General features: G+C 42.0%; 7 protein-coding genes across 9 annotated transcripts; 6 read left to right on the top strand and 1 right to left on the bottom strand.

The window, feature by feature from the left end:
* The first annotated feature begins 27,753 nt into the window (after positions 1-27,753).
* Positions 27,754-34,282, top strand: LOC114082705 (C-C motif chemokine 15-like). Its single transcript, XM_027923808.2, has 4 exons — positions 27,754-27,916; positions 32,915-32,968; positions 33,437-33,551; positions 33,974-34,282. Exons 1-4 carry the CDS (start codon positions 27,841-27,843, stop codon positions 34,059-34,061), a joined length of 333 nt encoding a protein of 110 aa, XP_027779609.2. The 5' UTR covers positions 27,754-27,840; the 3' UTR covers positions 34,062-34,282.
* Positions 34,283-37,249: 2,967 nt separating this feature from the next.
* Positions 37,250-41,219, top strand: LOC114082709 (C-C motif chemokine 15-like). Its single transcript, XM_027923812.2, has 4 exons — positions 37,250-37,466; positions 39,861-39,923; positions 40,414-40,525; positions 40,946-41,219. Exons 1-4 carry the CDS (start codon positions 37,391-37,393, stop codon positions 41,040-41,042), a joined length of 348 nt encoding a protein of 115 aa, XP_027779613.1. The 5' UTR covers positions 37,250-37,390; the 3' UTR covers positions 41,043-41,219.
* Positions 41,220-46,240: 5,021 nt separating this feature from the next.
* Ccl14 (C-C motif chemokine ligand 14) lies at positions 46,241-49,107 on the top strand. Of its 2 annotated transcripts, none has more exons than XM_027923813.3 (3): positions 46,241-46,402; positions 48,332-48,446; positions 48,887-49,107. In XM_027923813.3, the coding sequence occupies exons 1-3, from the start codon at positions 46,330-46,332 to the stop codon at positions 48,972-48,974; spliced, it is 276 nt and encodes a 91-aa protein (XP_027779614.1). In that variant the 5' UTR covers positions 46,241-46,329; the 3' UTR covers positions 48,975-49,107. The 2 variants fall into 2 exon arrangements, with proteins under 2 accessions (XP_027779614.1, XP_027779615.1); XM_027923814.3 differs by having other exon boundaries at positions 46,313-46,402; positions 48,269-48,446.
* A 2,097-nt stretch (positions 49,108-51,204) lies between these two features.
* Positions 51,205-55,104, top strand: Ccl16 (C-C motif chemokine ligand 16). The gene is made up of 3 exons (XM_027923804.2): positions 51,205-51,358; positions 53,780-53,900; positions 54,300-55,104. The coding sequence occupies exons 1-3, from the start codon at positions 51,289-51,291 to the stop codon at positions 54,445-54,447; spliced, it is 339 nt and encodes a 112-aa protein (XP_027779605.2). The 5' UTR covers positions 51,205-51,288; the 3' UTR covers positions 54,448-55,104.
* Positions 55,105-80,885: 25,781 nt separating this feature from the next.
* Ccl5 (C-C motif chemokine ligand 5) lies at positions 80,886-87,845 on the top strand. Its single transcript, XM_027923821.2, has 3 exons — positions 80,886-81,047; positions 82,272-82,383; positions 87,100-87,845. Exons 1-3 carry the CDS (start codon positions 80,972-80,974, stop codon positions 87,185-87,187), a joined length of 276 nt encoding a protein of 91 aa, XP_027779622.1. The 5' UTR covers positions 80,886-80,971; the 3' UTR covers positions 87,188-87,845.
* Positions 87,846-91,531: 3,686 nt separating this feature from the next.
* Positions 91,532-103,539, top strand: Heatr9 (HEAT repeat containing 9). Of its 2 annotated transcripts, none has more exons than XM_027923823.2 (15): positions 91,532-91,619; positions 92,837-92,886; positions 94,229-94,410; positions 94,676-94,686; positions 95,008-95,066; positions 95,261-95,317; positions 95,959-96,016; positions 96,398-96,528; positions 99,663-99,845; positions 100,246-100,338; positions 100,443-100,562; positions 101,728-101,801; positions 102,380-102,431; positions 102,850-102,936; positions 103,125-103,539. In XM_027923823.2, exons 1-15 carry the CDS (start codon positions 91,532-91,534, stop codon positions 103,473-103,475), a joined length of 1,596 nt encoding a protein of 531 aa, XP_027779624.2. In that variant the 3' UTR covers positions 103,476-103,539. The 2 variants fall into 2 exon arrangements, with proteins under 2 accessions (XP_027779624.2, XP_027779623.2); XM_027923822.2 differs by having other exon boundaries at positions 94,676-94,802; positions 95,010-95,066.
* Positions 103,540-110,661: 7,122 nt separating this feature from the next.
* On the bottom strand, positions 110,662-143,122 carry Taf15 (TATA-box binding protein associated factor 15). The gene is made up of 16 exons (XM_027923807.2): positions 143,017-143,122; positions 135,129-135,168; positions 133,137-133,188; positions 132,965-133,049; positions 132,779-132,881; positions 130,708-130,901; positions 129,463-129,583; positions 122,715-122,749; positions 122,075-122,107; positions 120,772-120,881; positions 118,916-119,045; positions 113,842-113,934; positions 113,095-113,176; positions 112,887-112,975; positions 112,245-112,764; positions 110,662-110,991 (listed from the first exon to the last, which is right to left on the bottom strand). Exons 1-16 carry the CDS (start codon positions 143,021-143,023, stop codon positions 110,952-110,954), a joined length of 1,734 nt encoding a protein of 577 aa, XP_027779608.1. The 5' UTR covers positions 143,024-143,122; the 3' UTR covers positions 110,662-110,951.
* Between the last annotated feature and the right edge of the window lie 269 nt (positions 143,123-143,391).

Here is a 143,391-nt window from a genome sequence, read left to right as displayed (position 1 = left end):
ACACACAGCGAAACAGCACTGCAAATGCTAAGTAACATTTCACCCCCCAAAATGGGGTATCTTTAAGTCAAACTAGAATTCTATATCCAGTAAAAAAAAAAAAAAACTAACCTTCAGAAATGAAGACAGAATAAAGACATTTTCAGCTCACAAGCATTGCTGAAAGAAGTACTTAAGGCTTAAAATAAATACCATCAGACAGAATGCTAGATCTTCAGGAAGTAATGAAGAGAACAAGGAAGGACAAATATCCACGCAAACACAAAAGATTCTGTTTTAACATTTTTATATAACATATCATATGGCAATATCAACTGCTTAAACAAGAGTAACATTAAGCCTAGCAGGGTGGTACATGCACATAATCCCAGCTGCTTGAGAGACTGAGGCAGGAGGATCAAAAGTTCAATGCCAGGGCTGGGGTTGTGACTCAGTGGTAGAGTGCTTGCCTAGCCTGTGTGAGGTACTGGGTTTGATTCTCAGCACTGCATATAAATAAGTAAAGGTCCATTAACAATTTTAAAAATATGTTTTTTAAGAGTTCAAAGTCAGCCTAACAACTTAGCAAGTCCCTAAGAAACTCAGTAAGACTCTATCTAAATAAAATACAAAATAAAAGGACTGGGGATGTGCCTCAGTGGTTAAGTGTCCCTGAGTTCAATCCTCGGTACAAGAAGAAGGAGGAGGAGGAGGAGGAGATCATTAGTGTAAGATGTATGTATTTATAGAAGTTAAACATCAGACAACAGAAGTACAAACCTCTGGGAAAAATAGTTGCATGCATGGTACATATGTAGTCTTTCTTAAAAATATTTTCAATCTGTAGCTGGTTGAGTCCACAGATATGGAGTCCATGGCTATGGAAGGTTATTTATTGAACAGAGACTTCGAGTACTGGAGATTCACCCAGAGTTCATCCATAAACAAGATGCTAGAGAGTTTAAGCAAGCAAGAACTCAGCTGTGTATCCATCTGGTCCTGGGCTTTTTTTGGTTGGTAAGCTTCTGATGGCATCTTCTATTTCATCACTTGATATTGGTCTGTTTAAATTATGTATATCTTCCTGATTCAATCTGGGCAAATCAGGAGACTTAAGAAATTTGTTGATGCCTTCAATGTCTTCTGTTTTATTGGAGTATAAGTTTTCAAAATAATTTCTAATTATCCTCTGTATTTCTGTAGAGTCTGTTGTGATATTGCCTTTTTCATCATGTATGCTGGTAATTTGAGTTCTCTCCTTCTCTTCGTTAGCTCAGCTAAGGGTCTGTCCATTTTATTTATTTTTTCAAAGAACCAACTTTTTGCTTTTCGATTTTTTCCTTTGTTTCTTTTGTTTCAATTTCATTGATTTCAGCTCTAATTTTAATTATTTCTTGCATTCTACTGCTTTTGGTGTTGATTTGTTCTTCTTTTTCTAGGGCTTTAAGATGTAGTGTGAGGTCATTTATTTGTTGACTTTTTCTTCTTTTAAGGAATGAACTCCATGCAATGAACTTTCCTCTTAGAACTGCTTTCATAGTGTCCCAGAGATTTTGGATATGTTGTGTCTACGTTCTCATTTACCTCTAAGAATTTTTTAATCTCCTCCTTGATGTCCTCTGCAACCCATTGTTCATTCAGTAGCATATTGTTTGGTCTCCAAGTGTTGGAGAAATTCTTATTTTTTTATTTTGTCGTTGATTTCCAATTTCATTCCATTATGATCGGATAAAATACATGGTAGTATCTCTACTTTTTTGTATATACAACCAGAGATATGAAAAATTGTGCTGTATGTAGTAAGAATTGTAATGCATTCTGCTGCCACTGATTTTTTTAAAAAATCAATAAAAATAAGAGAGAGTTTAAGCAAGTAAGAGGCCTTTACCACTTTCTTCTTATAGCAAAATAAACACTCTCATTATTTTTTTTAAAAAAGTAACACTATGGAGAAATTTAGAAAATACTTAAGCAAAAAGAAGTCAGTCAGAAATCCCTGGGATCATCCAGTAACATTTTTTGATATGTCTTTGCCTTTCTTGGTATGCTTTCTCCTTGATGGAATTATACCAAAAAAAAATTCATAGCCTAAAGATGGGTGGCATTTCAGCCCCCCATCTTAGGGACTAGCTGCTGAGACAATGCCCAGCAGATACAGATGATCTTCGCAGGCTCTGGGGAGGCAGAGGGGCTGTGGAATATTGACAACAAGCAAAAAGCAGTCAGCTTTTGAAAAAAGCAGAGGGTGAGGAGAATATGGTATTCACAAACTTCAGAACCATCATCCACCTCTGTTCTAGGCAAGGCCCCAGAACAATCCAGGCAATTTTTGAGAATCCTTTGTTAGCACTTTAAAAAAGGAAGTGGTCCCTGCAAGTCAGCATGGGTGCAGTTAGGGTGTCCCAAGCTGCACTTCCCACTTCCTTTTCTGGCAACAAAGGACAACTGTGAAAGTGGAATGTAAGGCATTGTAGGTGAAGGATCAGATCTTCGGTGTTGAACAAACTCTGGGATCAGCTGGCCCGAAATAGTAAAATTCAATCTGTTGTGAGCCCGCACCATTGCTGTATATGCCCGTGTGCAAAAATAAGACAACTTTGCCACAAAAGAAACAGCCTTTGAGCCTTAGCCCATGTTCCCCTCTCCCATTCCAGCCCTTCTTTGAATAGAGGAAGTAGGATCAGTCATTGCAAGACCGAAGCTTTGGCAGGAGGGTATACCCATACACTGCTCAGCAAAGCATAAAAGGGGCTCCTCTCCTGGGCACTGCCTACCGTGCATCCAGGGATGCCTTGCCAGTAATAACTCTTCATGAGATTGGGTGAACTTGGAGACCACTATAAGTTCTTCCTCCATCCATCTAGCTTTGTGCATGCACAATGTGTGGCTCGCTGGGTGTATGTTTTCCCACCCTCTTGCTCCATAATGAATACTGGAGGAAATGAGCAAGTGGATGAATGACCTGTAGGTGGCTCTAGGACTTCACTAGGGAGTCATCTAATGAAGACATACTGGGATTTTATGGGGAGTTTTGAACTACTTTTTTGCTTTATGGAAGTTAATGAGTCTGTACTATTTGGGGAAAGCATGCAAACTGAACTTTATTATTTTCTTGTGCTATTATTTTATTTCATTACTTATAGGGGTAGGTAACTGTTCACTTGTCTGTTTGGGTAGGCTTACATCAGAATAAGTGCCCTTGGGGGAAAGAGAAAAATAATAAAAGTCAGTAGTGCCCAGAAATTAACAGATGATGGTGAGGGACCATGAACTGAGGGATAGGATTAACTTGAGATTAATTTCTAGGTACCTGATATTGAAGGAAGCCAGAAAGAAAGGGAGAAGGGAGGTAGAAGGTCAGTCTTCTGACTTGCACTGCTTTGACTTCTGTAAGAATACCAGTGGCCAAAGAGCACCTGCATCTCAGCATCGAATGCTTTCTAAGAACAAGCTCCTGGGGTCCAAATCTTCACACTCCTTGCAGCCAAAGGTGCACCTCTGCACCTTTACACGAAGCATCTTCAGGCTGGACATCACCATAGCAACAGAGCTGTGGAGCAAGCAGACTGAGGGCTTAAGAAGGGGGAGGCAACTTAGCCAGGAACATTTAGATGTGTCCATCGCCTGCAACTGGATGGTAAATAGGAAATGGGAAAGGGTGCCCTGCAGCTGGGTCAAAGAGAAAGAGAATGGGCAAGTGTGAGAAAGACAAGAAAAAGAGCAACTGGCACTGTTGACCCTTGGAAGCCAAGCAGAGGGGCCCTTAGGAGCAGGCACCAGGAAGTGATATCAAGAGGCCCATGGCCTCTAGCGTACAGCTGCTATATTCGTGTGCTGATCCTCTACAAATATTTTCTCTACTCATTGGAACAACTTGTAAGGCAAGGATTCTTTGGTTCATTTTACAGATGTGAAAAATGAGGCTAAGAAAGGCAAATATTTACCCAAATTTACGCCGTCAATAATTTTGGCAAGAGCATTTAAAGTGTGAGCCTGAAGGTGAACATTTTAGTTTCTAGTGTTCCCTTTGTCATGGACTCTGGGTGACCCAGAATAAGCAGTCGCTCCTCAATAACTTTGGATTCCATGTTAACAATAACATATCTAGGTTTGCTTTGTGGATTAAATGAGCACAAAAAATATTTTCTTCTTTTTTTTTTTCTTCTTGCAAGAGGTGTTTAGCTAAGCGAGGGAGAGGTTTTTATAGAAGATGCAGGTGGAGGGTCACAAGCCTGTGTGACTGTTGAACCGGTCCCCAGACATAGGCAGTGAGTTGGATTGGAAATAAAGAAATATAAGGGAAATAAAGACAAACAAGCAGGTAGAGATGAAGCAGGACTCGGTGGGGAAGCCAGCCCTGATGCTGCGTGACTAACCCAGGGCTAGCTCCACGCGTTTATTATATAGGTTTAAACATCAAAAGGATTTATTGTGAGAAAGTTTCTACAAGATAAACAAAAAGGAGGCTTGTGAGGGGAAGAGCCCAATTAAAGCTTATCAGCCTGTGCTTATATCTCTTTTCTGCCTCCAGTCAGCTGGCACCTCAAGGCTATTGAAAGTGCCCATATTTCATCTACCCCCATGGCAGCTGGTGCTTGAACTCATAGCTATAGAACTAATGAACAGATGACACCAATCAACCAGGCAGTTTTCAATCAACATCTTTCCACAGAGAAACTCCCAGAAGCGGAATCTCACTGTCCAGGGCTTTGCGGTTCAAAGAATTGATTCATTCACAGCTCCCGACCGTGGAGGGAAAATTTTTCTGTCATTCTTTAATATTAGGAAGAAGGAAAATGTCTGGATACCATGATGATGTTTTTCATAGCTCAGGTGCTATGAATATCTTAAATATTTCTGTCGAAGTCATCCTCAACCATCCTGACACTTGTAAAGGAACCTTCTCAGGTTCAACCCTTCATCCTCAGGATATCATCAGTCCCCTTGTTTTGCAAAACACCTTATATTCCAAATTCACCCATTTATTCTAGTCTCCGCTGTCCACGTCCACATCATCTCTCATCTGGCATCTGGCCAAAGCCTCCTGGCCTTGGGCTCCTTCTCCAGTTATTTCTCTGGAGCGTGATCCCTGGTTTAAAGTACTTCAGTTGCAAACTACTGCTTTTAGGATGGAAGTGAAAAGTACTGAGTCCACCGTCACCAGCACAGTGTGACCACAGCCTTTTCCTCCAGCCCTCTACACCCTTCTTCCCATTCTCCAACCAACCCATATTCAGTGCCCAAAATTCACCAGGATATTTCTTCAAGAGAACCTTCCAAGAAGCTGTGTCCTGTGAAAGGATAATGGTTTCTAATAGTTAAAATCATAACTCTCACATGAATGTCCTGAAAAGTGTCAAAGATTTTATTTAAATCATTAACGAGGTAAACAATAAGATGCTATCATTAGTTAAGAGGAGAATTCAGACATGACCTTATATAGAGAAAATCCAAAGAATTCCACTAAAAATTACTCTTGCTAATAAATGGATTCAATGAGATTGCAGGGTATAAGATCAATATGCAAAAACCAATTGTATTTTTATACACTAACAATGAACTACAAAAATGAAAGAAAGCATTTGTGTTTACAATTATTTCAAAAGGAATGAAATACTCATTAATAAATTTAACAAAATAAATGCAAGATTAATATGCTGAAAACTATAAAACCTCATTGAAAGAAATTAAAGAAGAACTAAATAAATGGAAAAGATATTCCATGTTCATGGATTAGAAGCCTTATCATTAAAATGATAGTACTCCTGCACTTGCTCTACAGATTCGATGCAATGTCTATCTAAATCCAAGATCAATTATTTACAGAAATGGATGAGGTGATCATAAAATCCGAATAGAAATGCAAGAAATCAAAAATAACATAAAAAAAACTTTAAAAAGTACAAAATTCCCAGACATGGTGTACAACTGTAATCCCAGCTACTCAGAAGGCTGAGGCAGAAGAATCACAAGTTCATTAAATGCACACAGAATTATTCTTCTCCTCCTGGTATTTACTTTCGAGATTAAAGTTCAGTGTACAAATCATTTACAATATAGTGAATAGCTTATTATCTTCCATTTCCCCCTTGTAGTTGATGTGAGAAGATGATGGTTTAAATATTGTTGAGGTTGTGGGTTTTCATATCTTCCTGTTCCGTGAATAGTTTGAGCAATCGCATTGTTTACGAATGGTTCGTGAGAAGTGGGGAGGCAAATTCCTCTGATGACCAGAGAAAAAGAAGGGAACTGCAGTGCATGTGCTAGCATTTTAGCTGAATGAAGGGAGGTGGTGTGGGGAATTTTTTTTTTTTTTTCATTCTTGGAAAAGCCCAGACTGAATACAATCAGAAGCTGTCAAATCCAGAGATTGGAACTGACTCCTATTGAATAAAAGTTTGAGCATCACTTATGGTTTAATAAATCCTTTAATCTGCCAAATTGTGAAGAATTATTTCATGAAACCTGAAAATTTTTTCATGAGCATAGACAGCATGATATATGGGAACAATACATAACAGTTTAATATCTATTTTTCTGCACCATAAGAATATTGGGAGATAAGCATTCTGCTTCAGCTACTATGTCATCTGTTATGGTTGCTGTGTATCTGAAGGGAAGACATTTGCTACCCTAGATCAAATTGCATTTATTTATCAATAAGTGCCATTAAATGGAAGTCATATTTCATTTTTCTCCTTTCCCAATAAAAGAACAAATTAGTCTATAGAACCTACCCACCCAACATACCTTGAACATATATGGATGTCCCTCATGGTATCTTTCCTTCCACCTGAAACCATTCATGCTCCCTGATTCATTTATTTGACATGAACCTTGGGTTTTCTGGATCTCTTTTCTCATTGATCATGCACAGCACAATGGTTTGTCCAGTCTTCCTTATAAACATCAGTACCTTGTAACTACATTGCCATTTCCTATTAAAAAACACATTTGTTCCAGAAAAACACTTGGTATTCCTAAATGATAATTTCCAAATGCTTTTAATCCAAAGAGAAAAATCTTAAAGCTTATTGCTCTTTCTGATACACACCTGAACAAAATTGATGTGTATGTTTTAGAGATCAGTAATTTAACTGTTTCTTGGTCTATTCATGCATAAGAATGCTTTTTGAATAGGTGTCTCATTATAGACGATGCAGAGACTGAAGACATTAATAAAATTTAGGAGTAATTTTTAAAAAATGATCTGGTCCTTGGTCTTGTCCTTCCCTGAAAACTCAAGGGGAGCACTCAGGAAAGGACAAAGAAGGGGCCTTGGAACACGGGAAATAATTATCTTAATAGCTATAATTCAGGGATGGGGATGTGGCTCAAGGGGTAGCGCGCTCGTCTGGCATGCGTTCGATCCTCAGCACCACATACAAATAAAGATGTTGTGTCTGCCGAAAACTAAAAAATAAATATTAAATTATCTCTCTCTCTCTCTCTCTCTAAAAAAAAAAATAGCTATAATTCATTCTCCTATGTGGCTTTGGCAGTTACTTAACCTCTCTATGGCTTGATCTACAACAGGGTAGCTGTTATCTCACAGGTTTACTGTGAAGATTGAATTAGTAAATACAATCAGGCTTAGAACACTCCCTAACACATAACAAATGCTTAATAAAAATGCTGGCCATGCCAGGTATTGTGTTGAATGCTTCACATTATTTCTGATCATGACAACTATTCTACCAGCAAGACATCACCATCTCCTGTGGACACTCGCTTGGAAAGGTTAAAAGACACTTGCAGCCACATGAGTTAGTGATGTCAAAGCAGTGGTTAAGTTTTGGGCTTTGGCATTAACATTCCTCTTTCAGATCTCAGTCAGTGAATAGGTAACTCTGACGTCAGTTCCATAACCTTCCCAAGCCTTGTCAAGGATATGTTCCTAATGAAACAATAACACCAACTTCTTAGAGTTTAGGGGGAGAATTAAATCATATCTAGAAAACATCACCAATTGTTGGGGAAGGCCAACCACCTTCTTCTGAAGATCCCAGATGGTCTAAGATTTAGATTGATATGAGATAGATTAATAGGAGAAAATTATGCAAATTAATCTAATACAAGTATCACCCAGTGCAGGCACCTTCTTGAGGAAATGAAGACCCAAAGCGGCAGTCAGTTACTTATGTGCTGAATTGAACACAGTTCAGGAAGTTGTGAAATGTGATGAGGTAACAGGGCTTGGGTTAAGGCAATTAACAGAGTAAAGAAATGTTGACGATGACAAAGCCAAAGGTGAGTTTACCAAGGTTGGTTTGTACAAATTTCCCTCAGTTTCAACTTCCTGTTCCTGCTAATAAGAATATTCCATCTGGTAAAAGGAGGTCATCCTTCACATAGGAATTTCACCTGTTTGAAGAACCAGCATGAAAGCCAGATTCAACTTCTTGCACCTGCTGTTTTTTTAAATGCCTTAATTCAAAATAGTCAACATGCCAGAGCAGCAAATTTGGGGTTGGCGTATTCTTTTTTGCAGGGGGGTGGGTACTAGGGGTTGAACTCAGGGACACTCGGCCACTGAGCCACATCCCTAGCTCTAATTTGTATTTTATTTAGTGACAGGGTCTCACTGAGTTGTTGAGGCTGGCTTTGAACTCACGATCCTCCTGTCTCAGCCTCCCAAGCCACTGGGATTACAGGTGTGGGCCACTGTGACTGGTGCATGGCATATTCTTAAAACCTTCACAACTGGAGACCCTTAGCACCTCCCCTACAAAAAAAAAAAAAAGATAATGGGTTTGATGTTTGATCAAACAAGAATGAGGTTCCTGATAGGAATGGAGGGCCAGTAATGAGTAAGTGCTTACAAAGAGAAAAGGCAGCTTCTAGTGGCTGTGGCTAGTCTTGTTTTTGTTGTTGTTTGGTTTTTTTTTTTGTTGTTGTTTTTTGTTTTTGTCTGTTTCTTATCTGAAAGAAAGGCATGTTCTCCCATTCTTTGGGGACAGGGTACCATGTCAAGTCTCCCAGAGAATGGCTTAGCCTTGCTCTGCCTACTTCCTTTCCAGATATAAAATGAGGACACCAATAAATATTGCTGTATCCTGAAGGAGTCCACGTAGGTGTGTGATCCATCATTTTCTATCTAACCCATAAAGTGTGCCCTATGCCCCCCCACCCTCTGAGCTGCCCTCCCCTAACTGGAATCAATGAGATGAAGACTCTTGAGGGAAAGGCCAGGACACAAGGTACCTGCCAGGGGCACAGACATGGGGAGGCACGGAGGGCCATTCTGGGACTTTCTGCCAGGGATGGAGCCTGCCGGATGGAAGCCGCCCCCTGTAAATGGAGTGGCAGTAGACAGAGGAAGGAAAAGGCTGACAGGAGATTGGGGAAGAGTGCGAGGTGGCCTTGGTGGTTCAGGTAAACGGAATCAGAGCTGGATTTCCCAACAGGCAACCAGCATGTACCTGGGGGACCAGCAAATAATGCTTTGGAAAGAATGTGATACTCGCAATTTCACACACACACACACACACACACACACACACGAAAGTAGCTGTCATTGGAAAACCAGAGCTTAATTTAGACATCCTTACCATGGAATTACATGCTGAAACATGTCATAACCTTCTCAGGGTCTGGGACTTTCAGCTCTTGCTCTGGCCCCTGTTGGGACTCATCGCCCAGGAAGGAGACAGAGACTTAGGGGATGGAGAGGATATTCTGACCCCTCCTCAGCATTTACATTCCTCACTGTTTAATCCTTCTGCCTCTTGTTTCACAGTTTAGAGACCAGTAAACATCTCACCACCACCTGCTTAGGTTTGAGTGCGTACAGTGCAGCATTAACTGGATGAGCCAAACTGCCCAGAACATGGGGGAGAAGAGGTCTGGGCAGGACCACACTGCAGGAATCCATCCTGCCCTGCGGTGTCCCCACTGAGGTTTCTTCCTGATGGTCACTGCTCTGACTTCTGTTCGATTTGAAGCCTTGTCTGACTATCTGCCCCCAAGTCTGTGAAGCCTCAGGCACCTGGTGAACTGTTGACAGCAGCAGTAAACATTGATCTGAGGACGGACTATTCGAATTTTGAAGAAAGCAGAGAGGTGTTGGAGGAAAGCCATGTTGAACCCAAACAGATCATTAGACTCTAGCAAGTTTGGTTCCCGTGGAGGAAGTTGGAGCCTGAAGCAAGAAGCAAAGAAAGACCTGTGAGGTGGAGTCAGGTGACCCACATTATGAATTTGGGTTGACCAAGAAATAATATGCAACATGTCAGATATTGATCGTTCTGTTCCTTTCAAGGTTCAGAGTGCACAGCCAAGCCCCAAACACCAGCCTCATTTTTATGCATTTTTCACTGTGGTTCCTTCATCTCTGCTATTTCCAGCTGCATGCCTTCTGACTGCTCTACGAGATCTCTTTCAAATGCTAATCTCTGAACCCCATCATCCTCCACCCCAAAAGGGTCCATCTCTGCCTCCTCCCATGCCCCACAGCCTACCATACCCTCATTCTACCTCTAGTGGGCACTGCTGCAGGTGCTGGAGTTGCTGGGTGACCTAGAAGGTGCAGCCCCTGCTTTCAAGGAACTTACATGCTGGATCCTCAAGTGATCAAGTAAAGGAGTAGTTGCAGATGGTATCCAGGACTTTGACAAACCTTAACCAAGCTGAGGTGCATGGCTTCTTAGGAAAGCTCAAGGGTGACCTCTCTAAGAAGGTCACAGTTTGAGACCTAAAAGATGAAGAAGATCTGGCCAAAAAGCAAGCCAGCGGAAGGAAAGCCTCCCAGGCAGAGAAACCAGTGAAGGCAGAGGCCTTGGGTTGGCAGGATCTCTGGATGTTCCTCAAGTGGAAGCAAGACCAGTGTGGCTAAAAGGTCAGAGCCTTGCTGGTAGAGGATTGTTGGCAGATTGGTGTGGCCCGATTTGGGTTTGGGAAGATCCTTCCGGCTTCAGGACAGAGAATAGATTTGGGGCAGCAAAAAAAAAAAAGAAAAAAACACGAAAGAAAAGAGAACAATGGGGAGACCATTGCAATAGTCCAAGTGAAAGACTGGAATAAAATGGTAACCGTGGGAATGAAGAGGAGGCACAGATGACAGAAATATTCTTTATAAAAACCAGTTTATTGATGGACACAGGAGTGCTGGTGAGAAACCAGCCTCTACCTCAGAGCAAAGCCTGTCCAAGGAAGAGGGTGTGACCCTTGTCCTTGGAAAGACCCACAGAGCACTCCTAGGCACATACCCACCCTGCTGAGTTGTTTATCTACAAATAACAGGAGAGATCTGTGGAGCCAGGTGTCCCTGACTCAGTCAGGCTAGGTGAGGACCCATAGCAAGCCCCTAGCAGCCACCAATCAGCATGAGACAGGGAAAATACCTGGGATGCCAGATGACCCTCCCAGTAGTTTATGGTAGTTGATAATCTGTTGGGAAACCATGTAGTTCAGCACGTACTCCCCTCGTGGCTTAAACCAATCAGTTCAAACAAATCCCCCTCGTGTACTAACCAATCACCCCTACCCAACATGTTCCCACCAGTGAATGTGCTAATCATGTTTTAGAGTTGTTTTATGATTTTCCTGCGGTGTGTGATGATTTGCTAAGAGATGCTATGATGTATGAGAAGTCCCTGCCTTCCCCAAAGATGTATAAAACTGCTGCAAACCCTGGGCTCGGGGCCTCTCAGTGTCACCAGTTGCTGTGTGCACGTGGAGGACCGAGCTAGCTTGCAATAAACACCTCTTTGCTGCTTTCATCGATCTTGGTCTCTGGTGGTCTTATGGGGGTCCCGAATTAGAGCATAACACTGGGAATGGAGGATGCTGTTCATTTCTCCCCAGTTGCTTATTGCCTGATGTGACAGAGCCTCAGGGACATTTTACAGAAGTGAAACCAGGGCCCCCCGCCAAAGTACATGGATGACATATGTGTGTCACTGACACCTCGAGCAGGAACAACCTTACTGTTGCTGTGCATTACTCCTCTCAGTGTACCCAGGAACTCTCTGTTCTTCCCAGTTCCCCAGAATGTGCCTGCTCTACCATAGGGTCCTCCACCCCTAGATCCTGCCCAGTTGCCAAGGGGAAAATACAGATCATAAAATTCAGCCTTGTCCCTCTCCTCCAGAACCTGGGGCTTGGCTTTTCCTCTGTGGCTTTGAGAAAAGCAGAAGCAATAATCCAGCCATGTGGCTTCTTAACAAGAGAAGTTTATTGCTTATAACTGAAAGGGTATTGTCATTGACGGATCAGAGAAGACACTGTTATCGACAGATCAGAGAAGACCAATTCCAGGGCAAGGATGGTTTGGGTGAGTCAGGGTCTCTGATCTGTTCCTCTTTGAACTTCCAGAGGCTCAAATACAGGAAGTATGTTGCAAACACTGGGGAAAGGAAGGGACAGGAAAGAAAAGTTGGTAGGAAGTTGGCAGGGCTGTTCTGTGGCTGCTGAGGCAGAAAGTTGACCTAACTGTGCCTCAAAGGAAAGGAGCCCCTCCAGCGCCTATCCAGGAGCAGCCCAAGAGGAGGCCACCTACAGACCACCCTTACACCATTATCATCAGTCTCGCTGCCAAGCAGAGGCACAGATGCCCCCGCCCCCCGCCAAAGCACATGGATGACATGTGTGTCACTGACACCTCGCGCAGGAACAACCTTACTGTTGCTGAAAGCTCTGTCCTTGTCCTCGATTGCTGGGAGCCATTAGCCAAGTAGGTATGACAATTTCCTTGCCAGCGTACCCCATGTTGCTGACATGTTGCAGCGACATTGAATGTAGGTGACCTTGCTCAAGGACCAAGGCAGATTAGGGTGTTCCCGGTTTTAAGATAATCCTGTTTAGGGCGTTCCCAGTTTAGGTTCCAGGTTTAAGGTTTAAGATTATTCCTGCTGGGAATAGGGCGTATCCTGCTGCCTGAGTTCCCCTTGAGTTCTCAGGGGATTCAGACAGTATATTTTGGAGATAGAAGCCCAGTGGAGGTGAATTTGGGCAGAGAACGGGGATTTGGGCAGAGAACGCGGATTTCCCCAGAACGTGATTGTAGACGGCTGGTGTGAGTTTGGGAATAAAGAGTTGCTGTTTGAATCTACAAGCTGTGTGGTGGCTCGTGATTGTGTGCCCAGCCAGACTGCAGCATTTGTGCCCAGCCAGACTGTGGCATTTGGCGGCCCGTGCGGGGAACTTCTGAAGCTTGGAGGTAAGTGAAATTGCTCGCCCCTGAGGAAGAGCGAAAGAATGGGTGACCAATTCAAAAAACAATGTGTTATTGTTTTGATTTGTCTTGTTTTTGTTTCAAGCTGCCTATCCCTAGAAATTTCTCAGGCAAACTGGAAAAAATGGTTGACTAAAGGTTTGAAGTTTGTCGGCCCTGAGGAAGAGAAAATTGATACAATGATTTTTTATTCCGTTTTTGTTTCATTCAGTTTCGGCTTTGTTTTGTGCTATCTTATTGGGTTGCGTTATCTTTATAGTAGATTAGAAATAAGTAAAAAACAAACCGAAAAGATGTTAAGTAAATTGTTAGAGGTTCAGACCATGGAGAAAGACATTTTAGATCAAGCAAAAGAGAAGGTCTCTCGAGCTAGTCAGACAGAGGAAGAAAATTTAAAGGAAAAGGGGTTGTTAGGAAAAAGGCCACAACAGGAGGCTGTTAGTAACTCCGTTTTATCACAAGAGGGTGTAATTCAACCAACAGCCCCACCGATGGAGACAGCTAAGTGGCCCTCAAACCCCGTAGTTGATAAATGGGATCCTGAGACAGGACCTCAAAGATTAGCATGCCCTGTACTTGAACAGGCAGGAGGGCAGCGAATTCACCGTGCATTAGATTTTAAAACAGTGAAGCAGTTAAAGGAGGCTGTAACAACCTATGGTCCCCAAGCTCCCTTCACGGTAAGCATGGTTGAGTCCATTACTAACTTGGACATGACGCCAGCAGATTGGGCTAGCATGTGTAAATCTGTACTAAATGGAGGACAATATTTGTTATGGAAGGTTGCCAATGAGGAATTTTGCACGGAGACAGCTAGGTGAAATGCAGCAGCCGGTTACCCTCAAAGAAATCTAGATATGTTGTTAGGAAAAGGACCTTATGAGGGTCAACGGCAACAAATTGAATATGGTCCTGCTATATATGCACAAATTGCTGCAGACGCAGTTAGGGCATGGAAGACTTTACAAGGACATGGAGATTTACAAGGTCAGCTATCTAAGGTAATACAGAGAGCTAATGAACCTTACGCTGACTTTGTAGATAGGCTAATTCAAACGGCTGCCAAAATTTTTGGGGATACAGAACAAGCAATGCCATTAATAAAACAACTGGCTTATGACCAAGCAAATCGTTGCTGCAGAGAGGTTATTAGACCATGGAGACATGAAGATTTAAACACATATATTAAATTATGTAGAGATATTAATGAACAAGGGCAAGTCTTGGCAGCTGCAGTACAACAGGCTTTAGATGCCAGGCCAAAACCATGCTATGATTGTGAACAAACAGGACATTTTAAAAGGAATTGCCCCATAGGAGGAGGGTTTAACAAAAGTAGGTATCAAAGGAATAGAATACCGGGTATTTGCCCACGATGCCGTAGAGGGAGACATTGGGCTAATGAATGCCGTTCTCAAACCACCATAGAAGGTACTCCCTTATCAAAAAACGGACAAAGACCAGGTATTTATCCAAGATATCGTGGAGAAAGGCATCAGGCTCCATTGCCAAAAAACGGACAGGGGGGCCCAATGCTCCGGGGCCCACAACCACAAATATACGGGGCAGTGGAGGATCCCAGCAACACCATCAGGGTAGTGCCCAGGACACATTGTCCATTAAATCCCTCATCAGACAAACCCAAGGGAGCGCAGGGTTGGACATCTGCGCCTCTGCCAGAGCAGTATTAACTCCAGAGATGGGAGTTCAAATCATTCCCACAGGAGTAAAAGGACCTCTTCCCCAAGGAACAGTAGGCTTATTATTGGGACGTAGTTCATCTACATTAAAAGGACTTATGATAAGTCCTGGGGTAATTGATCCCGATTATGTAGGTGAAATAAAAATTATAGCTAGTTCTCCAAGAGGTATATCAGTAATTTCACCTGGAGATAGAATAGCACAGTTGTTAATAATACCCAGCCTACATAATAAATTTCCTAGTCATAGTGTAGAAAGAGGTTCCAGGGGATTAGGCTCCACAGGTGTAGATTGGGCTATGTTGTCTTTAAATTTAGATTCTCGCCCAATGCTAAAACTAAATATTCAAGGTCATGAGTTTAATGGGCTACTGGACACAGGAGCTGACCTTAGCATCATATCTCATCAAGAATGGCCAAAACATTGGCCATTACAACAAGCCACTCAAACGCTTCGAGGCCTAGGAGTGGCGACTAATCCCCATAGAAGTTCTATGATATTAGATTGGAAGGATCCTGAAGGATGTGAAGGAACTATACAGCCATATGTATTGGATCATCTTCCTATAAATTTATGGGGACGAGATGTCCTAGATCAATTAGGTTTGACGTTAACAAATAACATCAATCCTAATGCGCCCACTACTAGGGCTAGACAAGGCTTTAGGAAAGAAAAAAGATTAGGAAAACAAGGGCAAGGTATAGCAGCACCAGTACAAATAGATCAAGGAACAGACAGACATGGGTTGGATTTTCAGAAAGGGCCACTGAGACAATCAAAATTACTTGGAAATCAGAAAGACCAGTGTGGGTTCCTCAGTGGCCCCTGACTAAAGAAAAGACACAAGTAGCCCATGATCTGGTCAAACAACAATTAGCGGAAGGACATATACAACCTTCCATATCTCCCCATAATACTCCCATTTTTGTCATCAAAAAGAAATCTGGTAAATGGAGATTATTGCAAGATTTAAGAGCCATTAATAATGAGATGGTTATTATGGGACCTGCTCAATCAGGGATTCCTCAATTGTCTGCTTTGCCAAAAACTTGGCATGTTTTAGCTATAGATATTAAAGATTGTTTTTTTTCAATTCCAATTCATCCCGAGGATAGTCCACGTTTTGCATTTACTATCCCTGCATTAAATCATGAAGGTCCTGATCAGAGATATGAATGGAAAGTACTCCCTCAAGGGATGGCTAACAGTCCAACTATGTGCCAAATATATGTTAACAAAGCAATCCAGCCACTTAGAAATCAAAATCCTGAACTACAAATATTTCACTATATGGATGATGTATTATTGGCACATAAAGATAAAAACATATTGCTGGAATGTTATGCCACACTTACAAACTTATTAAAAAATTATAATCTAGAGATAGCAATAGATAAAGTACAATTAAATTTTCCAATTAATTATTTAGGAGTTCTATTATCCTCAACCATGGTCCGTCCACCAAAAATTCAAATACGAGTAGATCAACTCAAATCACTTAACGACTTTCAAAAGTTATTGGGAGACATAAATTGGATAAGGCCTTATCTAGGTATACCAACAGGAGAGTTGGGACCTTTATTTGATATTCTAAAAGGTCCATCAGATCCAAATTCACCCCGCATGTTAACTCCTAAAGCAAGAAAGGCATTAAAAATTATTGAAACATATATGGAAAATATGCATTTGGATAGAATTGATATAAGTTTGCCTTTATTATTTATTGTACTACCAACAAAAAATATCCCTACAGGAGTATTTTGGCAAGAAGGTCCATTATTATGGATACATTTATCTTATTCTCCTAACACTATTCTTACTAGGTATCCTGAGGCTGTAGGACAATTAATATTCAAAGGAATAAAAGCAGCGAAGGGAGTGTTTGGAATTTCTCCCAATAAAATTATTACTCCATATACTATGGATCAAATTGATGAGTTAGCTAATGAGTTAAATACTTGGGCAATAATCATGTGTAAATCTAATGTTACATTTGATAATCATTTACCATCTAATCCTTTGTTGTCTTTTTGGTCTAAACATCCTGTAGTTTTTCCTAAAATGACAAGAAAAACACCTATCATGAATGCTCCAAATATTTTCACTGATGGGTCAAATAATGGTACAGCAGCAGTAGTTACCCCTGATCAAACTTTTACATTTTTAGTACCCAAACAATCAGCTCAAAAGGTAGAGCTTAATGCAGTTTTACAAGCTTTTTTGATGTTTAAAGATTCTGTATTTAATTTATTTTCTGATAGTCAGTATGTAGTTAATGCTATAGTATCTCTTGAAGATGCTGGTAGGATTTCCCCTTCTTCTACTGTTTTCTCTTTGTTTTCCACTATACAAAGTCTAATCTGGGACAGAAAAGATCCATTCTTCATAGGACATATTAGGGCACATACAGGATTGCCTGGAGCCCTTAGTTTAGGCAATGATTTAGCAGATAAAACTACACATGACATACATATTTTCTCTACATTTGAAGAAGCTACAAATTTTCATAAAAGGTTTCATGTTAATGCTAATACTTTACAAAAGCGTTTTAAAATAACTAAGGAACAAGCCAGACATATAATAAAACAATGTCAAAATTGTGTGACCTTTTTACCACAAGTTAATCTTGGAGTCAATCCTAGAGGACTGATACCTAACCATATTTGGCAGATGGACGTCACACACTTGCCAGAATTTGGAAAATTAAAATATTTACACGTTACAGTCGATACTTCTTCTGGATTTTTGATGGGCTCCCTTCATGCCGGAGAAAAAACTAAAGATGTTATAGCTCATTGCTTACAAAATTTTGCCACTGTGGGCGTTCCTAAACAGTTAAAAACTGATAACGGTCCTGGCTATACCTCTACCTCTTTTAAACAATTTTGCTCATCATTTGGTATTACTCATATAACAGGAATCCCATACAATCCACAGGGACAAGGCATAGTTGAAAGAGCTCATCAAACTATTAAAACATACTTATTAAAGCAAAAAGAGGGAATTGGAAAGGGGTATATATCCCCCAAAGATAAACTTAAAATAACGCTTTTTACTCTAAACTTTTTAAATTTGGATTCATCAGGACTTAGTGCTGCGGAAAGGCATATGTATCCAAAAAATGTACATAAGCCTAAAGTACTTTGGAAAGATATTCTAACAGGACAATGGAAAGGTCCTGACCCAGTGATTGTCTGGAGTCGGGGGTCTGTTTGTGTTTTTCCACAGGGAGAACAGCAGCCCATTTGGATTCCAGAGAGATTAACTAAAACAGTCTCTACAGATCGAAAAGAAGATGATTTGACTCAAATCCATAACAGCTGATATCCAGAACTCCAGCTTGGCCATTCTTACATCTGCGACAGTGATTAACCAGGATGCTTTTTTCAATAGCTATTTTATTATTGCATTTTTCCACATCATAAGGTTCTATTTTTATTTTTTGAGCTCATACAAACCTAGGTTAATGTTTTTCTGATCAGTTTTATTTTTTGACGGTGGAGTTTTTAAACATTGCAATGGAGATTTCACCTAGGTAAAGCTACAAGGCCTTTACTATTTTCTTATGTGTTGTACGTTTGTGTACACTCTTGTGTTTTGTGTTGTATGTCTGTATGTGCGTATGTCCATATTTCTTATATGAGGAGCGCTCATGAAAAAATGGATCCGAATTATTATTATTTTTATTCACGTGATTTAAATGGTTTAATTTAAATTAGGTAAACAGCTGTTAAGGATTGTTTTTAAAGTAGGTTAACAGATCTGTTTGTTTACTTTCACCTTTCCTTTTCATTATATTTAATAATTCTTTTCAGGATAATGTCTCTTTAGCATCATTGCCAGAATTCCTATCTCCATCCCAGTGCCAGTGAAGAACTCAACAAGTAATGCTCAATCAAAGAGTCAACTTACTTTGGGAGGAAACGGATTTTGGGAGGAAATGGACATATTGATAGATTCCTCTGCTTTGAACTGCTTGCAGAACTTGCCTGGACTATGTAACTATCGTTTGGTGCAGCGAATTGTGGTAATGCTGGCATATCTTTGCTGATGGTGTCACTAGTGATGCAATTTTTATTTCCTTGCCAGCACACCCCATGTTAATTGTGGTAGTGCTGACATATCTTTGCTGATGGTGTCACCAGTGATGCAATTTTTTCCCAAGGAGCCGTCAATTGGCTTGGTGTCGTGGCATTTCTGTATCCTCCTCCCTTCTGCTAGTGATGGTCTAAAATTTGGGGGCCAATGGCTTATGCTGGGCCGGTAGTCAGTGACGGGTATGATCCAATTGCAGTGGTATCAACCTAAGACAGGAGGCTGACGCCTAAAGGTCAGTTTTCCGATGACGGGTAAGAACCATATGTTGAATTGGACAACCTACCAGGCACGGTCCATAAGCCACATTAACCTCACTCCCCCACTGGCACCAAGGCCAAATTTGGGGGCCAACAGAGGTGAGGCAAAGAACCTCACCCCCCCACTGGTGCATAGACCTATCCACAAGTATGGCTGTATGCTGGACCGGTAGTCAGTGACGGGTATGATTCAATTGCAGTGGTATCAACCTAAGACAGGAGGCTGACGCCTAAAGGTCAGTTTTCCGATGACGGGTAAGAACCATATGTTGAATTGGACAACCTACCAGGCACGGTCCTTAAGCCACATTACTTGTTGTTTAATTAATCAGAAGGGGGGAGATGCTGGGAGCCATTAGCCAAGTAGGTATGACAATTTCCTTGCCAGCGTACCCCATGTTGCTTAGTGGAAGGACTCGTGGAAATAGGACATTTTGCTGTGACATTGCATGTAGGTGACCTTGCTCAAGGACCAGGGCGGATCTGGGTTTAGGGTGTTCCCAGTTTATAATCCGGGTTTAGGGCGTTCCCGGTTTAGGTTCCAGGTTTAAGGTTTAAGGTTATTCCTGCTGGGAATAGGGCGTATCCTGCTGCCTGAGTTCCCCTTGAGTTCTCACGGGATTCAGACAGTATTTTGGGGGAGACAGAAGCCCAGTGGATGTGGATTTTGGGCAGAGAATGTGGATTTCCCCAGAACGTGATTGTAGACGGCTGGTGTGAGTTCGGGAATAAAGAGTTGCTGTTTGAATCTACAAGCTGTGTGGTGGCTCATGATTTTGTGCCCAGACAGACTGCGGCACCTACCCAGGACTACTCCTCCTTTGACACAGCAGAGGACCCCTGCCATACCACAATTCTCTTTCTGATGAAGCTGCTGCAGCAACTATTCCCTCGGCCTCTCCACCCTTCTCTCTTCCTGCTACATGCCCACAGGCTGCCACTGCCCAACCCACATCTCTGTGTCCTCTATGCAAGGTGACTGGAGTAGATGGTGTATTCTGGGTTCATGAGCCTTTCTCTTTGTCAGATCTTTCACAGATAGAAAAGCAGCTTGGGTCCTAGACTTCAAGTCCCACCATACATAAAAGGGTTTTAATATCTGATGCAATTATATGATTTGACCTTCCATGATGTCCATATGATCTTGTCTAACACCCTCCTGCCCGAGGAGCACAGGCAAGTTTGGGAGCAAGCTAGAAATTATAATGATGAGGTACACCAGACCTCCCCTACCCATCCGATTGGCACTGAAGCAGTCCCTGACCAGAACCCCAAATGGGATTATAATTCCTCTGAAGGAGTAACTAGTAGAAACCAATTTGTTACTTGCCTCATGGCAGGACTTAGAAAGGCAGCCATAAGGTTATCAATTATGAAAAGCTCCAGGAAGTCAACCAAGATGAAAATAAAAACACTTCAGCATTTTCAGACCGCCTGACCAAGGCTTTATTACAATATGCTAATCTGGATCCTGAGACTCCAGATGGGAGACAACTACTAATGACCTACTTTTTCTCCCAGAGTTTCTCTGATATTAAGGCCAAACTAAGGTGCCTCAAGAGGGAGCCCCTAACTCCCCAAGCTGAGATTCTGGGAGTGGCCTGTAAGGTGTGTAATTGTAGAGACAAGAAGTCCCAGAAGCAGAAATATCAGATGCTCACTCAAGTCATCCATCCGGCCTCAACATCTGTCCCTGGTTCCACTGGCCTGTGGAAGAATCCCTCAGGTTCACTCAGATCCTGGGTCACTGGGTTCGTACATGTCCGTAGCCTCACAAGCCTCCAGGCCCCTGTCCTAAATGCCATCAGGAAGGACACTGGGCCCTTGACTATCCCTAAACCCATAGCATCCCCTGGCCATCTGGCCCTTCCAACTCTTAGAACTGGCTACAGAGGACTGATGAGGCCCAGGTCCTCATCACCCGACCACTACCATCACTCCACAGGAACCCAGGATAACTGCATATTTCAGGTAGGCCTGTCTCCTTCCTCCTGGACACCAGGGCTACATAGTCAGTCCTCAAGGATTTTGGGGGGGCCTACTACCTACCCCTACAGACACCTAGCCTTGTTCACACTTTTGGCTCTCTAATTTTTACCCACTCATTTTTTAGTCATTCCACAGAGCTCTGTTCTCCTTATGGGAAGGGACGTCCTCACAAAGTTGGGGGCTACACTTTCCTTCTCCCCTCATATATGCTTCCATCCAGACTCACCTGCCATTCCCCTGATCCTCACCTTTACCTTCGGACCATCCCCTATTCCTTCTGCCAGTGCCTTCACATTACCCTCTTCCGAGGTGGACCCTACTGGGATGTTTCAAGTCCTTCTATGGCCTCACACCACGAGCCCATTCACATCTGTCTCAAAAACCCCCTCCATTTTCTGCCAAATCGCAATACCCACTCTCCCCACTTGCTGCTGCTGTCCCTCTCTTTTTGCAGAGCAGCCTCGTCAGGCTCCTGACAATAAACTCGCTTCTTGTCCCAGGGGTGTGTGATCAGTCCTGTACCACGTTTCTTTCATTGATGCCAGTGACTCGGTCAAGTTCTCCCATCAGCTTTGTTCTCCCCTCTGGGGATTTGAGCTGCTCTGGGATCCTGGCCTGATCCTGGCCCAGGACAATGACCACATATGTTTTTCCATTCACCTAGTGCTCTCCTTCTTCATCCACACTCCGGCCTCATTTGGGTAGGTGACTTTGCCCTTCCCTCCCCTCCTCCTCACAAGTCTACTTCCTAGTGACAGCAGTGACAAGTCTCCTCTCTAGAACTTAGATCTTGGCCCAGCACCGAGATTCTCACTCATCCCTTCCCCTTGGCAAGTTCACTCCAACTCACCATAGGGAACTCCCAATCCCTGCCCCTCGGCAAGCTCACTCTTCAGGTCTTGGTTCTCAGCTCCTCAGCAGAGCTCACAAAAGCCCTGGTCACACAACCAAGACTCTCTCCAGGCAAAGCCCAGGACTAGAGAAGTAATGGGTGACTCCCTTCTCTCAGTTCCAGATTCAAACTAGCCATGGAGAACTCCCAAATCCCATCTGACTCACCTCTCAGCTGCTTCTTCGCCCACTTACCCCACTCCATTTGGCTCCTGATCTAAATTCAACCAATTCAACCTTCCAATCTTCATAACTTTGGAAAGCGCTCAGGAAAATGGAAGAAAATCCCTATGTGCAGGCTTTCTCCTTTCTCCACTCTAAGCCTTCCCTTTGCTCCTCTTGCTCCCCCACCCAGCTTCTACTTGACTAAAGCTCTGGATTCCTTCAGAGACCCTACTTCTAGACAAACAAGGGAACCAGAACTCTCCTGCATGGTAAAGCCCTAGGCAGCAAGCTCCCTGGCCGAGGCCACACTGAAGCTAACATTGAAATACAAAGGACAGACTCCGTAGGCTTAATAAGAAGCCTAAGGAAAACAAAGGAAAAAAGGAAAAAAAAGTGTACATTTAACTTCTCCCTTGGCTACAACACAGAAGAATGACTTCAAAACTTTCTTTTTATCTCTGTGATCTCATACACCCTGATCTCTCATTTACATGGCTGAAAAGCAGGGATTTGTTCTAGGAGTCCTCGGACACATTTTGGAGCCAACCTTTGCCCCTGTGGCTTATCTATTGAAGGGTCTTGGCCCTATTTTGGAGGGATGGGCCCCTTGCCTACCAATGTTGGCTGCAGCCTCTCATTAACAAGTCAAAGAAACTCACCTTTGGGGCCCCACTCACCATCCTAGCTCCCCATCACCTAAAAGTTCTCCTTACCTGCAAGGGCTTACATTCCTTACTGCCACCACCCATCACCTTTTATCTCTACAGGCTTCCCTGGTGGAAGATCCCAGTCTTACCTTCCACACATGTTCACCTTTAAACCCTGCTACTCTCCTCCCCCCTCCTCAGGACTCTTCCACCTCTTCTCCTCTTACCCATTCATGCATTGAAACTCTAGAGGAGTTTCTTCAACATCCCTCCCACATACAGGAAGGCCCCTTGCTCCATACACATGGTCCACAGATGGCTCCTCCTTCCTTCAGGAGGGAGTTCTTCAGGCGGGGTATGCTAGAGTCTCTCTAACCTCGGTTGTGGAAGTGGGTCCTCTCCTCAATAATACATCCAATTAGCAGGCTGAACTGGTTGCCCTCATCAGAGCCTTCTCTTTGGCAAAGGGAGCTTCCCTCAATGTCTACACTGACTCTAAATATGCTTTCCATATACTTCTCTCCCACTCTGCTATTTGGAAGGAGCACAGGTTCCTAACCACCAAGGGAACTTCAATTACGAATGCCCCCTTTATCACTGATCTCCTTCAGGCCTCCAAGTTTCCCACTGCCATTGGAACTGAAGGATGGCAGCTAAGTAACCCCCTTCTCCAGTGGGCACTTCCTTTCCTGACCTTCTCCTTGTCACAGGCCTTTTGCTGATGCTTGTCCCCTTTGTCATTAGATCTATTCAAGACCAGATTCAAAGGATCTCTAACCAAACCATGAACCAGCGTCTGTTAAAAAATTGGGCCATCTGGAGTCAGCATCACCCGGCACCTCCTGACCATCACCATTACCTCAGTGACACCCTGCACCCCTAACAAGGGTCCAGACACTGCCCCCCCCCCTCCCAGCAAGAAGACACTACAGAAGATTGATCTATGTCCATGTCCCTTAAGGGGCCCAATAACAAACAAAAAAGGAGGGAATGTGAGATCCTTGCTTAGCATCTAGACGGCCATCTTAAGTGACAGCCGCCATTTTAAGAATAATTTTACTTTCCCAACCAAGGGCCTCTCTGAGAAAGGCTCACCACTTTTTCATACCAACCCCCACCCTTAACCGCCTGGATTAGGACCCTCCTAGCTCTAATCCCTGAGCCTGCCCCATAAAAGTTCCAAACTCCAAGCCTGTTTTCCCTCTTTCCGTCTATGGAGAGTTGTGACTTTGTCAGCTCTGACAAATAAACTCTCATGTGGTCTCTGTCTTTCATTTCTCGCTCACCCATCTCGTGATTCCTCGCTTTCCTTTCAGTTAACCATATTTTATAGTTTGGGAAAAAACATGTCTCCAGGGGTCCACATGTCTTCAGAGCTGAGTAGAATCTAACCCAGAGGTTAAGGCAACAAAGAAGACAGATATAATATGAAGTCAGAGATATCAAGTGGTTTCATCCTGTTCCAGTCACCCATCACATGAAGAAACACCATTTTCAGCAAAAGTGGCCTTCAGATCCCTGAAGAGCAGCCTATGCAACCATTATCATCACAACCCACATGTCGAAGGAATTATCTACAGCAAAGCTAGTGGGAGACTAAAAATGTGTGGCCCAGCTCTGTGGCCTCCAAAAATAGTGATTTTAAGTCAACTAACAGCAAGTGAAGCTGGCTGACTTGTTATTCTCAGTAACAAGATCTTCATCTTGGGGCCATCAGGGGTGCGAAGGGCTTTCATAGGAAGGGAGAGGAGGTGCAGGGCAGGAAGGCCATGTGCTGAGTGGGGTCTTCATCATCCTGGGCTCGTGTCTTTTCTTCCTCTCAGAGGCATTGCAAAAGGGACTTCTACTTCCTGGGGCTGGTTCCTATGGTTTCTTAGATAAACATACACTTTCCTGCAAGTTAAACTTCACAGCAACTTACATGCTCTGTGTTAGTATCAGCTAACACAAGATTTAAAGATTTGGTAGGGTGTTCCACATTCTGATGTCATCTGAAGGTCACCAGATGTTTCTGAGTTCCGTAAATTCTAAGAAAGATTATTTAGCAGTTCACATCTTCACCCTTTAGGTGGGGCTTCTCTTTAGAATTTAGAAGGCTGGGCAAAAGACATGGGACTTTTCCTTGCAAAAGGATTTGGGAAGGGAAGCAAACTTGTGAAAGGGCAGAGAGGGGAAGTGAAAGTAACCCTGCCAAGGGTGGCTCTTCAAAGAGTGGTCGCTGTTACCTAAGACCCCCAAATAAGCACTTTTTAATGTTTGTTGTTTTTGAGTTTGGATTGATCAACAACACCTCTTCCTCCTGGAAGTTCTAGAGCTGTAATCTTTATAATAAAATGGTAATCTCATAAGTAAATTCTTTCCCTGAGCAGTTGGAGCAAAATATCAAACCTGAGGAGGGGGTCACGAGGTCTTTCTACAGTAGCCACGTCAGACAGAAGTGGTGGGCAGCCTGCCACTTGTGACCGACATCTGAAGCAGAGGCAGATCTGTGGGACCGAGCCCTTAGCCTGTGGGGTCTGTGGAAATAGTCACAAGAGAAGTATTGAAAGTGCTATTAGAAAAGAAACTGGGGATTTTCTTCCAAGGAGTAGTAAGGTTGTAGGGACAAACGAGGCCAGGCACCGAAGACACCAGGAAACAGTTTTATTTGGCTGCAGCCAGGTTCAGAGGGCACAGATTTTGCTGTAATCAATCAATCCCCTGAACCCCGAGTTCAGGTAGTTTCAGAGTTTTATACCCAGTATGTAAGGGGAGGGGCTCAGAAGTTCACAGTCTGCAGAAATTCACATAAAAGCAGCTTTTTCTTTCACAGTTTTGGGCAAGTTAACCCTTCAAGGACAACACCTGAGAAGGGGAGAGCTTCTTCTCCCCTCTTGTTCCTCCCCCCTGACAGCTGTTACCATGGAGCCCAGTTGGTAACTTCTCTTTAAAATGTAGACATCTCTGTGAAGCCCAGCTCAAGGCCAGAGGCCTTGTTTGCACATTTCCACAAACTACTATACTGGATACATGTTTGTGAAAAACTAGTAAGGGGGTGTCCAGCACCTGGAGAGCTGATTTCTTCCCAGCCTGTGGCCAAGTAAAATAGGGCAGCACGAAAATAGGAAGTTTATCTACACTGAACTCTTTTGCAGAGACTCTTTTGCTGACAGTCCTAAAATCAGCCATGGTGAAGATTTCTGGAGAAGCCCATTAAGACTTTTCTATGGAGAAAGGAAGTGCCACTACAGTAAAATTCTGGACATATTTTTGAAGGTACAGCTGTAACCGTGGTCCACGTTATGCTTTGAATGTAGCCCTTGCTGCTCTACCACTGCAATTAATTTTTAAAATGGACTTGTTTCTTTCTCTTTCTCTCTCTCTGCTCCTTCCTAATCTCTCCCCCTCCCCAATCTCCATCCTATGCAGAATGATCTGTCCCTGAGCACACACCTTGCATAGGAACCAAGTAATCCAGACTTTGGGAATGGCACCAGAAGTGCCGCAGTCTGGCTGGGCACAAATCACGAGCCACTGAAGCAGGAACAAATTTTATTTCCGAACTCCACCAGCTCACTCCACACATGCTCCCCGGGAACTCTCTCGAATACCATGCAGCTCCTCCAGGAGCCACCAACTGGAAATCCCTCCTCCAGCACTTCCCCAATCAATTGGAACTCTTCAGGAATCCCCGCAAGAGCTCAACTGGAACTCAACGGGAACTCTGCAAGAACTCAAAAGTCATCATCTTAATGGCTCACTGGCGTCACCTCTCAACCACTACTTCTGGCAAAAATGCCATGCATCATCCTGACTCAGCTGTGGCCCTCAACAAGAAGATCTCAGAAATGACTCTCTCTCAAATTAGCAAGTGAGTCACAACTCCAACAGAGAACATGTGGAATGCAGCCTTTAAGTCAACTCTTTAAAAGCCCCCTATTCCTGCTGATGGGCAGAATCACAGCCCTTGAGACAGGAGTCCCCTATGTTTCTCCTTTGCTAGCAAAACAATACACCTTCCTTTTCCTTTTTCTCAAAACCGTGTCCTCATTATTGGGTTGGCATCAGGGACAAGGACTGAGCTTTCAGCAACAAAAAATAACCAAAGGGCTTATTAATGAATTGGATGTGTAGTTTGAGACGAGGGGAGGCCTAAACATATCTCCAGACACTGTGAAAGGAATCATGTGACTGGGTTTACAAGTCAGTGCTCTTGCTGGTGAACCACTGTGCTTATAGGTATAAGTTCCTTGCTTAGCATCTAGACAGCCATCTTAAGTGACAGCTGCCATTTTAAGGAAAATTTTGCTTTCCTGCCTAAGGGTGTTTCTGAGAAAGGCTCACCACTCCCTCATACCAACCCAACCCAACCCCTAACCACCCAGCTCTGATTCCTGATCCTGCCTCATAAAAGTGCCAGAACCCAAGCCTGTTTTGCCTCTCTCCACTATAGAGAGGCGGCCTTTATTTGCCTGCTCTGATGAATACACTCTCTTATGTGTCTCTGCCTGGTCTCCGTCTTTCATTTCTCACTCACTGGTCTCTCGTTTCTCACTTTCCCTTCAATAGGATTCTGGATACCTGATGGTTAAGTCCTGCGGGGGAGGAGTTCTTATGATATAGAATATTAATGAATCTTCTAGAAGGAAGGATCCTACTTAAAATATTCTCTCTTTGCCTGTGCCCATTAGGACAGTTCAGGAACTCCACAGGGCTGTGAGTGTCACCTTGGTGGTGGTCTCACTTCTTGTTTCATCCTCAGCCCTGCCTTTCCTTTTGCATTGTCATCCCAGTTCCCTCTTTTAGAAACAGCTGTTAATTATGACGTAGCCAATGAACAGCACTCTGCCTCTGCTCAGGACTTCCTGATTCTCCTTTTATAAACACAGAGACAGGACAGGGAGTCAAAGAGTGGTGAGCTCAGGAGACCCCAGCCCAGCTCTTCCTGCCCACGGGGAAGATGAAGTTCTCCACAGCTGCCCTCTCCCTGCTCATTCTTGCTGCTGCTCTTGGATCCCAGGCCCGGGTCATACATGGTGAGTCCAGTGAGCTATCTCACTGGTGGCCACATCCTCGGTAACTCATGGTCTGGGGGGGAGATGCAGCAGGCACCATTTTCCTCTAGTGACTCCTGTCCATCCCAGACATAGTGATGGAATTTACTTAACAGAAGAGCAGGGTATAGACCTGGAAAAAGTCTGCAGCCTGGAAAAAAAAAACTGTCCACAAATGACTGGTCCTGTTTGGGGACAATTATTTCCTTTTTCATGGCCAGAGTTATTGGATACCTTTTCTTAGTGGACATGGGGACTATTCAATGCTAGATCAAAAAAATTATAGTACAACTGGAAATTTTTTGGAAAGAAGCATAGAATTCTATGACGTTTGAACCATTATATACCATCTAATATAAATCTATCACATTGGAGAGGAAGGGGTCCAACCCAGGCAAGTGTCTCATACAAAGTCACCTAACCATTCTATTCTTTAACAAATATGTGTCTAGTCATTCCTCTGTACAGGGCAGGCACTATTCCAAGTTTCTTATGGATGCTAACGAATTTATTCCTGATAACAATCCTGTAGGGTAGATAGTATATTAAATGATGTGAATTACTTATTTTTGTTGGGGAAAAACCTAGCATGATATCAGTCATTTATTTGCATATTGTTGCTGTTGCTGTTCTCATTTTGTAAAAGGGAAAACTGATTTATAAAAACTTTAAATAACTTGCATGAGATCACCCAGCTGGTAGGTGATGAAATTAGAATAGGAGCTAGTTTGGAAGTAGTTATGGGAAGCCAAGACTATTTAAGATATTTTGTACAGGCCACCTTGACCATATCAAGCATATTACATTGTATACAGGTGCCTCATTATATACAATTTATATGTAACTATTCAACCTTGCCTTGGTGTCCTTGAGGAATTGTTCCAGGATCTTACATGGATACCAAAATACCTGGATGCTAATGACCTTATATAACCCATGCACATCTTCCCCTGTGCTATAAATAATTTCTAGATTACTTATAGTACCTAAAACAATGTAAGTGCTAGTAAATAGTTGTTATACTATATTGTTCAGGAAATAATGACATGTTCAGTACTGATGCAACTTGTGTTTTTGCTTTGTTTCAGTTTTGAAGTGCTAGGTATTGAAACTAGGCTTCATACATGCTAAGCAAGGGCTGTTCCACTGAGCTACATTCCCAGCCCCTTGATGCAACTTTTTTCTTTCTTTCTTTCTTTTTAGAATATTTTCAACCACAGTTGGTTGACTCCATAGGTGTGGAACCCCCAGGTATAGAGGGTTGACTATTTATAAGAAATGAGCTAAGAGAGGGACATGGTGGCACACTCCAGTAATCCCAGTGACTTGGGAGGCTGAGACAGGAAGATCACAAATTCAAGGCAAACTTCAGTGTCTTAGTGAAGCCTTCAGCAACTTAATGAGACCCTGTCTCAAAATAAAAAAATATGGAAAGCAGTATGGAAATTCCTTAGAAAACTGGGCATGGAACTACCATTTGACCCAGCTATCCCACTCCTTGGTTTATACCCAAAATCAGCATACGACAATAATGCAGCCATGTCAATGTTTATAGCAGCTCAATTCACAACAGCTAAACTATGGAACCAACCTCAGTATCCCTCAATAGATGAATGGATAAAGAAAATGTGGTAAACATAGTCAATGAAATATTACTCAGCTTTAAAGAAGAGTGAAATTATGGCATTTGCCAGTAAATGTTGGAGTTGGAGAATATCATGCTAAGTGAAATAAGCCAATCCCACAAAACTAAGAGCTGACCGAATGTTTTCTCTAATATGCAGATGCTAAATCACAATAAGGCGGGGTTAGGGGAGCCACTAGGGAAGAATTGGGGGGGGGGATAGAAAAGATAGTAGAATGAGACAGACATAATTACTTTATGTATATATGTGACTGAAAAATGAGAAATTATATCCCATCTATGTATGATATAGCAAAGTACATAAATGCATTCTAGTGTCAAGTATAACTCATTAAAACAAATTAAAAATTTTTTAAAAAGAATCAATGAGAACCAAATTCAATTTTAAGTTTACATTTATATTTTCTTTCCTTAGGTGCAAAAAACAATCATATTTACTTTATGTGAAATACAGGTTAATGGAGATTGACATTAAAGTCTTTTCAATGCACTCCATTTTTTAAAAAAGTAAGTCTATGATAGTGTTTTTGAGTTTGTATTTTAAAATATCTATAATAAAACACTTCTTTTTAATTTTTTTCATTAAATAAATAAATAAATAAGAAGGACTGGGGATGTAGCTCAGTGATAAAGCACCCCTGCATTAAATTCCTGGTACCAAAAAAAAAGAAAGAAAATAAATGGGCTAAGAACAAGAAAGCAATTGTTGAACTAAGTTGATGACTGAATCCTTGTTGCCCAAATCATTAATTTATGTTTTGATATGAAAAATAAATATCAATTTTAGAGCTAGTTTTAGTCTGTGAAACAGGCAATTGTGGAAATGACTGACTTTGAGTTGAAAGGGAGGGACGGAGGAAAGAAGGAAGGGGGGCTAAAAGTTTAGCTGCATTTGCCTAATTAGCACAATATGGGTCTGTAATCCCCCAAACAGTTAGGGCTGTATGAATTTCAGAATATAGAATCTTGGGGGCTTTGAAAAGTTAAGATGATATCCAGTAATTTCACTTTTGGGTATACACCCCAAAAACTTGAAAGCATGTGCATGAAAAGATTTCAGTACCACCATGTTCTTAGCAGTGTTCTCCACAGTAGGCAAAAGGTAGAAACACAATGTGTCCATCAGTGGACACATAATGGATGGGTGAGTAAAATGTGGTAGACACATGCAATGAAATATTATCCAGCATTCTGACATGCTACTATATGGACAAAAGTCGGGTGACATAAGTGAAGTGAGTCAGTCACGAAAGACAGATGCTGCATGATTCTCCTTGTATAAGCTACACAGAGTGGTATTTGCAAGGTTTATGAATGGATGGTGGTGATACTTGCACGGTATTTGGAATATATTTAAGGCTACTAAACTGAACACTTTAAAATGTTTTAATAGCAAAATTTGAAGATATATATATTTACTACAATTTAAAAAAAATTTAAAGACAATAAACACCTGCATGTTGCTTAACTTTGTGGGATCTGGAAAGCACACTATTTCTGTGAAATGCAGCAATATTTCTATTACGGTTTAAATCTAGAAAGATTCTCCTAAAAGCTCATGTTTTGAAAGTGTGACCTCCAATGTAGCAAGGTTCAGAGGTGGGCTTTTAGGCAAGGGTGAGAGCTAATCAGGTAGATTAATCCATTTTATGAATTAAGAATTTGAGTGGACTGCTAGGTGATAACTATGGGCAAGGGGGGCATAGCTGGAGTAGGTCACTGGGACACGACTTTGGGGACATTGTATACCTTGTCCCCAGCTCCTCACTCTTTTTCTCTGCTTCCTGGTTGTCACGAGCTGAACAGATTTCTGCCATTGTCCCCTTGGTCAGCCTCACCTCAGGCCTACAGCAATGGAGTCAGCCAGGGGGAATAAAATCTCTGAAACCAAGAGCACCAAATAAACATTCCTTCCTCTAAATTGTTCTTGTCAGGTGTTTTGATCACAGCGATTAAAAATTGACTAATAGTCAGGAATCCACCCAGGCAACCCTGGTAGTAACAAACACCTGTCATCCCAGAGACTAGGGGCAGGGGAGGGGTGGGGGGCACTGAGACAGAAGGATCACAAGTTCAACACCAGCCTCACCAACTGAATGAGATCCTCAGCAACTGAGCGAGAACTGGTCTCAAAATTAAAAAGGTAAAAAGAACTAGGGATGTAACTCATTGAGAAAGAGTCCCTGGGTTCAGTCCCCAGTACAAAAAAAGAAAAGAAAAAAAAAAGCTGACTAACACAATTCTTCAGCAAACACATAAGTATTAGTACCAAATGGGATAAATAAAGATTGTAAATAGGTTCACATCATTTCAAGGGACATTGTGCCACCAAATGAGCTGATGAACAACTTGCTGTTTGCCAGTCTTTTAGAAGGCAAAAACATGAAGAAAGAGTGTGGATGCCCTTCAATAGATGAATGGATAAAAAAAATGTGGCATTTATATACCATGGAGTATTACGCAGCACTAAAAAATGACAAAATCATGGAATTTGCAGGGAAATGGATGGCACTAGAGCAGATTATGCTAAGTGAAGCTAGCCAATCCCTAAAAAACAAATGCCAAATGTCTTCTTTGATATAATGAGAGCAACTAAGAACAGAGCAGGGAGGAAGAGCAGGAGGATAAGATTAACATTAAACAGAGACATGAGGTGAGAGGGAAAGGGAGAGAAAAGGGAAATTGCATGGAAATGGAAGGAGACCCTAATTGTTATACAAAATCACATATAAGAGGTTGTGAGGGGAATGGGAAAATAAACAAGGAGAAAAATGAATTACAGTAGATGGGTAGAGAGAGAAGATGGGAGGGGAGGGGAGGGGGGATAGTAGAGGATAGGAAAGGTAGCAGAATACAACAGTCACTAATATGGCATTATGTAAAAATGTGGGTGTGTAATCGATGTGATTCTGCAATCTGTATATGGGGTAAAAATGGGAGTTCATAACCCACTTGAATCTAAAGTATGAAATATGATATGTCAAGAGCTTTGTAATGTTTTGAACAACCAATAAAAAAAAAGAAAAGAAAGAGTGTGGACTTCATCACATTTGGAATAGATCCCTTGAAGTCACTCATATTTGACTTTCACTGTGCTATTAGTATTCAAGAGACAGTAGAATGTCTCTGTGTCTCAAACATTTTCAAAAGGGCCCTGAAGAACCGCAGGGAAAAAGAAGACAGAAGGGCTAAGGCAGGCCTACACCCAGACAGGTGACTGTGTTCCAGGATCGGGGCCTCTCTGCCTTGGGATGGGGTGAGGAATGGGGTGGGTGGAGATGCTGAAATGGTGCTGTCTCCCAGTAAATTCCACCCCATCTGTCTGCTTCTTTCAGATCTAGAGAAAAGACAAGTTCTGAGGATTCCTATTGAGTCTCCAATTCAGCACGGTAAATGACCAAATAGGACATATTTCTAAGCAGCAGGGGGGCTCAGACTTATGCTAGAGATTCATCCACCCTGTTGACAGGACAGGCTGAGAATAGGAGGGCCTGAGGGTGGGGAAAGTCTCCAGGGAAGATCAGGATGGGCCATGGGTACCTCCTCCAAGGATGTCTTCTCTATTGTCACCTGGCTGTCCTGAGAGTCCGCCCAGCTGGGGCACAGGGTGCTCTGTGATGCCTGCAGCTGCCTTCCCCTTCCAGGGCTAATGCTTCTGCCCCTATCATGGTTCAGACACAGAGGTCAGCTCTGGGGTGGGGGGTTCTGAAGCAAGGAGATGACAGTGAGTGCTGCCCAAGGAGGAAGAAGCATCCCCTCTGAGCCCTGGTCCCCCGCCATGGAACCCTTCACAGCAACCTACATGGTACTCCTGATGCAAAAGACTTGGCCCTCAAATGGACTTTCTCTGCCTGCAGGTATTCTTCAGGAAGCTGCTGACTGCTGCTTCTCATATACTCGGCGAAGAATCCGGTGTACATTCATGAAAGATTATTTTGAAACGAGCAGTGGGTGCTCTCAGCCAGGTGTCATGTAAGTGTCAATCTCACCCACCATGTGTTGGGAACAGGGAGCCCACAGGGTCTTGGAGGGAGGGCATGAGGGATGGGTGTCTAAAATAGTCCCACCCTTGAATTTTGCCAGGTAAGGGACAACTTGTGTCCTCACCAGGGTCCTGCAGGGCACGAGGGATGAGACCTTCCTAGTGGAGAGGAGGAGAGGGGAGGAAGGAGAGAGCAGGCAGGAGGCTGCCCAAGGACACTCCCATGAATCCTCAGGGAGTCTCACAGGCAGAGGAGGGTCTCAGAGAGGATTCTGGGCCTGAGCTGCCTTCTGCAGAGAATGGAAAGAAGAGACTGTTGGGTGGGGATTCCCAGGGGTAAGGAGGATGGGGCTCCTTGCGTCCACTTGCTGAAGACGACTCATTTTGTAATCCTTTCCCCACTTTTCTCCAGTTTCTTCAGCAGGAAGGGACAACGAATCTGTGCCGACCCCAATGATGGGGGAGTCCAGGAGTGCATGGCAAACTTGAACTTAAAATAACTGTCCACGGATCTGGAGCTAAAAAAATCAACTGAGGAAAAGGAACACAAGTTGCCAGCCACCCCACCCCCAACTCCCTCAACCCACCTACCTCCTGGGAGATTCTTGGCCTGAATTACTGAAAACAAGTGAACAAACAAACAAAAAAGTCTGTATTCTGTTTGGTGTTAAAGCAACGCATCTGGTAAACAATAAACAGCATCTGTGTGGATTTAGCCTGATTTGATGGCAGAACCTGAGTTGTAACCACCATGATTGCCCCAGAACAACTCAAATTGGGTTTTCCTGCATAGTTTCCCAGAAAGGTATAAAAGGATAAAACCATTAGAGTGATATGTGGAGCTTTACAACCAGAGTCCGGCTCCAGGAGCATGCCTGACTCTTACGTCAGTGTAAGGTAAACCAGGTACATTCCAGTTACAATGAAGTCTCTTTTCTCCAAACCCAGTTCCCTGCCTCTCTTTCTGACTCAAATTGCATCTATCAGTGAGTCCCCAGTAAACTGCACTCTAATGCTCGATCTGTCTGTCTCTCAGGTCTCACGGCACCCAGTGCCAGTCCTCATACACCAGGACTGAGTTGTTCTAGAGCAAAATCCAATTACTTTACTCATTTATTTTGAAGTTTACGAGGAAGAGGAAACTGAGGGGATTACTCATCTTAGGATAAGTATTATCTTTGAAACAAGAGATATCATAGTATTATTTTTAAATAGCTAAAGTCATGACTCATTCAAATATAGATTGAATGTGTGTATTTAAACCATGTTATGGGTCCATGTGTGATGGAATCATAAAACTGATCCAAAAATCACTGGAGGAATAGAGTTTATAGAGTTAATTGCAGATGATATTCTAAAACATGTTTGCTAAGTTAGGGGATAGATTAGTACTTATGTATAGAGTGATCATAAACCTATCCCCTTTAGGGCTATCTTCTAGGGGACAGAAATCATTTGCATGTGTCCTGGTCAAAATTTTCAAGTTAATATGTTATCTCATAAACTTTGGGACCTGGTTAATAGTAAGTGGAACATCAACCCCCTTCCTACCATCCTCTACACTTACAGGAATCCAGGGGGGGGTGCGGCGGCTGTTAGCAACATTCCAGGATGACATAGGAAGGTATGCACTTATCCTTTGCCCTATTTCTAAGTTTTAATTGTTTTTATTAATATACATAAGTTCTGAAAAGACTTTTCCTCTAAAGTTAAAGGATATTTATAAACAATGTAAGCCAGTCACAGTGACATACACCTGTAAAACTGGCTCTTCAGGAGGCTGAGGCAGGAGGATCGAAAGTTCAAGGTCAGTCTGGAAAACATAGGAAGACCCTATCTCAAAATAAAATAAAAAGGGCTGGGGATGTAGTTCAGTAATAGAGGGCCTGGTTCAATCTCCAATGATGCAAAAAAAGAAAAACAAAACTTTTAAAGAGAGTAGCTATCAAATATATGTACACCTCTATTTAAGCATATAAGCTTATTTTTACAATTAGTACACCTTGGTTACTATCTCATAAAATTCAAAGGACAGCACTGAATTCTAAACTACAACAAAATGTTTTCTATTTGAAAAAGTTTTAGGGCTGGGGATGTGGCTCAAGCTGTAGTGTGCTCGCCTGGCACCCGTGGGGCATTGGGTTCAATCCTCAACACCACATAAAAATAAAATAAAGACATTGTGTCCACCGAAAACTAAAAAATAAATATTTAAAAAAAAGAAAAAGTTTTAAACTTATGTCTACTTTTAGTATGATTTGCCTAAGAAATCAATAGGAGGAAATAACTTTTAGAGCAGTGAGTCACAAATTGCAAAAAAAAAAAAAAAAAAATTCCTGAGATAACAACAAAAACTGGGGATTTTTATAACCCAAGGAAACTAGACACAAATTCACATTATGTCTCATCTTCTCCTCCCTACCAAAATAGCTAGTATTTTTAAGGTTTTGTGGTAGTTTGGAAAACAGCATCTTTCATCATACTATGGTCATGCTCAAATGACACAACTTACTTAATATCTGACCCATGAGAATCTCATGCAAGTCTTAGTTTCTAAGAATTTTCCATTAATTTTCAGTCTTATTAACCAAAAGAAAATGATTTGTCTTTATTTCATTATCACCATTCTGCATTTGCACATGGGAACTCACACCTCTGGTTTTACTTTATTCTCTGTTAACTACCTCATCCTTGCAGATATCCAAGGACCTTGAAACTGTGCACTGGGAATTTTGTTAAGAGAATGGATCACCTATGCTCTTTTAACCACACCCATGAGGAAGGAGAAGGCAGCTGTGGGGGTGGGAATTAGGTAAAAAAAAAGCCTTAGAAATAGAATATGACTGTAACTATGGGATTTGAATACCAGATGCTGTGGAACCACTTTGCAGGAACACCTGGCCCAACCTGGAGGGAGCAAGGGCCTAGAAACCTTCCTGAATAGAGTTGATGAGTTAGTAGGAATTAGTATTAGCATGGCACCAATTTATCCATTAAGCACAACTATTGGGGTCCTCAAGTATATAGGTCCTCTCCTAAAGAAGAAAATCTAAATTTAAAAATTCACTTTAAGCTGTTGAAGTTATTATGCATTAAAGTGTCATTGTATTGGAAAGTGGAGGGGCAGTGCGTGGGAAGAGAACCCAAGTCTTCAGGGCCTTCTGCACACAAAGACTTTGATGTTGGCCCCAAGTCCATGAGAAGCCCCTGGCAGATTCTGAATGATGAATCACAAGGCCAAGGCTGTATGCCAGAGCATGCCTCCTGGAGGGTACCCTGATTTCAGGCTTTAGGGCACTTGAGAGTCAGGGTGCAGTGGTTAGGCCTTGGGATCATCAGAGCTTAGGAATCTCCTGGCCCCTAATCTCCTGCTCTTCATTCCAGTGGCCAACTGGACTGGCTCCTAAGTTTCAATTCCCTTCTGGTTGGGCCAGAAGAGAACTGGAAATGGGCACAGTGTCGACCAAGTCCCAACCCTGAGTCAGGAAGTCTGACAGAGACACCCGCCCTCACCCTGTGGTCAGATTTATAGGAACCAATGAGTCTCCTAACAGAGGAATCCTTCTTGAAATAGTTCTTCTCTGTGCCTGTATACTGGGACAGCTGGAAAATCCCCATGTCACCTTTGCCCTCTACTTCCTGTTACGTTCTCAGCCTCTTTCTGTCTTATAGAAATAGCATGTTCGCTATTAATGAGCCAATGGAGAGCATTCTGACCTCTGTCCTGTGACTTCCTGATCCTCCTCCTTTGATACACATAAGGACAGGCCAGCAAATCAGGGAGATCAAAATTTATTTCTCAGAACAACTCTGCCTGCCCACAGGAAAGATGAAGGTCTCTGCAGCTGCCCTCTCCTTCCTCATTCTTGGTGCTTCCCTTGGATCCCAGGCCCAGGTCATACCCGGTGAGTCTGGAGAGCCCCTTCACCAGTGGCCAGGTCCTCGGTAACTCTTGGTCTGGGGAGAAGATGCAGAGGGCATCATTGCCCTCCCTGACTCTGTCTGCAGCTCTTGATCCCTGAGAGAAACTGCACAGAGATGATTGGTTCCATCTGGGGAAAGAGTTATCTCCTTTGCAAGGCCAGAATTATTGGATACCTTCTCTTAGCTGGCATTTTAGCTAGATAGAAAGAACCATCATTAAAATATAAATTTGTGGAAAGAAGTATAGAATCCCATGATGTTTGCACCATTATATAGCATCTACTGTAGAAATGTCATTTTCAGAGGAATTGGGACTAGCCAGGTAAGTGACTCACCTGAGATCACCTTCTCATTTGAATATGTGGAATTTTAATTTATGAAGGTGACTGAATCTCCAGAGAGACCAATGCCACTTAAAAAAAGAAAAAAAAAAGAATGCAGCTGAGTGTGGTGATGCACATCTATAATCCAGAGGCTCGGGAGACTGAGGTAGAAGGATCTCAAGCTCAAAGCCAGCCTCAGCAAAACCAGGCACTAAGGAACTCAGTGAGACCCTGTCTCTAAATAAAATACAAAATAGGGCTGGGGATGTGGCTCAGTGGTTGAGTGACCCTGAGTTCAATCCCTGGTACCAAGAAAAAAAAGAATGTATTATTTACATTTCCCAAGAGAGGGAGGTACACTGAGCAGCACAGGGCCGTGGTGTACCTCAGCTTTGGGCCAGGGGGCACAAGAAGGATAGAGGAGAAACCTATGCCAGAGCCTTTATGAGGTTTCTGAGAAGAACTCAGGACAAAGGAGGGGGTGCTGTTTAAGACTGGATAGGTTGAATACGTCCAGAAAGCTTTGGATATAGTGATGATGGTCTTTCATTGTCTGGTACTTGGCTGTAGAATGATTTAGGGCAGGGGACATGTTGGCATGGCATTTGAGAGTGAGACAAAGAAGTGGTTGGGCAGAAGCATTCAGCATTAGTCAGTTTGAAACACTTGCTGTCTCTAAAAATTGACCAGTCCTGGGAGAGGCTCTCTCTCCAGCTGTCAAGATTCTTAAGAAGTTAAAATGTCACAGGATGCAAGGAGAAAAAATTAAAAAATAAAAAGCATGATTAGCAGTCACCTAACAATTCTAATTTTTATTTAACAAACATATTATCTAGTATTTTCTATGTGCCATGCCGTCACTGTTCTTTAAACATTGAGTCTTCCAAACAACTTTGTGGGTTAGGTATTAGTTGGAACAAGTTGTAAATTTGCCATTCATGTAGGGAACGAAAGAGTAAGACTTAAGCAATTGTATATAGTTTGTATATTATTATTGTTGTTGTTGTTGTTGTAATCATTATTATATTCTCTCACTTTCCAAATGAGAAAACTGTGGTATAGAAACCTTAAATAACTTGCTTAATATCACATAGATAATAACTGTTGAAATCAGGATATGAGCTAGTTCAGAAGTAGTTATGGAAAGATAAGGCTATTTCAGATTTCTTTTTTTCTTTTTTTCACTTTGGATTGAAGTCAACAATCTACCACTGAGCCATATCCCCAGTCCTTTTTGTTTTTTAATTTTGAGAATATGTCTTGCTAAGTTGCTAAGAGATTCACTAAGTTGCTGAGGCTGGCCTCAAACTTTCGATCTTCCTCCTCTGCTTTCCAAGTCTCTGGAACTATAGGCATGATAGTGAGTCACCATTCCCAGCTCAGATCTTATTTATTTATTTTCATTGCAGTTCTACCCACATCATATCAAACATGTAGAGAAGTGCCCAAATGCCTTATTAAATGTAATTTAATTGTAACTATTTAAGAAACCAGCTAGAAGTTAAGTTGCACTTGCCTAATTAGAATGATGCAGGTTCACAATTTCTTACCAACAATCTTTAGAGTTAGATGTTTTCTGAAATGCAAAATTTTTCTGGTTTTGAAAAAGTCATCGATACCTGGACATTACCTAACCTCTCTGGTGGTCTCTGGGGAGCATATTTTAATCAAACACTTAGGGAATATTTATACTAAGTTAGATAAATAAAGACTGGAAGTAGCTTCACATCACTTCAAGGGACATTGCCACCAAATGAGTAGATGAAAAACTTGCTGTTTCCAGAGTCCTGAGATTCCAGAAGCATGTTCAACTTGCAGTTTGCTTTTAGCATTTCAGAGTCAGTACAAAGTCTTCATGTCTCCAACATTTTCAAAAGGGCCCAGAGCACTCATGATACAAAAGGGCTGAGACAGGCCTAAACCCAGACAGGTGACGGTGGTCCAGGATCAGAACCTCTCTACCTTGGGATGGGGCAAGGAATAGAGGAGCAGAGATGCTGAGAGGGTGCTGCCTCCCAGCTATTTCTCTCCCCATCTTTCTATTTCTTTCAGATCCAGAAACAAGAGAACTCTTGGAGAGAGAGCATCCGTTTCAACCTCCACTAGTTAATAAAGGTAAATATTCCATTGTGTTATATATTTAAAAGCAGGAGATGAGCAAGACCCGTGCTATGGTTTCATCCACCATATTTACAGAGCAGAGAGAGATCTGGAGGACCCTGGGGTATGTAGAAATCTCCAGGGAAGATCAGGATGGGCCATGGGTACCTCCTGCAAAGATGCCTTTTCTATTCCCACCTGGCAGTCCTGAGAGCCCGCCCAGCTGGGGCACAGGGTGCTCTCTGGTGCCTGCAGCTGCCTTCCCCTTCTGAGAAAATGCTATTGCCCCTGTCGTGGCCATAAGTCCACCTGGGTACCTTCAGACACACAATTCAACTTTGAGGTGGGGGTTCTGAAGCAAGGAGATGACAGTGAGTGCTGCCCAAGAAGGAAGAAGCATCCCTTCTGAATGCTGGTCCCTCTTCTTGGTACTCTTCACTGCACCCTCCATGGTACTCTTGAGAGAAAAGACCTGTCCCTTAAATAGCCCTTTCTCCACTTATAGTCTTTAACTCTCCTGCTGACTGCTGCTTCTCATATATTACACGAAGTATCCGGTGTACATTCATGAAAGATTATTTTGAAACGAGCAGTGGGTGCTCACAGCCAGGTGTCATGTAAGTGTCAATCTCACCCATCATGTGTCAGGAGCCAGGGAGCCTGCAGGGTCTTGGAGGGAGGGCATGAGGGATGGGTGTCTAAAATAGTCCCACCCTTGGATCTTGCCAGGTAAGGGACAACTTGTGTCCTCACCAGGGTCCTGCAGGGCATGAGGGATGAGACCTTCCTAGTGGAGGGGAGGAGAGGGAAGGAAGGAGAGAGCAGGCAGGAGGCTGCCCAAGGACACTCCCATGAATCCCCAGGGAGTCTCACAGGCAGAGGAGGGTCTCAGAGAGGATTCTGGGCCTGAGCTGCCTTCTGCAGAGAATGGAAAGAAGAGACTGTTGGGTGGGGATTCCCAGGGGTAAGGAGGATGGGGCTCCTTGGGTCCACTTGCTGAAGACAACTCCGTTCATAATCGCCTTCTTGTCGCCCAGCTTTCTCACCAACAAGGGGCAACATGTCTGTGCCAAACCCAGTGATCCATCAGTTCAAGAGTGCATGAAAAAACTGAAGCACAATCCATCATCCTAGGATCCAAGAATTATGAACCTTGCATAAGAAGAAAGGACAGAATGGCCAGCCATCCCATCCCCAATTCTCTTGCCCAAGCACCTCCGGTGAATTTTTTTGCCCAAACTACTTTTTAAAGAAATTTTCTGTTCTGTTTTTTAGAAAAGTAATGCATCTAATAAAGAGTATTCAATTTAACTTTGCTTGGATTTTTGAAGGAAATAAACCGAAATAAAACTGAAAGAACTGCTGAGCCCCAAAGAAATAAAAAACAAGTTCACCAGTCTCAGCTCCCCTCTTCTGAAATGGCTAATCTTTGAAGGCTTGGTTACAATCTCCTCCACCATTTGCTCAAATCACAGTACAATTTTATTTAATATCTGACCCACAGTAATCTTTTGAAAGGTTCTTATTTAGCTCATAATTTTTTCCTATTTACCAAAAGAGAGATCCTGGTCTTTGTTTCATTATCATTCTTGATTTGTACCTGAAGATTCACAACCAAGTGGTTGCCTGGCAACCACTTCATTCTAGGAAACATTCCTCAAGATCATTCTGAGTTCCTCTTCCAGTCTGCAGAAATGATTCTAGACCTGCAAAAAAAAAAAAAAAAAAAAAAAAAGGCTTACAAGGATTTTTTTCTCACCACGCTTCCGAATTTGTTATCTTATGACAAGTGGCCCACAGCTTCCCTCTTGAATTTTTCATCTTACTAGAATATATCCTCCTACTGCCTCCTACTGGAAAAGATGAGAAAGGCAAGCACCCTCCCTTGCCTTGTGGGACCAGGGCAGGCAAATCTGATCATTCTGATGCTCCCTTCCAGTATTGTAGAGAAGAAGAAGGGAATCCACCCAGGTGACAGTGGTGGTGGCAACAGATTTTGGAGGTGGTGGTGCCAGCACACATGTTCATGGCCCAGTTCTGGAGGTTGGCACCGCTAGCTTCAGTGCCCAGCAGAGGTGGCAGTATCCACACTACTGACTCCCGGTGCATCATTTTGGCTGTGGCAATCAAGCGGCTCTCTTTAGGTGTCTACCCATTTTTTCAAGCTTTCTTGATATTTCTGGGTACTACTCAAAATCTTAGTGATAAATTTCTCTTTTGCTTCAATCAGCCAGAGTCATATTCTACTGCTTTGCAACAAGGAACTCCAAATGATACAAACAATAAACTTTCTGGGATTTTGAGGGTCAAAACCTTTTGATAGCTCATCTGACTATGAAAGTCCTCTTTCAAGATCATTTTCTCTCTGTAGACAGTGCTCAATCATCTTCTCCTATATCATATAACACCAAAATTCCAAAGCCAGCTGATTTATTATTAACTGAATAAAAATACATCCTTAGAACTTTTAGGAAATTTCCTTTTATCTTTGAAATTCAGACATTTTACCAAAATGTATCTAAATGTGTCCTTTATTCATCATCCCTGCTATTCCCTTAATTAGCCTTTTACTCTGAAGGCTTGAGCCTTATTTTAACTCAACTTTTTTCCTGTGGGTTCCTTATTTTCTTCTCTCCATTCATGCTATCGTAGGCTTCTAGAACAACCGGTGGGTATTGGATTTTGTGCATCTATCCCTTATGAGTCTTAACTTTTCCCTCATATTTTACACTTTATCCTGTGTGATAGAAATTTTCTTTTGTCTTTAGTATTGTTCTTTCTATATTTAATTTCCAAGAATTCTTTACTGACCTCAGACAGCTGACTTTTGGTGCAGATGGGGAGGGATTGGCGGGAAGTGATTGGAGAGAAGGGATAAAGCACAAGTGCATTCAATTTAAACTAGTGTCCTGGGTGATTCTTCTGCAGGTGTCCTAGGACCTTGCTTAGAGACAGCACTTAAAGAGGTGTGGATAGCAGGTAGGTGGGCTAACTGGTGGACCATGCAGGGTCTTCAGAAATGCCTTGCTTTTCTCCCCATGATGCTATTCTCAGCATAAGTAGAAGTCCCTAGTTCTCTGGCTATAAATGCAAATTCTGATTATAGGAGCTCTGGTTCTGCTGGATGGGGAGAAAGGAGAAGTGCATTTGCCAGGCTTTCACTGAGGTGGTCAGATTAACATCTGGGGGATAAACTGAGGGATGGGGCGGGGCTTTTTGTGAGCTGGGGAACTGCACAATTCTTGCTTGGCCCATGATCCCCTCTGGAAGACTCCCTCGGCAGATTCCTTCTTGGTTTAGAGAATTGTGCAAACCCTGCTCCCAGCTGCCCTGAAGTGGGAACTAGCCAAGTCATTCCACACAAGTTTCTTCTGCCAACACCCCTTTCTCAGGAATTCTAAAATAGATATTTATGTCACTCAAACAAATTATTATTGAGTGGCTATTTTATGTTATCCATTGTGCTACACATTAGGAAAATGATGAGAAGAAAACACATTAAATTGCTGTACTTTAAAAATACCTCAATCCATAGAGGAGACTGAAAATGAAAAAATGATATAATACTTGGGTATAAAAATTACATCTAATTCATCACTAAATCTCCAAAATTATTATACAACACTGGACTAAAAAGATTAGGCTATTTAGACTTGGAGGCAAACAGTCTGGGACTCCCCAGGCCTAAATTACATTGTCTAAGGGCTAAAGAAAACAATATAATGTGATGATCATTATTACCCAAAGTACATGTATGAGGACACAGATTGGTGTGAGTATACTATCTATACAACCAGCGATATGAAAAATTGAGCTCTATATATGTTATATATAAATAAAATTTTTAAAAAAAGAAAGAAAGAAAATAATATAATGCAGCTAGAAATCTGTTACACAGATAAGGGCTTCTGAAACCTTACCAGGCATAAGAATCATTATTAAAAAACAGATTGCCCTCATATGCACAAGGCCATGGGTTCAATCCCCAGCACCACACATACCCACACACACACCCACACACGCACGTGCACATACACACACACACACACACACACACACACACTGCTGGTTCCACCCTTTGAAATTTGATTCAGTAGGAATAGGAAAAGGCCAAAGAATGGCATAAAATTACATTTTAAAAAAGTGATGTAGGGGTTGGGGTTGTGGCTCAGAGGTAGAGCGCTCGCCTAGCATGCGTGAGGCACTGGGTTCGATCCTCAGCACCACACATAAAAATAAAATAGAGATATTGTGTCCACCTATAACTAAAAAATAATTTTTTTAAAAAAAAAGTGATGTGGTCACCAACTATATTCCTTTTCCTCCTGGTCATAATGTTGTGTATTTTCAACCCATTTATCATCAGGTGGGAGTGAGGTGGTTTGATATTGGCTAAAATTACTGTCTTGTGGGTGACAGTAATTTTATATCATTTCCAGAACTGGTTCATGAAAATCTCTCAGTCCTCCTTGGTCTCTCCCTTTTGGTCATAAGCTCAGAGGACTTAGGCTGCAAATGGTGGCATCACAAGATAGAAAAAGCCCTGGTTCCTGAAGGAGCGCAGGAAATAGCTCTCCCCAACACACAGGTCTTTGCCCCCCTGCTCACCTCATGAGACCATGACATGTGGAAAAAATAAGCCTTCATTTTGTTTAATCCCCTGGGTTGTTTAGTAGAGCAGTTAGCATATCCAGAATGATGCAGTTCAGAACTCCATAACTGGTGGAAAAATGAAGGGATTTCCTGGGCAGGTGGGCTAGACCTTCATGAAAACAAGAGTGAACACTTTCTCTTCCCAACTCATATTCTCCCCAGAAACAACTTGTTTCCTGAGATTGTTCCTAATGACAACTGTTGTCATTTTATTTGAAGAGTTAAACAGTGCAGTTACGAATGGTAACAAATAAAGAAAATTAATGACTGTCTCCACACCTAACCTTGAGAAGTCAGCCATTTCCTATACCATACACATGAATAACCTGGTTTGATTTATTTATTCATTTTTCCTTTAAAACATGCATTTATAAATCATCTCTTACATGAATGGACAAAGATGAACAATGGATGTTCCCTGCCCTGATGATTCCAGGTGAAAAGAGATTAAACAGCTACGTAACCACAACAGCAAACAAAATGGACAAAATGCCCCCCAAGAAGAGCATGGTGAGGGCCAGTAGACTGAGTCTGCAGAGTGGGATCTCATGTGAACATGAGAAGTCACTGGCCTCGTCTTATCCCTGGTTTCCATTTGGTCAATGGCCAGCTTAGACTAACCTAAGGATGGCAGGTATACAGAGGACAAGCTGCACAGAGACCACACACACCAGTCACAGGACTTCTTCCTGAGGACCTGGACACAGCCTCAGAATAGTTTCTAGTACAGGGCTCCCGCTCACCACTAATCAATAAAACCTGCTAGCTGTCCCTGCAGTGAGCATCCTCCAAGTTTTCCACCAAGCTTCTCTGGAGCAAAAGTCAGAAAGCAGGAGGAGGCGCCAAAGGGATCCCTTCCCTGAGCTCAGAAGGGGCTAAAATTAAAGCTCTTATAGAGAACCCAAGCCAGCCTGGACATTTTGGGAGAGTTTAGTTGGGGCGACCATATTTCTTTAGAGCACACAGATTTCAAAGCCAGACTGAGTTTGAATGCCAGCTCCACTTATCAAGTGTCAAAGCTTGTGCTTGGCTTCTGAGCTTCAGTCTCCTCAACTGTTGTTATAAAGACTGAATTCATAGTGCCTTTGGGACAGTGGCTATGGTGTGCAGCCATCATTCCATAAATGAGTTATCTACTCAGCATCATTGCTCTTCTTTACACATCCTCCCCCTGTGGAGAGGGGGATGGGGATGAGGCTGGGAACTGCTTCAGAACTTAGGTGAGGGAGTCCTGGCTCTGATCAATGAAGGGAGACTCCAGACCTCAACTCACTATCCCAAATGTCCTCTGGTCTCCAGATCCAGAATCATCACGCCCCACCTGCCCTTATTAGGAGACCTGAAACTGGAATTGGGCACAGGACACATCCCAGCCTTGAGATCTTTGGCTGAGGCTGAGACAGTGCCCCAGCCCCTATCTCGTGACCCACGTCAGGGCAAGGGCTTACATCAGAGGAGTTATTCCCGCTGAGGATGGGAGGCAATTTCCTGCCTGAAATCTTGGCTCTCCGTGCATCCTTCACACCACCCTCAACAAATCCTCAGGATGTGAAATCGCTGAGTCATCTGCTGCTTCCTGCTTTCTTTCAAAATCTCAGTTCCCTTATTTGAAAAAAAAAAAAAAAAAATATATATATATATATATATATATATATACACATACATACATACATATATATTTGCCTCAGTGATCATTTCTCAACACTTCTTCACCCCAGGAGCCTCGGAAGCCCCCAGCAGGCCAGCTCTCCTCCTGAAGAAATTCTCCATGGCCACCGTCTCCCTCCTCCTCCTCCTCCTTTTCTCTGTTGTCCTAGAGGCCAAGGTCGCATCCTCCTCACGTGAGTGCAACACTTTGTCTTCCTTCCAATCCAGTCCCTGTGGGAAAATAAGCAGAGTAAGATGGCTGGAGAGGTGGGGTGTAGGGGGTCTGCCATCTTCTTAAACTGGTGTCTTCCTTACTCACTCCAGGACCCTTCTCCTCAAGGCCAAGATGTAGGCCAGCCTTCCTCTCCACTCCCTCAATTCCTCTCTTTGCCAATAAGCATAAAAGCAGCCTATGCTTTTGGGGGGGGGGGGGGGGGCGGTGTTATCCCAGGGAGGTTAGGAGCAGGGTTTGGAACCCTTCAAGGCCATTTTGTCTATCAGCACCCTCCTCACCCTGAGATTTGCGCCCAACCTATTTCTGGTGTCACCCATGCCCTGTGAGTGCAGTATTACTTGGGTATGGACTAGAAGAGCCACAACAGTGGGGGCTCCTGTCCGGGCCACCCTTTTGCAATTTAATTCTTAGGATGAGCGGCCTTATCGGAAAGCCAAAACCATTCCTTGCCCTTCCGTTACCCCAATATAGCCACAGAAGCCCCCAGAACAGAAAGCTCAGTGTAAAATCCACTGACCCAGTCCAAAGTCCTCACTTACCGTGTGGGAAAATAAAATGGTCACAGTCCAAAGAAAAGGTGAAGATGAGTTAGAATTGGGGTGTCCTGACTTCACCGTGTTTCTGTTTTCAGAAACTGGAGGGGAATGCAGAAGGTTGTTGAAATAAAATTAGTTGAAAATTAATGGAGGCAAATATGGACAGTTTGATCTCTTTGAAAAGTCATTTGTCAGCTCAGAGAACAAAGGTGGTAGAGTCAGAGCCCTGAGTGGGCGTTAGGGACCAGGGATCCCTTAGTCCATTCCTTGGATAGTGAGGATGCTGCCTGGCATAGGGCTGGGTGCAGGACCAGACCTTTCTCTTTCCACCCAAGCATCTGCCCCGACATCCAGTGACCTCTGATGCCACTGCAGTGCCCACTCATGTTTCTGTCCAGCTTGGGCACATCACATGCACACACCTGATTTTTTGACTCTATAACCACAGTATGAGATTGTTCGTACAGGGCCCTTCCCGCTACCCCTGGAATTCAAGTTTGAGGTGACCTCACTATCACTCCCTTGCATCTCTTATAAGAGCTGTGAAATTTCACAGTCAGAAAATAGCTGAAGAGTCAACTAATCCAGTGATTTTTAGAACTTTTAGACCACGAAACTTTTTCTTCAAGCAAAATCTTCCATGGAAGCCAGTATATAATACAGGAAAAAGGGTTAAATGAGATCCCTAGGACACTGCTCTTAAATTCAGCAGTTCCCCCAATATAGCCAAAGAAAGCTCAGTGTAAAGTCCACCGACACAGTCCAATTACAGTGGGGGAAACAGAGAGGGAAAATAAAATGGTCACCGCCCATAGAAAAGGTGAAGATGGGTTAGAATTGGGGTGTCCTGACTCCATGACCATTGTCCTCAAGAGTTTGGTGTGGACCTTCTTCCTTCTCTGCAGTCCATGGGCTTAATGGGGACAGGACAAGGGACTGGGTGGAGCCGCATCCCAAATGACATGTCTCTTGAGCTCTGTTGGCATTTTTTCCAAGTACTCCTAGTTGGAGCATCTTTTCTGAGTAAGGAGCTCAGGTCCCATGATCTTGGGCCAGTCACTAGCCTTCCCTGTGAGTCAGTTCCTAGTCAGTGAACCCCACCTTCCTAGTGTGCTCAATGAGAAGGTGGGGTTCACTGCTTTCCAAGCCTGGAGTTGGACGTCATCAGCTGACCTTCCCATGTGGGGTGGAGGAAAGGGGCTGAAGAATGCTAAGGAGAGGGAGAAGAGATGAGCTTCTCCAAAGCCCTCCCTCCAAGTTCAGCGGGGCTGTCTCCTCCCTCCTTGCAGGAGTAGCAGCAATGTATCCTTGACGGAGGCTTCACCTCAGCATGCCCCTTGCTTTCTCCTCAGGAGGACCTTACAACCCCTCAGAGTGCTGCTTCACCTATGTTTCCCACACACTCCCGCGTCATCGGATTATAGATTATTATGAGACCAGCAGCGAGTGTCCCAAGTCCGGAATTGTGTAGGTGGCAACGACACACCACACTGGGGGAGGGAGAGCCTGGGGAGAGGGGCTGGAGAGGAACAGGATTCCTACAAGGCCTCCCAGGTGCGTCCACACAGGGAGAGGCAGCCAGAGGGCACACCGGGGACTCAATGACTGAAACCTGCTGAGAGAGCCACCTGAATGCTGGCCCCTTGATGGGGGGGGGCATCAGGAGAAAGGAGGAGGCACAAGATCACTTCCGGGGGGTGGGGAAGAGGGGGACACAGAGACTACACGTGCTGGAGCCCCAGGGACTGAAGAGCATGTCTCTGAAGAGAACCCAGCCCCTAGCTGCTGCTAACACAGGAAGGAGAGATGGGATTGGCCCAGCAGGGACTTGGGAGGGAGGGAGGATGGGCTTTCTCCTTGGCCACTGGACCCCTTGGTTTGTAATCCTTCTCCCTATTGTTCCACAGCTTCATCACCAAAAAGGGGCACCCCATCTGTGCCAACCCTAAGGATGAGTGGGTCCAGGACTGTATCAAGGACCTGGAGGACAGCTAAGTGATCCAGAAGCGCTGGAGAAGGGCTCAGCTCAGCCGAAAGAAAAGAAGAGGCCAAGGCCCCTCCACCCCAACCTTCCCCCACCACCCCTGGGAGCTGCCCTGCCTTGAATTAAAGACCCCTCATGCCTTTCCCTGCCCTCGTTCATTTCTACTGAATTTGTCCATTGGCAGGAGACTGGTGACACCAGTGAGCTGAGCTGGGTGTGGCACCTCAGCATCAAGTCTCACTGTGCACAAGTTTTGCCAGAGTCCAGAAAACAGGTCCAGACTGTAAGTGGGGTAGTGGGAAGCTGAGCAGAAAGCAAGAGAGAAACACAGGGTGAAGCCACCTCCTCACACACCTCCTGTGTGCCAGGGGTAACACGCACCATGTTGTCAGTGCTTACCACAGTCGAGTCACCCTGCTAAGCAGCCTGTTTGCACCATCTCATTTAAGCTTCACAACAAGTACAGAAGCTAAGACTCACTACCCGATCTTCATGAAACCCTCTCCTTAATAGTCAGACTCCAGAGTGTGTGTGTGTGTGTGTGTGCACGCATGTTTTTCTTTGCTGCTGACTGGGATAGAAATGAGTCATTCACATTTATACAGTTCCTCCCTCTTCACTTACATATACCAGTTTATACTGTTTGCTTTACTCCGTTTTGTATCCCCCACAAGGCCAAGCAGAAAGCCTGGCCCATGTCAGGTGCTCATTAAATGAATGGATGAACGGATGCATCATGGATGGATGGAAGGAAGGAAGGAAGGACAAAATGAGACAGGAATCAAGAGATCTGCGCCCCAAGAATAGGCTCCTAAATTTATCTTCAGGGTTAAGGAGGAAATTCGTGTACTTGGAGGAAGAGCGTGCCTGGTGTAGGGACCATGACCGCCCTGCCCTGGCTGGCAGCCTTTCACAGACAAGAGTGTGTGGGCCAAAGCAGCGACCAGCAGGGACCAGTGGGCTAAAGGCACACCCAGGCTTCCTCAGACCCCCTCACTTCCAATGAACAGAGGTCAAGGGAGCACCTCACAGACCCTCCTTCCCTCTCCTAGGAAAATGTCACAGTTTTACCACCACTGACTGCCTGGGACCCACCAAGACTCATTGCATGAGATGTGTCTCCTATTTGGAAGCAGTCACAGCAACAGCAGGCGCCCCCAGGAGCTGCACATTGCCTATGGGGCCCTGCCTCCTGCTGCCCTCAACTCCTGACTCTTCCCTTAGGCCTCTGAAGCTTGCAGTCCATTAGCAGTAAAATCCCCTGCATCTTCTTTCTCTTCACAGACTGCTGCCATAACCTGGGACCAGGTCTTGAGGCAATGGAAAGAGAAAAGACGCGGTGGGGCAAATTCAGCCAGAGCCCAGGATTGATGGGGGTGGGGAGCAGGTCCCAGTGAACTCAGGACCATGGAAACTGCCTGTCAGGTTCACAGCGTAGGAATGCCTCTGCTGGTCACAATTGGCCACAGTGGCAGGGTTCGATGAATCTGTATTTGGAAAACCCAGACTGCTGCTGCACCTAAAAACCACTCCGGAGGGCTGGGGTTGTAGCTCAATGGCAGAGTGCTTGCCTAGCATGTGTGAGGCAGTGGGTTCAAATCTCAGCACTGCATAAAAATAATAAATGAATAAAATAAAGGTCCATCAACAACTAGAAATATAAAAACACTTCAGAGTCTAAGGTCCAAAGAGATAAATAAGAACACAGACAAACCAAGCACCTCAACAACAAATGGGAACTCAGGTATCAGGCTTACTGTTTTATCAGAGTATTAGTAGCATAACCTGTGACAAGAAAGAGTCTGAGCTCAATCAGGTGTCCTCAGACTGGGGATGGGGGCCCTGCTCACCCTCCCAAAGACCAGTCACCAGAGGCAAACTGGGACTGCTCTACCCCGCCTCCTTCCTCAACCCAGAGATGGTGGTAGGTGACACTGTGAAAGCAAAGAGATCTGGTTCTCGGTACTGCTGACCCATTCACCTCCAACCCTTGCGACCTCCCGTCTCTAAGCGCCAGCGGCCTTGGAGTAGTGATCACTTCTTCACTATTGAGAGGATTACTTAGAATGGGGCATGCAAAGTGGCGGGCAGTGGCCCCTGGCCACACAGTCCTCCAATCATCCCCTCACATGAATTCAAATCCTGCCAACTCATCAGCTCCCGCCCATCCTCCACTGCCAAAACAGAGGCAGCTGTTTCTCCTCCTCCACCCGCTCCTGAAGTGGTCAGAGTCCAGAAAGCTGAGCAGTGGGAGCACCAACGACCAGCAGCAAGGTGGACACCTCCACTCAGCAGTCCCCTGGAGCTGTACTGCCCTGCTGAGAGATGAAGGTCTCTGTGGCTGCCCTCCTTCTCCTCATCCTCGCCACCACGTCGGCTTCTTACTTCCAGCCAAGTGAGTCCTTTGGTCCCCGTAAGGCAGGGATGAGAAAGGGGAACAGGTGGCAGGCAGAGAGGGGATACCAAGAGTACTGTCAGCTCTCTGACCGCTCCCAGCCTTCGCCCCAGCTATGGGTCTCAATTCCTCCCCTGTGTGAGTAGAGTTGGGCTTGATCTAGAACCTTCTGGGGATGGGCAGGTCTAGGAAACTGAGTTTCGGTTTCCTGAGGAGTCTGCAGGAGTCTCAGGGAAAGAGTAAGGAGTAGAGGAGAATGCAGTGCAGTAAGTAAGTGTGGCAAGTGAAATGAGGGTGAGGAATATAGAAGCCATCACTTGGGTCCAAGCCCAGGAGTGGGGAGTCTGAACTAGACACCCCACTTCCTTGCAGCGGCTGCCATGGATTACTAGGACTACCAGATAAACAAAATGAGTCTCCATGGGATGGCCAAGTATGCTATTTGGAGATCTGTGCCCCCCTTTCTCACTCCTATCCCACCAAAGACCAAAGAGAGGAGCATTGAAAGGTTTGGGATCTCAAGAGAGGGGGAATTGGGACCTATTTGTCCACTCCCTATCCCCTGCCTCTGCCATTATTTATGAGTACTAGTGACAAAAAGAAAAGCACAAAGACACTCAGCCCTTCTATGCAGAAACCTTGGGTGGCCACAGCCCATCTTTTCTCCCAAAGTTTGTGGTCTGGCCTGGCTGGGCCTGCATCAACACACAGAGGGGCAAAGGTCAAGTGCATCATGCAATCTGTCCACATACTCTCAGGGTGACTGACCTTGGTCTTTGTAAACTCTATTTTGAGAACCAGGGACAGGAACATCACTTATAAAAGAACTGTACACAGAGTCACTTATGGAGGAACTGTGTGTGTCTGGTGGGTGGGAAGGGACAACCATGTCCTCTGGGAAGATCAGTCAGGCCAATGCAGTGGGTTCAGATCTCAAAGAAAATAGTCCTCCTGAAACATGGATCAGCCAAAGGGCGCTCTTGAGATATCCCAAAGTTTGTCACTGGTTGGAAACACAGGGTCAGACTACACAGAAGGACTTACTGGCACTCTGCGGGTTTGGGGGATGGGAGTGTCTCTGGCCTGACTTCCTGGGTCGTATCTCCAACTGGCAAGTAGTCAGGGGAGCTCAAGAGATCACTAACCTATCAAGTCCAACATCCTGCAAACCTCAGAGAGAAGGAAAACAGCTGTTTCCAAGCAAGAAGAGTGGCCATTACTACCATTTGTTCTCAATGATATTCTAATGAGCACCAACTGAGCTTTCTGTGGCCGGGCTGGGTCAGACATCTTCTCAACTATCCTCACGGTGATCTTTTTAAGTATTTTTTATCCCCATTTAATGGATGAGAAAACTGAAACCTAGAGTGATTAAGAAAACTACACATAGCTGAGATATGATGGTCCCCACCTGTAATCCCAGCAATTCAGGAGGCTGAGAAAAGAGGATCACAAGTTCTAGACCAGCCTCAGCAACTTAGTGAGACCCTGTCTCAAAATAAAATTTTAAAAAGAGCTCAGTAATAGAGCACCCTTGGGTTCAATCCCTAATATTACAAAGAGACAGAGAGAGAGAGAGAGAGAAAATTGCTCATGATTCAAATAATTTATTCAAGATTCTGATCCCAGCTGACTCTGAGGCCTGAATCGTACACTTTTTCCTCTTGGTCATGGCTCCTCTTTCACCCTCTTCCCTACCTCAGCAGCTCTAATGCCTCCAGGTTGGAGCCCAGATTTCACCATGATTTGGTCAGTGTGTGTCCCATCCCTCTCCCTCCCTTTCATCTCCTCCTCATCCTTCCTCCTCCCCCTCCTCTCCCTCCAGGGACCCCAAACTGCTCAGCGATGGCTAGATCCCCCAACCTCAGGCCTCTTTCTTTCTTCCACATCCTACAAACCCTTTGCCTGTCTAGATCCTACTCATCTTTTGAAAACCAATCCAGGCACCCACCTCCTGCTTTAGGTACTTCCTCAATCACCAAGATTGGGCTCAGTCCCCCTCATTCTGTTTCCACAGCACCTTGTCCCAAAGTCTGTTCTGCCTTGGACCACATTCTATGGTAGTGTTTGATGTTTCACTTTCTTTTTACCCTGGCTTGTGGTGGCCTTGTCATTTTACCCCCCAGAAAGACATGAGCTCAATACATATTTGCCAAATTGAATCACAAGTAAGCCAGTTTCATTAGCAAAGATGAGTCTCTGCGCCATTTGTATTTAGATGACACTTAGTTCAGAGGCTGAAGGCTTCCCATGTGTGTCCTTGGAGGGTTTCATTTTTTTCTCTTTCCCTATCACCCATCAAGCTGCAAACAGGTGGCTTTGCCATCAGAGGAGTGGCATGCGATCCATGGGAGATGGAGGTAAGCAGCCTTGGTCTCCCTCTTGATCTCACTGGCTCAACTTGCAATGTGATTCCTTCAGGACACCCTGAGGGGTTGAACATTCAAGCCTCCTGCTGCGTGACATACTATGAGAAAACACTGCCACAGAAACTGGTGAAAGGATACAGAGAGGCCCTCAACTGTCACCTGCCAGCAATCATGTAAGCACTTGCCTGCCAAGACATCTGTGGAAATGGGAGGGAAACCCTGGGGCAGGAATGGGCTGCATAAGACCAAGAGGTCTCCATGCAGTGGAGTAGGGAGTGGCCAAGGGTTTGGGCTTTGAATCTCAGGGACCAGGGTTTAATTCCTGATTTTGCCACTTACGCCTGTGTTTTCAGCCAATGGCAGCCATTGTGAAACCCGAGCCTGAATGTCTAAGTTGAATGGGGCAGGGACTAAGAGAGGGGAGGATGGAGACTAGAGAGGTCTAAGGGGACCCAGATAGGGGAGCTGAAGGGAGACTATAGGGGACATGAGCCGTGAGAGTTGGAGGGGGCATGTGGACTGGTCCCCCTTTCTTGCTCCACAGCCCATGACATCTAACTCTGCCTCCACAGCTTTGTCACCAAGAAGAACCGAGAAGTCTGTGCCAACCCCAATGACAGCTGGGTCCAAGACTACATCAAGGATCCCCAAATACCTTTGCTGCCTCCCAAGAACTCGGTCTCAGTTAAAATCATCAGAACAGAAAAAGGCCAGCCCTAGTTTGGCTCCCATGATGATAAGGCCTCCATGCAAGCCCAGGTCTGTGGAGGAAGGAGCCCTATGGTCTGAGGTAGCACAGTCATAAAGACACAGGTCAATGATCAAAATAAAAGTATTTTTAATGTTGTCTCAACCTTGTGAGGAAATGTCAAAGTTAAGGGCAGGGAAAGATACATTCTCCATTCAGGAAAAAAAAAAAAAAAAAAACCTCTTTCACCTTCTTCTCATGCTCTGCATCCCATTTCTCACCTTACACTAATATACCAGGTGTTCTAAATATTCCAGTTTCCAACCAACCAAACCATCTCTAGTCTCTGAATCTTGGCCCATTAACCCCATAGAACTCTTGATTTTTCCTGTTTATCTTATCCCTTTCCTGGATCTATTTTTTCTCCCATTCTTTTTTTTTTCAAAACATAATTTGGTGGTGGGGATCGGGGAGCCCAGGGTGGAAATATCCATGTTAATCACTTTTTAACCTGTAACAGAGACATTGCTGCATCCCCACCCCCACGTTTGGTCTTCCTCAAAGTGCCATGCAAAGGATACCAGACTCAACAGAAGAGGCGTGCTCCTGTAGCTTCCATACTAAATTATGCAAGGCAGAGAAAGGATATTAGGTTAGGCTGGGGGTAAACTCTCAATCCAGATCTTAAGCTTGCAAATAAATAAAGTGTCCTTAATTGCCAATTTGATTCTTAATTTTCTTTTCCCTGAGAGCATAAAAGTCTTCCCACCCCCTCCCCCGCCCCAGCCTTTTCTACATTGCCTTAATAATTTTGACAAGGTTGGGAACTAGAGAGTTACGTAGCACTAAGGACATGAACATAGAGTAGATATCCCCTGCTCTCTACTCCTCTCTCTCCAGCTCAAAAGCAGGGAGCTGAATTCAACAGAATCCAACATTTTCAAAAAAAATGCTGTTGAGTGGACAAAACAAAATCTGGCAATTAAAGTTAGATGACTACTAGAAATTAAACTAGTGAAAACTGGCTCATGAATTGGATTCTGGCGAACTGACTCTTTACTGCCCCCAGTGGCCATGTTGGTAATACATGAGCCTGCCTCTGCCCCATGGCACCTGACTCTTTCTCAGAGAGACTGGAAATTTGAACCTGAGAAACAGACTACTTGTGTCTGCAGCAGAGGTGAAATTCTGGCAGCGTTCCAAAGGAAGAGACCTATGAACTTCTGCCCTGAAGTTCCTGACGCTGCTCTGCTTCCTGCCCTTCTCCAAGATGAGGGGTTTGGCTAGTCTTTCAGTTCCATGAGGTACCCCAGCACCCTGACCATTTTTCCTCCTTTAAAAAAAAAAAATGTTGAAGGGCCACAGTGGCCCTTAGCACCCCTGGATTAACCTTCACTGGTTTAGATCAGTTCTGGGATGTGTGTTCATGTGTGCATTAAAAAAATATATTAATATAAAATGTATCTGGGCTGGGGATGTGGCTCAAGCAGTAGCGCACTCGCCTGGCATGCGTGTGGCCCGGGTTCGATCCTCTGCACCACATACAAACAAAGATGTTGTGTCCGCCAAAAACTAAAAAAAAAATAAATATTAAAATTCTCTCTCTCTCTCTCTCTCTCCCCCCCTCTCTTTAAAAAAATAAAATAAAATATATCACTTTAATCATTTTAAGCATACAGTATACTCACATTGTTGTTCAGTCATCACCCCTACCACCTCTAGAACCTTCTCATTACCCCAGACTGAAGTTCTGTGCCGATTGCCTATCAACTCACCATTCTCCCCTCCCCCACCATCGTTCTATTTTTCTGTCACTATGAAGTTAACTCCTCTAGGTTGTTCATTTAAATGGAATCATACAGTGTTTGTCCTTTAGTGACTGACTGACTTCCCTGAACGTACTGTCTTCTAGGGTCATCCATGCTGTAATATGTCAGAACCTCATTCTTTTTAAGGCCGAGCAGTATTCCTATGGTTCGTATACCCTACATTTTGTTTGTCTCACCACCCATCAGTGGACCTGTGGTATCCCCCCTTTTCTTTCTGATCGCCAGAGTTAGCAGATCTTGGTTTCTGTTCCTTGCATCAAAAACAACCTGAATGTGAACAATGACCCATCAATCACCACTATCTTAAGAAGGAGCTCAGAGGCAGGTGAGGAATCTACCCCACATGCTGGCTACCATTTGTTCTCCACAGGAGGTGAGTGCTACCTATTTTTGTCCTTCCCTGGACTGTGAGCTCCTGCTCAGTGTCCCAGGAATTCTCTCTGCACTCCTTGCTAACAGAGCTCAAGTGCTACAGCTAAATATGATCAATGCCCCCCTTCAAGAGCTCACAGTCTGAGGTTCAAGGAATCACTAACCCACACAATGTAGTCAGGCCTGTAGACATGAGTTGGGGGTGGGGGGAGTGACAGGGCTGTTGAGTGGACAAAGCAAAAATCTGGCAATTAAAGTTAGATGACTACTGCAAACAAACTGGTGAGGCAGGACGAAACAGGAGGCAGGACAAAACAGAGGGCACACCCAAGGCAAGAGGAAGTTTCAAAGTCCTTAGCCAGCACCAGGGTCAAAGTCAGGGAAGTAGGATTCAAAGTCTTAAAGGACAGGAATGGGCTGAAAACAGGAAGCACAGGGCCCTGATTCTATCAGGTTGGAAATTAAATGTCATTTTTTTTAATCCTGTTCATCAGAGGAGTTCAAGGTTGAGCTGTCAGTATAAAAATCTGAGTATTTATATATACAAAAGCAAATCCCCACCCAGCACATAACATACATCTTGCCAAAAACGGCTAGTGGTTCAGAACCAGAAGGGTGATTCATGGGCACATTTAAGTGTTTTTTTAAAGGGCTATTCTAAGCCGGGCACAGATGTGCACGCCTGTAATCCCAGTGGTTTGGGAGGCGGAGACAGGAGGATCGTGAGTTCAAAGCCAGCCTCAGCAACTGTGAGGCACTAAGCAACTCAATGAGACCCTGTCTCTAAATAAAATACAAAATAGGGCTGGGGATGTGACTCCGTGGTTGAGTGCCCCTGAGTTCAATCCTTGATACCAAAAAAGCGGGGGAGGGTATTCCTATTCTTTTCAAGGAAGGAAGATGGGTACCTGACTTTAACACACACACACCCCTCCTCATTCCGACACACAGGGATTTCCAGCTCTTGCCATCCTAAAGTGAAGACCTCACCCATATACACCTACTTCAACCAGCTTATGGAAGGAGCTGTCAGTCCTGTGGAACAGAGGTGGCCATTTGGGAGGGAGTGGAAAGTAAGAACTTTATTAGTGGATTTTTTTTCAGTCTTGTATGAGAGAAAGGGGTAATTCCAGGTGAATGAGGCCCAAACAGAAATGGGGGAATGAGCTGGGACAGAAAGAGAAGAAAGTGAAAAAGCAACTCTGGGTAACACAAGAGCATGTTCCTCTCCACACCATGAGGATTTGGATCAGATGACCAGATGTCCTGAGGCTAACTTTAGAAATGCTATTCGCCCTCTGACGTGGGCCAAGTGAGCACACACTTTCCCCCAGGAGAGCACATGTGTGCATGTTCATGTGCAAGCAGCCACTGAGAGTTACCAGCAGCCTGAGTTGGCACTTGGGGGACATAGCTGATGTGATGGTTAAAAGTCTTTGGAACCAAACTTGGATAGAAAAATCCAGGTTCGAATCTCAATTCTGCCACTTAACTTGGGTCACCACTGACTCCCTCTAAGCCTCCATCTCCTCACTCTGTGGAACAGATGGATGGTAGTAGCTACCTATTGATGTGGAGAAGATTGGCAGGTGATGTGAGGAGTACTTAGCACACAGTAAGTGCTTCACAGAGGGGCCCTTTTTTTCCTGTATCTGACGTTCCCTTAGGACCATAGGGTATGGGTCAGGGAAGAGATATGAAGTATAGTAGATGGGGTAGAGAGAGATTCTCCTCATTGTGAAGATAAAGGAACTAGACGCTAGAGAAGGACACGAAAGTGCCCAATGTCACACTATGAGTCTCTGGCATATCTGGCACTAGAACTTGGGGGCCATATTTTAAAAAAAAGAAAACAAAACAAAACTCAAATCCACATAAGCCTGAGACTCCTAGAGCGTGGGAAAGACCGGGGTCACCTGACTGAGGAAGCAGTAGCTCCAGGCCTGAGGCTTCTCTCCCATGACCTGGACTACCTGGAGAGCTTGGCTTCCGGGCAAATGTCCTTTAACTCCTGACAAGAGGGCTTTAAAGAAGCAATGGGCAAAAATGCAGAAAGTTTCTTTGAGTCTCTTCAGAGCCCAGTATGTATTAGCAGGGCTCTTATCTCTCTGAGCCAAGTTTTCTCTTCTGCAAAATAGAACTGATATCTTAAAGGGTTGCTGCAATCATCCCCAGCCCCCAGCACAGGGTCTTGAACAAGTATTACAAGAAAAGATAAAACACTCTTGTTCTCTAAAACGCTAAAACAAGGGCTGGGGATATAGCTCAGAGGTAGAGAGCTTGTCTAGCAATGTGCAAGGCCCTGGGTTCAGTCCCTACTACTGGAAGAAAATTAAAGAATCTTACCCATGGATGAAAGAACTTTGGTCAAGAAAATGCACTGGTAACCAACCCCCTTTGAAGTAGGAAACGCCCCCAGAACGTGGTTACAGACTGAGGCTGATACTTCAGAGGAAGAGAAGTTGCTCTGAGTGAACCAAAAAGAGGGAGTTTTGCCCCTGAGAGCCTCAGGGGAAAGAAAGCAAGGAATAGAGGAAGAGGCTGGAGACTGCAATGAACAGCAGGGGCACCCTCCTCCCCAGAGCTCTCAAAAGTTCCATCAATCATTTGGAGTGGTTTTGGGGAAATTGAAGAGGGAGATAAATCCAAATCCAGTGTAACGTACATGTGACACATGACCAGTATCCCCAGAACAAGCGATTAGAGATTGAGAACTGTGAAGTAAGTCCTTGGGGATGCACAGAATCATAAGAAAACTTTGGATTCTAGAATTGATAAAAATGAAAAAAAAAAAATCAAACTGCTCTCAAAATCCAGAATGGCTGCATTAGATTGGGTGGTGACAAAGAACTCACTGAGGAGATGACATCTAACCTGAGAGCTGAATGCCTAAAATGCATCAACCATGAGAGCACACAGGAAGAAAGAACTTTCCAGGTAGAAGGCACAACCTGTTCAAAGGCCCTGAGGCAGGAACTCACTTGGCACCTGGATGGGGCAGCTGGAGCATGGAGGAGAAAGAGAGCAGGCTGGGTATAAAAGAAGGCAAAGGGGCCAGGACTGTAGCTCAGCGGCAGAGCACTTGCACCTAGCACATGTGAGACGCTGGGTTCAATACTCAGCACCCCATAAAAATAAATATATAGCTACAGCGCAGTGGTGCACAGCTATAATCCCAGCAGCTCAGGAGGATCGCAAGTTCAAAGCCAGCCTCAGCAAAAGCGAGGCACTAAGCAACTCAGTGAGACCCTGTCTCTAAATAAAATACAAAATAGGGCTGGGGATGTGTCTCAGTGGTTCAGTGCCCCTGAGTTCAATCCCCAGTACCCCAAAAAATAAATAAATACATACATAAATAAATAAATAAACAAAGGTGCTGTGTCCATACAACTAAAACTTTAAAAAAGAAGTCAAAATCAGGCCACTCAGAGCTTTGTACATCAAAGCAAGGAAGGAGCAATTTATTTCATGAAAGGTGAAAAGCCACTGGGATTGTTTCAGCAGTCAAGTGAAATCCTCTCATTTACATGTTTAAAGAAGCATTGGCTGCCATACAGAGATGGATCACTGAGGGCAAGGAGCCCTGTGAGGAGGCCACTGGAGCAGTCCACACTACAGTGATGGTGGCTTAGACCAGGGTGGGGGGGATGGAGGCAGAAGAAAGTGAGTAGATCTGGGAAATGTTTGAGGGATCCACTGGGAACATATTGAGAAAGGCTTGGGCTGGAGCAACCGGATGACTGTTAGTGCCATTTACAGAAAGGGGAAGTCTCATGGAGACAGGAGGTATCAGGAGTTCTGTCTGCTCGTGTTAACTTGAGATGCCTGTTAACGCTCCATGTGGCCACGTGGAGTGGGATGTTGGCTATCTGAGTCTGCAGTGCCAGGAAAAGTTCAGGCTGGAGATATAAAGCCATGGGACCATCCGGATTCAGGAAGAGGGAGTGGGTAAGAGGCTCCCCCAGGAGCATCCAAACGTCTAGTGGTAGAGCAGAGCAGGAATAGTCAAAACTGGAATGGACAAGGGGCCAGTGAGATAGCAAGGAAGGCAGCAGAGTGTGGTAAGCCCGGAGCCCAAAGAAGAAATGGTGCAAGAAACAGGGAATCGGCAAACTCGGTGGGTGCTACCAGAGGATAAGTGAGAATAGAGAGGTGGCCGTTGGATTTGATCCATGGAGGCCATCCGTGACTTTGATCAGAAGTTTCAGGGGCAGACCTAAAGCCCAACCAAAATGGGTGGGAGAGGGAATGGGGTTTGTGGAAGTCGGAGCAGCACTGGGAGCAACTCTAAGAAGATTTTGTGGAGGGAACCAGAGACAGGTGTGGACTCAAGGGAGATTTTTAAAGATGTGAGAATGTGGAGCATGTTGCTATGCAAAGTATCCAACCACTCTGAGCATTCATTTTCTTTGCTATGAAACAGAGACTGAGATCCTCATGACTGTAGGTAATTGGTAGATCTACACACATCAGAATTGGCTAAGTGCCTACTACCAGGCCCAGCTCACAGCAGAGCTGCTCCCTTTCCCTACAAAGGCTGCTTGAGTCCAGCAAGTTCTCCCTAGTAAAAGAAAGACAAGATAGGACGACAGTTCTCAATTCCACGTTGTCCATTACAACAGCGAAGGAGAAGCTGGAAACGGAATCACACGGTGAGCAGCAGAACCAAGACATCATTTGGGAATGTTATGCTCGAATTCGGGACCCCCAAAAGACCACCAGAGACCCAAGATCAATGTAAGCAGCAAAGAGGTGTTTACTGCGAGCTAGCTCGGTCCTCCGTGCGCACACATAGCAACTGGTGAGGCTGAGAGGCCCCGAGTCCAGGGTTGCAGCAGTTTTATACATTCTTTGGAGAAGGCAGGGACCCCCACATACATCATAGCATCCCTTAACAAATCATCACACACCGCGGGAAAATTAAATAACAACTCTAAAACATGATTAGCACATTCACTGGCGGGAACAAGTTGGGTAGGAGTGATTGGTTACTACAAGAGGGGGATTCGTTTGAACTGATTGGTTTAAGCCACGAGGGGTGTGCTGAACTACATGGTTTCCCAACATGTTATCAACCACCATAAACTACTGGGAGGGTCATCTGGCATCCCAGGTATTTCCTGTCTCATGCTGATTGGTGGCTGCTAGGGGGTTACTATGGGTCTCCACCTAGCCTGACTGAGTCAGGGACACCTGGCGCAGCAGATCTCTCCTGTTATTTGTAGATAAACCACTTAGCAGGGTGGGAATGTGCCTAGGAGTGCTCTGTGGGTCTTTTCAAGGACAAAGGTCATGTCCCTTCCTTGGACAGGCTTTGCTCTGAGATAGAGGCTGGTTTTTCAGGAACATGCTTACTTCCACCGTGAGCACACACCAGAACCTCCTGTCCTCTCCTCCCTTGCCTTCTAACCAAAACAGGAGTCCTTCTCTCTGGACTGTACGCATGGGGTTTCTCATCTGGACCACAGAACACAGATGATTTAAGTGACCAGTTTCCAATTCTCCTAAGGACAAGATATAACCAGCACCATCCTAGATGCAAAGGAGAGAAGTCTATTATATCCAATGCATGGCTTAAGCCAGTTGGATCCAGTTGGAAAAGGCTGCTGGGCAGAAGCCACTTCCAACTAGAACCCTTCCTACCCAGGGCCTTTTGCATCTGTTGGACTTCCCCAAACATCTATTCATGAAATTCACACAAAGACCTGGGCAGGAGGAATAGAAGTCATTTTCATAGAGCCTTTTTGGCTGCCAATCAGGGGTCAGGACAGAGATAGCATTTAGCATTTTAAGCTGCGTTCTGGAGAATGGTAAGGATTTAGATTTAGATTTAGATTTAGATTTAAATGGTAAGGATTTAGATTTAGAGTTGCTGAAAAGCAACTCTAGGCTGACTTGATTTTAGGAAATTTGGTAGGCAGCGCCACCCAGTGGTTTAGAGCCACATAACTTGTCTCTGTTCTTTAAAGAGCTAGGAAACTATGGTGTTTAATGTAAAGACCACTTACCAGTAAATTCAGCTACTGAGATGCTTTCTGCTGGTGCCCATATATCATTCCACCTCTCCTTGCTTTCTCGCCTTGCAGAGAGCTAAAGTATTCAGTCCACACTAAGACTACAAGAATAGATAAAGATCCTACTCATAGAGCTTACCTTAGTTGAAGAGAAAAGAGACCATACACAAACATACAACAAAGACAGGTTCTATAAAGATGAATGAAACAGAGTAAGGGCGATGGTAAGGAATGTAGGAATGCAAAATATAATTTTGTACTGTTTGATAAGAAACTCTCTGTGTGGGGGAGCGGGGGACTCTACTACTGAGCAACATCCAAGCCCTCTTTTATTTTTTTGAGATAGAATCTTGACAAGTTGCTCAGGCTGTCCTCAAACTTGAAATCCTCTGCCCCAGCCTCCCAAGTAGCTGGGATTACAGGCATGAACCACCACTAAGAAAAGCAATTTTTTTAACAGATTGAATTTTTTGTAACTTTTGGATTTATTTATTCACTTTTATGTGGTGCTGAGGATAGAACCCAGTGCCTCACACATGCTAGTCAAGCAATCTATCACTGAGCTACAACACCAGTCCAAGAAAAGCAATTTTAAATAAGAATCTTATTAAAGTTCTTATTATACTGGTCACCCCGAATCCCCAGATTCTGCTTCTACCTAACAGACTGGTCATTCTGCAAGTAAAAGCTACAAACACTGGGCAAAATTTAAAAATACAACTGAGAATTTGAAAGACTTACAAAAGCAGGCAGATTTTAGAAGGGCATTGAAAATTGGAATAAGAAACAGGCATGGAGTGACTTCCTACTTTTTTGTAGCTTTGGGTTGGAGGGAAATTCAGTTGTTGTGAGGGATACCCCAGGATTGACTAACACTCTAGTGGGAAGACTGTGGTATCTTCAGACCAATGAGTCAGGTTTCTAGTTGACTCCTGAACCCTACAGACTGGTAAAACTGAAACAGCTTACAGCCAAAACTTAAAGAACTGAACTAAACTCTGAGTTGCCATCCACTGTAGGCATGAAAGTTTGCAGTTTGTCTCTAAGTTAATAGCCTGCTGAAATAAAAACAGAAAAAAAATCTTTAATATGACAGAATCTGGAGTCTCTGCATACTTAATATTCACAAGTCCAAGGTACAATCCAAAATTATTCCAATAATTTTGATCAGTGTGATCCAGTCTCAGGAAATGAACAATCAGTGCGTGTCAACTCTAAGATGAACCAGATAATGGCATCATCAGATAAAACTTTCATTTTATTTTATTTTTTATTTTGCACTGGGGATTGAACCCAGGGATACTTTATCACTGTGCTATATCCACCACCACCACCCCGCCCCAAATCCCTTTAAAAATTTTTTTTTTGAGGCAGAGTCTTACTAAGTTACTGATGTTGGTCTCAAATTTGCAATCATCCTGCCTCAGCTTCCTATGTCACTGGTATTACAGATACATGCTACCATACACCATACAGCCCACCCAGCTCAGACAAGGACATTAAAACAGCTATTAAAATGTATTTAGTCTGCACCTGATAGAAGAAAAAGTTGGCTCCGATCTACACATTGTGGGGTCGGGCTCCAAATTCCTTAATAGGACGCCCATAGCACAAAAGTTAATAACTAGAATCAACAAATGGGACTTACTCAAACTAAAAAGTTTTTTCTCAGCAAGAGAAACAATAAGAGAGGTAAATAGGGAACCTACATCCTGGGAACAAATCTTTACTCCTCACACTTCAGATAGAGCCCTAATATCCAGAATATACAAAGAACTCAAAAAATTAAACAAGATAACAAACAACCCTATCAACAAATGGGCGAAGGACTTGAACAGACACTTCTCAGAGGAGGACATACAATCTATCAATAAGTACATGAAAAAATGCTCACCATCTCTAGCAGTCAGAGAAATGCAAATCAAAACCACCCTAAGATACCATCTCACTCCAGTAAGATTGGCAGCCATTATGAAGTCAAGCAACAATAAGTGCTGGCGAGGATGTGGGGAAAAGGGTACACTTGTACATTGCTGGTGGAACTGCAAACTGGTGCGGCCAATATGGAAAGCAGTAAGGAGATTCCTAGGAAAGCTGGGAATGGAACCACCATTTGACCCAGCTATCGCCCTTCTCGGTCTATTCCCTGAGTACCTTAAAAGAGCATACTATAGGGATACTGCCACATCGATGATCATGGCAGCACAATTCACAATAGCTAGACTTTGGAATCAACCCAGATGCCCTTCAATAGATGAATGGATTAAAAAACTGTGGCATTTATACACAATGGAGTATTACGCAGCACTAAAAAATGACAAAATCATGGATTTTGCAGGGAAATGGATGGCATTAGAGCAGATTATGCTAAGTGAAGCCAGCCAATCCTTAAAAAACAAATGCCAAATGTCTTCTTTGATATAAAGAGAGCAACTAAGATCAGAACAGGGAAGAAGAGCATGAGGAAAAGATTAACATTAAACAGAGACGAGTGGGGGGAGAGAAAGGGAGAGAGAAGGGAAACTATGGAAATGGAAGGAGACCCTCATTGTTACACAAAATTACATATAAGAGTTTGTGAGGGGAAAGGGGGAAAAAAAACAAGGGAGAGAATTAAACAACAGCAGATGAGGTAGAGAGGGAAGATGAGAGGGAAGGGGAGGGGGGATAGTAGGGGATAGGAAAGGTAGCAGAATACAACAGTCACTAATATGGTATTATGTAAAAAGGTGGATGTGTAACCGATGTGATTCTGCAACTTGTATTTGGGGTAAAAAATGGGAGTTCATAACCCACTTGAATCAAATGTATGGAAGATGATATGTCATGAGCTTTGTAATGTTTTGAACAACCAATTAAAAAAAAATAAATTAAGAAAGTTAAAAAAAAATGTATTTAGTGAGGTAAAGCAAAATATGTTCATAATAAATGCCAAGACAGGAACTATCAACAGAGAAATAGAATTTTAGAGCCAAAACTTATTAAAATATATCTGAAAATTTAAAAAATAATTATATGAGATTAATTGCAGAATGGAGATGAGTCAATAAAGTTGAAAATATAATCAATAGAAATTATGCAACCTAAATTAAAAAAAAAAGGATTAGAAAAGAATGAATGGAGCCTCAGGGACCTATGGAACTATTTCAGAAGTTTCAACCCATGGATACTTGGAGTCAGGAAGGAAAGAGAGAGAGAACAAACTGGGAAAACATGAAGAAATAATGACAGAAAACTTCCCAACTTTGGTAAAAGGCACAAATTTATAAATTCAAGACCAGAAAAGCCCATAGAAAATAGATTCAAAGAAATTCATGCTTAGGTGTATCAAAGACAAACTGCTAGAAACAAAAAAATAAAATCTTGAAAGCTGGAGAGAAAAAATGAAGTGTTACAAGAAAAATAACTATTTGAATGAGGAAGACTCCTTATCAGAAACCATGAAGTCCAGAGCATGATGGTCAGCACCTTTAAAGTGCTAAAGGAGGGGCTGGGTTTGTAGCTCAGTGGTAGAGCGCTCACCTAGCGCATATGAGTCCCTGGGTTTGATCCTCAGCACCACTTAAAAATAAATAAACAAAGGTATTAAAAAAAAGTAATAAAGGAAAGTGAGTTACCATACGTGAGATAAAATGTGCCTGATGGGCCTTCTTCGTTGCAATCAGATGTACAAGAATGGGCAAATGGGGTTGGGGTTGGGGCTTTGGCTCAGTGGTAGCGTGCTTGCCTAGCATATGTGAGGTACTGAGTTTGATTCTCAGCACTGCATATAAACAAGTAAAATAAAGGGCCATTGACAACTGTCGAGAGCCATCCGCAGACTATGTGTGGACCAAATTGGCCCAGAAGCCCATTGAATAGGAAAATCTATCTGGGCAGATTTCAGTATTCTGGAACTTCCAGTGGCAATCCCACTGGTTAAGACTGCCCAGATAGATGTGAATTTCTATTCGGTCTGTCAGGTCCCACATAATACCAGAGATGGGGTGACCTGCTGTAGCCACACAGTCTCTCAGGTGTAGCCTGCCAAGATGCCAATCAACCTGTTGACTGCAAGACATCATGAAGCAAGATTCCATTCCTGAAGTCTTATCCTGCTTTTGGCATACCCCCTTAAAAATCAAAGAGCCATTTTCTAATTATTCAGTTCTAGCTCCTACCAGGACTGGAAGACTCCATCAGGTGCTCCCTTTAAACTATAATTCTGACTCTGTCTTTTATTTCTTCACTAATTATTTCAGACTGTATTTTCTCAGGTGGCTTATCCTGGGCAGGATAAATTACCCTGGCGAGGCACAATAGACAAATAAAAAGTATTTTAAAAAATAATAATAATTATGGGCAAATGTCTATTCCAGCTAGTTTCTGCTAGTTCATGCACCAAGTAGAAAAGCAGCAAATGGTCTTCTTTTATATGTGCTCACAGTTAAGAGTATTTAGTTCAGCTAAAACCATTCCCGAGGACCAAGAAGAACTGAAATGGACTATAAACTGTTGAGGTTGTCCTGAAGACATCATTCTGTAGAGGCGCCTTCAAACCTTTAGGGAGAAAGAGTCAAGAGGACTGGGTGCATTGGAATTAAGACTCTCAAACAAAAAGGAAAAGCAAATATTGTTCCCAGCTTCCAGAGGCTGTGTCCAGGGGAGACAGAGATCCCACTCTGGGGAAGAAAATTGATATATAATGGTCTTATGTATAATAGCAAAGCAAGAGAGAGACAATCTCAACTGTGCACATGCTTTCCAAGCCTCTTTTGGTCTCACCTGCTGAAATATCACTGACCAAATCAAATTTCATGAGTCAAATTTCCCTGAGTCAGGAGGTAAAAAAAAACAACACCACAAAATCCTATGGTAAAAGGTGTATATAGATTAGCCAATTGTTGAAAGGAGTGAAGAATTAGAACAATGATCCCTTTTAGCCAAAGCGAGACCCTGGAAAATCTATTATATTCTTAGTTTCATTTTCCTCTATTTGTAAGACAGCCCATACTGGTTGAGAGATAAAATAAATCAATACATATGTATTGATATATTAGATAGATAGATAGATAGATAGATAGATAGATAGATAGATATAGATGATCAGGATGCAGCACCCAAAATATGATTAGGAGACCAAAATATGCCAACCTAAATATGCCTTTTGGGCAAAAAATATATATATATATATACTTTGAACTGATTATTTTGGGAAACTGTACACACAGCAGAAGCTCTAGAAACAACAAAAAGGAAGGTGCCCTTTTGAAAGAGAAATTTATATCTATAAACTAAAAAGCTATATGTAGAATTCTCTACACTGGGAAGAGAATGACTCTAAACCATTAGAAACTCAATCAGTGGAGGAGGCATTGACTTGATTTATGGCGCTTCTCCTGGCTGTAGTAACTGGGTCTTCCCCACAAGCATTGTTCTTTGTTCCAGAAGAAGATGTGAAGCCACTTGTTAGAGATTTATTCTTCCCTAGAAATCTCCCACATGTGCATGAGGTATACATGTTATTATTTTTTTTCTCAGATTAATCTGTCTTTTCTTACAAAGATCTTTCCCAAATAAGAACTCAGGAAAAAAAAATTATCTTAGCCAGTAGTGCACACCTATAATCCCAGTGGCTGGAGAGGCTGAGGCAGGAGGATCAAAAGTTCAAAGCCAGCCTCAGCAAAAGCGAGGCACTAAGCAACTCAGTGAAACCCTGTTTCTAAATAAAATGCAAAATAGGGCTGGGGATGTGGCTCAGTGGTCGAGTGCCCCCACCCACTACCCACCCCCAGTTCAATTCCTGGTACTGAAAAAAAAAATGATCTTTGCCTCCCCTATAATATAAAGAACGTGTTATCTCCCTTGATGCTAATCCTAAAAAAAGATTCCTATGTTAAACTGCCTCTTGTCCTGTCCTGGAACACCCTACCTAAGGGATCCCAGAAAGGGAGTTAGGGTGAGTGATGAAATCAAGGCTCAAGAGATGGGGTGACTTGCCCAGGCTCACATACTTGGTGAGAGAGAAACAAGCTGATGGGGAACAGGAAGCGCTATACCTAACTACAGCACTTGGCACACTGAGAACCTTAAGCTGAAGGAAATTGAGAAAATCACAGGAGCAGAAAGTTCTCTCTGCCCTTCTCTTTCTCTGACCTTCTTTCTTCCTTGAGGTATGGTCATAACAGAAATCTCTGACCCATGTCCCCAAAAGCAGGTCATTCATTTCATGAGGGTCCTGTCCCATACTGAGAGGCCAAGAAGAATCTAAACAAACAGACCCTGCTAAGCCCCTCCCAGTGCATCGCCATCCAGTCACACCCCCTTTTTGTCGAATCAGTCTGTTACCAGACTGTCCATTCTTCATCAACCCTAAGCATAAAAATACAGTTTTCCCTAGATCATCAGGGTTTCATTTCTGAAGGTTCCATGTCTTATAACACTTTGATTAAACAAGTGTGTTCTGTTTTATTCTTGTTGATCATCTGTTGTTATTAGGGCGTCAGCCATGAACTTTGCAGTGGGTAAGGGAGATGTATTACTTTTTCTTCTCTACAGTACCCAATTCTCTCATGCTTCTCTCTCCACGCCTCAGTTTCAGGGTGAAGTCCCAGGTTGATTTGGCCAGAGTTTGGGTTGTAGAGGTCATCTGGAGACAGATTGTCAAGATGTTCAAATGCCAGACAGAGGGGTCTGAGTTTTATTGGTTATGAAATAGGAGTTGTTAAAGGGGAACTTTGGAATCAGAAAAATCTGGATACAAACTGTAGGGGGCAAAAAGTAGTATCTTTCTCACCACTGCAAGGTTCATAGGGGAGACCCCCTATGACAAAATAGAGATTAATAAGAGAAAAGCATGCAAATTTATTTAATAAAAGATTTATGATATATAATATCCATCAGAAATTAAAACCCAAGAACCCAGAGAAAACTGTATTTTTATGGATAATCATGAGTAGGACTGAAAGCCAAGCGTGTATGTTCTAAAGGCAGTAAACTGCGGTGGGGGCTACTTAACAAGTCCTGCTTATTCAGACACTTACTGGGCTTCAGGCACAAGGCAGGACTCTTCTGGTGTCAGGGTCTTAGGATTTACTTTCAGGAAAAGTAAGTCAAAGAATTATCATAGTCTGGAGTCCAGGTTCCTGGAAGGCAGGGTCAAGAGCAAGACCAGTTCTTGGTCTTTAGGGAAGTTTTGGGAAGCACAGAGGCACCGGATCATGTAACTTCTGGTCTCTTGGGATGAGATCAGAAGCCTTGTCCTACAAACTGTTGTATATATTTGGTAGATAGGTTTGGGGATATCCAAGAAGGCCCCAGGTTTGGAATTCAGGACAAGACAGGACTTCAGTCCTCCCTGAACAGACAAAAAAGAAAGGTAACAAGAATCCAAAAAAGTCAAAGTAGAAGCCATGTTCTTTATCTGGAATCAGTTGAGAAAAAGTACGACGTGGGGAAATAGTTACTGAGCACCTTTCCTGTGCTAACCAGGGTACAAGGTACCTGGAGAGGAGCCATATGATTTGGAGACCAGGACCAGTGCTAGGTCATTGCCTTGAAAGCCCATCTTTTAAAAAGTCTCCAATCCCCTGGGTATTCCCAGGTTAGCCTTGATCTACCCAACAAGGAGCAACCAAGCCTGCAGGTGGAAATCAGCAACTCCAGCTATGGGAGGCCAGGGCAAGGGTGGCTCTCATGTCCCTCGCTTTGCATCCCCCCAGGGGCTGTGTCTATAATGAAAGCATAACAACGAAATCTTTCCTTATAAAATTTCATTTGTAAATCATTCAGATGTTGAGAAAAATACTAAAAACCCATTGTCGACATGAGTACGCCGTGGACTGCAGTTGCATCAATAGCAAGCACATCATCAGTTAATCTGATGAGCAGATCTTTCGGTTTGGTCACAACCAGTTTCGAAAACGAGTCAGTTTGTTTCCTATCTGGAGCTGCTGTGGTTTGGCATATAGTGATAAATTAACACACAGCCAGGTTCTTCATGTCATGAGTTTCGTGAAATTATAAGAAGTGTGCCCACAGAGTTTCAGGGGATCCAGTTTCTGGCTTTTGAAACTGACATCATCTGAAGCTGATGGAAGAAGACAAAGACTCCAATAATCTCAACCACTGGCACCAGAGTTGCTCTTAATGAGTGGATTGTTTTTGTTTAGGAAAACACCTTGAAGGGTGAAATAAAGAGCTGAGCCGAAGATAGGAATCTTAGGACATGGGTTAGGAGAGGGAAAGAAAAGGGGGAAGGGGACCATTATGCAAGCAAAGTAGACAAAAAGTTGAGAGTTAGGAAAAACAGGAAGGGAGATAGCTGGGGAACAAGAGAAAAGAACTGTCAACACAAGAGACTGATCAATAGAACAAAATTTCAGGTGAGAGGGAGACCAGCAGACATCTAAGACCAGGGGTGCCTAATATTTCGTTCTGAGTTGCTTGTATTGCTGCTATATAAACCACCCAACATCTCCCCTGTGCTTTCAGGGAAGTCTGATATGTCTTCTACTCACTTGCTAGTAGAGTTACAAGAGAAAAAGCTTCAGGATAGTAGAGGGAAGTGTGCCCTGCCCCACATCCACCCCTCATGGTGAATGTGGTCTGTTTGGTTTCTGCCCATCATGTGGTCCCATTGGGAGGCTGTGCTCCTAGACTCCTCCCAAACCTGATCATAGAGATTGGCCTATGAGATGGACACAGGACCATGCAAGGCCAGAGGGAGTCCCTCCCCAAGACTGCTAAGGAACACTGGGAGAAAGCAGCTCACTCCTCCCTGGGGTTGGATGAACTAGAACGAGGAGACTTAACATGTGGCCTTGTCCATTTCCTCCATCTCTGCATGAGGAAGTCCCTCTTTGGGAAAGAAAACTGGTCAACATATAGAAGGAACAGAAATGAAAAGTGGAACGTAAGAACCCCCTGAAGACACATGGAACATGAGTCATTAAAAAAAAGAGTGGAATCCTGTCATTTGCAGCAAAATGGATAGAACTTGGGGACATCCTAAGGCAGGCACAGAAAAACTAGGGCTGCATGTTCTCTCTCATGTGGAAACTGAAAAAAGAAATCAGACTTGAATGTAGAATAGTGATTTCTGCAGGTTGGGAAGTGGTTGGAGAAGAGGGATAAAGGGAAACTGAATTGATCAGGGCACCCTGTGTGCACGTACTGGCATCACACAGAGCCCCCATTGACATGTATAATTAATATGTTATTAGAAGACATTATTTAAATTCTGGATTAAGCTGGACCTGAAGCTTGAACTGCTCACCCATTTTCCAGTTACATGAGTCATTTCCTTTTTGATGAGGTGGTTTTTGTGATTGTTGGTTTTGTTTTGTTTTTTCAGGGTTAACGATTGAACCAGGGGACCTTTACCACTAAGACACATCCCCAGTCTTCTTTATTTTGACTCAGGGTCTTGCTAAGTTGCATAGGCTGATCTAGAACTTGCAATCTTTCTGCCTCAGCCACCTGAGCCACTGGGATTACAGGCGTGCACCACCGTGCCTGGCTTGATGAGGCTTATTTGAATCAGATTTCTGCCACTTTCAATCAAAAATTAATGAGCTCTTCTACTGATGCCCAGGTGTGTGTGGGTAGGAGCATTTTCTCCTCTGTGTGCGCCTCTCTCTCTCTCTCTCTCTCTCTCTCTCTCTCTCTCTCACACACACACACACACACACACACACACACAGTCCAACAAATCACTCTTCCCACATGCAGCAGAGATCACATTGAATTCCTCCTCAGTAAAAGAGTTCTCTCCCTGTCCCTTATCAAGTGACCCCTGGGGAAAAGACAAAGCCGATGCTGCCTCAGGACAGAGGAAAATATGACTTAGAGAAAAGAGGAGAAAATAGAAATCCTGCTCCTTTACCTCCAGAGGCAAGGACAGAGGATTGGATAGCTGGAGTCCAGGGCTAACAAGCAGGATGTCGTGAAGTTCTCCCTTTAGATAACACAGGGTGCAGGAGACCTGAAATCAGAGAAGTTGGTGTTGGTAATTGTGGTGTGTCTGTGGAATTCTACACATCAAAGAAAAGAACAGACTATGGATAAACACAAGAGGAAGAAGTTTCACAGTTTCACAGGCACAATTTAGAGCAAAAGAATCAGACCCATAAGAACATACTCTACATTGTCCATTAATATGACATTCAAGGACAATCTAAACAGTCAGATGTCAAATACTAGTTACCTCTGGGGCATAAGTATTCACTACAAAGGAATGGGAGGAAGCTTCTGGGGATCCAAATATGTTCTTTACCTGGAATCCTGGGGTGGTCTGGTGGTTACATAAGAACAGATAAGTATAAAAATCCATTAAGCTTCAGGGTTTTATATACCTCAGACTAAGCAAGTTATATCACAACATTTTTTTTTTTTATGAACAGGAGATGGAGGACTAAGAGAGTAGCAAAGCAGCGATGGTGACCGGCACTGCTCCTTGGAGAACTGTGCACTTGTAGGAAAGAAGGGAGGTGACGATGTGTGGAGAAGGTTGATGTAGCCAGCTCCCATGGCCCCACTCTCCTCCACTGCTCCCTAACATGGCAGCTTTTTAGAGATGAAATGAGCCTGGGGAGGGGGTGGGGAAGTGCCCCTGGGAATAAAGGAGCATTGCCCTCTTAGGGGCTAGCCCAGGTTACCAAATCTGCATGTGTGTAAAAGCAGGACAAAGTGTTTCTAAAAGTGGCCATGGGAAAGGGGGCGCTATGGGCAGACGGGCTCTCGTGTTTCATTTTCTGGTAGGAAATTTGTGAAATATTTTCCTATTTTTATCCACTTTCCCCTTCTGTCATCTGAGAATACAGACCAGCGTATATCTCTCTGCCCCTCTCAGGGGAGAGATGAGGAAGGATAGACAGCAGAACTGAGTCTCTGGCTTGTGTGTTCTAGAATCCTGAGTGTCCTGCAGGAAGAATAAGAGGATGTACATTCAGTGTCTTCACCAGAATCATCAAGGAGGGAAGCTGTCTTCCAAGCCACAAAGAGCCTCCAAGTTTAGACTGGAGAGAGGCAGGTGCTATATCTGTGTCCCAGCATACCCAGAGGCAAGGGGACCCCAGAGAGGAAGGGCTGTGGGGAGCCTCCAGGCAGCTGGGCCAAGGTTTCCACAACCTTCCTCCAGTGTGACCTCAAACTTCCAGAAAGCCCACAGCTATGCTAACTCCAGGGAGCATGGCTCCGAAAGAACCTGTGGGGACGGATAATCACATGGGCCCCCAAGTACCTGAACACGATCCAGAAAGGCTGAGGTTAAAGCTTCCCATTAGGCCAGCAGGAAAAGTCTACATCAAATTAAGCTGTAGGAGTAAAATTTTATTTTTTGTCAAGCTGCATTTATAGGCTTAGCTTCCTTTTATAGCTCTGAGTACTTCAGTGTCACTTGAGTCTCTTATAATGACTTAAATCTTTTTTCATTTGAACCTTGGTATGTTTGTTTTTATGCATACTCGTCATTAATTTTTTTTGTCATCTGTGTTCCTGGATGGAGAACTATGAGGGAGGCAGGCAGGCATCGCTGTGGCATCCCTGTGGCCCTGATCTGGTCACAGACGCCTTCCATCACTCTGAGGCTGACTCACAATGGGCCGCTGCCTTCCTCCCACCCTGCACTGGGAGACCCAGCTGGTGGCTGCTGGTTGCAGGACTGTCTGGGTGCCAGCCCGCCTCCTTTCTTGTCCTACCGCAGGACAGTTCCTGCCAACCTCTAGGGCAGCCCTTTCCTCTCCAGCCAAGCTCCAGAAATCCCCAGCTGGATGACAAGCCCTGGGTTTCCGCAGTCTCGTCTGCTTACATCTCACAATGGCAGGGAGCTGTCCTCTGAAGTGGAACTCCTGAGTCAGAAAAGTCCCTCTGCTTCCTCTTTTCTAACCGGGGTTCTCCCTGTCACTTTCTAAGAAGCACCCATGTCTGTCCCAATTTCGGTCGCTGCAACCCTATCCTCGTTGGGGCAGCTGGAATTGCACAGGAAACTCACTGAGTTCCCACTGGGCTTTGGATGCATGCAGCAGCTCTGCTATTCGACTTTGCTGAGCCTTGGTTTCTTGGTGGTGACATGGGGATGATAATACTACCTACTTACCTCTCATTGTGAGGATTCAATATATAAATAAACACCTGTTTCTCTCTGCTTCCCGGTTGCTATGTCCTGAGCTGCTTTCCTCTGCCATATTCTTCCAACCTTAATGTTCTGCCTCCCCTCAGGCCCAGAACTATGGAGTCAGCCATCTATGGACTAGGGCCTCTGAAACTGTGAGCTCCAAATAAACTTCCTCTCCTCCAAAAAGATAAATACCTATATGAGGCATTACCTGATGTGACAAAGGATTTTAGGTGAAGGGGCTGGAATAAGGAGAAGCCACTTTGAGAGTCAGGTCATCTCAGAGGACCTCTGCTCAGAATTCTCCCTCCAACACGCTGAGCACCTACTATGTGCCAGGCACTGTTCCCAGACGAGGGAACAGTCCAGCAAGAGCAGGGCAGTCTCTTGAGCCTGCCCAGCTTAAATGGCCGACGCTGGAACATGATCGGAAGATTGTGCAACTCTGAAGACTGTGCTCTCTCCCCACACAACACCCTCTGTCAGAGGAGATAATGATCTGCCCTCCCTCCCCCAACACTTCTTTTAGGGGAAGATTGTGTTTGGGGTGTCAAAATGGGGTTCTGAAAGCCCGTTTCCCCGAGTGCGGTAAAAGGTGGGGTGAGGGGCTGAAGCAGTCACGAGACCTTGAAGGATCTCTCCAAGAGCCCGCGTCTCTCACTCATCCAAGGGGCAAAAGAAGATCCAGGACTTGCATGAAGCTCCCTGGGATTCTTTCTCCAACACCAGGACATGACTCATTAAAATGGATCAAACATTCATTTTAGAAACCGATTATATAAGGAAAAGGAGGTCTCCCTCTTACCCCATCCCCAGGACTCTCTCCTTTATCTTTTCTGGCAGGAAGGAAGCCATTACCAGCTTCTGACACCACCATGAAAATAGAGACCTATGCATTTACAAGACTAGGGTTCACGCATACCATGTAGACCATTCTCTCCCCTTGCTTTTTTTGCTTTCTGTATCTTGGAGATCATTCCATGTCTGCATTTAGAGATGTCAAGTGCACAGTCCAGCTGTGCCAGGGCAGTGGGATAGGTGGCAGACAGGCCTGGAGGTAGGGTGCACGTAATACGATTTATTGGGAAAAGCCATCAAGAGACCAGTGACGGCTCCAAAAAGAGTTCTGTGGCTGACAGAGAGCACCTCTGTCACTCACGGTGCCTCACCAAGCAGCACTTCCTCTCCCTCCATGGCGTTTGGTCCAGTGGTGGCCGGCTGGATGAGTGACACATATTCTTTTCACGGTGCCTTCGGTTCTGCCCCAGTCACCACGGACAGAGGGGTTTTATACCTTAGGCTGCAGAAGCCGTGACATCATCAGCATGAGCTTGCTGAGTTTGCTTCTCTGACCAGCATCCCAAGGAGCAACTGTCCTGCTGAACATGCAAGAAAGTAGTTTCTTCAGGTAACTCTCACTCACCCTCGTTCCCAGTGCCCATAAGTCAGAGCCACTGTCTTTTAAGATAACCGGTGTCTGGACTTCCCCACCCAGGCCTGCTCTCACTGTTCCCTAGTGTTACAAGATTTTGGGGAACAGAAAGGGGCATTCAGGGACATGGTGTTTTACTGCCCCTTTTTTCTTTAAGGACAATACAAAGAAATCGCCTTATTTTTTTTTAGTAATTAATTTAGTAAATTCTGACATTCCAATACATGGGTCAGAATTATGTCATCAGTCCCTTACTGCTGGACAATTAGGCTGCCTTTGATCTTCATTACAACAAACCACGACACCCTGTAGAGATCAAGTTTTACATGTGTGAATACATTTGTAAGATAAATTCCTAGAAGTAGGATGGCTACTGTTGAAATCAGGATGGCCTGATTTCAACCTCAAGTCTCTCCTGCTTCGCCAGGCTTTCTGCTGGGGGCTAGGGACAGCAGAAATGGGGGGGGGGGGGCAGTGCTCTGGCAATAAGAGTTTCCAAAGAGTAAAGGAGAGGACATTTCATGAAGCAGTGTGCATGAAGAAGGGGGAAGGAAGTCTCCAACACACATACAAAGGAAAACAGCAAAAATGGACTCGGATGTATTAAGAAGAGTAGGACCAGAAGTCATCAGCCATTCAACAATTTTGAAAGAACTAGTACTTTCCCCAGGGCCTTGCTCCCCAGGCCACCCCACCCTAAGGTAATTTGTGGTGGGCTCCTCCAGTAACCCCAGGCAGACGAGCACTGTTCCCAGCAACTAACACACCACATGTGGTCTGCAGCTACAGAGATCAAGTGGGTGTGCACAGCCACTGTCCTGTGTGGGGAAGGTGAGAAGAATGGGGGGAGGCCAAGCTGCAACCCTCCGTCTGAATGTGGTTGGAACTAGGAGAGCAGTTGTTAAAGTCAGAACCCCTGACATAGTCAACACACATTTAGTGAGAAGGAGGGAAAGGAAGGGGGAAAAATAAGGGAAAGAGACAGAATAAAACAACCCAGAAAGAACAATCCAGAGCTGGATCAAAAGGCTAGGGTAGGAGGCAGTAGAAAGAGTCCTGGATGGAGCTGGGACCTGCGTCCACCTGACAAGTCCCCTGAGCTTGCAAGGAGGCCCCAGCTCACATCTCTGCAGGGCTGCCTCCTGCAGATCCTGCAGCCAGCACCAGCAGAACACTTTGTCCGAGCAGGGCCCTGCGGAAACAAAGAGGAATGAGGCAGGGCTTGCTGTCCCGGGAGGGGAGGGCAGAGAAGGAGGGATCAACAACAGGAGAACAGTTCTCTAATTTGCACGTGGAGAAAATTAAAGCCTGTGGGGAGAAATGGTTTTGCATCTGGCTATTCTCGGGGGCTCAGATTCCTAAATGATGGATGGACATTGCCTGCTTTAGGCATTTTGTTAAGAGCAGTCAGAAGAGCCAGACCTGACACCTACATCATCCTGGGGGAACTCCACACCTGACTAAAGCCTTGGAATCCAAGTGGAATAGGGTTTCACTTTCCCTGCCTCTGTTTGGTCAGCTCAGGTTAGTTCAGCTTGTGAAACTTGGCTGGCAACCAGATTAGCTTAGAGCAAGGGCGAATGACAGAGGAAAAACAAAGACTAGGGCAGGACAAGAGGGGTGGAGTCAGCTGGAGGGATGTGTCTGGCTTTAGTGAGACTCGTGGAAAAGATCTGATGAGAACTGGCCCTGTGAACTAGCGAGGCTCATCAAGGAGCCTGCCAGGTCTACAAATCTGCTGTAGGCAAAATAACAAGTGTAGGTCTCTAAATATTGAAGTGTTCACAGCCTCCATCAGATTCTCAAAAGTCTTCATTACCCAAAACAGTTTGGGTCATTATACTAATGAGGAATCTTTGGCAAACAAACTTATTCAAAGTCATTGTTACCAGCCTCAGAAAGAAAAATACTGCATGATCTTGCATATCTGTGGAATCTTCATGAAAGTCAATTAGATGAACACGAAGAGTAGAACCGTAGTCACCAGGGGCAGGGAGGCAGGGGTTTGGACAAAGCAGAGAAAGGTACAGTAATATAGGATGAATAAGTCTAGAGACCTAAGCTATATCACAAAGACTACAGATCATGATACCATATAGAATACTAGTAATTTACTAAGAGACTTCAGGTGCACACACCACACACAGGAAGTGGTAATTATATGAGATGAATATGTTAACTTGTTTGACTTCAGTAATCATGTCACTATGTCTATGTATATATTAAAGTTTCATGTTGTACACCTTAAATTTGTTATTAAAAATACATAAATAATAAGTATTAGAGCTGGATTTGGGGGGGAGGTGAGGATTGAACTCAGGGTTGTCCTACAACTTTGCTACATTCCTGGCCCTTTTTATTTTTTATTTTGAGACAGGGTCACACTAAGATGTCACACTGGCCTCCAACTTGTGATCCTTCTATCTCAGTCCCTTGAGACAGGAATTATAGGCATGGGCCACTGTGCCCAGCTTAGAGCTGGATTTTGAACTCTAGAGACCCCCTGCACTTAATCAAGATGCTATTTGAAGTTATTGATTTAGCACCTATCATATCCATGATATTTGTTGAAAAATGGGGGAGGGGTTTACTCCAAAAGACACATAGAAAAGATGCTGTGTTCCTGGAGTTAAGACCAGTGAAAGATGATTCACAGTTAAGGAGTACATATTTACTTGTTTGTGGTCTGTCCCCGGCCTATTCCCACATAGAGCAGCCCCAGAAAGCAGGTCTTTGACTACCCTTGCTCACCAGGGTGTCTGCAGTGCCTAGCACAGTGCCTGGATCACAGCAATTCTCATTCGCAAAGTGTAAAGTGAATGAGGAATGGTTGAGCAGTATAGACCATGTACCTTGAAGGGACAGAGAGCAGAAACAGCTCCATGCTGTTTGTGACTCACTTTACAGCTCCCTAAACACATCCATGGTCACTGTGTCCCTTATCCTCTCAACTATCAGTGCAGTAGGTCAGACAGGAAAGAGTTCCTAATTTTCAAGAACATAAAGTGCTAGATGAATCATCTTGAGAGTGGCCACTCACTGAACCCCTATCCTGTACCAAGTTCCATATTGTTTACATGGGCTCTCTGATTTGCTCATGGAATCAATTCATTAGAGTCAGAGAATAACCTAAAGATAACTTGGTAGGTCAAGTCCAAACCTGACTTCAAATGGAAATGAGTGGAAAATAAAAATGTGTGTGTGTGTGTGTATGTATTCTTGCCCTTCTCTGCTCCTCAAAATCCACTGAACCACCCAAAGGGAAGAAAAATACTTCTGAGATTCCCTTTGCCTATTCCTACTAAGCCACTATCCTACCATCTCATCCCCACTTGCCCACAGACGGACAGACATATAGACACACACACACACACACACACACACACACAGCAGGAAGGTTCATTAGGATGCACAGATGAGAAACATGTTGTTCCATCTCTGTGTGGCTTCCTCAGCTAGTGTCCCAACTCAGCACATCTGGTGTCTAGGAAATACTTTCCTTTCTTTCTTAAAGAGGGAAACTGAGATCAAAAAGGAAACAGATACAAAGTTCCTAGGGGAAAATTGCTTTGGCAAGAGTTTAGGGATTTCTTTAGAAATAACATAGTGTGGTAGAAAGTGGTCATGGGTTCAACATTGAGTTCTGCCACTAACAGGCTATGGCCCTCACCTAGTCACTTAACCTCTCTAGGCTCAACTGATCCATCTGTTCAAAGGGAGACTTCTTGGGGCAGGAAGTAGCTCAGTGGCAGAGTGTACCTGGCATCACAAGGGCCTCAATGACTGTTAGCTGCCTTCCTGATGTGAGCCACTGGGAAGAGCTGAGGCATAGACATCCGAAAAATCTGGTCTCAGGTCCCACTTATTGGTTGTGGGCCCCTGTGGATGTGAATAACCTCTTTGAGCCTCAGTTTCCCCTTCCGATGACCACCCTGCCATTGTGAGGAAGAAATGGACAAGGTCTTCCCATTCTGGGTGACTTGGTCAATCCCTGCCACTAATTACATGCGACAGTAGCTAACAAGAAATATTCTCAGTACAGGGTTACATTTTTTAAAATTTGTTTTTGTTACTGTCAATAAACACTTTTCTCTTATTCAGACGCCAGTTTCAGCCCTACCCAGGCTAAACTGTCATGAACAATCACCAGCAAGCAAAGGGGTTTGGGGGGTGACCCAGTGGTCGTGATGAAAGCAAGAAAGCTCCCGCGGAGGAATCATTGCAACTCACACTGAGCAGCTCAGATCCATTTTACAGAATGGGTTCTCTCACCATCCTTGGGGACTATATGTCTAAAGGACACTCCCCAGTAGAACAACTTGTAAATGGCTCCTCCCATGTACGAGAGAAGGGAGGTAAAAATCAAGCACACACAGGAACTGTGAAAGAAACCCAAAAGACCCAGAGGCTCTGCTCCTGTCCTAACTGCCCCAGCCCTTTACCCCCAAGAGGGCAGCTTCCTACTCTCTAGGAAAGACCCCGCCCTGAAGGTGAAGCTGAGGATGCCAGCAGAGGAAGAGTTTCCATGGCAGCACCCGGGCAAAGGGGGGTGAGCTCACTCTGGACCGCAGCGAGTGAGGTGTGGAAACAGAGACTCAAATTTCCGGAGGCTATTTCAGTTTTCTTTTCCGTTTTAAGCAACTTCACTTATGATATCAGCCAGGACTTGGCCACTATTTTGGAAACTCCCCCTTGGAGGCGGGGTGCTCCCTCTACTGGCCCTGAGTCCCTATAAAAGGCCTGAGCTGCAGAGGATCCCTGCAGAGGATCCTGAGACAGCACGTGCATCACCCACAGCCTCTGCCCACAGGTACCATGAAGGTCTCCGCAGCTGCCCTCGCTGTCATCCTCGCTGCTGCCGCCTTCTGCATTCCTGCCTCTGCCTCCCCATGTAAGTCTGGGGCCTGACACCACAACCCATAGAGTAGGTCCACCCACTGCCAAGAAGGCCCACCCCATCCTACTATCCCAGCCCTTGCCCTCTTTTCAACTATAGCATGTATACTGTCTGAATCCCATTGTTTACATTCTTAAAATTGTTTTAGCCAGATGCCCTGTTACCCCTGATAGATCTCTATGCCACTTCATGTCAGGGACCCCCCAGTCAATTTTTCTGAGTCTCCAAGGTCCATAGCCCTTGAGTTTTGCAAGTGCTCACTGAGTGTGAACTGATGCTGAGGATATCGGTAGGCAGGGGTAGCTGGACTGACCTTGAAAAATGAATGACTCATCCTGTCACCAGCAGGATTTCTGAGAAACTTCTAAATTCTCAACAGAGCTCTCCTGAGATAGTCATGGTCTCTCATTTCACAGATGGGAAAAAAAATGGGGCTTATAAAAGAATAATTAAAGCTAACTAAAGGCCTACTATGGGTTAGGGATTGTGCTGTTTGCTTGACCTGTCATCCTATTGAATACAAATACTCTCTGAGTAGCTGTTCTAGACTTACAGATGGGGAAATAAAGGCCCAGGCAAATTAAATAACTTGCCTAAGGGCACATCCACCTAGGAAGTATTCAAACCCAGCCCCATCCAGCTGGGATAAATACTACTACTCTTCTGGGAAGAGACAACTGTGCTTCCTAACAGCATCTTGAATTAATTGACTAACAAGAGGTTCTCTATTCAAAGCCCTTCTCCCTATAGCCCAGCCAAGGGCTCCCAGGATGCAATATGCATCAGGCCCCACTTGGGATCCTGGCTGAGCCAAGAAGCCTTAGCTTTGGAACCAACTCTCCCCAAACCTACCCTATGCAAGTTTTGAATTCATCAGGGATTCTGGAAGGGCGAGAATGAGGGCAGAGAACCCATGACAGGGGATAAGGAGGCCCAGCATGACCTGAGAGCCAAGGGCAGTGGGTTATGATATAGAAGAAAGGATATAAGCTCAGCTCAAGGATCAATTGACGGGGAAGAGATACTTTCAGTCTTCTGTTGGAATTCCCATTCGGCTCCTGTGTTCCATGACCAAGTGCCTTTACCTCTCTGAGCCTCAGTTCTTCCACGGTGGATAATAGTCTTTTCAAGATCAGTCATGTAAAATGCCCAGCACAGTGCCCAGTGTCCACTGGCAATGAATAAAGGGGGGTCTCCTTTCTTCATCCTTTCTCACAGATGCCTCGGACACCACACCCTGCTGCTTTGCCTTCATCTCCCGCCCAGTGCCCCGCAACCACATCAAGGAATATTTCTACACCAGTAGCAAGTGCTCCAACCTAGCAGTCGTGTGAGTCTCAATCCCACTGATTCCTCCAGGGGGGTGAGGAAGGGTTGACTTGGCTCCCAGAGTCAGTGACCCCACACACCAGGCACCCTCTAAGAGAGTGCCCCACCCACTCCCACTCATCCTCCAGCTACCCAAGTAGCCACAGTACTTTCATCTCTAGCCTCGGGGTTTCCAGCCACAATGTAAAAGAACTAGACGAGGTATCTTTGGAGGATGCTGCCCACCTCATGGGCTAGGTTCCTAGGACTCCACTTGCTGGTGCAACTTTTACTTGAAAAGAATTTGAAATGCCCCTGCATAGAGAAGATGGACTCCATCATCCCTTTTCACTGAAGAACCCTAGAGTCCCCCATATTTCACACCTAACCAAACCAACCTAAACCTCAAAGGAACTAGGGGAGGAGGTCTAAGGTCAGGGGCAAAACAAAACAAAATAACAACAAACTATTTATTTAGGAAGAAATTTTTAAAAAGATAGAGGGATTCACCTTTAAATATGCAAGCTAATACATTTGGGGAAATAGAATAGTCCCTACTGCATGGGAAGTGCCTACTGTGTGTCAATGCCTTATGTGCATCACTTCTAAATTTCACATAATGGCCCTGAGAGGTAAGCACAATTCTGGCTCTCAGATAATGAAACCGAGAGATTTATTGACTTCTCCAATATTGCACAGTGAGTCTGGAGCCTGTCTCTGGAATCTCCTTAGTTACTAAAGAAATAGAAAATGATAGAGACTGAAAATGGGGCTTGACCTAGTGGCACAGACCTCTAAACCCAGTGACTTGGGAAGCTGAGGCAGTAGAATCGGAAGTTCAAGGCCACCCTCTCTCAAAATTTTCAAAAAACACCCATATGTATAAAAGCCTGGAGACATAGTTCAGTGCTTGCCTTGCATATGCAAGGCCCTGAGTTCAATCCCCAGTACTTAGGGGGAGGGGGAAAAAAATAGGTCTCTCATCAAATTTCCTATGAAAATTCAAAGTTTTTAATCCAAAAAATGTTCATGACATGGTAAATTTATAGGTATTCAAAAATGGAGTTGGTGAATGGTCCTGGTGAATCAAAATATACTGGTAATATTTTGCATCACTGATTTTATTTCTGAAAACAAATATTTTTCAAAAGGAAAAAAAAACTATTCCCTAAATATCTCTTATGGGCAGAGATTAATAGAACCACCATCCCTGGTCTACAGGCTCACAATCTAATAAGAGATGAGACAGACACAGCAATGACTAGAGTACCCGGCAAAGAACATCACACAGGAAGACAGGGAATGTGTCTGGTTTCAGGGGTGAGGAGAGAGGATTTAGAGGAGGTTGTGGCAAAAGGCACTGTTTGGGGCATGATTGGGATGGCAGGGGAAAGCCTGTGGGATGGAGTTTATCAGACAGAGAGGATGCCTGCAGGGTTCGACTTTGGTTTGTGTAGGGACTCCATGTAGGGAAGCCCAGAGGGCCTTGAATGTCAAGAAAATCAACAACAAAAAAAAGAGCTATCAAATGTAAAATGAGCTGGAAACTCAGCCTAGGAAACTGGGGTCCAGTTAAAGGCTACTGTAGCTACCCACATGTGTAGTACTGGAAGCAGAAGGAAAGGAGAGATGGGAGAGAGGAGGTGGAATTAGCCAGGGCCATGGACTTGAGGTCAGGGCCAAAGGGGAGGGAGAGGCTGACAATGTAGCTGAGACCTCAGCCTACATAGTTAGAGAAGAGTAGAACCCCCTTAAGTCTCAAGGACAAGCTGTCTAAAGAGGAAGGAGCCAAGACAACCCTGTGGAAACAGCTAAGAGATGGAGGGGAGGGGAGTGTAAACAAAGGGCTGGTAGCTGAGGACATTCTCTTGTAGGCGGAAGGGGCCTTCCAATAAAAACAAGGCAGGGTGGCACTGCCTTGGTGAGCACTGGCTCTAAAGCAGGTCTGCCATGTCGGAACCATGCATGCCACCTGGTAAGCTTAGGTCCCTCACTTAACCTTCTGAACCTCAATTCCTCCACCAAAATGGGATGGGGCTGGGTTGTGGCTCAGTGGTAGAGCGCTTACCTAGCACCTGTGAGGCACTGGGTTCAATCCCCAGCACCACATAAAAATAAATAAATAAACAAACAAGGAAAATATAGGTATTAAAGATATTAAAAAAATATGACACCATATTTTTAAAAAAATAGAGAAGTGCTTCCCTCCTTAGGTCACCATGAGAATAATAAAATGCTTAGACTATTCCCTGGCATCCATAAAATAATAGGTGAAATTTAAGAAATGAATGCAATTTATTTATCTCCTTGTTCATTCAATAAACATCTGTTAAGCACCCACTGTGTGCCAGGCCCCAGGGTCCAAGACTCGGGAAAGAACACAGAGAAAAGGACAGCAATTGAGAACGCCTGCTCTGAAGGGGCAGGTGGAAGGAGAGAAGTCAGACAAGTAGAAGGTCCTGAAAATGGGGGGAAGGATGGGAAGAGTTGGCAAAGATGGTCTGTTTTTGGTATGGCGTGCTGCAAAGAGGAGGAAGTGGAGCCTGGGCAAGGCTCATCTCAGGTGTTGGTTTCCTGACCTTTTGACTTCCTGGCCACACGCCAAGGGTGCTAAGAAGAGAGCACTGAATAAGGACAGGGTCTATATCTGAAGCTTCCACACTTTTCCAATAAGAAAATAAACAGTGAGAGGCAGAAGAGCCTAGAACACCCCTTCCCCTATTTTTCTCATCCGCTCTGCTCACCAGAGTAAGACACAGATGGTCAAGGGTCTTGGGTGAGCCTCAGAACAGCAGAAAAGTTGCTCAAAGAGCAAATATTATCCATGAGAGAGCCCAAAGAGCAACCAGGAAATTCTCATTCTCAAAACACACCTAAGCCTTCACTTTATCTGAAAATATTTGGGCTCACAAACATGCATAATATACTTAAAAATGATTAAGACAGGGTTGGGAGTGTTGCTCAGTGGTAGAGCATTTGCCTATCATGTATGAGATATATGAGGCCCAGGGTTCAATCCTGGGGTGGGGGGATTAAGATAATGTTATATGTTTTACCACAAATTTAAAAAAAAAAAAGTTTCAATGCTGTTATACATAGAATCAGAATTACACAAGGTTATTGACTTTGAAAGACATATGGATAGATGCCTATAGAAAGAATGAAATCAAACTAAAAAATGAATAAGATATTTAAACGAGGTAGGCACATTGTATATCAGAACATATTTGAGCATAATACTTTATTCCAGGGAATACATCAGTATTTTTTTATTTTAATAGTTGTAGATGGACAGTTTGACTTTATTTCTTTTTATGTAGTGCTAAGGATTGAACCCCGTGCCTCATACATGCTAGACAAGCACTCTGCCACTGAGCTACAGCCCCAGCCCCTACATCAGTATTTTAAAAATATAATAGTTATTGCAAAAACAGGCTGATTTACAATTTACCTTTATTGTTTCTGACACATAATTAATTTCTTTGTTAGGCCATATAATAAAATGTCATACTGTGTGACTCAACAAAATTTTTAAAATAAACTTCCAGACAGCTGCATAATAATTAACTTTCTTCCTATGAGAACCTTTAACATATTTAATCTTATATACTAACTTAAGTAAGACCATGTTCAAATCCCCCCCCAAAATAATAGTAGTGTGTAGGAACACTTCCTAAAGGAGAAGCCAAAATTTAAACAGTCAAGTAGACAAGGCTATTCCCAAAATATGTGTTAATGGGCAGCTGTTACCTAACCAACAGTCTACCCTACAGAAAACCAGGCCCCCCCAGACAGGCAAGGTGGCAGCTGGACTGACCCGTATGACTAGCAACTTTTATACTTCCAATTTATACCATCAACACCTGCAGAGATAAGGCCTCCAACCTTCACAATCTTTATATTCTGTTTGGTAATTTGGTAGAAGTGCTTTGGCACTGCCAATCTCAGGTCCCTCAACCTCTCTGGGCCATGGTCCAGGACCAGGACCTTGGTCTCATGTTGTTCCAATCCACCCTAAAGCAGAGGTCTCACAGCACTCTAATAACAATACCTATACATGCATGCTATTCTTGTATAGTATTTTTCAAAACTCATTATCTCATTTGAGATCCACGACAATTGTGCAAAGCAGGAATTATTTCTGTCCATATTTTAGAAGTTAGCAAATAGGCCCAGAGACCCTAAGTGATTTGTCCATAGTGATCCAACTACTAAGTAGTGCAACAAAAACTCAAGTTCATCTCCTTCTTTCATTCACCCACCTGTGCATAGATATATTCCTGGGTTCATTTGTTGAGTGTCTACTCTGTGCCTGGCACTGTGTTGTCTATAGTCAAATCATGTGTTCCTTTAGGCACTTTTCTTAAGCACATCCTGGAGGACATCTTTTTTCTCTCTGCATGGTGAACCCAGCACAGGGCTTGGGGAAGGGGAAGTGCAGAGAAAAAGCAAGTGGTTAGCCAGTTCAACCCTAGGCTCTGGAGTCTCCCTATCCCCTTAGCATTACAGGCTGCATGTATCTGGGTGGGGTTTACAATGCACACGACTTTGCTTCTGGCTTGGAGCCCTTAGATCCAACAGAGGAAGAAATGCCTCCTAAAAAGAAATAGCACCTCATGGCGCTCCAAAAAGAACCTACCCTAGTCCCACCACCATTTCCTTTTATGTCTCAATCCACCTCATCCCCTAATCTGGCTGTCCCAGTGCTAAGAAGGTCTCACTCTCTTCTCTCCCACAGCTTTGTCACCCGAAGGAACCGCCAGGTGTGTGCCGACCCAGAGAAGAAATGGGTTCGGGAGTACATCAACTCTTTGGAGATGAGCTAGGATAAGCGGCACCTTGAACTTCAGCTGGTGTAAACTCGCCTGTTGCTATCTGCTGTCATCCTAACCACCTTAAGAAGCTTCTCCCCAGTCCCCCACTCCCATTCACCTGTTGGAGGGAAGGTTCTACCACATAGCAGCAATTAGAAAAGGCTCCCGACCTAAGCCTGGAAGCCTTACTAAGGCCCTGCCTTAGCAACAAGAAGTCTCTAGGCTCTGAAAGTCAGGCCCCTTGGCTTTGCTATGGTTCTATGACTAGAGAAGGAAGTCAGCATGTTTCTCAAGGAAAGAAGGAAGACCAGGATCCTGAAGAAATCTCCCATGGCCAAAGTTGCCATCTCAGGCCCTCAGGAGGGCTGAAACTATCAAACATAAGAAATCAGCTATTTTTTTTCTCTTTTTTTTTTCTTTTCTTTTCTCCCCACCCCTCACCCCCAGCTCCCTAGTGCTAGGGATGGAACATGCTAGGCAAGCACTCTACCACTGAGCTAGACCCCCAGCCCTTTTAATTTTAGAGACAGGATCTCACTAAGTTACCCAGACTGGCCTCAAACTTGTGATCCTCCTACCTCAGTCTCCCGAGTAACTGGGATCATACCACTTGATCTGACAAAAAAAAAAAATCAGCTTTTCATTAAAATTTTTCAGTATAATTACAAAACTGGCTCCTGGATTGATTTCCTACGTGGGAACCCTCTTCCCCCATGTACATTAAGCAACAGGGGTCCAGGCTTAAACTTACCTGATGCCCACACTAGACTTGAGGGCCATGGCCCCACCCAGTGAGCAGGGCTGGGAGCAAAAGTGCTCTCTCACTCTCTCTCTCTCTCTATCTGTCTCTCTCAGAAGTGGGCACTGGCAGGCAGAGCAGGTAAAGTAACTAACAAGTGACTTGTCCACTGGGTAGGAAGGACAACAGTCACTATGTCCCAGCCCCAACCCCCAAGAATTTATCTGTCTCCCTGTCATAGTACCTCCCTGTTTCCTCAAACTTTGGTTGGCCCTTCCACCTTAGCCTACCCTCTACCTAATCCCCAGTGGGTTTCTTTACGACTCTTGCCCTTAGAACAGGATAGTGACAATCCTGAAGGTCTCCAGTCTTTCAAATAAGAAGAATGGGGGGCATTTTGTGGTTTTTACAACTCCACCAGTACCTCTAAAGTGAACTATTCCAACCTTCCCAACTATGTGTCCCTTCATATGAATATGTAATGACAACAGATATAGGTAACATTAATTGAGCACTCACTATGTGCCAACCATGGGCTCAGCCTCACATATTCATCATTCTTTTTATGGTAGGTATTATTGTTAGCCCTGTTTACAGTGAAGAAAACCCATGGCAAGAGAGGGAAATGATTTGCCCACAAAGCCCCACCCACCGCCAAAAAAAAAAAAAAAAAGTAAGGTCTAATGCCAAAGCCCATATATTTTTTTTTGTTTTTCACCTTCAAATTGCAAATTTTCAAACTTACAGAAATTTGCAAGAATTCATTCATATGTTCTTCATCTGGATTCAAATATTAACATTTCACTACATTTTCTTACCCCGCCCTCTCTCCCTCGTATAGACGTTTTATCAGGACAATTTGAAAGTTGCAGAGATGATGTCACTTCACCCCTAAAAGTTTCATTGTATTTACCCTAAGAGTAAGAACATTCTACCTAATCATCAAAAGAGCAATACACTCAGGAAACTCATCAGTGACATAATATTATTTCCTAATATAGGATCCATCATCAGATTTCCCTTATTGTCTCAAATAATGTCCTTTTAGCTATTTTTTAAAAATATTTATTTTCTAGTCATAGTTGGACACAACACCTTTATTTTATTTATTTATTTTTATGTGGTGCTGAGGATCAAACCCAGGGCCTCATACATGCGAGGCGAGTACTCTACCGCTAAGCCATAACCTCAGCCCCTGTTAATAGCTATTTTTTAAGATTAAGGATCCAATACTAACACACCACAAGGAGCGGGAAGAATAGAAGTTCCGTGGATTAGACAAAGGAGAATGAAGGGAAGGGAGAGGGACAGGAATAGGAAAGACAACGGAACGAATCTGACATGACTTTCCCATGTACACATATGAATACAGTGAATTGCCGCATCAAGTACAACCACAAGACTGGGATCCTAATTAGAAATAGATAATCTCCGTGTATGTAAAAATGTGTCAAAATGTACTCTCCTGTCATGATAACTAAAAAGAACAAATTTTTGAAAAGAAAATTGCACTAATGGAAAAAAACTCAGGGTACAATGAAGTACACAGTGGGTTTAGGTTTCATGTCTTTTTGGTATCTTTAAGCATAGTTTTTTCATTTTTTTAAAAAAAATATTTTTTAGTTGTCAGTGGACCTTTATTTTATTTATGTATATGTGGTGCTGAGAAACGAACCCAGTGCCTCACACATGCTAGGCAAGTGCTCTATCACTGAGCCACCATCCCAGCCCCCTATTTTTTTCATTTTTAAGACACTGATAGTTTCTAGTTCTCATCAGATTTTTTTTCCCAGTACTAAGGATTGAACTCAATGCCTTGTGCATACTAGACAAGCACTCTACTACTGAGCCACACCCCCGGTCCCAGATCAGATGTTCAGATGTTTGTAGAATGTTTTTTAATTTGGGCTTGCCTGATTATTTCCTCATAATTAGACTGAGGTTAAAACATTTTTGGTAGGAATACCATGGGCGATGTTGTCTTTCTCAATATATTATATCAAAATACTTCATGCCAGTTTTCTGGTGATATTAAGTCTGATGGCTTGGTGACCCATGTACTCTTGCTACAATGGGCTGCCTGCTGTGTGCCAGGCACTGTGGTAGGCACTGAGGGTGGGATGGGGAGACCAGAATAAAGAGGTGCATAGTCACAAGTCACAATCTTCACCTTTAGGCAGATGGCAGTCCAGTGAGGGCTATGAACAGATTAAACATATGATAAACACAGAAAGAGAAGCAACTGTACAAAAGGCTGTGGTGACACTTAGGTGGAAGAATTACATCACTGAGTGGGTGGGGCCAGGAGCCAGGGGAGGAGACTTCAGAGATGAGATAACTTTTTTTTTTTTAGTACTGAGGATTGAACCCACAGGCATGCTATCACTCAGATATGTCCCCAGCCCTTTTAATTTTTATTTATTTTTTTAATATTTATTTTTTAGAAGTTCAATACCTTTATTTTGTTTATTTATTTTTATGTGGTGCTGAGGATCAAACCCCGGGCCTCGCACGTGCTAGATGAGCGCTCTACCACTGAGCTACAATCCCAGCCCCTAATTTTAATTTTTAAATGCCTCAGTTCCCACGCTCAGGTTTAAGTTGCCAAGGCTCGCCTTGAATTTGGCCTTGAATCCTCCTGCCTCAGCCTTCCAAGTACCTGGGATTACAGACATAGGTTATCATGCCTGCCTAAGATGAGGGAATGTTTATATGGAATTCGAAAGATTTAAGTAAAGTTTAACAGGTAGAAAGGAAGGGAAAGGACTGATAGGTAGTGGGAACAGCATATGCAAAAATGGGAGGCCGGAAAGACAGATCTTTGATATTCTTTTTGCTTGTTTGTTTGTTAATCAGACTTAATATCACCAGAAAACTGGGGAATGAACCCACTTTATCACTGGACCACATCCCCAGAATTTTTTTTTTTTTTTTTTTTGTACTGGGGATTGAACCCAGGGGCACTTTACCACTAAGTTACATGCCCTGCCCTTTTTATTTTTTGAGACAGGGTCTCACTAAGTTGCTTAGAGCCTTGCTTAGTTGCTGAGGATGGCCTTGAACTTAGATCTCCTACCTCAGTCTCCTCAGTCAGTGGAATTATAGGTATGCACCACCACTCCCTGCTGGTACTATCTCTTGTAACCAAGGAGGGGAGTGTGTATATAAAAGGGGTTGTCCATCACCACATCTTCCTAATGGCATATCCTGAGAACAACCCCTGCCCCTAATGTGGACTTACTTGAGTCCAACAGTTCATCAAATGCTTTGATTTTCTTTTTTAATTTATGCCTTGCCACAGACCTGGTAGTTAACCAGACAAGCATAACTTTTCCACTTTTCAGATGAGGAAAGTTAAGCTCAGGTAGGTCAAGTAACCAGTTCAGTCCACAGGCCAAGAGATGCCAGGAGTGGGGCTCAAGAATGGAACTTGAGAGTTCTATTTACCAAGGCGATCTGGTTGCTAACACTTGGAAACTTCTACCTCCAAAATCTGGACACTCAATGATCCTTCTTGTTCCAGAGGATAGGTCTTCTCCAGTTGTGCCACCATTCCCCCACAGCCCTGAATTTCTGACTGCCCCCCAGGTTGCCTCTAACCCCACCAGGAGAAGAAGATGGCCTATGTAAAATCAGCTGATATCTCTGAAATCACCAGGTCAATGCTCAGGTGCCCATGGCTGAAGGATACATACTGTACCAAAGGTAAGGCTGGAATGAACAGGAATAGAGTCAGGGACAGGAGCCTGAAAAGGCAAGGTTACCTGGCTCCCAGTTCCAGGCAGGGCACTAAGTTCAGCAAATCCACTAGAAAGGTCAAGGCAGGCCCCTGGACATATTGATGGCTCCCCCACAGCCCTCAAGGTAAGTCTCTAGCTCTACAGCAGGATTTACAGGATCCTCTTAATTTGGGACACCTGTGTGTCTCCCCAGCTTGTGCTCCCACGTCTGCACCCTACTCTCCACCTCAACTCTCACACCTCCAAGTCTTCACATAAGGTGTTCCCTGTGTCTAACGCTATTTCCCCTGCTCTATATGGCTAACTCTTACTTGTATGAAGATTGACTTGTGTATAATCTCCTCTGGAGACCTTCCCAGATCCTCCCAGCCAGGTTAGGTGAGATGCCTGTGGGTTTATCACATATATCTGTCTCCATACTTGTTTCTCTCTGTTAATGACTAAGAAACATTTCTGTTTCCTTCATTCTCAAAATGTGGTCCCAGGAGCAACAGCATCATCATCTTACTAGAAATGCTGATTATCAGAGCCCATCCGAAATCCAGTGAATCAGATACAAAGAGTCCCAGAAATTATACTAAACGTCCCAGAAATCTGGGTTTGAAAAAATCTCTCCAAGTGATTCTCGCACACATTTGTTTGAAAAACTGAAGGAGCCAATAGTTTTTACCCTTAACTGAATATTTGAATCATCTGGGGAGCATCCTAAAATGCCTAGGCCCTTTTCCCACAGTATCTGATTCAGTTAGTCTTATGTAGGGTCTAGCTATGCTCAAAGTCCCCCCCAAATAACTCTACTATGCAGCCAAGATTAAGAATACCCGGCTAGTTTCTTAAATTGCAGTTATATAGGAATCACCTAGAATCTTGTCAAAATGAAAATTCTGACTCAGCAGGTCGAAGGTGGAACCTGAGTTTGAGCAATTATGAGAAGCTCCCAGGTTTTGGCACTGCTGCCATTCCACAGACCACATGTTGAGTAGCACAGTACTGTGAGAGTAAGACTGTGAGCCCCCTTAAGGGCAGGAATTATGCCTTACTTATTTACCTTCCTGGTATCTGGCAAAATACCTGATGCTAGCATTCACTAAGTGCTTAATGAACAAATGCCTGAATGAATGATTCTTGAGTCCACTTTGCACCTGCTGTCTTATAAACCATGCACTCTCATCCTCTTGCCAGAACTCAAAGAAGCCATGACTCATGCTCTGCTGCCCTTGTCCTACTACCAGGTAAGACCTCTAATTTTTGCTACTCCAGGAGATGTGTCAAAGCACAGGGACAGCAAACTACTCCTTTCCATGCAAATCAGTTCACAGAAGCCTGACATTCTTAGATGAGTCACTTTCTTCTTTGAGCCTCAGGAGCTTCCTCTGTCACAGATCAGCCCCTGCGCACCTGTTGTAGAGTTGCTAAGACACAAAATCTATAAGGCCCGTGCTATGCAGGGAGTGCTTACTAATGGGAGTCTTTTTTATTGGTTAACATGGGGATTTTTTTTTTATACAAAATGCCCAGTTAAGTTTAAATTTCAGATAAACAATTAATGGTTTTTAAGTATAAATATGTTCAAAATTTCCAAATATTTATTACCTGAAATCCAGGTTGAACTTGAGCTTGACATTTGGGTTTTTGTTGTTGCTTTTGTTTGTTTCGCTTATTCTTTGCTAAATCTGGATATCCTGCTCACCATAAGTCAGTGCTCCATTTTCTGAAATCATGACAATCAGTTAAAAACCTCTGACTGAAGTTTCCTTTCCCTGTTGCACAGAGAGATCTGTTGTAAATATAGGAGGGCTTGAGAAGAGACAAGGATGGATCCCAGACAAACCCTTGGAGAAAGTCCTTGCCCCACCCCAAAACCCCACTACAATGGAGCTAGAGTTACGGTTAAGAGCTGGGAGTGTGCTCAGTGGTAAGAGCACCTGTGTGGCATGCATGAGGCCCTGGGCTCCATCCCAGTACTGCAGGAATGCGTACCGTACACACACACACACACACACACACACACACACACACCAAAGTTAAGAGCTAGATTATCTGAAGGAAGTCTGCTTTCCTAACTAACCTATTATGTTCATGAAGGCAGGAAAGATAACCGCATCCCTAGCAGATAGCAGATATTCAATAAATATCTGAATGATCAGTAGTCTATCTTTTCCCCTCCTTTAATCCACTCAACCCCAACTCTTGCCCTTTCATGTCCCTGACCAAATGACCCTTTCAAAATGCTTCAAGATCCCCAAATAACCAAACTGTATTCAGATCAACTTATAGGTTGCTTTGCAATCTGGTCCTTCTTTGTTCTTCAAGACAACCTCAAGAGGGGAACAGAAGAACAAGGATTATTAGTTCCATTTTATACATGAGAGGTCTGAGACCTTGGCAGGGTGAAATAACTTGCCCAAGTCACGAAGCGGGTTAGGAGATAGCTGTAACTCCAGCCCAGGTGGGAGACTAGAGGGTGTCTCTCACCCCACCCTCTTCTCCTCTACTCTCCCCTTCCCAGACCCCCAGAACTCAAGTAAAAGTCTGGGGGGCCCCTCTGACTACTCTGCCACTTGCACCTCTCAGTCACCAAAGGAAGAGTTTCCCCTAAAACCGGAGTGCTGGAGGCAGCATCTGGGCAAGCTGAACTTAGTTCCTTCCTGCTACTCCAAGAAGTTTGAGATGTACACACACTGGCTCACCGTGTATGACCGGCGAAAGGAGCGGGAGAACGAAAAGATGCTACGGAAAATGAGAGACAACGCTAGGTGTGGGTTTTTTTGTTTGTTTGTTTGTTTGTTTGTTTTTTGTACTTTCCACATCTAGGAAAGAGAAGAAGGGCAAGTACAGGGTAGGCCTGGGGGTTAGGAGGCAGCAAATCTGCCTACAGATCCCAGAGAGGACCTGGGGTAGATATCACTGTCTTTCTCTGGTCTGAACTCTGAGCTGGACTGAGTCCCTGTAGCAGAGGTGGGGTTGTGACTTGAGGAAAGAGCAAGGAAACCAAGGATGCTTGTGCAATTTCTCATACAGGTATCTCAAAGAGGGCACCCACATCCCAAACTGCTATCCCCCCATGAGTAAGTTGGCTACAAGATACCAGGTGGGATCCAGACCCTTCGAACCTATCATTGACCCCCAGAAGTGGCAAAGATTAAAGGTTAGGACCCTTGTGGGAAGGAGAATGGGGAGACTCCCTCCTGGTGGGTGCCTTTACTTTGGGCTCACACAATCCTTTAGTCCTCAGTCCTTGCCTGCTTGTGCAGAGGGTGGAAGGGGATTGGAGGGGAGATTGGTTGAACTCCTTTCATTAGAAGTTCTTTATCTTTCTCTTTCTTCCTTTCCATTGCCTGGCTTGGATGGGCAGGAACTTACAGAAATGCTGAAATCTCTGAGAGAGGATGAGCAGTCCTATGCAGCACATGTGAGGAGTGGCAAGGGTGGAGGAGGGTTGTTTCGGGTAGAGCTTGGCTGAGCTGGAAAGCCAAAAGCAGCTGGAGGTGAATGGTGGATATGGAGGTAGTGTTCCAAGTGTAAATTCCAGCTGTGTCCAAAAAACAGGAACTCTGGGAGGTGGTGGCCAAGCTCTCTTCCCTTTCCTCCAACCTCTTTCTGCAGGCTCTGGGGTGCCTGGGCAGCAGAGACAAGTTTGTCATGGAGGCACTATGGCAGGTGGTGAGTCTTGGGGCTGCATGGAGTTCAAAAAAGGAGGAAACAGGGTCTGAAATGTGCAGAGGGTATGCACACAGACACAAGACAAGATTCCCCAGGGTGCAAGACTGATAGGTCACATCCAGTGGGGAAAGAGTTACCATGCCCTTAGTTCCTTAAAGAGCAGCTTGAAGAAAGCGGAAATCTAACCTCCTTGGTCTAACAGAAAAGATGGTACACTGAAAAGCCAAGAACTGGGGCTGAGCTCATTCTCTACCTTAAATGAAACAATACTCCAGGCCTGTATCAATTTACACCTAGGAGCAAGTGTTCTAATCCATAATCTCATTTAAATTCTACAACATTAGGAATAGTTTTTAGTATCTAACTTTCTAATAAGAAAGTAAAAGCTCTGAGAATCCAAGGGTTTTTAGTGAAAGCCAAGTGGCTGCTAGATACCAGATAGAGATCTGAATAAAAGTCTAACTCACGGGTTCAGGGTTCCTTGCATTGCACCATTCTGTCTGAACCCGATTTCAGCACACACAGGTCACTCTCTAGGTCTGTTTCTTCTTTGGTAAAATTGAGAAGTTAAACTGACATGATCCCTAAAGTCTGACATTCCATCACTTGATGCTGTTTCCATCACCTGTTTCTTAAATCAGGCCCACTCTGGTAAAAAGAAAGTGAAGTATGAGGCCTATCGAACCCTGGCCATCCTAGGTGAGTCTGATCTCTCCCTGGGCAGGGGGCTGGGGGAGGTGCAAAAGTGCAGCCACTTTCTCTTTGGGTAAGGGCAGAAGGGAGTGGAGTGTGCACCCTCTCCAACCTAGCATTTGGCAGGGTCTGGAAACTATCCTAGGTGCTGTTGAGCAGAGAGAGGAAGGTGTAGGGAAAAGGGAGAATGGATTGAAGAGGAAAAGGAGAGCTTCTGGAACTGTGTTCATGCTCGGACAGCTGCTCAGGTGTCCTGGGAAAATGGGCAGCACCTTGAGACCCAGTACCAGGAACGTCTGTCTAGAGAATACAGGGGAGTTCAATGGGTCCTTGAAAGAGGAGCGGTCCTGGCAGTTCTGCCCTGACCTGAGAACCCTCCCCATCCAGGTTGCTTGAATAAGCATGTGATCCAGGCTTTCATCAAACAGTTGAAGGGGAAAAATGAGGGTCGAAGGATGGAGATGCTGATGGGCCTGCGAGCAGCTCTGAACTCCTGGGCTGCCGGCCCTAAAGACAAGGTGATTGGGAGGAGAGTCTGTAACTGGTGCAGAGCAGGTCAAGGTAAATGACCCGTTTGGCTGGGGATTGGGACAGGAAGGTGACCTACCCTTCAGATTAATAAAGCATTGTGCTTGTGGAGTCCCCTCTAGAGCTGAACAGAAGCATATGGCTTGTCCACTTGCCAATCAGACAACCTCTGAAAAGCCAGCTTTCAGAGCCACAGTTTGTTCATCTTTAAAATGGAGATAGTTATTATCTTGTGGCATTGTTGGAAAGATTACGTGACATAACATATCATGCCTATTATAATGCCTGTATTCTTTAAATGGTAACCACCAAGCCAGTTGTGGTGGTGCCCACTTGTAATCCCAGTGACTCTAAAGCCTGAGGCAGGAGGATCCCAAGTTCAAGGCCAGCCTTAGCAATTTAACAAGACCCTGTCTCAAAATAAAAAAAATTTTAAAAGGACTATGGAACTACTATGTAGTTATTTAGTTATATAGTTATGTACTAATTATAATGCTCTCAAAAAAAAAAAGCAAACTCTAAATGGTAACCATTATTGTTATCTCTAAAAAAACCTATTAGAGCAAAACCTCTGTCCATAGGGGACAAGAACCCAACTGAGTTTTCTTGACACTTCTCTCAGTTTGTTTTTGTCCCCTCCCCACCTCCTTTTAGAGTCCTCTTCCTTTGACTCTATCACTGCTTCATATGAAAGAAAATCCTTCATTCATCCATTTATTGAGCAAATATATATTACATAGTTTCCATATGCCAGGCACTAACATAGGCCCTTAAGATACATCAGCAAACCAAATAGGATCCCTGCTCTTGTGAAGCTTACACTCTAGTGGAGGGAGACATACTATAACCAAAAAACTTAGAAAATTACATAGTATGTCAGATGACAAGTGCAATGGAAAAAAATTATATAACAGGGGGAGGGTCACCAGGAATGTCAAACAGAGATGGAGATGGGATGAAATTTAAACATAATAGGGAAGGTCTCCTTTGGAAGGTCTCCTTTAGAATGTCCATTTGAACAAAGATGTGAAGAAGGTAAGGGGGTTAGCCTTACAGGTGTCTGAGAGAAGGCATGCTGAACATAAGAGGGCCAGTAGATGAAGACAGGAGTGTGTTTGCTGAGGTCTGGGATCAGCAAGGCTAGTGGGGCAGAATTGAAATAGGAATTCAGAGGGCAATAGGAAGAGAAGTTCAGGTCAGAGAAGTTAAAACAGGAGGCTAGACTGTCTGTGGCCTTTTGGGCTACTTTAAGTACTTGGGAGGTTTTTGAGCAGAGCTGTAACAAGATCTAATTTACGTTTTAAAAGGTTTACTCTGACTGAAACTGAAACAATCCTGGTAAGATATAATGGTGGCTTGGACCATGGTAGTCACAGTGGAGTTATTAAGAAATGATGAAGTTCAAGATGTAAGTAAAACTCTGTTGGACTGGACATGAGCTCCAGTGAGGAAATCAGGGTAAAGCCAAGATTTGGGGCCTAGTAACTAAAGGGACAAAATTGCCATCAATTAAGGTTAAGGGAATTCCCAGACAACAGGTCTGGAGGTAACAGCCAAAGTCCAGTTTGAGATGACTTTTGGTAACTCTAAGGAAGATGGCAAGTAAATGGTTGGATAAGTATAATTTGGAGTTTGGGAGAGAAGTCTGAACTAGAGAAGGAAGTTGGGATTTGTAAGCATACAGATGGCACTCAACATCACTAAACTACATGAGATTTTTAAGACCAAAACTCCAGTTTGGAGCATTCCAATGTTACGAGGTCAGAGAAAAGAAGAAGGAATCAGTAACTATTGAGAAATACCCAATGAAGTTGGATGACAAACCCAAAGGGTGGAATTCTGAAAATCAAGTGAAAGATGTCAAGGAAGAACCTTATGTCAAGGAAGAACCTTATCAGGAAATGTAAGCACTGAGGATTGATATGTGGATATAACAATGTGGGCATCGCTAATTGTCTTAACTGAATCATTTTCATGGTGTGATAGTGGTAAATGACTGATTACCGTGGATTTAAGAGAGATTGGGCAGAAAGAAATGTGATAAGTCTCTATGCTGAAGATAATGATCCATTAATTAGGAAATGATTTTGAAGAAGTGAGAAGAGTTGTTGCAGCTGTGTCTTTGAGTGGGTGAGAGGGGATGAGATCTGGTATAGTTCATAGCAAAGAGCAGAAAGAAAGAGGAAGTGAGATGGAGGTGGTGGTAGGTATATTTGGAACTCCCTTTCTAGATGCTTTTATTTTCTTAGTGAAGTAGGAAGCAGAGCCATCAGCTGAGAGTGAAATAGAGGAAAAATGTTAGAGGCTCCAGAGGAAAAAGTGTGAATTAAGATAAAGGAAAAGAGAATTGCCTTAAGAAAAACTATAATTATTGATTTAAAAAAAATAGATGTACCTAAGGTTTGTGCTCACACATGTAGCAAGATGAATCATGACTATTTTTCTCCAGAAAGTGCAGACACAGAGTAAGTGAGGAGCTGGATGTAACTAGCATCAAGGTTCTGTCAAGGGAGTATAATGAAACAAGAGTGGGTAAAGAAGTTGAGGGTGAGTCAGGGTAATGACTGTAGTAGAACCATGGAATTCAAGCTGGGTAGAGGGAAGAGGAGGAGCAGTGAAAAGGTGGCAGGCTCAGGGGATCATTAGTCCTTTGTGGAACCAAACCATGGTTGGCATTGGGAAGTGAGCTGGAAAAACAGGAGGTGATGCTCAGAGAGTGGTATCCATGAAATGGAGATGATGGAGAAGTTGCTGGGATGGGTGATGATTAAGTTTCTCTGTGGTATAATTGGCTGAGGAAGAGGGAGGAGGTTATTGGAGGAGAGCCATTAGATCAATTACATGTATGTATTTTTTTAAATACCAGGAATTAAGATAGCTGAAGTATTAAAGAAGTAACAGTCATTCCTTCTACAAGATAAAGTCAGAAGAAATCAGGAGATATGACCTAAAAGCAATTAGGTGGCAGCAAAAATAAGGTGAAGTGGATGAAATAATGTAGTGGCATGAAATTCATTTTAGAGAGAAAGGAGAATGGTTTGAATAAGCCCTTTTACAAAGCATAAAGCCTGACTGAAGACATAGCATCTCCAACTGTCCATTTCAAATACTATCTCCTTTTCAGAGGATTCAAATCGGAGATGAAGAAACTCTAGTGGATGTGCTGCAGACAGTGATAAAGAATTCATCACATGAAGCAGCTCTGGAGGCAGCCTTGTGCTTAGGTTTCCTGAGACCTTGCAGCCAAATGGCCCAAGAGTTTTTGCTGGAGTGCCTGGGCCAAAGGCCCAAGACCCAACAGATGAAGGTGTGAAAGGAAGGAGGCTGGACTCTGGGGAGCACTGGGGAAAGAGAGACCACTACTTACTTGGGTGGCGTTGGGTCCTGTCATACTCATCCCAAGAAAATATGCTTTGGCTGGAAGCACAGAAGGGGCCTCTGTGTGTTTATGAAGATATTTTTTGCATAAGTATAAGATTATGTGGACATATAAATGTGCACATCTTTGTATATTTGATATGTATGAGAGCTCATTTATGTATGTGCACTAAGTGTAAACACGAACTTGTGTTTTCACTCAAGAGGTAAAGAGGCAGAAGGAACAGACCTGTTCCCCACCAGCTCTAGGCTGAGCCCCCAAATCCATCTGGCCATTCAGATACTTGTCGGTATACACTTGGATACCCTGCCCACCTCACCCCTCACAGGCACTTAGGATGCTGGTCAAGGTGATGCATGTACACTCAGCGGCAGTCATCACGGCCATTCTGGACCAGCTTTGTTCTGCTGTTATCCTTGAGGTGAGCTCTGGGCTGCCCTCTACTCTTCTTTCCTCAGCATTTGGACAGGGTGGGATGATGAGAAGTGGGACCTATCTTCCATACCTCCCCACTCCTGCCCTCAGGACCGCTTTGAAGCTATCCAGATGCTCAGAATCTTTGGGTTGGAAAAGATCCAGGCACATGGACTAGAGGAAATCACATTTGACCTGCTCAAGAGGAAGACACATAATGAACCCTTCCATGTGAGATCACAGCTCCCAAGCCCACGCTGCCCAAACCTGTCTCCTCTCCCTTCTCTGCAGACCTTAGCTTCCACACCAGCCCCACTCATCTTAACCCATTCCGTTCCCCTAACACCACCACAAAGGACTAATGATCCCCTGAGCCTGCCACCTTTTCACTGCTCCTCCTCTTCCCTCTACCCAGCTTGAATTCCATGGTTCTACTACAGTCATTACCCTGACTCACCCTCAACTTCTTTACCCACTCTTGTTTCATTATACTCCCTTGACAGAACCTTGATGCTAGTTACATCCAGCTCCTCACTTACTCTGTGTCTGCACTTTCTGTCACTAAGACAATCCGCAGCTCAAAGTGCCCTGAATCATCCCTCCCTTACTTAGAGAAGCAAGGTTTAAAAAAAAAAAAAAAAATCTTGCCTCATACTATAAACTCCATTCTCTTCCACCTATTAAAATGCTGTTGCTCTTTCAAGACCTTTCCAAATGACACCTTCTACGGGAAGCTTTCCCAAATCACCAAATTCAGCCTTGCCATTTTCTATGTTCTTTTACTTTTTATCAATACTATCGCTTGCTACAGAGCCAGCACTCCTGTAAACATTTTTCTAAAATGTAGATCCCATTGTCACACCTTTGCATAAAACTTTTTCTTGGTGCCCTCACGCTGGCTTACTTTACTGGAGCCCTGCCTACCTCTCTAGCTTCATTTCTCACCTGTATGTCCCTCAGAGACACATGAACAACCATGTCCTGATTTCCATGTAATGTCCCAGTGTAATTACTCTGAAGAGTCTCAGTTTGGTCACCTCACTGGTCTGAACTATTTTCAGCTCTTTGTCCTCTCTGCACTTTTCTGGCCTCCAGACTTTTGCACAAACACCCCACTCTGGCTAAGTCCCACTTACCCTTCAAGTTTCAGCTGAGGCATCACCTCCTTCTCCAGGGGAGATCTTCCTTGTACCCAACACTGAATCACACATCCTCCGTATGCACCTATGCAATACTGCAACTGCCTATTCACTTGTCTGCTTCTTTCACCAGACTCTGCACTCAAGGCAGGGACAGTACATAGCAAAATGGAAGTGTTCAATAAAGATTTGTACAGTACTTTAGTGCACAACCCTGCATTCCCTCTTTTTGCTGTTCCACTTTGATCCCTCTGCAGGCTGTGAGGCAGGCTGTGGCTGAAGCTATAGAAGACCTCAAGATGAAGCCTATGATGCTGAACTTGATGGAGGAGTGAGTGGCCTGGGCTGGGAGCTGCCAGAGACAAATCCTAGGCTGTGGAAAGGGAATTGAGGGTTTGGCTGAGAACCTTGCCTATGCTGCTGGTTAAATCATACTTTGACCCTGGAAGTTTTGTTCATCTGTGAAAAGAGGCCAATAATACTACTCAGGATTGCAGTAAAGCTCAAATTAATGTAACTTGAAAGCAACTTTTAAAAAGTATTCCTGGGGCTGGGGATGTGGCTCAAGCAGTAACACGCTCGCCTGGCATGCACGGGGCGCTGGGTTCGATCCTCAGCACCACATAAAAATAAAATAAAGATGTTGTGTCCACCAAAAACTGAAAAATAAATATTAAAAAAAAAGTATTCCTGGATTGATGTGAGTCCTGATCATAGGAAGTGCCTTGTGGCAAACTATTGTACCTACTTTCCCTCTTCCAGTGCCTTTCCTGACCTGAGAAATGAGAGAGGGAAATTAAATTAGCATCACACATCAGCATTAGACCCAACTCACTCTGGGCCTGAGAAGCAGCCAAACTACCTCCCATTCTCCCTCTTAATTGGACATTTTTACTCCCTTCTGCACAGGCAACTGATGGATCCAAATCCTGCTGCACGCCAAGAAGCAGTCATTTCTCTGGTAAAGTGGGCTCTGCTTCTCTGACCCAATTCCTGAGATATGTGGAGGGCAGGGGGCATGGGTGATTGAGCAGTCATGAAGGGAAAGAAATGGCTCTCAAGTTTGGGGAGGTTAATTTTAGAATCCTAACCCTCTCTCATGAGAACTTTTTCTTTAAGTTTGGAGATGGATAGGATAAGGGACAAGAGATGAGTGTTACTGGATATTGTAGAAATTGTCTCAACTCTTCCTCATAAATAATGGGAATTAGAACCTTATGCAGTGGCTCAAAAGGCAAAGAAGGGGTTATCTCAGCTGGGAAACATCATCTCCTCCTCTCTCTAGGACACAGGGTCATCCCAGAGGGACTAGAATGGGAAAGAGGAATGGGCACCTTCCCAGGGCTGGCTACTTAGGCAGTCTCACTTGCCTCTGCCAGGGCGTCCTGGGGATCCGTGGTTCACAAGTGTTCTACTTGCTCTTGGACATGTTAGACACGGAAGAGAACCAGGCTATGAAGAAAAGTGTAAGATATTCCTGCTACTTTCTAATCTTTTCTCCGCTTCCTCCAAATCTCACAAAGGGGGTAAGTTCTCAGACACTGTCCTTGAGGCCATAGTGGCCTGTGGCTAGTTTCCCCTCTCCTGGGTAATCCCTCCCCTTCCAACCTGAGTCCATATTCAGCTAGCCCTGTCAGTTTTTGTTTCAATGCAGCTACAAGAAACATTAATTCTTTGTGCGTCAACTGATCCCTGGATCCAAAACATGCTGAAGAACAAGGTTTTCTATGTCTATGAGGCACCTAAGACCAATGAGAAGGCAAAGCCTACAGGATTCTGGAAGGAACCTGAGAAGCCAGAAGAGTTAAATATTCAAGATTTTCGACTTGCTAAGTTGAACCCTTTGCTTATTGCAAAGTCCATCTCCAAGTCAGATCAGAAGAAAAAATTGCACGATTTTCCACCCTGTTTCCCTAAACCACAAAAAGAAACGCCACAGGTCACAGGCCCCTGGGAGCCAGGGATTAGGAAACAGTTGAGAATCCTTGCTCAATCCTCCAAATAGATCAGCTCTTTGGGCCTAACCCCCATTCTCTCCCTGAGGATGACTCCCGTGCTTCCCTGAAGAAAACAATCCATATATCTTTCCTGAATAAAGGAATATCTCTATACTTACCACATCTCTCTGAATCACCATTGCTGTTTCTTCATCAGAGGTTGCACAGAACATACATCTTCTCACTCTTGGTAAGGGGTTCTTTCCATGTAGCCAATCACATGTCCTTTCATCGAGGAAAGAGGGAAGGACAGAGCCACAACTTCTCTGGGCCATCCTGCCTCCCTAAACCAAGTCCTTGTCTGTTTGATGATAAAGCTAGAAAATTGAGTGTCTGCCTAAAGAGGGATGCTGAGGGAAATGTAGGAGAAAATGCTAGGAGGCTTAGTTCTTGGACCATTTCTTCTTTCTAACTCCCCCGACCCTAGCCCACTAAGGTGTCTAGGACATACTTAAGCTTTAATCAGCGTCAACCAATCTTTTTGCAGCACCTACTTGCTAAGTACATTGCTAGTTTTTATTGACCTCAGAGTCATTCCCTTCAAGACCCTATTTACTCTGTAAAACAGATTTAGTTTTCCCCTTATTTCTACTAGTTTCAGTTTTCCTTTGCCAAAAGGACCAACCACATCAGTCCCAACAAGCCACCACCCCTTTCAAGAAGGGAAAGTCCAGACTTTGAAGTTAGACAAATCTGAAATTTAATCATAAGGCCCATGACTTAATAGATCTTTGACTTTGGAAGAGTTATTTAACATTTCTGATACGGTTTTGCCACCTATAAATTGAAGAAAATCATGCCTATTACCTTAGAGAACACCTATGAAGATTAATATAAAGACTAACAGTGCCTGGCATTACATGGTAAACACTCAAATATGAACTTCCTTCCTTTTCTTTCTTCAGTGGTTCACATGAGCCTGTCTCCTGTCACTCCTGTTACTCCCCAATCGTAATGAAATGATCTCATAGGAGATCAAGTTCTTCTCGCCAAGCAGAGGTCAAATGGGTGCTCTCTTCCACTTTACAACACCCCAGGCTCTAGAGCAGATCAAAAAGTTATTCTGAATTTAGTATATTATGTTGTTCAGCTTTATCTCCCAATCTGCCCCACCACTACTAGATTCAAGTCTTGCCTCAGGGTTTTAAGTAAAAACTCAAAGTGTGGCTTTGCTATTCTGGAATATAAGCAGCACTGCCTGGGGACCCCTCTAATAGAGCAGCACAAAGTCCAAAGATAGAGAAGTCTTCCTGTCTTTCCTACCCTGTAGTTTAATAAACTTGTCTTGGCCTCAACAGGCTGTAGGTGAATCCATGGCCTTATTAACCATGTTATAGGGTCTCAATGTCTGCAAAATCCTCCTTAGATGTCTCTAATCTTTCCTCTGCATTTGTGGGTATCTTTAGGATGTCTTACCACTCAGCCAGATACCAGTCTCTGGCCAGAAGCACCAAAATCCTAATTTTACCAATCCTCACCATAAGACTTTAGACAGAGTGAACATAAACCACTTCACAAAACATTGGCTATTTGGTTCATCACAAATGTACCAGAGCCTTCCCAGTACCAAAGTTACCTAGATCAAAAACACTTGGAGCTGGGAACAGTGGCACACGCTTGTAATCTCAGTGGCTCAGGAGGCTGAGATAGGAGGATCACGAGTTCAAAGCCAACAGCGAGGGGCTAAGCAACTCAGTGAGACCCTGTCTCTAAATAAAATACAAAATAGGAATGGGGATGTGGCTCAGTAGTAAGTGCCCCTGAGTTTAATCCCCAATACTCACCTAAAACAAACAAACAAAAAAAAAAAACTTAAAAGCAAACTTAATTCAAGCAATGTCCCCTTCTTTAGGAGTCCAAAGATACCCAATCATCTCAACCATTAAGATCTACTGGGACTAATCCTTACACACCATTCAAAATGTTAAGCCCCCTCCAGCCTTCTTCTCTATCCTGTCTCAAATGCTCCCTCTGATGGCCACCTGGAGGCATCTACACCTCCATATCCCTCTTTCTCAAATATTCTCATCTCTTTGCTGTACCTGATATCTTGATCTCTTGACCAGGCTTCTTCCTGAAATCTCAGATGATGTTCATTTTTTTACATTCTTTCAATGTCACCACTATCCTTTACCTTAATCTGAAAATCAGTGCTTCTCTGAGGGGCCTACCCTCCAACCAACTATACCATACTCTGGTCCACTTACCCATTTCCTCTTTCATTGCCTGACCTCAATCTTGGCATCTCCCTAATGCCATTCCTCTGAACAAGCCCCTCAGCCCTTGATCTCAATGACAAGGATTTTTCCTTTCCATTCACTTCAGCCACTTCCATAGCCACACCTACCTTGTCATACTCAGAAATTGCTTAATCTCCCAAATTTTAAACACCCTACTCTTCTTGATCCAAACCTTCAATCTGTCCAGTTCTTATTATACCTACTCTTACTATACCTACTATAAATTCTTGGAATATCATATAACATTAAGGTCTTGACAATCTTACTACTTTCACTTACTTTTTTTCCTCCTACTCTGCCTGAACCCCACTCATCAACCATTCTGACCCCAGCAACTCTCTAACCAGTAAAACCCGTACACTGCTTTTCAAAGCTGGAGAAAAATTACATACCCGTACAGAATGGTACCGCACGCCACATACTTCCCTCCTGCTTTAAGTTACCTAGCAATTTCATGGGTTCCTAGCTATAACATTTCCCCATTTCCCACTGGTTATTTCAAGCCTTCTTTCTATCCTCACATCTCTTATAGTTTCTTCAAACTTTCCATATCACTTCCCTCGACTTTTAGCAGACCATTGTACTTTGTCATCAGAAGGGGGTGGGGGAACGGACATCAGATGGAATTGCCTCAAATTCCTGCCACCTCAGCTATAAACATCCTTATGTATAGAGTAAAAAGGACAGGTTGTAAAGCCAGATGCATGGATTAGAAACTAGCTGTTATTACTGGATATTTGATCTTGGGCAAGTTGCTTCACTTTTTAGTGCCTCTGTTCCTCACTGCACCCTCTGGAAAGTCCCTTTCTAATAACAATCCAAATTCTTCTGTAAAATGTATCCTACACCTTCTGGCCTCATAACATTGTTGAATTAAATAAATTAATAAGACATAAACTACTTAAAGCAGTGAGAGGCACAGAGTAAATTCCTAATAAATGTTAGTCATTTGTTATTATTATCAGCATCTGAACCTATCCCCACCTCTATTTACAATAGAAAATACATTCTCTTCTAAGGTAAATGCTCTGCCATGGTTGTAGATGCTACTCCTTCAAGGAGTTTGAATGCCGATTATCTCCACTTCCTTCCATTCTCACCCATCTTAAGAATAACTTTTCACCAGCCCCTATTCCTATCTAGCTGCTGCCTCCTCTCATATCACCCCACCTCTAACCACTCTTAGTTGTCCACATTACCTGTCTCCATTTCTCTAATTTCTATGATTCATCTCATTTTAGTTTGGATTCAGAATTCAATTCTCTCCCCAAATTGCTTTTACTAAGGCAGTGGTTTTCAATAAAGGGTGATTTTGCAACCCCCCACCCCCACCCCCACCAGGGGACATCTGGCAATGTCTGAAGACAAACTGGTTATCACAACTTAGGAGGCAGGGGCTGCTACTGACATCTAGTAGGTAGAGATCAAGGATGCTGCTAAACCTCCTATGATACATATGGCAGCCTCCACAAGAAGGATCTACCTAACCAAAAATGCAATAGTACCAACGATGAGAATCTCTCTAAAATAATTTGCAACTTTCATACTGCTAAATGTAATTAAGGCTTTCTATCCTTCACATGACTTGGCCTGGCTTGAGCACTTGACACCTTTAGGTTCTCACTCTTTCCTTGGGTTCTATTGACCATACCTTGCTAGTTATCCCCAGTCTGTTTCCGAATTCTCTTCTCCTTTTTTAAAGTGTATATCTTAGGGTTCAAGGCAAAGTTCCTCTTTCTACACACTGTCTCCCATAACTACAATCACCTAGTTTTTTAAATGCTCAGGTCTCAATTTTTTTGGAGTAAAACCAAGACATCCTTGTATTTTCAAAAATTTTCCTAATTCTCATATACAGCTACTGCTCTAGACAGTTTTATTTTAATCACATCCATTCTCATCGATTCCCATTTACACACTGATGAATCTCAAATCTGTAATAGGTTCATTCATTTAAATTTTATTAAAAACCTGCTCTGTGACTGCCACTGTTTAAGCACTGGAATAGAAAAGTAAACAGTTAATGAGGGAGAAAGAAATCAAAGACCAAAAGATCATTTCACATAGTACTAAGTATTATAAAGACACTACAAGAGGTGATGTGAGAATGACCTGTATGAGGCAAGGTAATGGCCAGGGAAGATATGGGAGTGTAGAATTTAACCCAACACTGTAGTGAAAAGAAATAGAGCTATGGGAATATTTAAGGAGGGAGAATTCCAGACCAAAAACATGTTCAAAGACACTGAAGCAAAAGCATATTTGATACTATTAAGAATTATGGCCACATTCCTCAATGACTAAAAACAAGGATGTTAGTTTTTCATTTTCTTAATGTTGTATTTTGAAGCAACGGTTACCAATTTTTGCATGGATCTCTCCCTTTTGTATGCTCTTTAAGCAATCTTGGTCCAATCCAAGACTACACATTTCTTCCTATTCTTCTAGAAGTTGTGCATTTTTAGGTCTTACACAAGCTACAGGTAAATTTTAAAAATACTTTTAATGTGTTGAGGCATGCAAATTTCTTTATTAAAAAAAAGAATTATGGCCCCAGGTAGTTATGGTAAACAAGGTAATTATGACCACAGTAAGGTAAGTATGAATAAATATTATGAATGAGGTTTGTGGGGGGAAAAGAGAGGTCAGATCATATAAGGCCTTATAAATCAGGGTAAGGAATTTATAGTCTATGTGCAATGTAAAGTCATTGAAAGGATTTAAAGAGTCAAGACATAGTCTGATTTACATTTTTATAATATCATTTGGCTGCTATGTAAATATCTAGATTTTAGAAGGGCAAGATTATGTATAGAGATCTATGAATAACAGTCTATACAACTGCCCAGAATAGATGACTGTAGCTTGTACCAAGAATGTAATCAAGAATATAAAAATGGCTTCAGGGTACATTTTGGAGACAGAATAAAAAGAACCTGCATGTACAGGATGAAGAGAAATTAAAGATAAATTCTAAGTTTGGATCTAACATGGGTAGATGGTGAAGACCTTTACTAAGGTTAGGAACACTGAAAAGAAACTAATTTTTGGGCTGGGGCTGTAGCTCAGTGGTTGAGCACTTGCCTCACATGTGTTGAGGCACTGGGTTCAAGCCTTAGCACCACATAAAATAAATAAATAAATAAAATAAAGATATTGTGTACATCTACAACTAAAAAATATTTTAAAAAGCTGATTTGCATGCAAGGAGATGATGAAAGTTCTATTCAGTACATGTTAAGTTTTAAGTACCTATTTTATATCCAAGTAGAAAGGTCAAGAAAGCAACTAGGAGAGGGGAGATTTAAGATCAGGACTAGAGACATAAATTTGTCATTAGATAGTTTTTAAAACCACAGCCTGGATAAACTTGCCTAGGGTAAAAGTGAGTATAAGTAGAATAGAGAAAGGTACTTAGAATAAACCCTAAGAAACTTCTAATACACAAAGGTCAAAATGAGGAGCTACCAAAGCAAACAGGTCAGTAAGGTGGAAAATCAGGGGAGCATGGCCTTCAAAGCCATTTTCTGAGTTGCAGATTTAGACATCGAGGTCCCTACTGAGTGTCTGTACTTAGAAGCTTCACAAGTGTCCCAAACTTAACATATCTAAAATTGAGTTAATTCCCATCTAGCCCTGAAAACTGTTTCCTACTTCAATGAAAGGCACATTTATCCAGGCCAGAAGCTTCACTCCTTTCCCCAATCTTACTGATAACCAGCTACATTTCATCAGATTTCCCTCTTTACTTCTAAAATTTGTTATCTCCTTCCCCTTCATCACTATCTGAACTCAGGCCAATATGATCTCTCAACTTGACTTAACTGTTCTGTCTCCAGTCAGCCTTTTCATAAGGCAACATCAATAATCATTTCAGCTGATACCTCCCTCTCAAATCAGATCAGCCACTTCCATCTTTAATCTTCTAATAACTCCCAGTTTGGAGCCAGGTGAAAAATATAATGCAAGAACCTTATCATAGAGCTTGTTTACCTCTCCAGTCTTTTTCCATGTCCACCTTTAAACTCTTCCTTCCAGTCATACTATACTGCTCTCCACTTTTCTTTCTTTCTTTTTTTTTTTTTTTGAGAATTTTTTTTTTAGTTTTCGGTGGACACAATATCTTTATGTGGTGCTGAGGATTGAACCCAGCGCCCCGCGCATGCCAGGCGAGCTACGGCTTGAGCCACATCCCCAGCCCCAATCTCCACTTTTACTCAAAGTGCCTTTCCTGGGCTGGGGTTGTAGCTCAGTTGGTAAGAGTGTTTGCCTTGCATGTGAGGCACTGGGTTCAATCCTCAGCACCAAGAAAAAACAAATAAAATAAAAGTATTCTGTCTACAACTTTAAAAAAAAAAAAAAAAAAAGCCTTTCCTGCTCCATTAGTGGATTGAGTGTACTTTCAATGAGCCTTGAACACACTGGATCGTTTATTAAACTATGCTATTTACTTGAGCAGCAATGTATCCAGCATGTGATCCAGTGCCTTATCCGTATTTAAGGTAGGATAAATAGTTCTCTAATAAACAACAAATAAAATACACATACAATGTCTATTTAGCTTGCTGAATTCTTATTACTCTTCCTGCTTACCCTTCAGAATTCCAGACTCCTAGCATTTAGAACACTATCCAAAGTAAATGGTTCTCATTGTAAAATGGTGTAACAGAACCCCATATCAAAATCAAAACTTGATCTAAATAAATATTCCCAGTACTAATTCCTCACACCTCATAAAGTTGGAATCGGTGATTTTAACAAATTCCTCTGGTGATTCTGACTTGTAATTATTCTTGGGATCTACTATTCTAAATAGAGTAAGAGATCAATAAATATTATTGAAAGTAAAATTTTAATTTACTGGAGTAAAATTCATTTCCTAATTCTTTAGGGTTACAGTTAGTGCTGTCAATTAGTCCTTAGTGTAACAGAACAATGCATTTATGTACAAAAGTCCACAAAAACAAGCAGCCTTTATTGCAGTATTACAAAACACTTTCCATTTTGGCAATATTTTACAATGCACTTAGCTTCAAGGGTTGGGAAGAAGAAGAATGGAAAACTAAAAAAGGAATTTTCAATGGACTTTTCTAAAAGAAAAACTGCCCCAGCCCTCCCACCCAAATAAAAATCCAAATGTCACTTAATTTCACTACCCAAGAGGCCACGAGGAAAGCAGCAGGCAAAACTCTGGCAATTTCATTATGAATCATGTCAGAGACAGAGAAACATTCAAAACAGTCCTCAGTAAGGTCGGTTGCGCTGATCATTTCTGTAGTCGTTTCTAGGAATGAAAAATAGAGACACTAAATTCTAATTTTCTACCAAGATACTTCTTCAGTGTACTATTAGTGATTGGCATTGCCTAGACAATTTCTGTAGTGATGACAACATACCTATTTCTATACTACTAGAAGATACTTAATGTCTAATTTATCAGCTTTGAGTCAGAAAGTTCCTAAAAGCTCTGTTATCACTCTCTTTAACTGTTTTCCACCAAGAATAAACACTCCAAACCATTTTAATATTTCAAATCAAAGACTGTGCTGGTTCCAGTCTCCAAACAGAAGTGGCATAGTGGAATAAGCAAACATGTTCATGTGTAAATTTTGGAAAAGAATTTTATTACATGACCTTGGAAAAGTTACTATATGTCTCTGACTGTAAAATGGGTGGTACATCTATCTCAGGAAATTAACAAAAGGACTACAACTGAAGTAATAAGACACTTCACAGTATTTAACAGGTGATAATTAGGCTATTAGTAATTACTAAGAGCCAACATTTGTAGGTACTTTCTAATGGCCCAGCAGCTGTTATAATCTAATACAACTACACAAAGGAGCATTATTAGCTCACTGTACAGATGAGACTACTGATGCTCCAAAAGGTCCAATAACTTGCCTAAGGTCACACAGATATAAGTGCTGGAAACAGAACTCAAGAAGATCTGTCTCCCAACACCATGCTCTTCTCCACATTCCATTCTTACTCTCACAACCCTATACTGTCTTTGGCATATAAATCCTTAGTACAATAACTGACATTATTTTACATCATTGGCTCTTTGATTTTTTTCTGACTCCACACCATTTATATGCACAACACTCCCCCACTATCAGTGGTTTTCATCTGGAACAGGTACCAGAATCTGTGAAGAAATAATTGTGGGGTACTCCACATAACTGGAAAAGAACAAACCTATGAAAGATGTGCTTTCCCCTCACTTAGACTAAGAATGCTTGATTGATAAACAGTTTAAGTTATCTCTCAATCTCAATTATCTTTAGCAATGAGAAAAAATAACATACATTTATGTGCACATACAAATATAAAAGTTTATGAGTAAGAATTTTGAAAACCAATTTTAGAAATTGCTGAAGCAGGAACTAAATGGATCTTCTCCATCCTGAGAGAGCTACCAATGTAAAAATTTCCAAAAGTTAGATAAATGAAAAAAATGCGACAAAATGGGCTCAAATACTAAAATCTAGGAGCAATGAAGTAAAAGTTTCACAAGTACATTCTAAAACTCACCTTCCTCCCATTTTGCCTCCATAGCCACCTCGGTCTCCTCCATAGCCACCTCGGTCTCCTCCATATCCCCCTCCTCGGTCTCCTCCATAGCCCCCACCACTCCTGTCTCCTCCGTAGCCTCCACTTCGGTCTCCACCATAGCCTCCACCACCACCACCACGTTCTCCTCCATAGCCCCCCCGACTTCGGTCTCCTCCGTAGCCACCTCGGTCTCCTCCGTAGCCACCTCGGTCTCCACCGTAGCCTCCTCGGTCTCCACCGTAGCCTCCTCCTCGGTCTCCACCGTAGCTACCTCCTCGGTCTCCACCATAGCCACCTCCTCTGTCCCCACCATAACCACCCCCACTTCTGTCTCCACCATAGCCACCCCCACTTCTCTCTCCACCATATCCACTGCCACCACTTCTGTCTCCACCATAGCCACCCCCACTTCTGTCTCCACCATAGCCGCCTCGGTCTCCACCTCTGCCCCCACGACCTCTGTAGCCTCTCTCTCCACCGTAGCCTCTCCCCCGGAAATCTGTAAGGCAAAAATGTGAACCAATGAGGGCAGAAGAATAATGCAGAGCTTCCCTAGATGCTAGCCAGAAGACAAGCACCAGGTAGGAGCTATTAAAGGGCTGATGCAAAGGACAAACATACCTCCTCCTGAGGGACGAGAATCCTCTGGTCTGGGCTCATTGCACTGATTACAAGAATTCCTTCGAGCAAAGTTCATATTTCCACATGACCTGAGAAATGAAGAAAATAAAATGCTCCTAGATAGTTTCCAATAGATTCAGAACTGTTTCTTGCATCCTCCAACCCCAAACTCAATCACTAATCCCACCAAAGTAAATGAAATACTTACGGATTAGGACAAACCCAATCTCCATTTTTGGGGTCACCACCTCTTCCCTGAAAGCCTCCACGGCCTCTATATCCGCCTCGGCCTGGGGAAAATAGGTAGATACAGGAGAAAAGTCAGTAGCAGACATTAACAACACAGAGGAAAAGCACCAGAAAAAATAAATAAGTGTCCATTATTTCCTGAGCAGTTACCCTCAAAAATCAACCCCTTACAGTAGGGTTTTATAAATCTCTGATTTGAGGCCTTAATTAGAAATGCAGAAAATATAACAGACCCCAGGCACAAATCATAATATAAATAATGCACAAAAAAAAAAAAAAAACTCAATGTCCACTTACTATGATATTGTTCTTGGTTAGAGAATCTCAGTGATAAACACTAAGTGAGAAAATGCCAAATTAAAGGAAATGGACCAAATAAAGAAGCCATGTCAGGGAGCATAAAAACTCAGATAAATTGCCTATGTAGATGTCATTTAAACAATTGTTTCTGATTTCCAGGTGAAAAACAAACTTCTATGCAACTTTCCACAGGAATTTCTAAAACCTTCTCCACTACTTTCTTAGCTATTATGATACTTTATTTACCTAATACCCTATTCAGTATCCAACCTTATTTTAAGATAAAAGGAAAAAGACCTAGGGAGAGAAAGGAATAGCAGCAAGTTCATGCAAGCAGGGACAGAACATGGACTCAAATTCAAACCCTGTATATACTATCCAGACCTATGAGCATCAAATATCTTACCTCGCCGCCCACCTCCACTTCCACCTCCTCTCATAAATTCAGGTCTTCTGGTGGCAAAAGACACTTTAATGATGTTGCCATGGAATTCCTTTCCTATGAAAAAAGAATGGTTTTGAAGAAACACTAATCCACATCTCCACCTCCCAACAAAAACGTAAAACTAGAGGCTAGGATTGTGGCTCAGTGGTAGAGTGCTTGCCTAGCACGTGTGAGGCACTAGGTTCAATCCTCAGCACCACATGAAAATTAAATAAATAAAAGTATTATGTCCATCTACAACTAAAAACAATTTTAAAAATAAAGTAAATAAAAAATAATACTATTTTAGGAATTTTTAGTTTCAGAGGAATAACTGACATGCCCTCACAGAAATTTTAAACATGGTAGAGTTCCAAAAAGTCAAAGTAACTGCTAAGGCATGACAAAATCTAATGAACAGAGCTGATGTGAAACAGTCACTTCTTATTATTTTTACACGAAGAACCAACCATAGAACAGTATGTGAACTATGCCACAATTTGTTTCATGAAGGGAGTGAATACACGTGCACATGAACCCACATATTCACATATATGCACTGCCCACTGTGTTTACCCTTTTTTGGCAGGGAGGTAGGAATCAGATCATGGGAGAGGAAGCTGCCAAACTCAAGAAACTAATTTTTCACCAAATGCACTTAGTACAGTTTGAAATTGTCTTCCACCATTTGCCCATGTATACGTGCAATTACTTATATACATGCATATATATATATATATATATATATATATATATATATATTTATTCTGATGCCCCGGTGTCTTAGGGATAAGAATTATCTTTTTACTTTACATTAAACAAGAGAACCAGAAAAGTACTCAATGATTCATAAAATGGTTATAAATCTAGAGGCTGTGGTTTCCTGACCAAAGCTGTAGTTTTTATACCCGGCAACTTCCCATGAAGTCAGGTGTTATGACAAGTACTTTGACATAAGCAGCAAATCATATATCAGTCTTCTAAAAGCCATAAGATGACTTGGTTTAGCTGGGCACAGTGGTGCACACCTATAATCCCAGTGGCTTGGGAGGGTGAGGCAGGAGGATCATGAATTCAAAGCCAGCCTCAGCAATTTAGCAAGGCCCAAAGCCAACTCAGCAAGATCCTGTCTCTAGATAAAATAAAAAAAAGGGATAGGGATGGGGCTCAGTGGTTAAGTGCCCTTGGGCTCAAAGACTTGGTTTGAAAAAATAAAATAGAGACACAGACAGGAAGAAGTAAAGAAATACAACTGGGTTCTGGAAGATACAAGTACAAAAATCTCATAAGTAGAAAGGACCTCAAGTACCTGTCAATCTAGTATGGCTAAGTACTTTGGAGACAGTGAAGTCAACCTGTTTAAGTTTGAATCCTGATGTTGTCACTAACTCTGTGACCTTAGAAATTACTCAATTTCTCTGTCCTTAATTTCATCATCTGTGAAATGGGAGTAGGGTGTATGTCTCATTAGATTACTATAAGGATTAAACTGAGTTAATGCATATAAAGCTCTTAGAATTGTGTCTAGCTCTGGGAGTCTACGTAAGCAGTAGAGCACTTGCCTATCATGAGCAAGGCCTGGGGTTCAATCCTCAGGACCAAAAAAAAAAAAGTGCCCATCTTATAAATATGCAGTAAATGTTAGTTTTTATTAAGATAAGGTACTGTTGATAGCCACAGCCAAAGGGGCCCCAGCAAACTTCCAGCTGTCAGCTGATGATTAGCTCACAGCGGCCCCAGCAAACTTCTAGCTGCCAACTGATTGGCTCCTCTGCGGTGATGCTCATTGGGCTGTTTCCCCGCCCTTTCAGACCACGGAGTTGCTCATTGGGGGACTTTTTTTTGGCTCCGCCCACGCGACCCAGCCAATCGGACTCAAGAGCAGGAGTGGGGGAGGTTGAGAGGCTTGTGGGAAGCCGGTGGTGGCAGTTGAGCTCTGAGGGTTTTTCCTGAGGAGCTGTGTGGTGTGGCGTGTGTGTTCTAAAAATAAAGTTCGTTTCTTTTGACAAATGGCTCCTGAATTGTGCCCAGCCAGACTGCGGCATTTGGTGGCCACTACCGTAGGGGGAACGAACCCGCGACCTCCGCGACCTTGGCGTTATCAGCATATTTGGCAGATGGACGTCACACACTTGCCAGAATTTGGAAAATTAAAATATTTGCATGTTACAGTTGATACTTCTTCTGGATTGTTGATGGGCTCCCTTCATGCCGGACAAAAAACTAAAGATATTATAGCTCATTGCTTACAAAATTTTGCCACTGTGGGCGTTCCAAAACAGTTAAAAACAGATAATGCCCCTGGTTATACTTCCACCTCTTTTAAACAATTTTGCTCATCATTTGGCATTACTCATATAACAGGAATCCCATACAATCCACAGGGACAAGGCATAGTTGAAAGAGCTCATCAAACTATTAAAATGTACTTATTAAAGCAAAAAGAAGGAATTGGGAAGGGGTATATATTCCCCAAAGATAAACTTAAAAACACTTTTTACTCTAAACTTTTTAAATTTGGATTCATCAGGGCTTAGTGCTGCGGAAAGGCATATGTGTCCAAAAAATGTACATAACCCCAAGGTACTTTGGAAGGATATTCTAACAGGACAATGGAAAGGTCCTGACCCAGTAATTGTCTGGAGTCGGAGGTCTGTATGTGTGTTTCCACAGGGAGAACAACAGCCGATTTGGATTCCAGAGAGATTAACTAAAGCAATTTCTATAGACCAAAAAGAAGATGATTTGGCTCAAATCCATAACAGCAGATATCCAAAACTCCAGTTTGGCTATCCTTACATCTGCGACAGAACCAGGATGCTTTTTTCAATATCTATTTTATTATTACCCTTTCCCACATCATGAAGTTCTATTTTGTTTTTTGAGCTCATACAGACCTAGGTTAATGTTTTGCTGATCAGTTCTATTTTTTGACTATAGAGTTTTTAAACATTGCAATGGAGATTTCACCTGTAAAAAGTTATAAGGCCTTTACTATTATGTGTTGTATGTATTATGTGTGCACACTTGTGTTTTATGTTGTATGTTTGTATGTACGTATGTCCATATATCATATATGATGAGCGCTCATGAAAAAATGGATCCAAATTTTTTTTATTCACGTGATTTAAATGATTTAATTTAAATTGGGTAAACAGCTGTTGAGGATTGTTTTAATATGTGAACAACAAAGGAGGTTAACAGATCTGTTTGTTTACTTTCACCTTTCCTTTTCATTATATTTAATAATTCTCTTCAAGATAATGTAAATTGTTCAGAAAATTGTTTTCTTTTAGTGCCTTCTGGAATGTTACATAATTTTTTTCTTTAGCCATTATTGCCAGAATTCCTATCTTCATCCCAGTGCCGGTGAAGACAAAGATAAAACCAATCTACAGCTTCTGCAATAGCCACCACTGAACTGCTTGCAGAACTTGCCTGGACCACGTATCACTTGTATGCATTGTGAACTCACTTGTATGCATTGTGAACTATCTGTTGGTGCAGCGACTTGTGGTAGTGTTGGGGTATTTTTGCTGATGGTGTCATCGGTGATACAATTTTTCCAAAAGGAGCCGTCAATTGGCTTGGTGTATCTTCCTACCTTCTGCTTGTCATGGTCGTTCAGCTAAAATTTGGGGGCCAACAGAGGTGAGGCAAAGAACCTCACCCCCCGCCCTCCGCTGGTACAGAGAACTATCCACAGGTGTGGCTGTATGCTGGACAGGTAGTCAACGACGGGTAAGATCCAACTGCAATGGTACCAACCTAAGACAGGAGGCTGACGCCTTGAGGTCAGCTCATCCGATGATGTTAGGACCATATGTACTACTGGACAACCTAAGGCAGGCACGGTCCCTAAGCCACATGCTTGTTGTTTAAACAGAGAGAGGGAGATGTTGAGAGCCACAGCCAAAGGGGCCCCAGCAAACTTCCAGCTGCCAGCTGATGATTGGCTCACAGCGGCCCCAGCAAACTTCTAGCTGCCAACTGATTGGCTCCTCTGCGGTGATGCTCATTGGGCTGTTTCCCCGCCCTTTCAGACCACGGAGTTGCTCATTGGGGGACTTTTTTTGGCTCCGCCCACACGACCCAGCCAATCGGCCTCAAGAGCAGGAGGAGTGGAGGAGGTTGAGAGGCTTGTGGGAAGCGGTGGTGGCAGTTGGGCTCTGAGGGTTTTTCCTGAGGAGCTGTGTGGTGTGGTGTGTGTTCTAAAAATAAAGTTCGTTTCTTTTGACAAGTGGCTCCTGAATTGTGTCCAGCCAGACTACGGCAGGGTACAGAAAAAGTATGAAACAAAATCATGGAATATCATGAAAAACTTTATGTTAAAAGACTGGAAAGAAAATTCATATTATCAGTACTATCTCTGTATGGAGATTATGGATATTTTACTCATTTTCTCTGCTTTTCTTCTCTTCAGTGGGGGAAAAGTCTTACTATTTCTTCAAAGTATGCATTAATTTCATATTGAAGAGAATCGACCTGAATTTTAAAAGACTATAGCATCAACCAGGCCAACTCTCTATACTTATACTAAGGGTTAGGATTAGGCTTCATGTGTAAGGCATGATAGTAGAAATAAAAACTACAGACAGAGATAAAGCTCATCTCAATCCTAAAGTTATATACACACTCTTGCTTCTTCCAGTATTGGGGATTGAACCCAGAGTTACTTTACCACTGAGGTACATCCCCATTTATTTTCACTTTTTATTTTGAGACAGGGTCTCACTAAGTTGCAAAAGCTGGCCTTGGACTTCCCATCTTCCTTATCTCGGCCTCCTAAGTTACTGGGTTTATGTGAGTGTACCACCATATTGGGCAGCCCTATTTACTTTGAGGCAGTCTCACTAAGTGCCCAGGCTGGCCTTGAACTCAAGATCCTCCTGTCTCAACCTTCCCAGTGGCTGGGATCACAGGCATGTACCAACTTAACATGGCTGGCCTAAATGCTTAATATCTCTAAAAAGAAGGAATATAACCACTTTCTCCCAGTACATATTTTGACTTTCAGACTAAAAAACATACGCATAACTATATGAATGAGGCATACCATCAAACCAGTCAATAGCTGCCTTAGCTGAAGGAGGATCATCAAATGACACCGTTGCCTCCCCTTTTGGTTTTCCTGTGTCTTTGTCTGTGTAAAGATTTATCATTGGCTTTCCAGTCTTCTTGTTTGTCTGAGGGAAAAATAAGCTGGTGTCAGCATTTCAAGAATAATTGATCAAGTACTATTTAGATATTTAAAGATTTAATTTTTAAAATGAATCTATACATCCATACTACAAAGTATATACATCTAATATAAAAATGAAGTTATATTTGGACAAGAAAACTATCCAAGTTACATTAAGTGAAAACCAAGTAATAATAATGTTATAAAGGCTGGGGATGTCACTTAGTAGTAAAGCGCTTGCTTACTGAGACCCTGGGCTCAACCCCCAACACCATACATACACACAATCTCTCTCTCTCTCTCTCTCACATACACACACACACAGTTACAGTATACTATTTATCTATGTATAATTTATTTAAACCCACAAAAATTAAATGTAGATAATGCTTCATTGCAAACAATACTCCTTGTAAAATATTTACAAGTCAGGAAGAATGTTTACTAAATAAATCAATAGGCTACCACCAAGGAATATAATGGGATTTGGCTGGAATGGGAGTAGAAGACAAGAAGTTTTACTTTGTCAAAACTGTGTGAACCTCTTAAATATTTCATGTGTAAATAATTTCTTAAAATATTGTAACTCCCCAAGGACAAAAGGAGTAATTCCAGAACTCCCCAAGGACAAAAGGAGTAATTCCAGACACCAAAACAAGCAAGGACAACTACAATTTGATTTCAAACAAATGCAAACTAATTTCAAGCAAGTGCTAATATTTATTTAACACTGCTCTAAAGGCTTTCTAGTTAAAGAGACGAAACTTGCATGAAAGAATAGACAAGACAATTAAATAAACAATAAATAATTACAAAGTAACATATTATATATTGGGATAATATGTAGTACAGACATTAAATACCAAAGAGTTGTTAATAACAACTTGAAGGGCTGAGGTTATGGATCAGTGGTAGAGTGTTTGCCTAGCACATGTGAGGTACTGAGTTCAAACCTCAGCACCAAATAAAAATGAAATAAAGATACTATGACCACCTACAACTAAAAAATAAATAACAACTTGAGTTTGCATATACTGGCATTTCAGAATCTATAAAAATGTTTTCACTGGGCTGGGGCTGTAGCTCAGTGGAAGAGTACTTGCCTCCTATGTGTGAGGCACTGGGTTCAATCCTTAGCACCACATAAAAATAAATAAAATAAAGGCATTCTGTTCACCTACATCTACCAAAAAAAAAAAAAAAAATGTCTTCACAATCCCCTGTGCTTCTCACTGAGAAAAAGTTAGGCAGAAACTATTTTTAGAGTTCTAGGATTAAAGCTAAAGCACAAGTGCCTGGTGCAGTGACGCATGCCTGTAAGCCCAGTGGTTCAGGAGGCTGAGGCAAGAAGATAGCAAATTCAAAGCCAGCCTCAGCAAAAGCAAGGTGGTAAGCAACTTAGTGAGACCTTGTCACTAAATAAAATACAAAACAGGGCTGGGGATGTGGCTCAGTGGCCAAGTGCCCCTGAGTTCAATCCCTGATACCCTCTCCCCCAAAAAAGCCCAACAGCCAGAGCACAGATAGGCTATATAAAGATAGACACAAGCAAGGAATAAAATCTTCATAACTTTATCAAAGGCCTATAGACATGAGTGAGCATGTCCAATAGAAGATTTTAAGAGATAAACCTTACTGAAGTATACAGGCTTACTATATAATTTATATATATTAACCAAGATATAATAGTTAGTATGACATTTTCAACATAAACCATACTTTTTACTCACCTTGATGATACCTATTTGCTTAAAGAACTCTCCCACTTGATCAGTAGACACACCCTCCCCAAGTCCTTGCACAAAGATTGTGTTGTTATCTGAATTATCAGATTCTGAATCTAGGGGGAAAAGATTATCATTAATTTTACATATTCCTTGGTGTTATTACATCCTGTTCAGTAATCAAGAACAATAATTTATTGTTTGATGTTCAACTGTTTCTATGACCAAAGTGAAAGGAACAATGTAAGAATCTTACATAAACATGCAACAATTATATGGTAGATCAATTCTTATAACCAAACTTCAAGTAAAGTCCATCATGACAACACTCTATGAGATACTTATAGACCAATTAAGGGAGATCCTAAAAAATCTCACTCCTTAGATTCAGATATAGGACTAAAGCTCATGAGTTATTTTGAAATTAACATTCCTTTCTCTGAAATACTTTTAATTCTTTATGACAAATCAATTCTTTTAAGGCTCACTAACACAAAATTCCCCCAAATCTGATATTTTGGACTTCCAAGACAAGCAGAATTGCTGGTTTCCCCTTCACTGCAATAAGCCTTGTACACATCAGAGGGTAAGAGGCACCTTGTACACACACCTTACCTTACACGCACACTTTTGGATTAGTACAACAAAGTAAGAAAGATGTACAAAAATTCAGTCCATCAAGGGATAATTCAGAAATTGCCATCCATATAGAATACTTTGGCATCTTAATAAAAACAAAAGTTCTGATTTCAATATATATTAAAAATTTTTGGATTAAGTAGATTTTTAACCTCTAAATCATAACTTTCAAAAGGTTCCATGAGTAAAATCTGTTGTCTTGAAATGCATTTAAAAATAAAAAGCCATTTAAAATTAGTGACCTCTCCTTATAATATGACAATTCTCTCATGTATGACCTCAGGTTTCTTAGGCCCAGTAAGAAATCCAACGTAGGATTTTTTAAAACAGTTTTTCTATCTTTAATTTCCCAACAATACCAATCCTTTATGAACTCTAATTTGCAACAATTAAATAATTAATGCTTATAGCAATAAAAATTCAAATATTTCCTCAAAGAAAAAAAGTAGAGCATAGGAAAGTACAAACATAGCAATTTCCCAGCAAACTTTCCCATCAATCCCCTGAATTTTTCTTTCTATCCTTTAAAAATAAAGCTTCCCAGTTCTGGCAACACTATCAAATTAAATCTTCTTTCTGTACTAATCCCTCCAAATATACACTTTTCCCTTCAAAAAGTGAAAACTAACATTTTCTTAACTGCAAAATCACAAACTACCATAAACCTTACCAGCATCTGGTCTCGGTCCATAATCCCTGTGACCTAAGGGAAAAGAAAAGAAAAGCTATTTAAGGCAACTCATTTGAAATAATAAAAAATAAAACATTAATAATAACCAAGTCATGAAAAGTCAATACTTTCAAAATCCTTCAAAGTCAACCATCACAGATTTATAAAGTAACTACATAAATTAGTTCTACTAAAAGTTTAAATCAAGATGAATGTCAACATTTCCTTAAACACCTGCCACTTTGGCATTATGCTAGTTTCACTTGTTAAAGCTTTGATTATGAAGGCTGATTGAAAAACCCTAATAATTTAAGAACACCATGTCAGCTACCTTTATTTAACAAACAAAAAAAAAAATTGTCAAAATCCGGTGAAGTTCTCATTCATTGGTCACCACAGACTCTCTCATGCAAATACACTGCATAGAAACCCATTGGACTTACTGAAATCAGCTTTGACTTTTTAATATTTACTTTGATATATATATGTGTATACATATATAATTTTTTTAAAAAAGCACACAACACACACCAGCCTCAACAAGAGTAAGAAAGGGCTTAGACTGCGTCTGCGGGACATTGGTGGCTTTTAGATTTATATAGCATTTCCACTGAAACATTTTGGGATACTCAGCACTTACCACCAAAATTTTTGAAGCCACCGCGGTCACCACCACTGCAGAGGAAAAATTGAAGAAATGATTTCTTCCTTAAGTCTCTAATGTGCTGAGCCCTGGGCTCAATCTACACTTAACTGTCACAAGTAGAGAGCCTAGGAAAACAGTAGCACTGCTAACTTTCCAGTAAATTCCATTACAGACTTCAAAATGTTTCTTCCATCTAAGTGTTTTTTCCCAAGGATGTATTTCCACAAGCTGACTTTTCAAGTTATACAACATATCTTATATACCCATATTTTTAAATCTTCCCAACCCCAAGCCAAAAGGTCACTATTCAAACCATAGCTTAAAGCTGGAAGGAGCGGGTATACTTTCCAAAGGTCTATTTTCTAAATGAGGAAGAATAATAATTAAAAAAAAAAAAAAAAATGAACATGAAGCAAGGTTAAGATTCTGGTAGAAGAGAGGTAAAAACTTGAGTACTAGATTCTGCTGTGATATTATCAAATTGTGGGTTTTATGAGATGAATAAAAAAAAGTGATATACAAATATACACAAAAGACTGAATGAAAATAGTCTTAAAATTTTAAATCATTCAGAAATCTGGTAAAATAAGGACTTAAAAAAGCATAACTTAAAATTACCCTCCTAATCCATATCCACTATAAGATCTTCACGTCCCAGCTATTGAGGTTCATGCTGACAAATGTTCTGTACCAAATCCATAACAAAACACTTCGGACAGAATGCATCATAGCCAAAAATTACAGCTGCCCATAGGACAACTTTTTTGGCAAATTTCCACTGCCAGATAAATCAGTGGTCCTTGTGCATGTAGCTTTATGTAAGAGATCTAAAACACTCTTCTCTAATCAAGAAACTCTTAAAAGCTTGCTTCTCTTGACTAAATGACATAATCCTTGAGATTCCTGTGCTGATACAGAAATAAACGCAAAGCATTCAAATGGTGATCTGATTTACTACTAGTAATAATCTTATTCTACTACAGCTCAAGAAGCTAAATCAATATAGTAATGTCTCACTGCTTAAAAAGCCTCTGCTTCAATGATTACCCTTACCTCTAGGAGGCTTTTCTGAACCATCCAGAGAAAAACCATTCTAAATAAGAACAATTTCTCCCTTTATAACAAAGATTTCCCCTTGCAAAAAAAAACTATGCATTTTAAGTTGCTTTTGATTTCTGATTCCCAGGAAGGCTTTTTAACCAAGAGAATAAGGCTATTTCAAGGCTATGTACATAATATTAAACTCAGGCCGTTCGTATACACTGTTCTGTACTGAGTCTCTGAAAACCACTGTTCAGTATGGTACCCAAGCCTTTTCTACACTTTCTTCTTTTCTTTTTAACAAGAATTGAATCCAGGACACTTAACCATTGAAACATCCCCAGCCCATTTTTGAGTTTTATTTTTGAGACAAGGTATCGCTAAGTTGCTGAGGCTGGTCTCAAACTTGCAATCCTCCTGCCTCAAGCTCCGAGTCACTGGGATTACAGGTGTTCACCACCATGCCCAGCTCCTTCTCTACATTCCTAAATGCCCCACATACATACACACACACACACACATACATATATATATATCAGTGTGTGTGTGTATGTGTATCATTGCTAACTCTTTAAGAAATGAAAACATAAAAAAAAAAGAAAAGACAAATGAAGGAAACCAAAAGAGTTTTTGAGATTAATGTTAAATACTAAGCCCACATTCTTCTTTCTGTCAGCAGGTTCAAGTCCTCAGGAAAATGGAGATTTTCAAAATGAAAAACTAGATATCATACGTTTACAACCAAGTGCTAGAAAAGGGACCTCTTAATTACTCTGGTGACATTTAAACAGTACCAACTTTAAACAGCTACAATGAAAGAGAAATATGCAATTTCATATTTAAATACCCTAGTTCCTATCATTTCCACTCTGACCAACAATATAAATTTGAACAATCTTAAAAAAGGACACGCCTGAGCAGTTCACAAAGGAAAACAAAATTAACCACATCTGAGTAAGTTTCTAATTCCCTATTCCTCCATATGATACTATTTTGTAGTCCTTACAGAGCATTTCCTTTGAAAATATAACAGCCTAAGATTTCAAAACAAAGACTATGAAAATGGTAATATCATAGCACATGGAAAAAGAACAAATCTTCAAAACAAGAGACCAACTTAAGTTGCCAAGGCTAGCCTTGAACTTGGCATCCTCCTGCCTCAGCCTCCTACATCTCTAGAATTATAGGCATATATATGCCTATTGTGCCAGCCAGAATCTGCATTTTAATAAGATCCCCAAGTAACTTAATAAATTCTATATTAATTAGTTCTATTACATAATATATATTCCCTCATAAGGAAATTTATTATATTAAGTAAAGTAAAAAAAACCTCAAGTGGTAGTCACTATTAAATACTAACAGAAAAGGCTGTCTCTTCCTCTGGAAATAGTCCGAATTTCCCCTTGAATGCATAGTCCTTGCTTTACCCTACAGGGATCTCTCTTTCCTAAATATGTCTATGCCTCTGGGGGAAAAAGAAAACAAGGTATGTCTGTGGTTAAGAATCTTTCTTTCAAACCTATAGTCAAATTACAAGTCCTTTTTCCACATACTACTAAGACCTCACAGCAAAGACATGAAAATACTTCAGCAATGAGTCAAGATGTTGCCACAACAAATTTAGTTTCAATCCAAAAAAAGCAGAAAATGTGTACACATAAAGAATTCTTAAAGTACATTTTAAGGTGAAGTAGTAAAGATATTTAACAGAGACATAAGCAAACTCGATTCTATTGCCTGAGTACCCCCTGAATAAGAAAAACTAGTTGCAATATCTTTGACTCATCTGGAAAAGGTTCTCCCAATTTCAAAACCAAAATGAGCACCTTACCCTAGGTAGTAGACTCAGAGTTCTTTCACTGTCATAGCATTACATAGTAAGAAAAGGCCATCAGATTCAATTTCATGTGCTTGTCAAGAAAGAAAAGGTTCTTTGACAATATCTAATCCAAACCTTCAATTAAAAAAACAAAAAACACCTTACATTTATCTATTCAAGACTAAAACTGCCCAAAAGTAAAAGGACAATGGACAATGCAGGAAATCTTTATTCCTAGAAAATTCAAAACCGAGAGAGAAAAGGCTTAGCTAAAAATTTTTTTAAATTAAAAAAATCTACGTTGTGCTTTAGTTTACATACTAGTAAATCCAGAATACCATTTTTTACATTGTAAGGAAATGACCAATATTAATTCCAAACGTAAATGAGTCACTAAATTTAAATATCACTCAAAAGTAGCTGTATTTATGTTTTATTTCCTACAATGCAATTTATGCATGGAAAAAAGGGCTTTCCAGATTCAGTATTCACCAACATTTTAGGAAGTCAAGAAGCTATCATTCTATAACTGCACAGTCCAAAACATTATCCAATCCAATATCCAGAATATTATCCTGCAACTGTTGAACACCTGATATGTAGCTATTCTAAATTGAGATGTTTTCTAAACATACAAAATATAAAATGGAATTTGAAGTTCTAGGATGAAAAAAAGAATATATACAATCTCATTAAGAATTTTTACACTTATTACATGAAATATTTCAAGTGTACTGAAGTAAAATCTATTATTAAAAGAATTTAACCTACTTCCAATGGGTTTTTCTTTCTTTCTTTCTTTCTTTCTTTTTTTTTTTTGCAGTGCTGGGGATTGAACCCAGAATCTAATACATGCTAGGCAAGCATTCTAACAGAGTTATACCTCTAGGCTTCTGTTGTTTTCTTTTTTAATATGGCTGTTAGAAAAATTTAAACTACATATATAGTTTATATTTGTGGCCCACATGGTATGTGTATTGGCCAGCACTATTCTACACTGTCACTACGACATATACACATTTTAGAAGGAGCCAAATATCATTCTTGTAAGAAGTAGAAGATACTTAAAATTTGGAAAATTTGGGGCTTGACTTATGAAAACCTGAAATAGTTACTTAACTTGATGACATACAATGAAAAACAATTATTTAAGAACTTCTTGCAATTTGCAAAGGAATAATCATAATGTTAAAATTTTAAAAACATAGGGAGAATTTACAGCCTTAGATTTTAGCCCACTAAGATGTCAATGCTTAATTATAGATGACAATAAAAAATTCAACTATTTTTGCTTTTTCAAAGATAAAGTTTAGGTTTTCTAGAATCCCTTAAATCTTCTCACATCTCTCTTCCATGTTTGGAAAGCTGATGACTTTCAGTCTGAGTTTTTTCTCCAGCCAAGTAATCATAGAATTTAAGTCTAAAAGTATCCCATCTTTTACCACATATTCAACCCTCACCCATACACTATCCCCTACTTCTTTAAATATAAATACAACCAATGCCAGTTAGTCTTAAAACGATAGTAATTTTCAATACACTATTAAGAAAGATGAAACACAAATGGGAGTGTTGATGAAGACTAATGAAAAATGACTGGGTATTTTTTGTACTTAAATGCAAACCCAAGAATAAGAAAGTCTTGAATTCAAAATGCTTTCCCCCAATAAATAAGCTAAAAAGCACATCTTAAACAAGATATGAATTTCTAATTTTAGTATTCTAAATGAAGTCTTATTGGAACACAACCCTGTTGATGCACTTATACATTATTTATGGCTGCTTTGATGCTCCAAGGGCAGAGCTCAGGAGCTGCAATAAAAACCATGTGGTGTACAAATTCTAAAACATTTACTATCTAGCCTTTCACATAATCTGCCAACCCAACAGAGTTTAATCATCATCCATAACGCTTTCTAAATAAGGCTTTTTTGAACATTTCATTTATTGGGGTTGGGGGGCAAGACTACAGACCCCTTCCTCTCCCAATCTTTACCCCCAAACCAGATCAGCATCATTTTGACCAAATATATATAATGGAATTCTGCACAAGATTTTGTATGAAGGGGTTTCTATGGGTAAATAAAAGGTTTGAAAATACTTGGTCCATGAACTGGTATCTGGGTCACAAATTATACTGAAATGTATTGCCAAGGAGGTTATATTGTTTAAAAATGTGACCCCTAGGTTGGTTCAGGTACTCCTTCATTCCTATCAGGAGACTCATTAAAGGTCCTTTCAACACTGTGTTTATGAGTACTTGTTCACAGATGAAAACATTTATAAATATGTTTAGATATTAAACACTTCTACCTGTTCCTTACCCTCTTCCTTCTAAAGAGTGGAATTCCACCATCACAGTCACACTGTCATAGTTTAACAGATAATCTATTAGGTTACAATTATAACTTCTTTTTTTTTTTAGTTGTTGATAGATCTTTATTTATTTATATGTGGTGCCAAGACCCAAACCTATTGCCTCACACATGCCAGGCAAGTGCGCTACTGCTGAGTCACAGCCCCAGCCCACAATTATAATTTCTTTATGAAGAAAATTAACCTATGATGTACTGTGAAATGTACAGCACTCCAAGGTAGTCAATTATCCAAAATACATCACCCTGGAAAATCAAATCTATCTGACGATTGTCTTGTTTTAGGATTCTGTTTTAGGTAGGACGGAGGCTATCGGGTAGAAAGTTAACATTATGTCACTTAACATTGTTCATTTATGCTGATGACAGACTGCTCTCTTTGCTAATGAAGAGGTATACAATGTATTTTTTTTTACCTTGTAAACTGACTACCAATCAAAAGACTTAATGTGAACTCTCACAAAATTTTTCAAATGTGTTTAGAACTTGTTTTTTTCTATAATATCAAAGCACTGTACTCTAAAAATAGAGAAATACAAGTCAATGAAACAAATTCCTGGCTCACTTGAAGAAATAGCAGTCCGAATATACTGGTTTTGTTTCTCAGGTTACCTCAGGGAACTGAAAGCCACTATAGAGCAAGAGAGTCAGTACTAATACACTACTAAGTAACAGGCACTGACAATTTCAATTTCCAATGAACATAAATGATCTTTAAGCCTGTATATTTTATAAACAAATTTGCAACCCTATTTTAAGTCTCACCTGAGAACAGAGGTGAACTACTTTTTCATTTGTTTTTAGGGTTAAAGTGCTAACCTTACAGATATATTTAAAAGTAATTTTGAAACCAGCTTTCTTAACATATGTTACAAGTAAACTCCAGAACCTGACGATACTAGTAATGGGGAAAAGAAAAGCAAAATTAAGAAGCCATTCCTTTTCCACAGCTTAGCATAAATAAAAAACACAATGGTATGTGATATTTCACTAATTATTTCAATATTTATTTAAGAAGGGGACAACATAATTACATTAAATCTCTTTCCTACTTGCCAATCCCACCTTTCTACACTGCCTTGTATTTTCCCTGTTCAAGGGAATTCAAGATTAAGGAATAGTCTCTCTGACATCTAAACTATAATTAACTTACCTTTTATTTTTTAGATATTAAATACTTCAATTCCCAGAGTCATCTTTTAAAGAAGTCTATATTCTAGATCTGGCAGAAAAAAACTAGGCCAGTGGTTTAACCACAACCTCAATAAATGACTTTCTCTACTGGTGTTTTAAACATACACCAGATAAAAAAGCTGCCAACATAGCCTATTCTAAAGTAATTTATGAGAGATCTTAAGACCAAAAACAAATTAATTTCTACTCTCTTCTCTATAACATAATCCCTTGAAATCTTTAAACTAAATTAGATACCAGAGTTAAACCAACAAACACCAAAAAAGAGAGAGAGAGAATGAAATATAGGCATCTGTATCTAAATACTTACCTTGATCCTGTCATAGGACCTCTTCCATCCTTGTCATATCCCCCACGCCCTCTACCTCCTCCCTGTGACCCGCCATATCCTCTATTATCTTCTCCATACCTACTCACATCACGACGGTCATCTACGAGAGAAAATATAACACATGTAAATTAATAACTACTGTCATTCCTGATAAAATTTTCATGTAACAATCTTAAACAGTTTTTCAAAACACACATTATTAATGTTCTTTGGAAAAGACACATATACACAGAACTGAAATGCAAATCATCATATAACCATCTGAAATTAAATGTGTTTGGGAATTGTACCTGGTTCAAATTCCATTCTGCTAGAAAATCAGACAGCAAAATGTTAATGTGGAATGGCTTGAGTTAAAATACCACCTTAGGTACAGAATTCTAATAACTTAGATAAACAGCACACTCTTAATCTTGGAAATTACTACTTTTTACCTCAAAAATATTTAAATGTACATCAAGCATAAACAAGACTCTCAATTATTCAACAGGGTTGGGAGGTACAGCACCTGCTTACCATGTACAAGACCCTGAGTTCAATTCTCAACAGTGGAAGGAAAATCATCAAATGTTCACTGCTTACTATGGATAAAGCCATGACTAGGCACATAAGGTACAGAAATTAATTAAGATGGACATTTGCCCTTTAGTCATTCATTTTCATGATGTGGAAAGAATCCTAAATATCAGTGGTATATACAGAAAGCTATGGAACAAGAGCAAATAATGACTGGTCCTTCTTACATGAGGTTAGAGAGGGTTAATATAGAATAATTTCTCCAAATCAAGTATAACGCCTTCACCAAAAGAACTGTCAGCAAAAACACTGTCAATGATCAGAGTTCACTGAGATAAGAAAGAAAACTTATATAATCAGCCATCAAAAAGTCACATGAGGGCTGGGGATGTGGCTCAAGCAGTAGCGCGCTCGCCTGGCATGTGTGCGGCCTGGGTTCGATCCTCAGCACCACATACAAACAAAGATGTTGTGTCCGCCAAAAACTAAAAAATAAATATTAAAATTCATTCTCTCTCTCTCTCTCTCTTTAAAAAAAAAAAAAAAAAAGTCACATGAGACCACTGGGGAGTCTCCAACTAGTTTTAAGGAAGAGAAATCTAATCCAAATTTTTAGAATCAAGTAAAATTCTGCACAGATCCTTTAATCTAAACTCAAATATACAAATAATTCTTAGGGAAAAAGAAAAGAAGGTCAATATATCTTACCTTGTGTGTGGTGGCTATAGTTTTCCCTTTGGGAATGATATGACTGCTGGTTTTGATTATAGGAATCATGTTGCTGATCATAATTTGACTGCTCGTTATATGAGCCTTGCTGTTGATCATAGCCTGACTGCTGGTTATATGAATCTTGTTGACCATAGTCTGACTGGTCATACGAAGGCGCTCTTCCACCTTGGCTAAACAGAAATCAATGATTTGAGAAATTTTATAGAAGAATTATACTTACTACTGCAAGTCGACTGAGACTGACATAAAAGGTCTAGTCAGCTAGAACTCATCTATCTACTACAATTTTCTCATGGATATTATTTGACTCTTTTATCTACAAAGGCACCTTATCACAAACAGAATGCCCTTCAAAAAAGACAATTTTACTATCACTGAAGAGGTACCACCAAAAACAAAACAAACAAAAAACAGTTGCCACATTACAGGAAAAACCACATGTACCTTTGAAAACTGTAGTAAAATAAAATAACTATGGTTTTTATTTCTCTTTAAATTTAAAAAAGGATGCTACAAAGTATGGTAATATGTCTGACTCTTTTAACAAACATGTCACAGGTGATGAGTTCTTTTATAATAGTGACACTGAAAGACAATACCATCTTAATAAAACAGTAAAACAACATTCATATTTTAAGTCTGATGAGTTAGAGGAACTTGCTTTGTGATGTCATATTTTTGTCTGAAAAGACTACCACTGGGGCTGGGGTTGTGGCTTAGCGTAGAGCACTTGCCCTGCATGTGTGAGGCACTGGGTTCGATCCTCAGCACCACATAAAAATAAGTAAATTTAAAAAGAAAAAAAACTACCAGTTTCATATTTTTGGCAATTCAAAAGGAAAACTCAAGCTGAGTGCAGTAGAAAGTACCTGTAGTCCTAGCTATTCGAGAAGCTGAATCAGGATTGCTTGAGCCTAGGAGTTTAAGGGTCAACACAATGGGACCCTACATCAAAAAGGAAAAATCCTAAGGACAGTCTGAGCAATATGACTATTAATTACCTGCTCTCACCATGGGAATGTTAAAAGCCAACACTTAATTGGATTTGAACTTCGGTAGAAAGAAAAAAAAGAGAACAAAAAAGGTCTCATACAGTCACATGTTATTCTGCATCAGAAGATCAGAATAATCTAATAAAGGCCGTTATATTCCTCAACTCCCTACCCAAAGCACAACTAAACTGTGATCCAAGTCCTAGCCCTTTACTTTAAAATGGTTGTCAAACCAAACCTAACATTTCTCTTCAATCTGCATTTATGTCATACTTTTAAACATTTGCCCTTCATAAAAGGATTCTCCTTAATACTTATTCCCTAAATTTGCACTTTTTTACTTTTGAAAGCACTCTCATATCTCATATCTGTAAGACTGACAATTTGACACACAATTCTTTCCCTAAAGCTTTAATTGAATTTCACTTAGAATAATTTCCTTCACTGAAGACAAAAAAAAAAATACAAAAAAAAAACCTGGCTGGAGACCTCAGTTTCTGCCTCATTTTTTAGCTGTGTAACTTAACAAGCTGAATCATCTTAAAACTTTTCTGTGCCTCTACAAAATGAGAATAACTACTAACACCATCCCAGAGTGGTATCTGAGGATCAATTACATTAGGGAATGAAAAACCACTACAGAAAACATAACAATCAATAAAAGTTGCTATTAATAAAAATAAGCACAAGCCCTTCAAAGCTAAAATTTTGAAAACTTTATAAAACCTACAATTCATTGGCTAATTTCACCTATGTATGTTAACAAAACAAATTCTAGATTATCTGATACAGTTATAAAGTTTTAGCACTTTTTCTAATTAATATTTTTGTCCCTGAAAAGCTGGACATTCAAATGGCTCAAAAATAAAATTGAGGCGGTAGCGGTAGAGAACTTGCCCAGCATGTGAGAAGTCCTGGATTTGATTCAGAAAGAAACTAACAAATAATTAAATAAAGTAGAAATAAAAAAGCACTGAGAAACCTAAAGCTAGGATTTTGGTAATGAAAGCTGTTTATTTCCACTGCCCAAAACAATCTCATTACTGTTTTCTTACCCTCCTGATGATTCCGTGTTTTGTTGTCCTTGGTTATTATATGATTGCTGGCCATATGAGCTGGGCTTTTGATTCTCATAACCACCGTAGGACTGTGAATAACCTAAAGATTAGACAGGCATACTACTTAGTAAAGGTTCCGATTTATGAATCTCTAAAAGAGCAAATTTAACAAGCCAGTCCAACCTGATTGGCTCTGTCCATAACTGGAGTAACCACCATAGTTCTGTCCATATGAAGAATCAGTCGTTTGTCCATAGCCAGAATAGCTCTGAAATTTAGGTAAATTTACTCAAGTTTCATTGCCTACTTAAGACAAAAAAAAAACATAAAGAAGACAATTTACTTTTCAACCTACTTGTGGTGCTTGTCCATAGCCTTGGTTGCCTTGATTTCCATAGGAAGAGTAACTGTAAAAGAAAAATGTAATACTTAAAAAGAAATTTGCTTAAAGAAATTTAAAAATTTAAATGAAAAGCCCTGCCTTATTTTCAACTCTACTCAAATACAAGCTTCTTTTCTGAGAATTGTCAATTGCCTGTCTCAGATTCTAAAGTGAAAAGTGATGACCAATGACTCAAGACATAACTTAAGTCATTCCCAGACCTCTTCAATGTCAAATACCAAAAGGTTTGCTTTGATAATTTACCACCAAAAAAAACCCCCAAATACAAAAAACAAAACTTCACCAGAGCTATAGAAAATTCCAAGAGAATTATGCTTTGGGATAAATAATAAAATAAAAATAAAAAGATAGGTTACTGACAAGTCTCATTCTATAGGCAAGTTTTTATTTAATCTCAGTTTAAGCAGAGGTCCAAATTTTTCCAATATTTAAATCATATACAGAAATTTATATCTACACAATGGTCTTAAAAATAACACTTAAGAGGGCTAGGGTTGTGGCTCAGCGGTATAGTGCTTGCCTAGCACATGTGAGGCACTGGGTTTGATCCTCAGCACCACATAAATAAAGATATGGTGTCCGTCTACAACTAAAAATTAAATGAATAAATACATAAATAACACTTAAGAATGTGTTATTTCTAAAAACAGCATGGTAATATATCCATAATAAATATCTAAAGCAGGAAATATTAATCAATTTAGTTACATTCTGACAGATTTCTTCCTACCATCTGCCTTACATAAAACATCTTTAGGGATGGGTTGTAGCTCAGAGGTTGAGTGCTTGTCCAGCGCGAGTGAGTCACTGGGTTTGATCCTCAGCACCACATAAAAATAAACAAAATAAAGGTACAATGTCCATCTACAACTAAAAAATGATTAAGGGAAAAAAAAAAAAAAAAAACTTTAGCTTCCTAGAAAGGGCCTACGCAGTACTAAAAGTCCAGTTTAAATGCCTCAGTAATTAGAGGCATCTTCCAGAGTACTATCACAAAATGAAATTATACTGTATCCCCAGTATCACAGCAGAATCTGACAAGTAGTTCAATATTTGTTGACTGACTGAATGAATGAATGTACCTTCCCAGAGTTGAATTTTCTTTAATTTTGTAGAATGTGAACTCTAGCAAGTAAGAAACAAATTTTCTGTATATATCATGACTAATATCCAAAGAAAAATAAAACATTTGAAAAATGTTTTATAAAAATACTATTATTTTAAAGCTATTACATGCTAAGAGAATTCCTTTAACTTTAAAAAATACATTTCACTGAATAAACACTTGTCAGTTGCCTACTAAGAGATAAATACTATCTTATGAAAATAAAAAATTTGAATCAGTTTTGCTTTTAGGAAGCTTAAAATCTGATGACAGAAGATATCTGACATGCTATTCTGAATATCTCACATTGGGCTGAAAACTGTTTATAGTATAAGCTGAAGGTTACACTCTGGTAAACAAAAGTAGAATATACACATTCACATAAACTTTGTTTTTATTGTGGACTTGGAAGGACTCTAAAAATGTTAAACATTTCTATTATAGTGCTTCAGGAAAATCTGCTTTATAAAGACATTAGCACACTATATACTGTCAAAAAATGGAAAGCTTTTTCTAAGAACCTATTAATAGTTCAACTACTTAAATCCCCTTCATAATTATTTCTTCTAAGAAATTTTCTAAAGAAAACAATCTTTACAATATCCAGGAGATTTGTTTTAATCTCCAGGAGAAATCTATATTTATTGTTACAAACAGCCATTGAAAAATGGAATGTTTCCCAGATATTTACATAGGGCAACTCTCTTTCCCATAATAAGCTAATATTTAATTCTCTTTAGACATCCAAATACCAAGTCTCAAAAGAAAAGCTTAACAAAATTCATCTTATTTTTCTCAGTTGTAGCCTTTCATGATATTAAAGTGTATGTATACTTTACCTTTGCTGTTCACCCCCAGATTGACCGTAACTTCCAGAATCTAAAATACATAAAAACAATTTTAAATCTCACTTGAAATTGTTTTCAACCCTTAGACTGACGTTAGCCCATATGGATGAAACACGGTAAGAAAATGTCAAAATTTACTGCAGAAACAAAAACTACAAATTAAATACCGTACAAGAAGAAATCTATACAAACAGTGTTTGTTTTTTAACATAACTACATCTTTGAAAACAACTGCTCTACAAATGTGTGCTGATGGTCACAAGAACCAAATGAACAAAACGTGAAACAAACAATTAAAACGCATTCTTTAAAAAAGCCAGGCTGGTGGTGCCTATCTATAATCCCAATGCCTATAATCCCAGCAACTCAGGAGGCTAAACCAGGAAGATCCCAAATCAAGGCCAACCTAGGCAATTTAGCAAGATCCTTTAAAAGGGCCAGGGATCACCCTGCCCAAGTCACCATGGAGCAGGGGATGAGGGTTACCACAATGGAACTGAACACTCAAACATTTCCAAGTGTCTGCTGTGGGGTAGGCCTGGGCCAAAGTCCAGGAAAGGCACTGACAAAAGAACCCTAATCCCGGTGCTGGGACTTTGCGGTATAGAGCAGTTTTCAAATTGCAGGTTTCAACTCACCAAAGGTCATGGGGTCTATGTAGTGTGTTGCAACCAGCAATTCCTAAAAACAAAATTTGAGTCTATACGAGGTTAAAAATAATAATAATAAAATAAGGGGACCTGGGATGTATTAGGTGGCAAAGTACCCCTGGGTACAATCCTCAGTAACAAAACAAAACAAACACCCAAAGCTCAAGCCATATTTTATATTTATATATGAAAAGACACCTGCTAAAACTAATCATGTTCCCCCCCAAAAGGGGAAAGGTATGCCAGGGTTACATTTACTAACATATCCTTACCACCCCAACATATACACCATTCTCTATATTGGACTGCTGTGATTGTCGGCACCAATAAAAGAGTTTCCAAATATTCGCTAAAAATTGCTCAGTTAATTTAACTCCAATTTTACCATGCTTTCAAGGACTCAGCCAACTAGTATACTAAACAATACCTACTTCTAGCCTCAATTATAGCAATAAAAATTACCAAGGACAGCATGAATTAACATGCCCAAAAAAAAGAGAAAAAGTTGAACTTTAAGTTTTCTTTTCTTTCTTTTTTTTTTTTTTTTGGGGGGGGGGGGTACCAGGGATTGAACTCAGAGTACCTGACCACTGAACCACATCCCCAGCCCTATTTTATATTTTTATTTAGAGTCAGGGTCTCACTGAGTGTTTAGCATCTCGCTTTTTTGCTGAGGCTGGCTTTTGAATATGCGATCCTCCTGTCTCAGCCTCCTGAGCTGCTGGAATTACAGGCATGTGCCTACCGCGCCCAGCTGCTTTTCTCAATATTTCAAAGTGTCTAACACATCAAAAATTATTGAAGAGCTGAGGCCCAGTGGCTCATGCCTATAATCCCAGTGACTTGGGAGGCTGAGGCAGAAGGATTACAAGTTCAAAGCCAGCCTCAGCAACTAAGAAAGGCCCTAAGTAACTTAGCAAGACCCTGTTGCAAATAAAAAATAAAAAGGGCTAGGGATGTGGCTCAGTGGCTAAGTGCCCCTAAATTCAATATCCAGTACCAAAAAAAAAAAAAACCTTTTAGCTTCTAATCAAGTCAAATGTATGGGTTCGTTTATTTATAATGAATAGGATCAAATTTTTATGAGACTCTTGTAACTGCAAAATTACTGTCTCAAACTGCTGACCATTAAGCCCAACTTCACTCAATCTTAAACAAAAAATATTGTTCAATAGTTATGAAACTCACCCAAAATTAAATTCATCCAATTTATACATATAAAGCTACTATATGAAAACATTGACACTGGCTGTACATATGGGTGACAATAAATTTGACACTTGTCTGCAATAAAGATCTCCAATCTGACTTAAGATTTTTTAAGATCCTTAATTTTAATAGTAAATATAATCTTAACACAAACTATTTTATGAATATGAAGGGCTTAAAACTAAAAAAAAAAAAAAAAAAAAAAACCCACTGTATATTACTGCTATGCCCATAATAACTACTGACTAAAAGTTAGTAATGACCAAAGAAAAACAGGAAAAAAAATATAAAATCTACTGAACCATGAAGAGATTAGAAGCATCTATCCAATGACAAAGGAAATTAGGATTATGGAGGGAAAAACTGAGCAAAACTTAAAAGACACTTGGAGAGGCATGAAGCTTCAGGTTAAACTGTAACCCAAGACATAGATACAGATTCTCCCAGAGACAGAAAGGAGTACAAGATCCCAATGTATTTCCTTTTGGTTCAGGCAAAACTACAGAAGTACATAGCACCTATACCATCATGTGACCCTACCTCAAATCTAGTAAGTATTAAGGTCCTTAACCTTTATCCAGTCCCTTCAACCCTCTGAAATACTGACATCTTTAGCTGGCTGATTTTGTATATGGGCTCATGAATTATTTAGATATGCTTTTAAAATTTCCAGTGTATAGGGTTTTCTCTTTTTTTTTCCCCTAAATATTTTATTAAAACCCAAAACGGTACTTTATCATTTTTGGTATAATAGAACTTACTGGGTTCTCCCCCTGCACCCACACATGTCCCTTATGTGCTTAAAAAGAATTATAAAGTTTCTAAATTTGGGGTGAATTCTATATCTACAAAATCATGTTTGCTGTCTCTTTGGGCTCAGTCCTGTCACAGCAACATGATTAGTCACCAAGAAGGTCAGAATGGTCATTAATATGGGAACCATGATGGTTTCTCCCTCCGAAAAATGAAAACTGAGGTCAGCCAGCACACCAAATACACGTTTCTTATGTGGCAAAAGAAAATGAAGGGACAGGATATGGGGATCTGGCACTGTGATGCCTGGGCCTATACCACTACTTCTTCCCTCACAGTTAATTCTATCAGAAGACTGAAATAAATAATATCAGAATCTACCATTTAAGACAATCTCCAGCCTATAATAAATGGGTCAATTTATATGGCAAGAAAGAAAAAAATTGTTTAGTAGTTGTACCACTTAAGATTTTATTAATGTTTGGTCGTATTCTTATTGCTTGCCTTACCTTCAAGTTTTAAATCTTCCTGACTATAAACTTGTCAATTTCTCATACCATAGACATGTCACTTTTTTTTTCTTTTGAGGGTCTATAGTTAGGCATGTGATACTACATATATATCTTCCATGAATTTTCTTTCAACGTCACACGAAGACACCTTTAGGGTAGTGTTTGCCTGGTCTTTTTCCATCTTACTTTCAACATTTGTTTTGTTTTTGTTGTGTATCATTTCTGAACAGCATATCGCTAAGCCATTTTTTCTCATGTGAACCTTTGTCTATTAACTAGTGTTTTATATTTTTCTGTTAGATTTTTATTTATTCCTCCCCTTTTAACTTAGAGCTTTTACATAACATAGTTTTTCTTTTCCTTTTAACTCCTTTCCTATTTTCTTTACTCCTTTTTCCTACTGCTTTAGAAGTTATATTTGTGTTATATTACCATTTTTTTTCATGAGTATACTCATTTAAATAACATTTTCCTGAAAAAGTTCAAAATTATCTTCAACCTCCATTGAAATACAGACCTTTATACCCTAATACCAATCACAACTTCTACCTATTATTTTGTTTTCATTTCACTTTTAATCATCTTAATGTTCAATGTTATGTATGTCAGTATTTCTTATTTACCATGCTTTTTTCTTCAACATTGATTTTTACACTCCATTCTGACCTTCTAGATTTTATATATATTTTTGTTGTTGTTTTGCAGTGCTGGGGATCAAACACAGGGTCTCACACAACCAAGTGTTCTACCACTGAACTACATCCCCAACCCTGGATTTCACATTATTAGTTCTTTCAATAGAGGACTCAAAGTGGTATTTGTAATCTGAGGTACATATCTGTATGAAAAAGTTTTGGTTTTTTTTTTTTTTTTTTGGGGGGGGGGTTGTGCTGGGGATTGAACGCAAGGACATTTTATCACTAAGCTATATACATCTCAGCCCTTATTTTTTGAGACAGGGTCCAGCTAAGTTGCTTAGGGCCTCACTAAATTGCTGAGGCTGGCCTTGAACTTGCAATCCTCCTGCCTCAGTTTCCTGGGTTACTAGGATTACAGACATTCATGACCACATATAAGATAGTTTAAGTAGAAAATTCAAGGTCAAAGGCTATTTTCCCTCTGAACACTGAGGATTAGTTCATTATTTTCTATCCCCTTAAAATTTTAAGAAAACTATTATCAATCTTACAACTGTTCCCTATTTTCTCTGGTAGGTTTGTTATTTGCAATTCATAATTTACACTCTCACATTAACTTATATAGACATCAACGTATTTTTGTCTCATATTTAAGACTAGTGCTCAATTCAAAATGTTCATCTACTTTGGAAAAGTCTCATCTTTTAAACTACTGATTCTTCCACTTTTTTATTATCAATCTCATTATTAGATATAACAGAACTTCCCAACCTTTTTCCCATGTTTCTTATCTTCCATTTTCACCTTTTTATCCAAGCTGAATTCTGGAAGATTAGATCTACCATCCACATTTACTATTTGGAAGACAGATCACATCAATCATATTTGTAATTATTTCTTTGCCTAGGTCTTATATTAAACTTATCCACTTTTTTCAACTCCAGAAATAAATGGCTCTTTTTCAAATTTATGTAGCCTTTTACTCTTTTAGGTTTTTAATAACCTTAAACATATAATAGTTTCACATTATCATGAGTTCTGTCACATAATTCTCATTTTGGAAAATTTTTCCCTCATGTTCTACAATTTTTTTTTAAACTGTGAACTGGTTTTTTTTTGTTTTTTTTTTTTTTTTTGACACTTTTTTTGGATTCCTTGTGATCTAAGCTGTGAAATTTCCTTCAGAAAAGTTTTACTCATTTGTTTTTTACCAGAAACACCACTTATTTTATCAGCAAAGAAGTAATTTTTAAGTTAATTTGTCTTAAGGTTTCCTGAAACCTAAATGAATACTCAGATTGTGTGAAGAGCAGGCCTTATGTTACAAATTGTCAAGCAACGCGTTTTACTCAGTGTGCAAGCTTCCTTTTTATCTCTTATGCTAGCAGGAAGCATTTTTCTAGTTCATTCTTTACTGAAGATATTGTCCTTCAAATATATAATCTGTAAGCATAGGATTTATTTAAGGGTTTCCGTTCTCACTACCTGATGAAACATTCTCAAGGTTTCATCTCCTGTCCTTCCATAGTTACTTGGACAATAAAACCCAATGAGATTTCAATGACATCCACATCCTCCTCTCCAGGATAACTACCAAGTTAGTTCTATGCTTATCAAGGTGGTAGCTTCATTTTTGGCAACAGGGTTTGCCCCTTCTTTTCCTAACTTTTTGCCTTTTTTGGATTGGAGTTGTAGATTTTCAAGATATTCACCATATTGCCAGAATAAGAGGAACCCTGACTTATTTTTTTTAAATGCATAATTGATATTATACTTGTGATTTAGCTCAAAACTCACCTTTGTATTTGAATGTCAGATTATGACAATTTTCATTTATTACTTAACTGCTTATATTTTACTAGGTTTATGCCAGGCTTAGTGGCCCATGCCTATAATCCCAGCAACTCAGAAGGCTGAGGCAGAATGATTTCAAGTTCAAAACCAGCCTCAGCAACTTAGTGAGGCACTTAACAATTCAGTAAGACCCCTGTCTCTAAATAAAATATATGTAAAAGGGCTGAGAATATGGCTCAGTGGTTAAAGTACCTCTGGGTTCAACAATAAAAAATAAAAAGTTAAAAAAAAAAATTTCACTAGGTTATAAGTCTATCCTGTCAGGTATCTGGAGTGACTGAGTCAATTTTATAGATTAAATTTACAAGTGCAGTCTGGAATGTTTATGGACATAAAATTAATGTTATTAGTTGCTTACGGGAGTTTAATATTAAGTTTGTTAATTTGAACACCCATCAAAGAACAAGTCAAAAGCACTATTTTATACAGAGACAAAAGTATTTTATACATATTACAAAATGTAGAATAGTATAACAAGGCTAAATAAAGCTTAAAGATTCTAGCTTTAACTGAATGTTAAATTAGAAAAGAACGCATATTAAGTAATGCTTTGAACAATTAAAAGGCCAATCTCAGCATTTAAAAAATTACTAAGTGACAAACACATGGAGTTTTGGTAATCTGAAGACCGGCATTAATCAGCTCCTACACTAATATGATACATAGAAAAGCCAGAGTTTTACAATGCAAACCCCTGAATTTTAATTTTCCATTAAAACTATCCAGTCTCATAAAAATAAACCATTTTTACATCAATAATATTAAAAATAAAAACAGACAAAAATGTTAATGAACACTATTCATTTAAACTTGATCAACTTATCCATAAGAGCAAAATTTTAATATTTTCAAACATTGATAAGCTACACAACTCCTGAGGAAATACTTGTATGCACTGCACTCGAGCTTTACCAGACTACATGACAAATTATTTATCTGGTAAAAGATGCACAAATGTCTACTCTGAAATAAAAAATCATTCCTCTTGGAATAATTAAACGAATTGAAGGCAAGGGGTAAATTTAATGAAACTATTGCCTCTTCCAGCAGGTGGGTAGATTCTATTTAAAAAAATCAATATTCTGGCTCCTTAACATCAACATTGATCTAAGGAAAGTACATCAGTCTCCTGTCCACTCTTTCTTACTAATTTGCACATCTTTCCATTCTTCTGCAAGACTGGATTCCAGATTGGGGCAGCTGTTCTCTAAATTCTAACAGGTTGGCTCATAATCAAAATATAACAGGCTGCCCCAACCATATGGCTTCAGGAAATGTTTTCACACAAAGTGATATCTAATTCTCACGATGTCATGTATCAAGTGGATACCTGGGTCTCTGTGGCCTGTGATGTAGTCCAACAGCAGAGGGCCATCTGTGATCTGCTCGAACTGCTAAGTCAAGAGGACCTCCAGGTTCAGACTTTTCATTCTGGTCTAACAAGATCTCAACTGGATGTCCGAAAGTAACTAAAGCCTCTTTTTCTCTTCCACAAAACAGACAGCTACTGTCAAGCCTAACTACTTGGTGGAAGAAACTGCCTTTCCTTTGCTCTCTAGTTACGCACAGGAGCTTATCAATAATAGACAAGGCTCATCCTCAAGCTCTTTCAGAACAAACAACTGGAGGGGGAAGAACGACAGTGAAAAGGAAACTGAATTATATGCAAACACCCCCAGCTTGAATGCGGGTGGTTACTGTACAGGGAATGACATTAGGTACGACTTCGTGTAAGGCAATGTACTTTGAAAGGGCTCCCAGAGCGTGAAGGCCCCCACCTGATGAATGGGTAGTCAGGAAGGCCCAGCTCCACTTCGCGGATGGGGAAATTGAGGAACGAGGTGGCGAGATGACTGGCCCGAGGCCTCGCTGAAAGATCTGAGGCGGAGCGGAGAACCAGAAGCACCGGTTCTCAGGCTGATGCTCGGATCTCGGATCCCCCCCACCCCGCCCCTACGGTGGCGTAGACGGCCTCCGCCCCCGACTCATACACACCCTCCCCGGGGAGTCGAAAGTCTCCTCAGGTTCCAAGGACAAGGCGAAAAGACCGGCCCCCGAAGCGCTCCCGCCGAGATTTGGAGCCTGGGAGCGTTGGGAGCGTGCGTGCCTCCAGTCCAACATGGCGGCGCCGCGTCCGCTCCCCCACCCGAACCTCCCTCAGGCCAGAGGCTTTCCCACGGGGCCCTCCGGTAGGCGGGAAGACAGCCCAACCCCGCCAGGTCCCTTCTTGCCGCTGCCGCTGTTCGCTGAAGCAGTCACCTACCCGACATGACTAACGGCCGCGGCGCGGAGCCCCCAGAGCCCGCCGAGAACAAGGATTACAAGAGCCAGGCGGCGCGGCGGCCGGAGCTGTTCCGAGCGCGGCGCGGCGGGCTGAGGCCGACTGCGGGGCCCCGGCAGCCAATCAGCGGACAGTGGACGATACCACCGCGCCACGACAAGAGGGGTGTTTCTGCAGTAGGGCTCCCTCCGAAATCTGAGGACTTCACTGTCCCTCTTTGTTCTCCCCTCCAAGAGCCATACCATTATTGAGAGGGAACAGAGAGGGGAATGTACCAATACCCTTGGCAGGCGGAGGAGGAAACTGGACTGACTCGCTCTGTCTTGTTTACAATCCTATTTCTCACTCTATGGGATC

This window comes from Marmota flaviventris, chromosome 17, assembly GCF_047511675.1.
Source record: "Marmota flaviventris isolate mMarFla1 chromosome 17, mMarFla1.hap1, whole genome shotgun sequence".
NCBI classification, from domain to species: Eukaryota; Metazoa; Chordata; class Mammalia; order Rodentia; family Sciuridae; genus Marmota; species Marmota flaviventris.
Note: the sequence above shows the minus strand (reverse complement) of the source record. Positions and strands in the feature narration are given on the sequence as shown.

Bases quoted from the DNA above. Each gene is read 5' to 3' on its own strand.
- Ccl16 (XM_027923804.2), top strand. From the start codon at position 51,289: ATGAAGGTCTCTGTGGCTGCCCTCCTTCTCCTCATCCTCGCCACCACG. The intron at 51,359-53,779 runs GTGAGTCCTTTG...TGATTCCTTCAG, and splicing joins GGCTTCTTACTTCCAGCCAA to GACACCCTGAGGGGTTGAAC. The intron at 53,901-54,299 runs GTAAGCACTTGC...CTGCCTCCACAG, and splicing joins TGTCACCTGCCAGCAATCAT to CTTTGTCACCAAGAAGAACC.
- Ccl14 (XM_027923813.3), top strand. From the start codon at position 46,330: ATGGCCACCGTCTCCCTCCTCCTCCTCCTCCTTTTCTCTGTTGTCCTA. The intron at 46,403-48,331 runs GTGAGTGCAACA...CTTTCTCCTCAG, and splicing joins CAAGGTCGCATCCTCCTCAC to GAGGACCTTACAACCCCTCA. The intron at 48,447-48,886 runs GTAGGTGGCAAC...ATTGTTCCACAG, and splicing joins TGTCCCAAGTCCGGAATTGT to CTTCATCACCAAAAAGGGGC.
- Ccl5 (XM_027923821.2), top strand. From the start codon at position 80,972: ATGAAGGTCTCCGCAGCTGCCCTCGCTGTCATCCTCGCTGCTGCCGCC. The intron at 81,048-82,271 runs GTAAGTCTGGGG...CCTTTCTCACAG, and splicing joins TCCTGCCTCTGCCTCCCCAT to ATGCCTCGGACACCACACCC. The intron at 82,384-87,099 runs GTGAGTCTCAAT...TCTCTCCCACAG, and splicing joins TGCTCCAACCTAGCAGTCGT to CTTTGTCACCCGAAGGAACC.
- Taf15 (XM_027923807.2), bottom strand. The intron at 129,584-130,707 runs GTAAGATATATT...TTTCTCTCGTAG, and splicing joins CTATAGCCACCACACACAAG to ATGACCGTCGTGATGTGAGT. The intron at 112,976-113,094 runs GTAAGTATTTCA...TTCATTTCTCAG, and splicing joins GATTGGGTTTGTCCTAATCC to GTCATGTGGAAATATGAACT.
- Heatr9 (XM_027923822.2), top strand. From the start codon at position 91,532: ATGGCCTATGTAAAATCAGCTGATATCTCTGAAATCACCAGGTCAATG. The intron at 94,803-95,009 runs GTTAGGACCCTT...TTGGATGGGCAG, and splicing joins AGAAGTGGCAAAGATTAAAG to GAACTTACAGAAATGCTGAA. The intron at 101,802-102,379 runs GTGAGTGGCCTG...CCTTCTGCACAG, and splicing joins ATGCTGAACTTGATGGAGGA to GCAACTGATGGATCCAAATC.
- LOC114082705 (XM_027923808.2), top strand. From the start codon at position 27,841: ATGAAGTTCTCCACAGCTGCCCTCTCCCTGCTCATTCTTGCTGCTGCT. The intron at 27,917-32,914 runs GTGAGTCCAGTG...TGCTTCTTTCAG, and splicing joins CCAGGCCCGGGTCATACATG to ATCTAGAGAAAAGACAAGTT. The intron at 33,552-33,973 runs GTAAGTGTCAAT...ACTTTTCTCCAG, and splicing joins TGCTCTCAGCCAGGTGTCAT to TTTCTTCAGCAGGAAGGGAC.
- LOC114082709 (XM_027923812.2), top strand. From the start codon at position 37,391: ATGAAGGTCTCTGCAGCTGCCCTCTCCTTCCTCATTCTTGGTGCTTCC. The intron at 37,467-39,860 runs GTGAGTCTGGAG...TATTTCTTTCAG, and splicing joins CCAGGCCCAGGTCATACCCG to ATCCAGAAACAAGAGAACTC. The intron at 39,924-40,413 runs GTAAATATTCCA...CTCCACTTATAG, and splicing joins ACCTCCACTAGTTAATAAAG to TCTTTAACTCTCCTGCTGAC.